The sequence below is a fragment of the Nuphar pumila genome, chromosome 13 (assembly GCF_984573655.1).
Source record: "Nuphar pumila chromosome 13, dmNupPumi1.hap1.1, whole genome shotgun sequence".
In the NCBI taxonomy this organism is placed as follows: Eukaryota; Viridiplantae; Streptophyta; class Magnoliopsida; order Nymphaeales; family Nymphaeaceae; genus Nuphar; species Nuphar pumila.
The window spans coordinates 99,584,919-99,729,097 of record NC_143261.1 but is presented as its reverse complement, the minus strand read 5'-3'; the positions used below and the strand labels follow the sequence as shown (position 1 = coordinate 99,729,097).

The 144,179-nt window shown below is 37.6% G+C and overlaps 2 protein-coding genes and 1 pseudogene across 3 annotated transcripts; 2 read left to right on the top strand and 1 right to left on the bottom strand.

The window, feature by feature from the left end:
• The first annotated feature begins 2,437 nt into the window (after nucleotides 1–2,437).
• On the top strand, nucleotides 2,438–3,816 carry LOC149819435 (zinc finger protein ZAT9-like). Its single transcript, XM_089986408.1, has one exon. It carries the CDS (start codon nucleotides 2,438–2,440, stop codon nucleotides 3,674–3,676), a length of 1,239 nt encoding a protein of 412 aa, XP_089842534.1. The 3' UTR covers nucleotides 3,677–3,816.
• Nucleotides 3,817–13,392: 9,576 nt separating this feature from the next.
• Nucleotides 13,393–24,625, bottom strand: LOC149819434 (putative receptor-like protein kinase At2g42960; annotated as a pseudogene).
• A 3,986-nt stretch (nucleotides 24,626–28,611) lies between these two features.
• On the top strand, nucleotides 28,612–112,087 carry LOC149819433 (structural maintenance of chromosomes protein 6B-like). Of its 2 annotated transcripts, XM_089984673.1 has the most exons (30): nucleotides 28,612–28,654; nucleotides 28,835–29,020; nucleotides 29,123–29,228; nucleotides 31,082–31,215; nucleotides 33,695–33,750; nucleotides 44,018–44,104; nucleotides 44,311–44,631; nucleotides 49,295–49,414; nucleotides 49,635–49,769; nucleotides 54,847–54,923; nucleotides 54,998–55,073; nucleotides 56,249–56,323; nucleotides 57,142–57,246; nucleotides 67,090–67,259; nucleotides 67,380–67,482; nucleotides 89,870–89,982; nucleotides 92,458–92,662; nucleotides 92,742–92,870; nucleotides 92,967–93,081; nucleotides 93,309–93,394; nucleotides 93,491–93,586; nucleotides 93,796–93,932; nucleotides 94,011–94,113; nucleotides 96,750–96,829; nucleotides 96,932–97,010; nucleotides 97,427–97,484; nucleotides 103,817–103,914; nucleotides 103,998–104,092; nucleotides 104,461–104,538; nucleotides 111,955–112,087. In XM_089984673.1, the coding sequence occupies exons 2-29, from the start codon at nucleotides 28,861–28,863 to the stop codon at nucleotides 104,516–104,518; spliced, it is 3,177 nt and encodes a 1,058-aa protein (XP_089840799.1). In that variant the 5' UTR covers nucleotides 28,612–28,654; nucleotides 28,835–28,860; the 3' UTR covers nucleotides 104,519–104,538; nucleotides 111,955–112,087. The 2 variants fall into 2 exon arrangements, with proteins under 2 accessions (XP_089840799.1, XP_089840798.1); XM_089984672.1 differs by lacking the exon at nucleotides 111,955–112,087 and having other exon boundaries at nucleotides 104,461–104,894.
• The last annotated feature ends 32,092 nt before the right edge of the window (nucleotides 112,088–144,179 follow it).

Here is a 144,179-nt window from a genome sequence, read left to right as displayed (position 1 = left end):
AACTAAAATACTTTTTTCTTTTTCAAGTGATACCTTTGTACCTTACTTTCAAAATGACTACTCCACCCCTAAAAGCTTGATTGCTTCCTTGTCATCTTAATGAGTTTGTAAAAAGATATGAAGGCACTTCGACTCGCAAGTTTCAATTTTTTTTTTCAGAAAATAAGACAGAATATTTAAATTTTTTATCAATAGTTTTTAATATTTTATATTAAAAATATTAAAATAATGTCCCTACATGTCATTATGTGTCTTAAGGGTGATACAGGGATATTAAAAATTGCATGTATAGGTTATCCATCACACACATAATAAGAGACGCCTAAGATATATTAAGCAACTTCTTAACAAAGTGGGATAGTGAAAGTGCTAACATGCCTCCTAGCATCATATTTATTTTGTAGCGACTATATCAAGAATGACCAACTGGGGCTCTGCTTGTCTGGCAGGAGCAGTTAGTGCACGTCAGCTTGTGTTGGGAGGTTGCAAGTTCAAACCCCGGATGGTATGGTTGTATAACTGGTAGGGGTCTGTCTAACCCCAGCTTTCTCTATCTGAAAAAAAAACTATATCAAGATTGACCTTCAATTCACAGGAGGAACTCACCTCCCCCAACTGGTTGCCCTAAAAAATAGCTAGGATGGCAGTTCTACTTGACTGGACATCGATGAAATTAATGCCATTTACAAAGATGGCAGAATGTACCAAAATTAACTTGATATATGCTTCTATATATATCATATAAGTAAGACACGTTATTGGCAATATCCCCATCTTTCCTATTTTGAACAATAAACCCTTCATCCAAGATTAGGGTTACTAGTAAATAATAAATTTAGATATTAAAAGAAAGAAACCCACATGGTATCCACCATCATATACTCCTGAGCTTATTTCATTCATATATCAAGTATCAAGACCGGGAAGCAAGCAATATTTCCCATTTTATTATTTTTCATTATTTATTAATTGTATTCCCGACCCCCAAAGTCTAAGCACAACAAAGCCCTTTGAGACATTGCGCAGTAGGGATTCACAAAGAGCTGAGCTAGCTCGGGCTCGACCTGTTTAAGGTTGGCTCAAACTCGTTTAAAAAATAAACGAGCCGAGCTTGAATAGAAGTCCAGACTCGGTATGGATAAATGAGTTGAGCTTGATCAAGTTGTTCAACTCAATTAATCTCGAAAAGCTGGATCAGGCTTGCATATATATATATATATATATATATATATATTATTTTTATTTTTGCAAAATAAAATATGAAAGTCGTCTCCTGTGGTTAGGGCGTTAGTCTCTCTCCCAAGAGGTGATGACTTTGAATTTTATGTCTGGATTTTTTTCTCTCTTCAATAATCTATCAGGTTTTTATTATATGTAAATTTTCTAGGTCATATTAATCTCAAAATAGAGATTGGCATAATGGTGGGTCAGTTGTGCTTGTTGTGAGGGAATGGGGTTTGAAACTCACCTTTTCTGGCAACTTTTTTTTTGAATAACGGTCAAGCTCAGCTCAGCTCGGCTCAAGATCAAAACGGAGCCTAGCCTGGACATTGCTGTTCAATGAGCCAAGTCAGAACAGCCCAGGCTCAACTCGAAGTCGGCTCGTGTGCATCCCTGATTGCAAAGAACTGAGGCTAATGAAGGGCATTTTGATCTTTTTATGATGTCTTGGAAAGAAAATAGTTCCAAGGCTTGTAGTTAATTGGCTGTCTTGGCGTAGACAAAAAAAAGGCGGTTATCACTAGTAGGACAAATTCTTTAAGAGGGGACACAAACGGAATTAATAAAAAAGAACAGGGATCAGTCACCAACCGACATACGAGGGGAACGGTTAACCCTTTTCTTGGCTTAGAATTGAAGCGATATGAATAAATCAGGTCATGCTGAACATGAGCGTTTTTGCTCATGCGGACATCGTGGCCGTCTGTTTGCATTTTGGATGAATGCCACGTGGTTTTGTTGACTTTTGAGCTTTTTAAAATGCAAATCTGATGGCCACGATGTCAGCATGAGCAAAAACGCTCAGCATGACCTGATCCGCTACCAATAAAAAGCCGTGCGCTATGCATCCCATCGCCGGAAAAACCTGGCAAACGGTCGCCCATTCCGGCACATTGACCGAATTCCGGCGCGCCACTCCTTCACCACCACCACTCCTCCCCATCTTCCTACTCTTTGAAAAAGTCCTCTCTCTCTCTCTCTCTCTCTCTCTCTCTCTCTCTCTCTCTCTCTCTCTCTATATATATATATATATATATATATATATATATATATATATATGCGGTTGGCGCTCATTCTCCAATAACATCTTTCCTCATTTTGCTCTCCTCTTTCACCCTTCTTCTTATTCATCCCCCACAGCAAAAGCCATGCATGACAAAAGAAACAAACAAACAATAGTATAGAGAGAGAGATAGAGAGAGATTGTTGGTGTTGTATGGATCACAGACACCAAGGCTTCAAATACAGCTGCAAGATCTGCAAGAGGAGATTTGGCTGTGGAAGAGCTCTAGGCGGGCATATGAGAGCCCATGGCATCGCCGGCGACGTCGACGGCCACATCGAAGACGGCGATCCGACCGGTGACTGGGAAAACAAGCTGCCGATCAAGCACATGTACGGGCTCCGGACCAACCCCAACCGGCTCAAGAACTGCAAGTCCTGTGGGAACTGCGACGAGGAGTTCACGACGTGGGATTTGCTCCTCGACCACGGGAAATGCACGTCGGACGCGGAGTCTCTCGTCTCCGGCGATGTTGAGGCAGCGGCGGCGGTGGCGGGAGCCGGAGGAGAGAGATGGGCTCAGGGGAAGCGGTCCGAGACGGTGAAGCAGTGCAATTCGAATTCCAACTCGAGCCAAGAGGAGGAGGACTTGGCTGCAAATTGCTTGGTAATGCTAGCTTCCGGCTGGGTCGATCACCGACTAGCCACAGACCGACGAATCCCGGTGGAGACCGAGGAATCGTGCGCGTCGGCCACGAAGGAAGATCCGTCGAGCAGCCGGATAATCTCCGGCGATCGCGTGGGGGTTCCGGCGGCACCAAGAGACCAATTTGAGTGCAAAGCATGTAAGAAGGTGTTCAATTCACATCAAGCACTTGGGGGGCATAGGGCTAGCCATAAGAAGGTGAAGGGGTGTTATGCCAAGGTTGATGAACAAGAGGAGAGTTATTTGGAGGAGGATGTGATCACTCACGACGAGTACTCTGTCCCTCAAAGGACCAAACTCTTGCCTCAGCCAACACAAAATATGTTGCCACCAACCAAGAAGAAGCCAAAGGTGCATGAGTGCTCCATATGCCATAGAACATTTGAAACTGGGCAGGCACTTGGGGGGCACAAGAGGTGCCATTGGGTGACCTCAAACTCAACTGATGCAATGGTGCAGGTGAGAAACCAGAGGCAGAGGCCCATCTTCCATGAGCAAATCGATCTCAATTTTCCGGCTCCGGCCGACGAGCATGCTGGAGTAGTCCTGGAACAAGAGAGGAGGGTCAGAGAGACAGCTTCATATATCCATTCTTCATGGCTGGGTATGAACTCAAAGGATGTGGAGGATGAAGTAGATAGTAGGGTGAAGATTGGGAAGCTGGGTGATTTGAAAGATATGAGCTTGGGGAATGGATCATCTCCATGGTTGCAGGTGGGAATCGGGTCATCAAACCATGATGATTAAACAAGATTTGTAGTTTTTTCTATATATATGAAAACAAAAAGAAACCCTAACTATATATAGAGATCAATCAAAAAAAGAAACAAATCACAATTTTTTTCTATTTTCCATTTGACAATTATTTCTATTGGTGTAAATCACAATTCTTTCGAGGGCAACAATATTACTTGAATAAAGCAGTTGTATTTATCATTTGCTTTTTCATTTTTACATGATTTCTATGAGTTCCAATCAAAATGGGGGGTGAAGGAGCTAAGAACAGGGGTTGAGCTTTTCTATGTGTGGTATGCATGTGTGTGTGCTCGCGCGCGAATCATGCAACTCTCACAGCTAACTGTTCTCAAACAACTTATCCAATATCTGTAATGTGCCACTTCTTGCCGTGAACTCCAAGCGATGGGTTGAAGTTCACACTTCACTTGACACAAGTGGCGCCACGCGCGATGCATCAAATGAGAAAGTTGAATGGTTAAGGATGCAGTCATCCCTAAAATCATACCCTATGATCATCCCATGCACCCCTGGAATCTCATTGTGCGCGCACACACACACACACACACACATGAGAGAGTAATGGGTAAGTGTTAAATAAAATATGCTAAATGAAACTTGTTAAATGGGTTTTTCTGCTCTTTCCTATATATATATATGAAGTTCTGACCCTATAAATGTGTTGGGCATAGTCGATTTATGAGGAATCCACGGGTCATGTGTTTTTTATGAGAAAAATGATATTTGGAGCCTCAAAATTTTTAGACTGTTGATTTTCTGAACATTATAAAAACCCACCCATTTGTTCGAATCTAACACTTCAAGAGTTGATCCCTATAAAATCAAGTACATAGATTATATCTATATAATCAGAATTTATAAATAAAATGAAAAAAACATGAAAAACTCATTAGAAGCGTTTCATTTAGCACATTTCATTTAACATGTACCCATTACTCTATGTATATAGAAAAATGAAAACCTTCCCAATGAAAAACCCTCCCAAACCTCTTGGACGTTTTATTGGACTTTTGATACTTTTTCAAAATTTCTATTGTACATATGTGATCTATATGCTTGTTTTTATAGGAATCAGTTATTGGATCAATTGATTCCAATGTATGGATAGGTTTCTATAATTTCAAAAATAAACGTCGTGCAATTTTCATAAATTTTGAGCTTCCAAATGCCATTTTTCTATCCAAAATTCATGATCCAAGTGTCAATTTATAGTAAATCAATCATGCACAACAGAATTTTGAAAAAAAATATCAAAAAAAATCATTAGGGAGAGGTTTGGGAGGGTTTTGATTGAGAAGATTTTCATTCCTACACACACACACACACACACACACACACATATATATATATATATATATATATATATATATATATATAGAGAGAGAGAGAGAGAGAGGAATGAAAACCACCCCAATGAAAACAGTCACAAACTTACCCAGTGGAAAAAGTTTGGTGTTTTTTTTTTTCAAAATTGTGATAGTATATATGTGTTCAACATGATTGATTTACTAGAAATCGATACTTGGATCATGAATTTTGGATAAAAAATGGTATTTGGAGCTTCAAAATTTTATGAAAATTGTATGTCGTTGATTTTTGAAACTTATAAGAACCTATCCATGCATCAGAATCAAAAGCTCCAATAAGTGATTCTTATAAAAACAAGCATATATATCACATTTGTACGGCCAGAATTAAAAAAATACTAAAAATTCAATAAAACGCCCATTGGGTAGGTTTGGGAGGGTTTTCCATTGGATAGTTTTTGTTCCTATAAACACACACGAAAACCTACCCAATAAAAAACCTCCCACACCTACACAATAAGAAATATTTATCAGATTTTTGGTATTTTTTTGAATTTTGACCTTACATATGTATTTAGCATGATTGATTTACTAGAAATCAACACTTAGATCATGCATTCTGGATGAAAAAAATAATATTTGGAGATTAAATTTTATGAAATTTTAGGTCATTGATTTTTTAAACCTTATAAAAACATATTCATGCATCATAATCAAATGCTCCAATAATTGATTCTTACAAAAACAAGCGCATAAATAACATTTGTAAGGTCAAAATTTTGAAAAAAAAATATCAAAAATCTGATAAATGTTTCTTATTGAATAGGTTTGGGAGGTTTTCTATTGGGTAGGTTTTCATTCCCCTATATGTGTGTGTGTGTGTGTGTGTGTGTGTGAAGGGGGGGATATATGATGGTTTCATACCATAATACCATATTTGTATGGATCTGGGCACCAAATGGTATATATAACCTTACATATGTATTTAGCATGATTTATTTACTATGATAGAAGGTTTTATTTCTTTTATTTTTTGAAAGCAAGCTGGGGTTAGACAGACCCCTACCAAATATCTCTTAAGCTCCATGTGGGAGAGGAATTCAAACCTGGGCCTTCACCTTGGCACAAGACCCCGCTTGTCACTTGAGATACCACCTTGAAGGCAGGTTTTATTAGTTCTAATACATCATAAGATCCAATTTTTGAGACAGTGAAAATCAACATCTCACAATTCGTGAAAATAAGGGTGGTAAAGAAATGTTATAAAACTTCATATTTCGGCCAACCTTAACACATGAAAATATAAAATAAAACAATTTAAACATGTTTAAAAAGGTAGATTTTGTGTTTGGTGCTTAGATCTATGAAAATCAAGGTTGTATATAGTGGTAGGTGTCACCATAGAAGCACCTATATATATAGTGCAAACTCTTGTTGGTATAAATCTAGCCACTAAATGGTAAATCTAACCATGCATATGTTTTTAACATGGTTTATTGAGTATATTAGAAGGTTTTATCATGTCTAATACACTATAAGATTTTATTTTTTGGGAGTCAAAATCAATGGCTCGCAATTCATGAAAATAAGGGTGGTTTAAAAATGATGTAAAACATCATTGTTTAGTCAACTTTAACACATAAAAATAATAAATAAAAAATATTGACATGATTCAATGGTTAGATTTTTTGCTTTTGAGACTTAGATCAATATAAATCAAGTGTATACCACTATAAGCTGGTGGTGATAAGGTACCACCATAAAAGCACTATATATATATATATATATATATATATATATATATATATATATATATATATATATATATATATATGTGAAATTGAAAACCTACAAAACGCAAAATAAAAGATGCTATCGGATTTTCAGCCTTTTTTTTTTAATTCCGACCCTATAAATGTGTTCAACATGATTGATTTACTAAAAAACAATACTTGGATCACACATTTTGGATGAAAAAAATGGTATTTGGAGCTTCAAAAATTTACCAAAATTGTAGGTCATTGATTTTTGAAACCTAATAAAAATCTATAGAAGCATCAGCATCAAATGCTGCAAGAAGTGATTCCTACAAAAAAGCGTACAAACATTTGTATGTTCAAATTTTCAAAAAAAACACCACAAATTCAATAGCATGTTTCATTTAGTATCATTCCCATTTTGCAGGTTTTCATTTACCTTATATATAAAGGTTCCATTTTAGGATGTCACATGCTATATTTTTATTAGAGTGGGGCCAGCGGTTGTTACAACCTGTTAATCATGTGAAAGACAACTGCTATAGATGGTGAGGGGGTATTTTTGTCATAACAATTCGACTGTGTAGGTTATGTCTTCTCAGGTCTTGTTGTATATAACTGATCATCAATCCCCACCTTTCATCTCGCATGATGGACATATGCATGGCCCCACTCTCATAGATTTCTTGTGAGATTCATGGTTCCCAGTTGAGGTGTGCGCTGAGGACTGGGGACTGAACTTAACTGATGAATTGGTTATATGCATTATATGACGTGATCCACCCTGAGTCCTGGCACTATGCAGAAGATGCTAAAACAAGTTTTTTGGGGGGAGGATTTATAACCAGAAGAAACTGCACCCTGCATGAAGACCTGGTTGCGCAGGTTCAGCCTGCCATACCTACGGTGAAGTGTAAAACTCTGAGGCTAGGACCCCTGCCCCCGGGGGCCTATGCTATCAGTTGGCTTAATTAAGCAGAGGGGTAACACCCTTAGAATTAGAACCTTTGCTCGTCGAGCTGCCAAGGTCCCCACCCTACTACGCCAAGCCCCCCTGGGCTGCCAATACAAGTTAAAAACGTCTCGCATACATTCTGATGACACACAAGAAATACTGACTTCAGTTGTTTGGCTAAATTGTATATAGGAACTGGGAAGGCCCATTGCTTGTGTACTGAAATAGGGTGTTTACGAACTATGCCTCCAAGACACAGCAGAAGTGATACGGGGTGCCTTAAGAATAGTACACAAGAGGACACTGCACCACAGCTAGTCTGGGTGTTCCTGCCAAGCAGGTTATATGTCCCCCTGTCCCCCCCCCCCCCCCAACACGCAGGTGCATGTTCTCGGGTCTGAATCAACGCCACGTATGTAATCACATGGGACTCATTTTCCTGTGTGTGTCGACATCACTTAACATCGGAGTCTGGTGTATTTGCAAAGACTTAGTACCCTTTCCCACCATTAGTGTCATAAAACGATGTTTAGAAGAAATGACAAAAATGTCCTTCCACCAGAAAGGGTTAAAATCATCATTGTTTTTGTCCTAAGGAGTAAACTCTTCTACTTTAACAGGAGTTCCTCGCAATATGTCGCCCTAAATCTTCTTGATCACCCTTTGACGATGCACCATCTGCTGTAACAGGAGCTCCGATTGATGATGCACCTTTTGTCGGCGGAGCACCCTTTGTCACTTTTTTTTGTCGTCGAAAAAACATTTGTCGTCGTCTGCTGTCGTAGGAGCACCATTTGTCGCCGCCGTCGTCTATTATCGTCGGAGCACCCTTTGTCATTGTCTGTTTGTGAGAAACAGTTGAACTACCAGAAAAATCAGCATTATGTCTATTGTTCATCATGATACCAGGGTGCAAGCGTTGAACTGAGTAGACATAGAATAACAATTTACAACAGAGATAATGGTGGCAACGTCAAACAAAGTAGAGTAGCGATTTATAATATAAATCAGATAAGAGAGTAACAATTTATAGTAGAAATCAATTCAAAGAGTAACATATTACAATAGAAATCAGATAAGAGAGTAGCGATTTACAGTAGAAATCAATTCAGAAAGTAACGATTTACAGTAGAAATAAGATACAAGAGTAGCGATTTACAATAAAAATTAGATAAGAGAGAGTAGCGATTTACAGTGGAAATCAAATTAGAGAGTAGCGATTTACAATAGAAATCAGATAAGAGAATAACGATTTATAGTAGAAATCAAATCATAGAGTAGCGATTTATAATAAAAATCAAATAAGAGAGTAGCGATTTACAGTAGAAATCAGATCAGAGATTAACAATTTACAGTAGAAATCAAATCAGAGAGTAGCGATTTACAGTACAAATCAGATTTCTACTATAAATCGCTACTCTATGATTTAATTTGTACTGTAAATCGCTACTCTCTTATTTGATTTCTACTGTAAATCGTCACTCTCTGATTTGATTTTCATTATAAATCCCTACTCTCTTATCTGATTTCTACTGTAAATTGCTACTCTATGATTTCATTTGTACTGTAAATCACTACTCTCTTATTTGATTTCTACTGTAAATCGTCACTCTTTGGTTTGATTTTCACTGTAAATCCCTACTCTCTTATCTGATTTCTACTGTAAATCGCTACTCTTTGATTTAATTTCTACTATAAATCGCTATTATCTGATTTGATTTCTACTGTAAATCGCTACTCTCTGATTTGATTTCTACTGTAAAACACTCTTTTCAACAGAGAGAATAAAAAAAACCATGCCTGCTCAGAGAGAAATCTTATTGCTCTTTTCAACAGTTATAAGAGAGAAAAAAAAGAAAGAATTTTTACAAGGCAAGGGCGACAACCCTAAACATAAACAAGTTGGGTCTGATCCATAAGAAACCGAGTCTCAAACATAAACCCCAAAAAAACATCTTCCGGGGGGCACTGCTCCCCGCACCCCCCCTGAACCCCCGCCCGTGGTCAGTGCAGCGAACACTACAAGAAACCTGTGGATTAGCAACGGATAACTTTCATCGCGAATTTTTTGAATCTAAGTAGTGCCACAACTTATCTGTCGCTAATTCCGTCGCTAATTTGCGACGGATATGATCCATCGTGAGTCCTTCGCTATTTTAAATTAGCGATAGATAATATCCGTCGCTAATTTGTCGTTAAATTTTAAAACAAAAATTAAAAAATTTGCTTGCTGCCGGCGCGTTCTCCGGCAGGGAGCAATTTTTTTTTGTACAGAACCGGCGTCGGGACGCTCTTCCGCAGTGAGCCAGTCACGACTGGAGACGGGATCCGGCGAGGGAGACGGGATCCGACGAGGGTCGTAGTGGAGACGGGATCCGACGAGGGAGAGGCGGGACAGGCGGTGGAGACTGCCGAGGGGCACCGCCGGGAGGAGCGGTCAAGGCAGACGGCGTAGCCAGGGTTCACGGGGGAGAACTTGCATAAGGCGTCGGGCTGGACAACGACGCGGAGGATGGAGGTTCCATTGGTGCCCGAGCAGTCTCCACCGAGAGGTGCCTGAGAATGGAGGATGGAGGTGCCATCGGGCTGGACGACGAGACGGGGACGGAGGGATCGCTGCAGAGCGGCTGCAGAAGTTGCGCGAGGTGCAAGAGGTGCCATCGGGCTAGACGATGAGACGGGGAAGGAGGGATCGCTGCAGAGCGGCTGCAGAAGCTGTGCGTGGTGTGAGAGGTGCCTGAGAAGGTCGACCTCCGTGGTGCGAGAGGTCGTTGCGCATCGTCAGAGGAAGGTGGGGATGGTTTAAATCGAACGGGAGGAGGGAAAATAGAGGGAAGAAAATTTTCGAACGGGGGGGGAGGGAAAATTTCGCGCCTCAGGCGAGACGGTTTTAAATCGAAAATTAGCGAGGGATTTTTTTCGTCCCTAATCCGTCGCTAATTAGCGACGGATTAGGGATGAAAAAATTCCCTCGCTAATTTTGTCGCTAATTATCATTTTTTATAGTGTTTTGGCGACGAAAAAACTTTGTCACTAATCCATCGCTAATTAGCGACGGATATATTTCCGTCGCTAATTTTGCAAATATTCCAAATGTTAGCGACAAATAGTTTTCGCTCGCTGATCCGTCGCAAATTTGCAACGGAAAAAATCCGTCGCAAATTTCCGTCGCTAATTAGCATTTTTCTTGTAGTGGAAACCCACGCCAGGGAAACCCCCAGACTCCCCTTTCTGTAAGAGAAAAAAACTATGAATCAGGCTCCATAACTCATCATGCAGGAACGAGAAGGTAGTCATATGTTGTAACACAAGCTAAAAACAAATGTTTATCGTGCAAATCTATTTACGAGGAGTGGAAGGACATTTTCATCCAACACATATCTATCTTACGGGAGGACATTTCTGTCAAAAGCATGTCTACCTTTTTTATATGTTATTTTATTATAAAGTCATCGTGGGCAACATTGGCATATAAATTATCGTGGGTTCTAAGATATTCCTCTGTACACACAGGAACATGCGAATTTGTGTTTCGGGGAAAACACACACCACCCTCTCGTGTTCTTGTGACATTGCTGCTAGAATATAAGTCTGACAAAATCTATACCTTTTCAATAATGATGATTATAGAATTTGTTAATATAATAAGCCACAGTTATATAACCATTCTTTCCAAAGCTGGTGGGCATTTAATGACTACTCTCACGAGTCTCACTCGCCTGCCTCTTCATAGTCCTCGAGTTTTATCCCTGCTTTGGTGTCTTAGCTTGCCCCTGTTTAACCACGGTACACTCATCCTATTGATCATTAGGTTTTAGGATGAGACTTAAAACTAAGGATTTTGGTTACTATGAAACTGTTAGAATCAAATACAGTATCATGATGTAAATCAGATTACAATACAATATGATATATATGTAATTCAATTGATTCAAATCGTAACAAGGTTCAAGCATGTCATATTCGGTTTTAAACCAAAATTCAGGTGAAGACAACAAATCAAACATATGCACAGAACAAAATAAGAACAACAAAAAAATTATGTTAATATTCTGTAATAGGCTAAGGCATATAAAAATACTCCTCTTATACAAGATTTGCCCCCACATACGGTGCAAAAAGGGTCTGGCATCTTTCTCTCATGATACAATAGCCTCGACGATCTGGATCGGTGCACTCCGTTGATAGATCATCCTTCGAAGACAACATCAGCGAAAGATTGTTGTAGAACTCTCCTTTTCAGGAAACACCCATAGGACAACAAGAGCGAGCAGAGCAGGGAGAGAGAGAAAAGCAAAAAAACTCGACTCACTTGTATTTGTATCTGTGTAACCGCAGTCCTCTAACCATGTTTTATAACCCCTGAATGGGTACTAAAATGTGGAAGAGACTTGTTACCATTTATGAGGTAACATGACCCATCAATGGAATTATCCGTTAACCATTTTCTCTTTTCTCTTTTCTCTTTTCTCTTTTCTCTTTTATTTAATCCGAATAAAAAATAATTAATACGGGACAAAAAGAACATTGAACTTAGATAATGGACAAGGCCCTAAAAAGCCAATTACCCAAACCCAAACTTGGCGCAGCGAGCGTACGCGTGCGTGTGTGTGTAGTAGTCATCACATCCCCTTATTCTTTGAAACAAGTGATAGAATATCCATGTTGGTTATAAACCCCACAACTTTTTTGAGATTCTTCAATATGAGACTATTCCACATCAACAAAGTCCAAAAAAAACTCCATAAAAAAGTGGTCCCTAAATTGCTTTCTTCTTTAAATTAATATACTCTTCTCTTCTTACATCCAACATTCTCTCACAAATTTAAAGAATGAAAACAGAAGAAAACAAGGATACAAGATGAAGTAATCTACAACAGGACATACCATGCTTTCAGTAATGGTACCTTTCAGTTTGAACCACTACCTTAGTTGACTAACTTTACCTTCAAACAAACAAAGTGAACTAAAGTCTTAAACTTCAACCTTTGGTGTAGAAGTATCCATTAGCAACAACATGATAAATGTTTTTGTTGTAATTTTTAGAGGTGGCGCGTTAAAGGTCATGCACTCAAATCTTGTTTCATGAGTGACTTCAGAAATAACCTAATTCCATAAACTGTGGCCACACAGTCACACTCACATAGGTGGGCTTCTCTAGAGATGCACTACTAATATCTCGCCTAGAAGGCTTTGAACCCATTCAGAGTTTTTACTATTCATTTACTTGCAACTACAACACTGTTTCAGAGTAATCAGAAGAACAAACACAAATACACGGTATCACATTAGAAATGTGCTATCCAATTCACCCTACAACTTGTTATTACCTTATTGAACCTACTTTGTGGGATCTCCACTTAGATAGGTTGGGTTGCCATTGTAAATGAACTACTGATGGGTTTCAGTCTTATCCCCTCTCTGAACTTCAGAACTAATGACTTATCTAGTTCTTTCGTTAATAGATCAATTGTGTTCTCTTTGGATCCAACATAGTCCACAACAACCACTAAATGAGACACCAGTTCCCTTACAGATTTTATTATGACTTGAATGTATCTTCTCTATTTTTTATTATACTTTGTGCTTTTGATCTTTGCAATTGTGGTCATATTGTCACAATTCACAGATATTGCATGAATTAGTTTGCTCATTAAAAAAAGTTCTTCTAGAAGTCCCTTTAATCATTCAACTTCCATTCCTGTGATATGTAAAGCACAGAGTTCAGCCTCAAAAGTAGACCGTGACAAGATGATCTGCTTTATTGATCTTCAAGCGACTGCGCCGCCACCTAAGGTAAATACATACCATGTTACACCATAACTCTCAGAGTTCATGGCTATCCAGCTCGCAACACTATATCTCTAAAAAATGGCAGAGAATCTCTTGTAATGCAAACTCAAGGAAATAGTTCATTTCAGGTACCTAAGTATCATGTCCAATGCCTTCCAATGAGTGTGATTTGAACAACTTGTGTATCTACTTAATTTTGTCATAGAGAACGAAATATTCGGTCTTGTACACATTGCAAGATACATCAAACTTCCAATAATCTAACAATACCTTAATTGAGACACAGTAACACTAGTCGTATTCTTATAAAGATGAGTAGAAGAGTCATATAGAGTTGCTATAGATCTTTCTTTGTCATAGCTCAATTTCTCAAGTACTTTCTCAACAAAGTGAGAATGAGAAATAACTATTCCATCAGCTGAACGAGTCAGCTTTAAGCCTAAGATCACATTTGCAATACCCATATCTTTAATATCAAATTTACTACTAAAAGACGACTTTATCGCATTCACAATTCTCATATTGGAACCAGACAATAGAATATCATCTACATACAGGCGTAAAATGATACATGCATCACTTTTAACTTTGTAAAAAACACATTTATCAGATTCATTGACAACAAAACCAAATCATAAAATAACTTTATCAAATTTCTCATACCATTGTTTAGAGACTTGTTTTAGTTCATATAATGACTTAACAAGTCTATAAACTTTATTTTCATTACCAAGAGCCACAAAACCCTCAGATTGATCCATATAGATCTCTTCTTCAAGTTTGTCATGCAAAAATGCAGTTTTTCACGTCCATTTAATGGATTGAGAGATCATAAATGGAGGCCAGTACAATAAACACCCTAATTATGGTCATCTGTGTAACCGAAGAATAGTTGTCAAAATAATTTATTCCTTCATTTTGTTTGAACTTTTTTGCAACCAGTTTAGCCTTGTACTTTATCACTGGATCCATCTGGTTTAAACTTATTCCTAAATATTTATTTGCACCCAATAGCAGAGCTACTACGAGGGAGGTCAACAAGTTCTCAAGTGCCATTAAAGACAATGAAATCTATTTCACTCTTTATGGTTTCTTTTCAATGCCTTTCTTCAGGTGAAGGCATTGCATCTCAGAAAGTGGGAGGGTCATCCTCGATCAAGTAAGTGATATAATCACTTCCCAAATCCTTCGTAATCTGTGGTCACTTGCTCCTTCTTAGTTCACCACTTCCTCGGACTCATTTAGTCCATAGTGGAAACAATATGGCTCAACTCTCACATATGTCATCATTTACACATGTTCGAGAATAGAACTAGAAGTTGAAGGTATATCTAAAAAAATAAAATTCTGAGGTACACCAACTTTCATGGGAAATACATCCTCGAAGAATATAGTTTCTCGAAGCTCAACAATAGAGTTTACATCTATGCTAGATATCTCAGACTTGATTACGAAGAACTTATAGGCATAGTTGTTCTCTACATAACCAAAGAAGACAACATCTGTAGTTTTAGGACCAAACTTCTTCTTGTTTGCTCTGAGACAAGTACCTTTGCAAGACACCCCACACTTTGAGGTATTTTAAGCTAGATTTCTTATTTCTTCATAATTCAAATGGGCTACTATCCTTATGTTTTTGGGGAACTCTATTCAGAATATGGCAAGCCGTATTCAGAGCATCCTCCCACATATTGGTAGGTAATCCAGAACTCTCAAGTAGAGTATTTATTATGTCACTCTATTCAGAATATGGCAAGCCGTATTCAGAGCATCCTCCCACATATTGGTAGGTAATCCAGAACTCTCAAGTAGAGTATTTATTATGTCAGTTTGGGTTTTAATCTTTCTTTCTGCAATCTCATTAGATTGAAGAGAATATGAAGCAGTAAACTCATGAATTATACTAACGGATTGACAATATTCATCAATTAAGTTTGTTAGACATATATTTTCTCCCTCTATCAGACCTCAATCTTGTAAGTTTTCTACCAATTTGTATTTTTGCTTTATTATTAAAAACAAGAAACTTATCAAAAGTTTCATCTTTTGATTTTAGCAGATACACATAACAATATTTAATACCATCATTTATAAAAGTGATAAAGTATTTTTTATGATTTCTAGTTAACACTCCATTAAACTCACAGATATTTGTGTGCACCAAATCCAATATTTCAGAATTTTTAACAATCGTATAAAATGGTTTTCTATATTGTTTTGCTTGCACATAAATTTCATACTTTTTAGTTTTATCTATAGAATGTTCAGGAATCATCTTTAAGTTCATCATGCATTTTACATAATTAAAATTTACAAGACCCAATCTATTATGCCACAAATCAGATGATTCTATATTGTAAGCAACATTAGACAATGAATCAAAAGAAATATCATTCTCTAATTTATTACTGCAAATATGTTTAACATGAAGTTTAAACAAATCATCATCTAAATACCCCTTGCCAATGAATGTTCCAGAATATAAAATAAAACTTTATTACATTTAAAGTTAAATTCATAATCCTCTCTAACTAGATATGAACCACTTAAAATATTCCTTCTAACTACAGGCACATAGTGTACTCTATGTAGAGATAGAATTTGTTCTAAAGAAAACTTTAGGTCCACGTGTCCAATCTCCAATACCTTTGCAGTCATGAAGTTGCTCATAGTCACAAATCTGCCTTCAGCAGCCTGGTAGGAAACAAAGACAGACTTATCAGCACAAATGTGCGCATTACCCTCAGTGTCAACCAGCCACTTAATTAGCTCATAAACATGATAGATTTGAGGGTTAACAAAAACATACTCAGTACTAGTCCCAACGACCTCAGTCACCATATTTACTTGAGGAGTACCATCTGTGGTCCTATGAGCCTTGACCTTCTTGAAAGGATATTCCTTGGCCTAGTGCCTAGCATGTCCACAGTTTCAGCAAGGTTTGTTCTTTGTTTTTTTTATGGATTTTGGCCTTAGGCTTAAATTATTTTTTCATTGCAGGTTTAACCTTTTATCCCTTGCCTTTAAATGATCCTGTCATCATATTCACTTTAGGTTATTCAGTTGGCATCACAACTTGTTTCTGACTCCTATGCTCTTCTTCAATGGCTATGGCTACCATAAGATCATTCAGGAAGATCTTTCCTCTACGGTGCTTGAGAGACATGCCAAAGTTTACCCAAAACTTAGGAAATTTTTCCACGATGGTCATCACTTGAAACTTCTCAAGAAGTTTCATATAAGCCTCAGCCAAACTATAAAGCAATAGCAGAAACTCATATGTTTATTCAGTGACCGACTTGCCCTCAATCATCTAATATTTTAGAAACTTGGCAACCGAGTACTTCTCAAGACCTTGGTCTTCGATATTGTACTTTTTGTCAAGTTGATCCCATAAGGCTTTAGCAATGGTAGATGAAGAATTATATATGTCGAATAAAGTGTTGGACAGAGCCAACATAATGCAACCATGACATTTATCATCCTTCTCTTTCCACTCTACAACCGCAGTAACAATGGCAGGATCAAAATCAGTATAAAAAATTGAAGGACATTCAAACTCTATAATAGATAACAAGCCTATAGTCGTGAACCAGATTTTCATGCGTTGTTGTCACTGCTTGAAATTTTGACTAGCAAAATTTTCAGGCATACTGGACATGTCTACTTTCGGTATAAAACTTGATGCTATCGATATGCTTAGAATCTTCTCTAAGACGGTTAGAATCAAATACAGTTTCATGATGTAAATCGGATTATAATACAACATGATATACATGTAATTCAACTTATTCAAATCGTAACAGGGTTCAAGTATGTCATATTCGGTGTTAAACCAAAATCCATACGAAGGCAACAAAACAAACATATGCAAAAAACAAAATAAGAATAACAATAAAATCATGTTAATATTCTATAATAGGCTAAGGCGTATAAAAATACTACTCTTAGAAAAGATTCGCCTCCACATACGATGCAAAAAGGGTTTGACGTCCTTCTCTTAGGATACAATAGCCTCGACGATCTGGATCAGTGCACTCTGATGGTATAACACCCTTCGAAGACAACCTCTGCGAATGACTGCTGCAGAACTCCCCTTTTCGGGAAATACCCACAGGGCAGCAAGAGAGAGCAGGACAAGGAGAGAGAGAAAAGCAAAAAAACTCGAGAGTCACTTGCGTTTGTATCTGTGTAACCGCAACCCTCTAACCATGATTTATAACCCCTGAACGGGTACAAAAATGTGAAAGAGACTCATTACCATTTACAAGGTAATCTGACCCGTCAACGAAACAATCTATTAACTATTTTATCTTTTATTTAATCCAAATAAAAAATAATTAATGCAGGATAAAAAGAATATTGGACTTAGATAATGGATATGGCCTTAAAGGGCCAAACCTGAACCCAAACTTGAGCCCAACCCGACTCAACTCGTCTGGGCTCGACGCGATGGGCGGGCGTGTATGTGGTAGTATCTCATCCCCTTGTTCTTTAAAATAAGTGATAGAATCTCCACATAGGTTATAAACCCCACAACTTTTTTGAGATTTTTTAATATAAGACTATTCCACATCATCAAAGTTCAAAAAGAACTCCATAAAGGAGTGGTCCCCAAATTGCTTTCTTCTTTGAATTAATATACTCTTCTCTTCTAACATCAAACAGAAACAATTTATACACATGTTTCTCCTTGCTGCATTAACTCCATATGAAGAACATGTTTTCTTTAAACATGCCTATAGAATCTTAAGTGGTATGAAACTATGTAGGTCGAATATGATGCCCTTATAAAAAATCAGATATGGTCTTTTGTTTCAGTTAAAAAAGTTCTTTACATGGTTGGTTGCAAATGAATATATAAATTCAAATGTAAGACATATGGATTATTGAAAAAAGTATAAAACCAATTTGGTTGCAAAATGATATATACAACAAGAAGGTTTAGACTACTTTAAGACCTTTAATCCTGATGTTAAACCCACAATTATTAAGGTTGGCCTGTCTATTGTTTTGAGTAGTAAGTGGTGTATTCGACAACTAAAGATGTTTATATGAAACAACCAGACAGCTTTGGGGATTTCAATCGTTTTAAATATATTTACAAACTCAAAAAAGTTTTGTATGGTTCATCTTGGGTTTAAAGATGCTAAGAAGTTTTGTATGGTCTCAAGCCTGATTCTTCAAACTTATTACCTTTTTTATGATTTTTGGGTTTAAAGGTGCAAAGACGTACACCTTGTTCATTTAGATTCTGATGTTCCTCAATGTGGATGATATAATAATAACTAGCAACTCAAAACAAGTTAAGAGGCTTTAGGGTGTTTGGGTAAAAGCAGAAAGGGTGGATAATGGCAACTTTTGCTTAATTTATTGGTAGTATGAAATAGAATTTAGATCAGGACCTCAACCATGATCTTTTTTATTCGTTTAAAGTGCAATGCCCAAGCTTGTTCAGCGCCCTACAACACTACAGAAAAGAGTACTAATATGGAATGATTAAGCGCAGTTAGACAAGGTCCCTAGAGTGACTCTCCTCTCAATCTTTTTGGTATTTTTCTGCCCCCTTCTTTTGTTTTGCTCTGGCCTTCTCTCCTTTATTCCTTTCAGCACTAACCATTTAAGGGCATAGATGAGTTGCCCTTTTGCATCAGTATACTGGTTGTTTATTAAAGTGAATAGAAAACTCAGACCTGAATTCAGGACACCTAAAAAAGGGGAAGGAGATCAGGTCATGCTGAATATGAGCGTTTTTGCTTATGCCGACATCGTGGCCATCCGATTTGCGTTTTAAAAAAGCTTAAATGTCAACGAAACCATGTGGCTTTCATCCAAAATGCAAACAGACGGCCACGATATTGGCATGAGCAAAAATGCTCATGTTCAGCATGACCTGGTCTGCTTCCTAAAAAGGGTTGAGCTTACAGCATATAAAGTCGTGACAATATAAAGCCAAAACTCTTCAATCGAGAAGGGTTGGCCCTTTCCTCCAAGCTTATATAGCCTCACGTAGGGATGGCAATGGATCGGGGTGGGGGACAAGGTCTCCACCCCCGCGCCCCGTTTCAAAATCCAAACCTTCATCCCTGCCTCCATTCCCGCATGGGGATGGATTTTAACCTCAGCCCCCGCCTTCATCCCTGTTTCATGTCCTCCATCCCCGGTCCAAACGGGGGCGGGCCCCCATTTTCCCCTTAGTCTATAGTCATCCCTTAAAGGATTGGGGACAGGGTAGGGCAGAAAAAAGTGTAAGTCCATCCCTGCATGAGGATAGATTTTAACTTTCATTCCCACCTCCATCTCCATTTTATGCCCTTCATCCCCTGTTCAAACAGGGTTGCCCCCCCCCGTCCACTGCCATCCCTAGCCTCACGGGCTTAAAAAATACAGCATAAACAAAAAGTTGAAAACATGACTATCAAAACATAACGATTAATCAGTTACATTCAAACTTCACCACACATCTTACTCCCAAATTGTACATCTCACTTCTAGCTTGGGTACTATGAGAGGAGGGTCCATGCACATCTTCATCAAGTGAGACCTGTGGGTCGGATTGGAGGTAACAGAATATGTTAATTAATATACAGTTGGACCTGATTTGCTCTCCACTGTGCGTGTGACTAGGGCTGGTAAACTAACCGAACAGGGGCATGTTCATGCCAGCTAGTTTACTAGTAGATTGAGCTTCTGGCTCAGCTCGTGTTCATGTTTAGCCGAGCTGAGTCCTTGAATGAGATGAGCCGAGCTGACTCGTGTAAAAACATTTTATGTTATTTATACATATTTTTATATATTATACTTTAAATTACATATAACTTTTTATAAATTACACTTAATAGTTCATTTTTTATGTATATATATTTCATTTATCTTTCTTTTATATATATTATGCATTCTTTCTTTTATATATTACACAAAATATATATTATTCATATATATATATATATATATATATATATATATATATATATATATATATATATATATAAAAGCACTATCGAGCCAAGCCTAACTGAACACCTTGTGTTTGGGCTTGACTCATTTAAGCTAAATTAGCTGCTATATTGGCTTGGCTGGAACCGATCACAAACGAGTTTCTGATGAGTCAAACCAAGCCGAACCAGGAGCTGCTCTGTTCGTTTACCAAGCCTACGTGTGGCTTAGAGAATGACAAGATCCATGTTTTTGTCAGCTGTAAAACTTTTAAACGTCAAATCAAACATCCTGGCATGCCACGCTTGTAATGTTAAACAACAATAAAAGAATTAATGAAGATATTGAAATGATGTTTTTTCTTGAAAAAAATGTAAGATATCCAATAAAGCAATATGGACATCTTATGTGAAAGTGGTGTAGGATGGCAGGGGACCGGGGCGAGGGCAGGGGATAAGGTCTTCAACCCTGCTCCGTCTCAAAATCCTGACATCTATTCCTGCATGGGTTTTGATTTTAACCTCCTTCCCCACCTCTATCTTTATTTCTGCTTCATGTCTTTCATTCCCTCTTCAAATCGAGCAAGGCCTCATTTCCCCTCAATCCATTGTCATCCCTAAAAAAGAATAGAGGATAGGGGAAAGGCGGAGATGGGGCGGGTCAAAGAAAAACATAAGTCCATCCCCGCCTCCATCCCTCCACAGGTTTTGATTTTAACCTCCATCCCTGTGACAATTCTCATTTCATGTCCTCCATCCCCAGTTCAAAAAGGGCAAGGCGGGGCAGGTCCCCATTTTCCACTAATCGTAGGTAGTGAAAAAAAGTCCAAGCTCACTTGCGTGAACATGACACTTTTCCACTAATCATAACACTTTTCCATATAAGTTGCATGAAACAAAAGAGGTCTTGATATTATAATAATTTTAAATTTAACAATTTTATGTAAAAAAAATAAAAATAATTGATTCAACCATAGTGACAAAAGGTAAAAAAATAGCAAAATATCATTTTTCAAACTCTTCAAAATTTGAATGTTTTTCATAAATCTAACACTTAGCAAAATCTTGGCAATACAAAAATTTAATTAAAAATATATATAAAGTAAATTTTATAAAAATTATTAATAAAAATTATTTAAAAATAAAAACACAAGGTTTTTTCATGATAAATAGCTGTTTAAATGTAAATATCATGTTTAATTCATGGTATTTATGTTTTTCATAAGTCTCACCATATTTTGAAAATCTCATGATAAATTGTCATTTTAAACTTTCAGAAAATTTCTCGCAATATTATAGTAAGATTTTCATAAATCTGGCAATATTTGTCACTGTATGGATTCAGTTTGATTCTGTTCGGAATCCATACCGTCCTATTCTCTCAATCGTTTAAACTTGATTTGAATACTGACGGCATTGATCCAATATTTGCATGTGGCAGCACAATAAAAGTGGCAACTTTTTTCAACCTTACATGGTAGTTAATTAGGCAATCAATCGACCATATGTGACAAGTGTTTGGTGGTTAAAAAATCGATTCAAAGAGTTGGGTACCACCATAGTGACAAATATGACCAGATTTATGACAATTTTGCGATAATGTTGCAAAAAAAGATTGCCCTGGAAGTTTAAAATGGCAAATTTTCATGAGATTTATAAAAAACATAAATACCATGATTTAAATACGATATTTATGTTTTAAACTGATATTTATCATAAAAAATTGTGTTTTTATTTTTAAATGTTCTTTATTAATATCTTCTTATAAGAATTAATTTTTTATATTTTTTGAAATTGTTTTTTATTGCCAAAATTTTGCCAAAAATTCAAGATTTATGAAAAATTTTAAAATTTTGCAAGTTTTTTAAAATCTATATTTTTGCCAATTTTAACTTTTGTCACTATGGGTACCACCCCACCTGAACTGGGGTATTTGGGTATTCCAATGTGATTTTGAACCTGACCTGAGTATTGTTTTACAACTTTATTGTGAAAACAAAATCCAAATACCATCTAAATTATGTGGTTCCAGTTTGGGATTTCGACCTAACCTGAACCTTAACCCAACTGCTTGTTATTTAGGTGCTTTTGAACTTTGAATTCAAGGCACTACAAGGAAAATGTGGATTAGCAATGAACATTATCCATCGCTAAACAATTTAGCGACAGATAGAGTCCGTCATATATTTTTGGTTGCTAATTAGCGATATAACTGATTTGTCGCTACTTTCATCGCAAATTTACGATGAAGATGATCCGTCGCTAAATAAGCATTGATTTGGTTTGCAACAGATAAATATTCGTCGCTAATCCATCGCAAAATTAGCGATGGATTACATTTCATCGCAAACCCAGATATTAGAGACGTCGCAAAATAAATAAAAAATAAAAAAATGTTTTAAGAAAGACATCTGACTGATTCTCTCTACATCTTTCCACAAGAATCAGGCTCTACTTTGACATTGTTAGGTTGTCTTTCATCTACTCGATTTCTGCGCTGCCAGCATGACTGTGCCTGTTCCTGCGCTTATGCAAAATATCACCAAAACCTAATGTTCATGAATGATGCATGGATGCAAAAATCATAAGGAAGCATTTAAAATTGGCTTGCTCTGTAAGACCTCACGGTGGGGAATTCCTCTGCTTCAAGCATTCTGATAACTTGACCCATCTGGGGTCGTTTTTCTGACTCGGGATCTACACAACGCAAAGCAATAAGCAGCGCACGTTTTAGAACCCATGTAGATGGCTTAACTTCCAAGTTTGGATCTATTACTTCCTCAGAATGCCTACTTGACACCATCTGTTTGAGCCACTCCACGAGATTCACCTGTGTACAAGTATTCCCACACCCAAGGTTACTTGGACTTCAACTCTCTCTCTCTCTCTCTCTCTCTCTCTCTCTCTCTCCATGTGTGTTAGCGGCTTTACCTCATTGGCAGACCGGCCATAATCAATATGGTCTCTTCCAGTAATTGCCTTCAGCAAGAGGACACCAAAACTTTAAATATCACTCTTCTCATTCAATAGCCCAGTGTTCGCATATTCTGGTGCTACATATCTGAAATCACGGGAACGGTATGATAGTTTAAAAATCGTTAGAATTATGTGCCTCTGTTGCAAATGATAATAAAGAAATATACAACAAGTATGCAGGCTGCAAGGAATCAAATTTGTACCCAAATGTTCCCACCACTCTTGTAGTTATATGGCTCTTTCCTGATCCTAGGAGTTTAGCTAGTCCAAAATCAGTAACCTTTGCATTGAAATCTTCATCGATGATGATATTGCTTGATTTTATGTCTCTATGAACAACTTTTGGTTCATTAGCTTCATGTAAATATGCAAGCCTGCAGAAATTGGAACAAGAGAACTTTACATTCTATAGATAAGCAGGGAAGACGATGCTTTACCTGTGAGTTCCTTCCACACAGTAACCTAATAGACGTACAAGATTTTTGTGATGCACATGAGCAATAGCCTCCACCTCTACTCTAAATTCCTTCTCTGCTTGTCCCTTGTAATATCTCAATTGGAGTCAGATAGTAACATAAACATAAGACATGAATGATGATGGTCAACTTTATTGAAGTTACATGTTGTTAAGGAGCTTCTTCACAGCTACAGATGTCCCATTGATCAATTGTCCTTTATACACAACCCCATATCCACCCTCACCAAGCATGTTATCCCTTGAGAATCGATTAGTTGCCAACTCAAAATCCCTTAAAGTAAACCAATGCCCCCAACCAAGATGTGATACCTCAGGCAAACCTGTTAATGGTGAGGTTGTCCTGGAACCATATGATGAAAATGGGTTATGGACATGCCCCGAATTTCCATCATCATCTGACTGCGAACTGCCAGCTCTCTCCAGCTGATATACTGAGCTGCACTGACTGAGATTATCAGCTTCACTTGATCTGTTCATGCCTAGATGCACTAACATCTTCTCATAAACTTTTGTACTTGATTGATCATGTAAACCAAAAGGCAAGACCATCATGATCAGGGTAATCTGAGCGCAGATTATCGAGGGTCCTTTTTTATTCTCTTTGAGAAGCCAACCACATCGCCAAGATGGATAGAACCAATGCTATGAATATCCCAACTGAGATACAGATCACGACCTATAATTTAAGAGCAAGCACCAATGTCTTTCTCGATAGTGATTCACTCAGGGAGGATGACATCTTTTTTATTACTAAAAAACTAAATAGCAAACAGTAATTAGCATCAACTACATACTCCAAATTCTTACATTCTTGAGAAACTCGTACTATCTTAGGTTGTCCTATAAGAAAGTGAAATTGTTCAATATTCTAGTAAGTTAGAAGCACATTAATGTTGATGTAAAATATGAAGATACCATATCCACCAAACTACCACACAGCATGAAAACCTTCCACTATGCAATAAAACTTTTCCTGAACCTAAACACCACCATCACCAACAATGGGCCTGCCTGTGAAGGGCTGAACTTGCACACCTACATATACTTCATAATCCAAGAGAACAAGTAATATACAGTCTTCAAAAAAAAAACTTTCGCTTAACACACATCGTGGAATCTCTCATCGAGAGACGCAGCGAGGCAGATCATTCGCTCCTTTTCTAAATGGTTGCATCGTTTAGACATTGAAGATGTCAGCAAATACAACACTTTCAAGAAGCCCATGGCAATTCTTCATCATGTACATCATCAATACATTATATTAAAAAAAAACTGGATTCTTGGAACCATCAACATACTTTTTATCCCCACCCAAACAAAAAGATCCACAAACCATCATCTCTATGCCAACCCTTAACATTGTAAATGATTCGGATTTCGTTCACGGTGCTTCAGAATCATTTGACTCCATTCTTCATCCCCACTAGAGCCGTTGGACTAAGAACACATTTGAGCACCGATCACACTGCCACCAAAAAAACTATGCAAGAACTTGGCAACAATAAGAATCAACAAAAAGGACTCGTAGATAGCACAGTGAGCATCAGTTTCACTTCCTCATAGAAAAACACCAAATGTGCAAAAACAAAAATAAGAAAAACATAAAAAGGAAAAAACAATCAGAGCAAACTCAAAATCCGGAGCAAAAGAGTCATACCTCTTCTGCTCTATGCCACTTTAAAACGAACCTGTTTGAAACCCTCCCGATCAACAACAACAAAAAAATAAAGATTTCTTCTTTTTCCTCTTATTCTTATTCTTGTACATGTATTTAAGGAAGGAAATGAGCAACACCGACAAAATTTTTAGGCCATTAAAACCAAAAAACCCTAAGAATAGGTGAAGGGATTAAGGAAAGTGTGTTTTTTAGGAGATGGGTCTTCATTGGTAAGCCATAAAACCAATTAGAGAAGAGATTTTAAGGGAGGGGGCGGCTGGATGTTAAATCTGAGACATTTTTGTAGGAGAGTTTGTGTGTCACGTGCTAGGTGCAACGAAGAGAGGAAAGATATCAAGAAAAAAGAGCAATAAAAGTAAAGCCAAGCGACTGGGGGTTTCAGCGATGACGCTGCTCCGGCAAGGCAAGGCCACAGATGGGGAAAGAAAAAGAGAAGAGGGAAGAGAAAGAGAAATTGGCAGAGACGGAGGCGGCCGTGGTTATGGCGATAGCACCCCCGCTCGGGATGAGAAAGGGGAGTATTTGGGGGTAATAAAAAAGAGAGAGGGAGAACTTCGCGCCTATTTTTTTTTATCAAAAATTAGCGACGAAAATATTTCATTTCAACCGTCACTAATTAGCGACAGAATGTTTTTGTTGCTAATCCATGATGAAGTTTGAGACAAAAACATTTCGTCACTAATTCATGACAAAGTTTGATACATAATATTTCTGTCACTAATTTTAATTATACGGACGATTAATTTTTTAGTTAATCCATCATAAATTTACGACAAAAATAATACATCACAATTTTTCATCGCTAATTAACATTTTTATTGTAATGGTTGAATATCGATCCGGTTTTGGTGCATTTGATGCAGTAGACAAGTTGTCCAAGACATTGCATTCTAGATGAATTTGTTTGGTGGCAAGCAGAACACAATGCTAGGGTTGTAACCCTTTTTGTAGGGGACACTTACACCCTATGTTTGATGCGTTCAAGGGATAAGCCCTTGAAGTTTTACTCTACCAGGGCAACAATCATAAGTATAACAATCATAAGTATGGCAAGCAGAGCGAGTGTTGCTAGGTCTATGACCCTGAAGCTGTTTCTGAGAGTAAAAAAAAAAAAAATAGAATGTTGGGTGAGTCACAATCGGTGCTTCAGACAATTGTATGCTCCTGCAGTTGTGACCCCTTCAAATGACCTCATCGTGAACACCTTCCAGTTGCGCTTTTTAAATGTACAATCCTTGTTCAACATATCTTAATTGGATATGGTATTGTCATTTTGGGTAAAATTTTAAACGGGCACTTGAGTTTTTCAGCATAATTGAAAAATGCACCTTTTTTTTTAAACCTTATAAAAATGCGCCAACACATTACTATTGGTCAATCACATTAAATTTATAGTGAAATCTCAAAATTTCTCTTCCTCCTCCAAGCTTCTAGCTTACCCTTTTCAAAAGGAATTGTATTGGTGAGAGAGTAATTGTATTGGTGAGAGAGTGAGAGTGATGTCCCATCCTATCTCACTTAGGCACTCGAATGAAAGCTTTTTATTGGGTTTAATCTTTACCGCTTGCTTGCTTTGCTCGCTTACTCTGTCTGTCGCTTTGATCCCTCTTTTAAACAAAGAAAGAATTAGAAAAAAAAAATGAAAGAAAACAACAACAATTATTTTGCTTTCTTTTGTTACTCCGTCACTTTGCTCTCTAACACTCTCCCTTTTATAAGTTGAAGAAAGTTTTATGCAGGTTCAAATATCGATCTTAATATCAATACATTTTAAGAATAAATAACAACAATAAAATAAAAGAAGCTTATGGAGGAGCAAATCAAATCAAAACCCACCTAGTTCGTAGGCCTTGCAAACCCAGGTTAACATATTAGACCAAAAGTATAATCCAATTGTTGGAGGGTAAAATGGCAATTGTATGACCTATTAATTTTAGAAAAGTTTGTTTTTAAGCTTCAAACAAAACTGATTCGCCATTTGAAAAATTCCTAATATTAGGTGAATTTTTTAATTATCTAAAAAGTTAGGTGCCATCTTGAAAATTTCCCCTATCTTGTAAAATTCAGGTCAACATATTAGACCAAAAGTATAATCCAATTGTTGGAGGGTAAAATAATAATTTTCTTTGTGGCCTGTTAATTTTAAAAAAGTTTGTTTTTGAACTATAAACAAAACTATTGCGCTAATTTGAAAATTTCTTAATATTAAGCGAATTTTTGAATTAACCAAAATATTAGGTGCCATCTTGAAAATTCCCCCTATCTTGTAAAATTCAGATGCATAAGAAACTTTACTGTCATAGACAGTGCTGATCCGGATCCAGACTCAGTCTTGCCAGTTCACACTGAATATTTAAATTCGTATTCAGATCTACAATGGTCTGGTTCTCATCCGAACTGTTTATTTGGTCTTCAACCTGGTTTGGTTAGAGACAATCAGACCCATATCCAATCAAGATTTATGCGAGACCCCGTGCATATAAGCACAAAATTTTCCGAAAAAAACAAATTGTACTGATTAAGCTGGGGTTGGTCTTTATTCATCTGGACTAAGACCATAACGTTTCACCCAATCTGACCAGACCCATTCAAGCTGTCTTAAGTTTGGACATTCCAGAGCTAGATAGATCCGACCCATTGATAACCCTGCCACACATCAAGTTGGACATCTGACCGAATTGGGATCCATTTAGTTGCATTCTGTTGCCAAGGTCAGATCCAATGACTAATCAGATAAGTATCCATTATCAAGTTTTGCATCCAAATTTGAGTCCAAATACGAGAAAAATTCAAGTACAAATACATGTAAAAATGTAGGATTTTAAGCAAGTCAAATCCGGATTCGGCTTTGGCCGACCCTCATTTGACTCCGAATTCGAACCCGGATCCGATTATGCCAGATCTCATTAGGTTGCACTCGGTAATGCCTAGATCCGAACCGTTTACCTCTCCGCGCGCAAATGGCTTACTAGTAATTTTCGAAACAATTTGGGAATATAACGGTCCATTTGTCTCTATTTAAAGGACTCCTTCTCCCACCGTTTCCCGGCCTTCTGAGGGATCGAACTCCCGCCAGTTTCCTCAACAAAGGTAAGAAAGTCATCCTCTTGTCAACTAAATCCCCTCTCTCTCTCTCTCTCTCTCTCTCCCCCTTCGATTTCGTTGTTCTTCCGTTCTTCGTTCTCTCTTTGATTCTGGTCGTTGTTTGGCGTCTTCGACGATCCATTGATCGATTCGTGAATCGTGATGGTTCTCTTTCGTCGGGCTTAGGGCTTTGATAAACCTACGGGAAGACGATGGCGAAATCTAGGGTTTCGCCGCCTGCCTCTCAGGGCGTTCGTGAACGGCTGTCGGCGGGGATCGTGTCGAGGATACGGCTCGAGAACTTCATGTGCCACAGCAATCTGCAGATCGAGCTCGGTGATTGGGTGAATTTCATCACCGGACAGAACGGAAGTGGGTTTGGTTCTTTTATTGGCTTTACATACCTTTTCTTTCTTCTGGTTGTTTGATGTAATTTGTTGTGAATCGAGGGAGTTGTCTGGGTGTGGGTTTTAGGCGGTAAGAGCGCGATATTGACGGCCTTATGCATTGCGTTTGGCATCAGAGCTCGGTCTACCCAAAGGGCTTCCACGTTAAAGGATTTTATAAAGAACGGTTGCAGGTAAAGATTGACTTGATTGCTTCTATCTTTTTCTCATTGATGCTTTTTGAAGTTACGGGTATACAGATACTGGTTGATAGTGTTTTATGTGCTTCTTTCTTGTGTATAACTTTAGATGCCTGTACATTTTCCTAGCGGGTTTTCTTTTTTCTTTCTTAGAATCTGAAACAGTAAAAGCGGTCATGGTGGAGACTTTTTCCATGGATGATGACTAGATGCATTTTAGGTGTGAGAACGTGTGTCATTCTCTGCCTTTTAACCATGTTCCAGCCTCTTTCATGGATGCCGAATTCATGCAATAGAGGTTTGATCATTCCGGTCACGTGTTACATTTCAAGAAGCAGTGTGCAAGTCTGAATCTACAAATTGGGTGGGTGTGGCCACTAAAGACTGCTTGTGTCTAATTTTAGTTGTAAAGACATTAAACCTTTTGTATTCTATCATCCTTCAACTGATTGAAATGATCAAAACACCCTTAAAGACTGACATTTAAAAAAAAATGCATATTACTTTTTGGGGTAAAGTGGGTCTTATGTTTTGGAGGAAAACAAAAAAATAAAAAACACTTTTAAAAAAGTGAGGTGAACTTTAGTAATTTGAATTTGGAAAATGTATGAATTTGTTGACTTCAAAAGGTAACTATGCATTTTAAAAAATGCAATTGATTTAAGTGTGTTTTTGCCATTTCGATCAGTTGAGTGCTACTAAATTTAATACACACGGTTTAACAATTAACATTAGACTATATATATAATCTTATTCTGTTAACTGCATTCCGTTAAGTCTGGGCATGAAGGCCATATTTTTATTAGTGAAAGATGCCTGACTACTCAAATGGTTGAAAATAAGGGAGCTCCGGCATTCCACTGTTTCCGTCTCCATTGTGAAGTTACCTGGGAACTGCATATAGACCACGGTTCCATCTGATCATATCTAAATTTTATGGTATCTAAATTATTGTTTTCTCTCATTGATGTGCTGATGTGCTTCTTTTTCAAATATGATTGCATGATTGGGGTGTTTGTTGGTTGATAGCGTGACCAAGGCGGCTCATAGTGAGAAATTTATGGTATATTAATCTTACAATGACTTCAATGAGTGGGTTTTTGAGAAAATTGGTTGCTGACGCATGTCTTTGAATTATGGAAAAAGTCAGTTCTTTAGATTTTTATTTGAGAAATGAATGAAGTCAATCAACATAACTCCCTTTGGCAGAGAGGAAGTGGTGCATGCAATGATGGGTATACTATGGAAGAAATCAAAAGAATATTCTGCATTTTCTTTTGTGGCATCTTAATAAATGATGTCATATCCTAGACTTCTTTTTTTGTTGCCTTATGGTTGTGAGTAGCTTGCCAGTACAGTCGATGAATGGTATTAATTAAAGTAAGATGGCTGATTCATTTTGCCAATTTTCTTTGAGAGCTTTTGGTCTCGGCAATTGATCTTGTTGAGCTTAGTGCAGTGTAATAATCTATTTATACTGTAGACTTACTATGTCGATGAGATTCTTACCTTGATTAGAAAGGAGTGTGCAAATGCTCAATACTTCTCAACGTTGAAGCTGTTTTTGGTGCTGATACTCACACTCTGTACTATTTCTTGCTTTTTCTTGTATAATCAGTAGACAGTGTTCATAAAATTCTTACATAAGATTGCATTGAAAGACAAATGGCGTGCACAACTCCTACAAGAAAAGATAGATATATTCCCTGAAGAAAAAAAAATAGGGCATGCTCAAGTTTCATATTTATTTGTTAATAAATTTTCCATCTAATACTTCTCATACTTGTTGAAGTTTTGTACTTATTTTTGCAATTAAAATTTATTTATTTTTATATTCTTTTGTGCAGTTATGCCCTTGTTGTCGTGGAGATAAAAAATCGAGGAGAAGATGCTTTCAAGAAAGATATTTATGGGGATTTAATAATTTTAGAGCGTAGAATAACTGAATCAACTAGCTCCACTGTTTTAAAGGACTGTCAAGGTTAACTTTGACTCGTTACTAAGTATTCTTTCTCTGGATGCCATATTTATTTAGACATCCATGATTTTAAATTTATACTGCAATGGTGGATTCTTGCTAATATATATATATATATATATATATATATATATATATATATATATATATATATATAAGCGGTTATTTTTATGCAGCGACGCTGAAGCCACTGACAGTTACCCATCTCAACATTTCTCGAGATGTTGATCACACCCATCTTGAAATGCCAAGATTGGTGGCTGTGTGGATGATGCATGATGCAACAGCGCTGCATTTTTATGTGAACACTATATATAATGAAATGTTGTTATAGGGAGAAACCGAGAAAGATTGTGTGACCTTCATAATTTGAACAATATCTTCTTGGAAACCAAATCCCAAGTAAAATATTACTCCAGTGTGGTAAAGAATGGGCTGGAGAAGCTTGTTATGCTTTTGCTAAAGGATACCTTTGATATTGTCATTGTCTTTTTGCTATTTTGTTGTATATTTTTTTGTCATTGCCACTTCAGAGTGTGCAAAATATTCTTTTTCGTTAGATTGTGGCTATCTGGATGACTTTCTGGCATCTATCATAAATATTGTTGTCTTTTGATGGTTATCTGTCACACAGACACTTCACTTGACATGCATATCCCGTGTCAACATGACACAACACAGCACTTCATGGACATAGTCAAACTAGTTTATCACACAGTCAACATTATGCCATTAACTTTATCTATTTTCTTTTATGATCTTATTTACTTAAGTTCTTTTTCTTTTAAATTTTGCCTTCAATTATATTACATGTCAATTTCTACTTGGTTTCATTATTTGGTAACGATTGAGAATTGTTGTTTTATACACAGTTACACACATACATACATCTGTGTGTACAATCGTGTCCCCGTGTCCTATTTTTTTTTAAAATTGTCACATCTTATTAAGCATATCCACATCTCTCCTTTTCCCACATTCGTATTCATGTGACATATTGGTTATCATACCAGCGACGAGGAAAAATTAATTGATGTTCGGAGAGTACTTGTTGAAGGTTAACTTTTCTTAATTTGTGATAAATTTGCACACATATATCGTAGGACCTAAATCACAAACGAGGGATTGGAACCTATGTCGCATGGGTGTGTCGGATGAGCTCACACCTGAGTTGGGTGTGGGGTGTGTGCGCATGGATACCGCCCCTCCCCAGGTGCTGCGTAGACCCAGTCCGGACCCGGCCTGACCCACCTGAAAGCACCTTGTTTTTTTTCTTAACCAACATGATGAAAGGGAGAAGGGGCAGAGGCCGACAACCCCTTCCCCACTTCCTCCCTCCCTCTCGTCTTGGTACACACCAGGAGAGAGAGAGAGAGAGAGAGAGAGAGAGAGAGAGAGAGAGAGAGAGAGAGAGAGAGAGAGAGAGAGAGAGAGAGAGAGAGAGAGAGAGAGAGAGAGAGAGAGAGAGAGAGAGAGAGGTTGTTTCCGCTCCCTCCCTTTTGTTTTCATCAAGGAGAAGCACCTCCTTCTTATTGGTTGGGTTTTGATTATAATCCAGCCCAAGCCCATGTTTTATATAAAAGATAACGTATGGGTTTTGATCTTTATGCAATCCAAACCACATGTGTGTGTGTGTGTGTGTGTGTGTGTATATATACACTAGATTATGATAACTAATGTGTGAACCGTGGTTTTCATAGTTTTTTTGTTCTTTTCTCTTGAATCTTATACACACACACACACACACACACTAGATTATGAGAACTAATGTGTGAACCGTGGTTTTCATAGTTTTTTTGTTCTTTTCTCTTGAATCTAACCGTACGGATGTGATCTAGATTCTTGGTTTTATAAGAACACGCTCTTGAATCAACCGATTTTGATGCATAAATGAGATTTTTTTAAGGCTTTAAAATCAATGGATCATAATCTTCATAAATATTCAAGCATTCAAAAATCACATTTTTTCATCTAAATACACGATCCAATGGTTGATTTCCATCAAATTCACCATGCTAAGCACATCCACATGATTGGATTTGCAAAAAAAGTGTTGGAAATGCCCATATTTCTAGTTCTCATATTCTAGTGATTGTATGTATATATATATATATATATATATATATATACACACACACACACACACACCGCACCTGCAGTTTTAGAAATTTTTGTGTCAGACTCTCGCACCCATACCTGTACCAGAACCCGCACCTCATACCTGTGTGACATAGATTGGAACTCATCATTTTATGCATTCGTTGATGGTTTGTTGCAGAAATGTGCCAATGATGGTGCAGTGCCTCGATTGTATTTTGATTTCCAAATGGGAGTTCTCTTTTTTTGTTTTTTATGTGTTCCATGCTTCTAAAATATGATTTCTTACTTTCTCGCCAATGGTTGTCTGTATATATGTAATTAACTGGTTTCAACTTCTGGCATTTCACACTAACTAGTTACTTTTGTTGCATATGAGCTGCAGGAAGAAAAGTTTCTCAAAAGAGAGATGATCTTCGTGAGATTATAGAACATTTTAATGTAAGTGTTCATGTCCATGTCCATGTTTCAATTGTCTGTAATCGACTTTTTTCTTCGTTTTTTAGTTTGTGCATTTCATTCAACAGTGTTTGAGCATAATTTTCTATTTTAATTATCTAATGATATTCATATATACATACATACATAATTCATGCAAGAACATGTGTGTGTGTGTGTGTGTGTGTGTGTGTGTGTGTGTTTTGGTTCTGCTCATTCTTCCAAAAACTTTGGTTGTCTCTTTCTATAAAAGACCTTACAGTTAGCTTAGGCGGGGGCAATTATTCTGTCTATCCAAGGGTATGCTCAGAGAAGCTTGATTTTGGTCCCTTGAAGAAAAGGGAAGGATTGATTTACTTTATAGATGGTTTGCAGCTTGGTGGGGAAAGTTGATTGGGATATAACTCTAGAACTTTTGCATCTGTATTTTCAATTGCGTTCATTCTAATAAAAAAGTCAAAGCTGCTGTATGCCAATATCAAATGGTTGGGGAAAGATTCTTTGTTTGCCTTTGCAGTTTTGTGCTCATATACATCTCGGCTAGAGCATCTATGCTGGAGAGCAAATCCCCCATTGTGTTGCTTGTGAAGATAGAATCTTGTAAATATGATTATCCGTTAATGCAAAGGAGGGGGTCCTTAATCCGCAGCTCGATATATATATATATATATATATATATATATATATCTATGTCACAGGGATTCGGCTAGCAGGGTGCCGCACCCGCGTCGACGCAGGTGCGGCACCGGGTGCGGTCAACCCGATCCTGGGTGCGTTGACCGCACCCAGGATCATTTAGGTCCTTTTTTTATTTTTGTTTTTTTAAAATTTGCCCTATGAAATGGGCTGCGATTTTTTTTTTAAAAAAATTCTGCTGACAGCAGCTGTCTGTCAGGGCTGACAGCTGCTGTCTGTCAGGGCTGACAGCTGCTGTCAGTTTGTTTTAAAAAAAATTCAGCTGTCAGCAGAGGGAAACAACGATTTTTTTTTTAAAAAGTCTGCTGACAGCACAGCAGAAAAACCTGGGGGGGGGGAAACATCGACCATTTTTTTTTATATATATATATATATATATATATATAATTTTTTTTTTACATTTTTGCCCCTGCCGCACCCCCGCACCCGGGTTTTTTGGAAGTGCCGAATCCCCGCACCCGCACCCGCACCCATGTGACATATATATATATATATATGCGTGTAATATAAGAGACATGCCATAAGCTTCCTTACAAATTAAAGGTTTTCAGTTGTGGATTAGTCTCTGCGTTTGTGGATGCAAACTGGCACAACATGAGCAAACATGTCAAGCTATTTTCTATTGCTAAAAGTAATTTATTTGTGTATTAACTATATTCCATGTGGTAATGCTTCTCAAGGTGGACGGCCTATCTTGTAATGACAAATTTGTGTTTGAAAGGGTTGGGATTTGAGGGTAAGTAAAGACTTAATGCGAAAAATGTATTGCATTTGTTGTTCTAAGTGGAATATGCAAAGCATGGGAGTTGGCTGAAGAGGAACAAGATGCAAGTTTTATAGTTGTTTTATGTATAACTTGGACATAATCTGTACCCATCAGAGCTTAAAATTTACAGATTGTGTGAATTTTTGTTAGTTTTTCAACGCAATAAACCGTTCGTAAAAACTCCTCCGGACGAGAGAGATACAAATGATTTACCACCGGTCAGATGTCAGGCCGGAAATACGAAATAACGGGAAATATGCATTCAGGTGAGCAGAAATAGGTCAACCGAATTGATATTTTCGATTTTTTTCAACAACAATGCATCAATTATTATTTCAAAAATCCAAATTCATGATATTACATATTTCATTATAGACAAATCTCATTTCCGCAGCTATTAGGCTGGGAAATCGATCCGTCTTCCCGAAAACTATTTCCTTAAAAAAGTTTTCGGTGTTTTTTCATTTGTATGCCTCTATTGCTACATGAGAATTGACAAATGGTCCCTTGTGAACTGAGTAACCACATGCACAATGTAATATCTAGTAAATAAACCATCAGATGGAGCATAAGAGAGTTGGCTAGATACAATCTGCTTTGAGAGCAACTCTTCATCTGTTAAGTTTTGACATTAACTTCTTTTTAGTTATCAATCTCCCTTGTATCTTCAAATAGTCCGCTATTGAAGTCTGGTAATGTGGTGTTGAAAAAGAAGATGCATGCTGTTTTTGGAGGGAAGCAAGTTATCACGTCAAGAATATGCAATCCTTTGTCTAAGAAAGTAAGGGAGTCTCCCTAATGCTTTCATCTGATAGGCCTTCAAGAGCCAATTTTTGCCAGTGTACTGAGAAATGCATTGTCATGAGTGATAAATATATCATCAGATATTGCGAGTATGTGACTGCACAATGTGTAAATCACAAAATTTCATTGATTCTAGTGAATTTGAATTTCATCATCTATAAATTCTCTATCCAAAGTCTGGATAAGTTTGTGTCTATAAAGGACAAAGTGAAGTCCACAAACTCCACACAATTCATCTTCAAAACTTTCTCACTAGCATAAGGGGATTGAGTGTGTAAATTTAGATCTGCGTCACCAGAAACCAAGAGAAGGAGAAGAGACAAGACAGGAGAAAGAGGGGCTGCAGAAACTCTCCACACGATTCCCAATATGGGACGCGTAGGGTTCTCTTTTAATAAAATATAACTGATCATGTACAAGTACAAAATTGTCCCTTGTATTAATATAAAAGGTAATATTTAACTAAGGGTCGAAGCTGGAAACATGACATACATTAAACAACTCATTATATAAAGGGACGTCAATCTAGATGCAGACGTGGATCTGAATCCAGATCCAGATGTCACATCTCAACAACCTCCCTAAAGTTGTACATGGTGAGCTTCATGAACAACTTGCTCTTTATACACCAAAATCTGTTTGCTTAGCCCCTTTGTGAACAAATCTGCCACTTGATCTTGAGTTCTAATAAACTGAGCTGTAATTTCACCACTTTCTATTTTGCTCCTTATGAAGCGTTGATCTATCTCAATGTGTTTTGTCCTTCTATGTTGTATTGGATTAAGCGAAATCTTAATCGCACTTTGGTTATCACAAAATAAAATGTAACTCGTTGTTTGTTGATTTAGATCAGTCAATAAATATATAATCTAGGTTATCTATGATGAAGCTGCCGCTATGGACCGATATTCAACCTTAGTGCTGGAATGAGCTACTGCCTTTTGTTTCTTGCTGCTCCAAGAAACAAGATTTCTTCCAATAAAAACACAATACCCTGAGATCGACCTTGTTTATCTGGATCTCCATTCCAATCCGCATATAAGAAAGCCATTATTGTGAGTGTGTCTTCACTATTGTCCCTCTTCTTATAACAAAGTCCATCCCAAGGGTACCTTTTAAATATCTAAGTATTATTTTGACGACTTCAAAATGATTGGTTCTTGAGCAATGCATGTACTCTGAAACTTGATTCACAACATAGACAACATCAGGCCGAATGAATGTAAGATATTGGAGCATACCTACAATACTTCTCTATCTTGTATGATCATCATAAACTTCTCTTTCATACCGGCCTTATTGGGAAGATCAATGGTATATTTGTGGTGGGTCAGTATTAACGTATCTCTTTCCTTGTCAACCTCCACACCTAAGAAATATTTAAGTCCTCCCATCATTCATTTTGAATATATGACTTGACACTTCCTTGATTTCATCAATATGCTCCTTTGAATTTCTTGCAACTATTAAAACTCCCGAACCATGATCTGGAAGCTTGTTTGAGGCCATATATTGTCCTATTCAGTTTGCACACATAATTGGTAGGATCTTTTTCATTGTACCCTTGTGGTTGCTCCATATAGACTTCCTCTTTGAGGTCTCCATGCAAGAACACATTTTTAACATCCAATTGACTTAGGATCCAGCCATGTTCAACAACAAGGGAAAGAATAATTTGAATTGTTCCCATCTTCACCACTGGAATAAAAGTTTTCTCATAATCTAGTCCATGCTCCTAAGTGAATCCCTTTGCAACAAGTTGTGCTTTGTATCTTTCTATGCTGCCATTTGGTTTGTATTTTATTTTAAATACCCAATTGGACCCAACAACATTCTTATCTAAAGGCCTTCGAATAATATCCCATGTCTCACATTCATACAATGCTTTCATTTCCTTATTCATAGCCTCAATCCATCTATTGGTTTTAGATACTTGATTGTACGTTCTGGGTTCCTCTTTTCTTGAAACAACAATCAAGAATGCTTGATGTTCAATGCTAAAATTTTCATAGGGGACCCATCACTCAATAGGATGCTGAATTTTGCCAGATCTTCTTGTTGTTTGGACCATTTGATTATTCTGAGATGCTAGATTTTCCTGCTGTAAATTATTTCCAGGAATCTCTCTAGTTCTATGGCTGTACCTAATACCTTTGAATTTTCCATTTTCTGGAACTAGTAACTGCCTTGCTGCCCTACATTATGTTGTCCCTGAATCTCCAAGCCTTCACTTGTGGTTTCTTCATTATTTTGCTCGCTGGTTGCATCTAGTTCCATTGGAAATAAGCTGTCACTCGTCCATGGCTGATATACCTGAATTAATCTAGTCTGAATCCTAAATCAATTGTATGTTAAAAATGCATTCTTGCATGGAGACCTCAAAAAACAAGTCTATATGGAACAACCTCAAGGGTATAGTGAAAAAGATCCTTCCAATTATGTGTGCAAACTGAATAGGGCTCTGATAGCATATTAATTCAGATCCTGCGTCACTAAAAACCAAGAGAAGGAGAGGAACATACAAGAAAAGAGAAAGAGGGGCTGCAGAAAGTTAGAAACTCTCCACATGATTCCCAATGTGGGACGGCATGGTTATCTTTTAATAAAATATAACTGATCTTGTGTACAAGTGTTAAAAATGTTAAGAAAATGACACACATATATATAGGGGTATTTCTGTTCTTTGTATTACTCATAAATGTGTGTTGTATTTTACCCTTGTGGTCAAGAGAATTATTGTAACAAATTCATATATATATATATATATGATGGGATGCGACCAACATATACACGACCCACTTTTCGATTCATTCCTCTAAGTTCTCCTTTCTTCTTCTCTCACATTTGTGTGGCAGCTAGGTAAAGTTTTGTAGGTTCATTTCTATCATGGTTTCAGAGCAGGGCAAGAATAAGACTCGGTGAGATCAAAGTTATTCAAAAACAATTTTTCGTAGGCAAGTTACTCCATACCTACTCTTCATTCTTTCTTCTTCGTTCTTCTACCTTCTTTTATCTTATTTTTTTCCTTTCTTCCTTTTTATTCATTCTTGTTCAATCATTTGTCTTTCTTGTATACCCAAAAAAAAATCCTCATTACAACACCTAACCTGATTGCAGCTGTCACCAACCACCTTGATTAAGTGCAGTCCTCAAATCTAAAAAAAGTGGCAATATCAAATATTGTCATATTGGGTAAAAAAAAATCTGCATTTACAGCAGAATTACTTCTTGCTAATAAATCTGGTCAAATCTTCCTTGTAAGCCAATCTCTTGTTATCTTTATTCCCTTCCTTATATCCTTACCTTATCTATTTTCTTTCTAATTTACTTCTTATCTTCCTTTCCTTTCTTTATTTCCTTCCTCTTATCTTTCCCTACAACTACCATATTGCTGTTTACTGCAGCAATTGACTTTCTTGTTTGTGTATCTTACCTTCCTTTTACCTTTCCTATTCAAATCCTTCATCTATTTTCCTTCCTTTTCTGTTTCTTTATCTTTAGCAACTTTGCTTTTAAAATACAACATGTTACAGTAAGCGGGATGACCTAAAAAAATGTTAATATTATAGTATACACTTCTGCTGCATATTTACTGCACTGTTGTTTTCTTTCTTGGTGCAATGCTGATTTCTCTATCTCCCTTCATTGATTTTTCCATGGCTTCTTCTTCTCCACTTAAGTCCTCGTTCCTCTATCAAATGAAAATAATTGTCTTACCTTGGAAAAGCAAATAATTTCGTTTATCAGCAGCAATGATCTAATGGGGCACCTTGACGGAAGTGAGCCCATGCCTTCAAAATTTGTACACCGTTGTAGCCTTCATCACAACCACTCTATCTCAAGAAGTGATTTTGCACATTCCCATGGGCGTGTCTGCACGAGATCTATGTCTCATCCTGCACAATTGGTTTGAGCAAATCTCTATGCCCAAGATATATCACTTGAAGTCAGAATTTAGGGCTTTACAAAGAGGTAATTCCAGCCCACTCAAGTTCCTTAATAAGCTCAAAGTTATGTCCGACTAGCTTGCTGCCATAAAAAGTCCTATTTTTCAATGAAGATGTGTGTACTCAGACCCTTTGAGGCGTAGGTCCAGAATACATGTTTGTGGCTATGTACATGAGACAAAGCCCAAGACCCCGTTTGACAAGATGCGTTCAATGCGATTAGAGTTTGAATATATCTTTCATGTTGCATCTAAGAAAGAACAGCATAGCAGCCATTAAGTCCTCGTGGTTGCCTCTTCTCCTCGGCCAAATTCAAATGCAGGAAAATCCGGGAGGCGTGGAAAAGGATATGGGGGCAGCAACTTTCATGGGGGTGGTGGCCTCCTTCCTACCCCCGGTATTGGACAACGAGGTGTTCGCCCAAATATTATTTGTCAAATGTATGGTAAGAGGGGACATAACTGCTCCAATTGTTATTGGCGGTATGTTCCTACCTACAGGCCTCCCACTGTGCCTTATCCACCTCGTTTTAGAGCATATTTACCATCTCCTTCATCTTATGGATTTCGATTTCATGGTGGACAGCAAGGGTACACTCCGTCTACTGTCGGATCGAGTCGTGATATTGATGCTCTGAGAATGTCTTTCAGCCAAGTTGGATTTGACCATATTGCTGCTGGAAATTTGCCACATAATACTGTAGATCCAAACACTTGGGCTGCTGGCCAGCATGTACCAACTTGGGCAGCAACATCAAATGTTAACTCTCCGGCACAAAACACTTGGCTGGTTGACTCCGGGGCTGCCATGTCATGGGAGACTTTGGTAAACTCTCTAGTTTTATACCTTATTATGGAAATGGCAGCATAGTCACAGGAGGTGGTAAACACCACCCTATTATGCACGTAGGAACTGCAAATATTCTTACCTCTCGTGGGGTTCTTAATTTGTCCGATACCTTTCTTGTTCCCAATATTCATCGAAATCTTATTTTTGTTTCTCAGTTGATGGATCAAACTAAATCTCACGTTGTTTTCTCTCATCTTTCTGTTTATGTGAAAGACCCTCTTACGAAGGAAACCCTCGCTGAAGGAGAAAGAGTCGAAAACCTTTATGTCATGAATGAAGCTCTCAAAAATCCCAACACCAGTGAATCGTCTCTTCTTGTGTTAGAAGTTCTCAGTCCCTATCAAGAAGTTCAAGTGTCGCATCACAAGCTTGGACATTGCAATTCTCATTTTATTTGAACTCTATGTAATAAAGGTTTAATTCCTTTAAATGATACGACCTCGAAAGTGTCCTTTTTATGTTCCAAGTTTCTTATTTGTAAGTCGTGAATTTCCCTTTGAGTTGGTTAATAAACGAGCTTCGTTTCCATTTGAATTGGTTCACATTCTTTCTATGTCTAAATCCTAGTACTAAGTTATTTTTGTTGATAATTTCACAAAGTATACTTGGATTTATTTTTTAAAACATAAAGATGAAGTCTTTCAAATCTTTCGGAGATTCAAGTCCTATGTTGATACTCAATTTTCTCGAAAAATTCTTCGTTTCCATTATGATAGTGGTGGTGAATACATTTCTTTGGGTTTTATTGATTATTTGCATGAAAATGGTATAATACGTGAGATGTCTTGCCCGAAAACCTCCCAACAAAATGGGGTGGCTGAGAGAAAGCATCGTCACATAGTTGAGATAACATTAACAATGTTATTAGATTCCAAAGTTCGAAATGATCTTTGGATAGCAGTTTTTCATACAACCGTGTATTTTATCAATAGAATGCCCCTAGCGAGGCTAGGAGGAAAAACCAAGGTTGCCAAACTAGGAAGCGGAAGCGGGAAACAATACGGGAAGCGAAAGCGAAACATTTTAAAATTTATACGAATCGGGAAGCGAAGTTTCAATTTAAAAGTGAAATATGAATAAAAAATGTAGCAATATGAAATCAAACAAGAAACAAATAAAAACTAAAATAAAATTGTTCATTTTTATATTTCATGATTTTTCTGTAAAAGAGTTAAATTTTTGTTAAAATCTAACAATGATGGTTACCAATTTAAAGAAAGTACATGGAAAGTGAGTGAAAGAGTGAGAGAAAATACATGAAAAAGATGAAAAGAAACGTGAGAAAAGTACAAAGTATGCATACACCATGTGTATGAGAAGCATAAAAGAAGCGTGGGGGAATTGAGCTTTCTATGAAGTTTCGGAAGCGAGAAGTATCACGCTTCCGAAGCGAGTTTCCAGGAAGCGAGCTTCCCACCTACCTAAGAAGCTTCCGGTAACTCTGGAAAAAACCTCCTTTTCTCTTTTGCATGACAAACACCTGAACTATGCGCTTATGCGAGTCTTTGGGAGCAAGTGCTTTGTCCGCATACATGCATCATTATGGCACCTAAGGCACGAGTGTCAATTTGTTGGATATGATGATAAATATCTTGAATATCGATGTTTCAATCCTATTTCTCAGAAATTGGTCATCTCAAGACATGCTGTTTTTCATAAAGATGATTATGTTTCCAGGATATGCGCAGAAAATAAATATGACGCAGCAGATTTTAGGTCATTTTTGGCCGAGTACCTACATTTCACCAACACAAAATACAGCTGCAGCTAGTGAGAGTACTTGTACTCCCATGACGGCGTCATCTAGAGAAGTAGACAGATCTGATCATATCCGTTCAGATCAACAAACTGCATCATCTTTTCAGTTTTCTCCTCGAGTCTACACTCGTAAGAAAGCTACACCTCTCCAGTCAAATTCTGAAGATAATTTGCAGCTCATACACAGCCGTCCGGGTGTTCAATCTTAATGTGAAATCTCTACTTCAAGTCCAACTTCATGCTGTTGCTCTAGAGTTAGTTACAGCTGGAAACAGTCCATCGTCTCCTATTCTTCCTCGATTGTCTATTAGAGCCAAACATCCTCCACAACTATGGGTTTCGTATTGTGCCTTTACTGTACAATTTCAATTGTTTGCAGCAACTCTCGTTCATCAAAAGGAGCCACGATTCTACCATGAGTCATGCCGAAATCCCAAATGGGTAGATGCTATGAATGAGGAAATTTCAGCACTACATGAATGCCAAACATGGGATGTAGTTCCAAGGCCCAAAGATGAAAATGTTGCGGGTTGTTGTTGTGTTTTGAAGATTAAGTACAAGACTGATGAGATCATTGAACGTTATAAAGCACGGTTAATGGCAAAAGAGTACACTCAGGGGCATGGTCTTGACTTCGATGAAACTTTTAGTCTTGTGGTATGTATGGGCACAATTCGTTAGTCCTTTCTCTTGCGGTAAATTATGGATGAAAACTTAGTCGGCTAGATGTGAATGCCTTTCTTCATGTGGTTCTTCACGAAGAGGTGTATATGGAGCATCCACCTAGCTATTCAATAGGTGATCCTCATGTTACTGTACTTCGGCTAAAAAATGCTTTATATGGGTTAAAGCAAGCATCTCGTTCCTGGTTCAAAACCTTTAGTAAAGCTTTATGTAGTCTTGACTTCATATAGAGTCAATGTGATTAATCTTTGTTTCTGCATCATATCACAATCGTTCTAGTATTTGTGGATGATATTGTTATCACAGCTAGTGATGCTTTTCGAATTGATCAGTTGAAAAGGATTCTCATCTCTAAGCTTCATATGAAGGATCTAGGTGCTCTACAATACTTTTTGGGTGCGGAGATTGACAGAAATCCATATCCGAGTAGATCATACTGAATGCGACCTGACAACATAATCGGATATCTTATTTTGTACCAAGCCCGACCAAACGGATTCGGTTCTGTCGGATATCCTACCCTAACCCTGGTTGACATCCCTAGCTACAGTTTTGGACTTCACCAAAAATCTCTTCCTTGGATATTCTTGTGTTAGTCTGAGTCCAATTTTCCAGTGACAGCACATAACATTCATCTTAGTACTGTTTTATTGATCTTTCTGATATTTATTTGATTTGTATATTGCAAGAATTTATTATTTCAGTATTGGTTTCTTTTGCTGTATTTTGAATTTCTTGTAGTGCTTGATTCATCCTTTACTTGCAGATTGATGTTGAAAATCCATGTGTCATCATGAGTCAAGATAAGAGTAGAGAATTCTTGCATTCAGGAAATGACAAAGATAAATTTAAGGTATTTACATTTTTTTGGTGATCAGCTGTTTTCATGCTTCAATTTTGTTCTGCAGGCATTTTTCTTTCTCGTCTAGGAGTGACCATTCCTTTTCATGTGCATAGAACATCACACTTATATATGCATGTTGTCATCAATAAGGTTGTAAATATATCTGCTACATGCGTGCACATCATAGCTAATATTTTCTTTAAAGATAAGTGCAGTTCTTTTTCAAGGCAACCCTTTTGCAACAAGTAAATGAGCTATTACAAAGTATTAAGGGCCAGTTGGATGCTGCATATGCAATTGTTGATGAGCTAGAATCATCAATAAAGCCCATACTGAAGGAACTAGATGAGTTGCAAGAGAAGATTAAGAGTATGGAGCATGTTGAAGAAATTTCACGTCAGGTACAACAGCTAAAGAAGAAACTTGCCTGGTCTTGGGTGTATGATGTTGATCAGCAAATCCAGGGGCTTGCTTTAAAACTTGAAAAGCTTAAGGATCGCGTTCCTACATGTCAAGCAAAAATTGACCGCCAAGTGGTATGTAATTTTTTCCTTATTTCAATAATTCTTTAATGTTTCATACTGCTTGATGCATTCAGGCCTCTTTTTTCATATTGCTTGCAAGCTATGTCACATGGGTGCGGGTGCGAGTGCGGGGGTGCGGCAGGGGCAAAAATGTGTATATATATATATATATATATATATATATATATATATATATATATATATATATATATATATATATATATATATATATATAAAGGGGGTCCGGGGGTTCCCCCGACGCGGGTTTTTTCAAATTTCGTTTTATATAAGCTGCACGATAGCGCACCAGGCTATGTCACATGGGTGTGGGTGCGACACGAGTGCGGCACAATTTTAAAAATTTTGGACACGGGGACTCGGCTATATATATATAATAAGATTGTAAATTTTAAAGCAATAAGTTGACAGAGGTACTAAAAAAATGCGTGACTGTGCATAAGAATCTGAAGATCCATAAGAATCTGAAGATTAAAGATAGTCTAAAACATAGTCATATCTTATATATATATATATATATTAAAAAAGAGTGCGTGACTGTGCATACAGCACAGTCTGTGCACAACACAGTCACCGTGACTGTGCACAACACAGTCACCGTGACTGTGCACAACACAGTCACCGTGACTGTGCACAACACAGAGTTTTCTTTTTAAAATTCTCAGCCCAAATTTTTTTTAAAAAAAAAATCCAAAAAATGGACCAAAATGACCCTGGGTGCGTTGACTGCACCCAGGGTCGGGTTGACCGAGTCCGAGCCGCACCGGTGTCCGCACCCGTGTCGGTGCGTGTCGACGCGTGCGTCGACCTTGGAGCCGAGTCCGTGTGACATAGGCACCACGTCATGTAGATCTGAGTACAACCCCAATATGATGTTATTTGAAATCCATGGCTAAGAATAATGTCATATTTGGATCAGAGATCTAAACAAATCCAATCCATTTGCAGCCCTAGCATTGGATGCTGGTTTGTGAGATTTTATTTCACAAGTTTATTAGTCTTCATAGGCCACGTCGATCTGTAACAAGTTCATGCTTAAGAGCTGATCTTGGTTACTGTGGCTTCTATCTCGTCAGGAGAACAGTGAATGCTAATAGCCAGCAAGGCTACCACCATCATATTATCATTTATTATGGAGAGAGAAAATCCTTTACGAAAAAGAAGGATTAGCAAGGCTACCACCATCATTATCATTTATAGAGAGCAAGGCTACCACCATCATTATCATTTATTATGGAGAGACCCATTCTAGGGCAATTTAAAAAAAAATCCAAAAAAAATGGACCTAAATGATCCTGGGTGCGGTCAACGCACCCAGGATCGGGTTGACTGCACCCGGTGCTACACCCGCACCCGCTCCCGCTCCCGCATCGAGTCGCGTCGACGCGGGTGCGGCACCCTGCTAGCCGAATCCCTGTGACATAGCTTGCAAGTTTGCTGGATACAGGACCTTTGATTTTATTATGCTTGTACCTTTTGTATGTCTAGCACTTTTCGATAATTCTTGCATGTTTCACACAACAAGATGCATTTAGATATCTGTTTTTATGTATCTGTTCAGCAAAAGCGGTGCATCTTGTTATTTTTGTATTCGAGCAACCATATTTTGTAATAATAACTGTAAGTATAAAGGTACTTAATGTTTTGTATGCTTTTGCTGTTGTATTTGACCCCCTACTTTCTACAGTAATAACTATATTGAGCGCATAAAAGGTTTTTAACATTGTGTCCAGGCCAATGTTGTAAGAATCATTGTGAATCAGACGATTGGCATCAAATCAGCCCCAAATCGATTCTATAAGGTGGTCAATTCGGACTCCTTATAGAATGGGACTGTTCAACCCATGGTTGCCAGTTGAGGAAGCGGGAGCGGGAAGCGATACGGGAAGCGGGAGCGGGAAGCGAGGCACTTTCAAAATTTTAGGAAGCGGGGAAGCGTGGGACCACTTAGGAGCGATTCGGGAAGTGTCTCGGAAGCGACCTAGGAAGCGTCTCGGAAGCGACCTAGGAAGCGTCTCGGAAGCGAGGGGGAAGCGAAAAAAATAAAAATAAAAAATATAAAATACAAAAATTTTAAAAAAACAGGGGAAGCGAGGGGGAAGCGTGGGGGAAGCGTGATGGGAAGCGCGCTTCCCATTAAAGGGAAGCGCGTCCCCCATTAAAGGGAAACGCGTCCCCCATTAAAGGGAAACGCGCTTCCCAAAAAAGGGGGACGCTTCCCCCCACGCTTCGGAAGCGTGACGTTCCGCGCTTCCGAAGCGCGCTTCGGGGAAGCGCGCTTCCCCTTTTAGCTAGGCGCTTCCGGTAACCCTGGTTCAACCTCGATTCAGTTTGAATTGAGTAGAATCAGCCTGATTCAGGCCAAATCAGGATTGAATCACCCATTTTTTTAATATTTTAATTTTTTTATGTTAAATGATTTTTGAAATAAAAAAATAAAAAATGAACTATTCAGAGTCTGAATAGCCGATTCTCTCAATCAGTTTGAATCTGAAACCAATATTGACAACATTGGTCCAGGCATTGTAATCTATACCATTCTCACCTATATCTCGGCACATCAAAATATCAATATGTAGGGTTATCGATAAATCTTGAGAAAATATTGACATTTGACAAATAGAAAATATAAGTTGGAGAACAAAAAAAAGAAGTGAAGCATTGATTCCCAATTTGATTAAAAAAAAGATAAACAACCTAAATATGCAAAAATTTGTTTGATCTTAAGTATTATGTTGTGACTAGGAATTTTGACAAGTCACAAATATTAATGTTTTAAGTCCCAAAAAATGAATGATTTATGAATCAGCTTTAACATATAAAAATCAAATAAGCAATTAGCCACCAGGGAAGCTAACAAAAAATAAGCACAAATTAACCATTAAGTGATAAATATCAAAGTCATAAGATCAAAAGTCATCATTCTGTGCCAAAATTTTCATTATAATCTCCAAAAAATGAATAGGAAAATGATCATGCATCATCAAAGTCACCATCTGGAGAGTTTGAATAATTTTCATCACTTTCTTGTTGTGCATCATCATCTTCTCCACTTTCATATAAGCTGGGGTTAGGCAGATCCCCACCAGTTATTATTCAACGTACCACTAGGGTTTTGAACCTGCAATGTCCCACCATAAAGTGAATTGCACTGACAGCTCCTACCAACCATGCGGAGGCCCTGGTGGTTACTCCTCTACTTTCTTGGCCAAGCTCCTCAAACAAATTTCCTTTTCAATGACTGTTACCATTGGCCTTTTTTTCCCCTCCAAGCTCTTGTTTTTCATGAGCATATTCATGTGCATATATATGATCATTCAACTCTTCTTTTAAAGTCGGTTTCTCTTCTTCATATTGGCTGCATCAAATGCACTTCAAGTCCTATCACAAGCTGAATAACCACATGGTTGGATTAAAATTTTCATTGCTCAACCAGATCTGTGAAAAACTATGTTTGTGGGACATTGACACGGGTGTCACTGTCGGACACGACGGGTCTTAAAAAGCTAGACTTTTGAACACTTTTTTCTCTCTCTCTCTCTCTCATATATATATAAGAGAGAGAGAGAGAGAGAGAGAGAGAGAGAGAGAGAGAGAGAGAGAGAGAGAGAGAGAGAGAACTATGCAAACAAAATCATAAAATATAAAATGAACATTCCTTTCTCATTTGCAATCTGATCATTGATGATTTACACAGATGTCAATGATGTAATATGAACATGTAAGATTTTAAGTTCAAAAAGCCAAAAAAAATCATCAAGACTAATGGGAGTGTCGGATGCTTGATGCATGATGGATACTTCCCAGGTAAGTATTTTCCAACTCTAAAATACTTGAACAAGTGTCCACAAAGCTGGATACCTGTGTCTATGATACTCAACACTGGACACGGGTGTCACACTCATTGGACACGACGTATCAAGACACATTTTAAGGTGTTGGACACTCGACATGCGTGTCCACATTTTTGGACACTCCTAATTTTAAAAAGTGTGTCAGTGCAGTGTCCAGGAGTGTCGGTGTCGGGAAGTGTCCCACACAGTGAAAAGGTAAAGACATTCTACTAGTTCTTTTATGCTATTTTTCCATCTAATGAGAAAAAATTACTTGAATGTGGCAAGTTGATAACATTCATACTCAACCTTTTCTTGGACAACTCGAAGTCTTTAGCCTGATGCTTTATCAACTTTCACTTTAACTCCTTGCTTTTTTCTTATGCAGCCATTTTAGAATCTCACGGGGGTTATCCAAAAAACAAATGTAAAAGATAAGTGAGAGAATGTTTTTGTATAATGAAATAATTACTTGGATGTTGCCAAGTTGATAACATTCATACTCAGCCTTTTCTTGAGCAACTCAGAGTCCTTAGCCTAATACTGCATCAACCCTTGTGCTACCTTCTTGCTTTTCTTCCTATCACAGCTGTCAATTTTTTATTGTTAAGTTGTTAAACTATGAATTCATTTTGCTATTGGTGTTTATACTCTTGTTTACTTACATAAGTTTGCTAGTCTTAATATATATTTGATTATCACACGAAAGAGCAGTTGCATGGCTGCGGATTAAAGTTTATTATAGAGCTGTTACTGGTGTAACAGAATTCGTTATATTTGAGAAAAGCAGAAACATGACAAGTGAGTATTCTTATTCTTTTCAGATGAAGGTAGAGGAATTGAAGGCTCGCCTTCTTGAAAAGAAGGGTAACATTGCTACTATGATGGAAAAGACAGCAGAAGTGAGGAAACTGAAAGACGAGCTACAACAAAACCTCTCTCAGGTACGTGCCCATTTGTTGATTATCATAATTTGGGAAGTTTTTTTGCTACTTTTACATTGTCCCTTTTGTGGGGCCTGTCATTATGATGCTGTTATAGGAAGAAAGATTCTTTTTTATGAGACTGCTGTTTATTTTTATGCGATTGTTTGTCTAGTTGTTGAGCTCAGTACATCTGTGGGTAACAATGCATGGGTTTGTTGTTTACCTTTTACTCTTTCAGGCTACCAGAGGGAAACTTGAACTGGAACAAGAAATTACTAGGGGAAGTGACATTATTCAGAGGTTAACACGTCGTTTGGACCGGCTGGATAAACAAGTTCAAGAAATCCAGGACCAGCACATAAGGAGTACGCAGGTTGTCTTTGTTACATATTTAATGATTTTGTCGAAACCAGCATCTTGTAGCTATGGTAAAGGGCATGTTGTTTTTTGGTATTTCTTATTTTGTCTTGTTTTAATTCTTTATATTGGCAAGCCTTTGAAGGGTATGATGTCTGGTGTCTTTAGTATTTGTATTTTATCTTATTTTATTTTAAAGTTCATAGTGGCAAGTCTTCACTACTATTATACAGTTTACTTAAGAATGTCCTTTTTGTTCACTTAGTCTCCCAAATAATATTTCTGAGCTGAAATAGGTGTTCTAAGATGGAAACCATATTTTGGTTTTCATCTCTTATAGATCCAGTTGTGTTGAAGCTGATTCCTTTCTGGAAGATTGTGAATCACTTGCACATGTTCACTAGCATAATTATGCAGTTCCATGTGTGTGCTTTATGTCCTTAAATGCATATATCTAAATATAATATATGAAAGCAGATTTTAAAGATTAGTTGAAGTAATGACCACCCAAAATAAATCCAACTTTATGTCCTTAAATGTATATATCTAAATATAATATATGAGAACAGTTTTCAAAGATTAGATGAAGTAATGAACACCCAAAATAAGTCCAACATCATGATGTCATATGCAATGAATGATCCATAAAAGGAACAAAAACATGACCTATTTTCTCCATGTCTTTCTATCCCAGATGTTATTCCTCTCAAAACTGAAGGTTTCTTCACTGTCATTGTCATCATCCCTTTTCCCCTGCCCTGTAAGGGGACTTGCATTGTTTTCGTGCTGCTTTCTCTGTGAGATAGGAGCCATCTTAGCAGACCAAATCATAATCGAACTGTGGCTAGCCACTCTCCACTCTTATCTACTTCAACATCATTGATTTACTATCTATTTCAGTATGTGTATTGTCTAGGTAATGTTTGTTATATTGCATGAATACTGTTAGATTATATATACTTTCTTTGTATTTGTGTATACATATTTTTATTGTATATGTATATGTATATATATTATTTAGAATGCATTTTAGGGATTTGATGTATTTATTTATTGTATTTCTAGTCAATGCCCATTAGGGGATTTTTTTTTTCATTTTGTTGTAGCTGTGGTGCTAAATAACGGATATATCAACTAGCCATTAGACTGGTCCAACCGACGGCTAGTAGAGCTCCTTTTAGCCTCTCTTTTGTGTATGTATATGGGAGTTTCTCTCTTATTCTTTATGCTTCTCATGAGCATTCTTAGTTAATAAAAATTATATTTTTTTATGTTGTGGTTGTCCCCATTAGTGGCCTGTGTTTGTGCTTGCTCTTGTCTTGGAGCTTTTGTGTACTGCCAGTAGTGGCTTTGTTATTGTGCACTTGTTATTGTATTGCCCTTGGAGGCTTTGTTATTTTGCTCTTCCTTATTTCATTACTATATACACACACATTGTGTGTGTGTGTGTATTGTGTGTGTATGTATATATATATATATATATATATATATAGTTTTTGTATATATATCTACATTTTTTTTTCATTTTGTCTTTTGTATGACCATTAAGGGCATTTTTGTAATTGGGTGAGCTAGCCATTTGGGAGCACCCTAATAGCTAGCTATGCTAGCCATTACGAAGCTCTAACAGCTAGTAGAGCTCCCTCTTTTGCTATATATAAGGGACTTTGACCCTCTTGTCAAATATGCATTCTTTGTGCATTGTTACCATTAACAAAATAATAAATTTTAAAGTGTTGTGAATGCTTTCTTGAGATCTCTCTTTGGTGCCCTTACTGGCCTATGTGCCCTTGGTGGCTTATGTGAGTGCACTTGTACCTTGTATTTGTCCTCTTGACGCTTGTGAATTTGTGTTTCATTGGTGGACATTTCATTACAAAGACAAGGTCATTTAGTTTTATGTGCATGAGCTGGTTCTTCTTTGTGTGAATCTATAATTAGAAAAAAAAAATGATTATAAATCTATACTAACTAAGAAAACTAGAACAATATACATATTCGATATTAAACTTTGACATCAGTAATTTACTAATTGCTCTTTCAAAGTGACTTCAATTTATAAGGAGCTTATCCTAAAGGACTCAGTTGCTCCCTATGAATGAGTTAATTCTTAGAAGAGATTTGAGATGGCTCAAACTGAGATCCTTCATCCCCTACTTCTTTGAAGGTACTCTTTTACCATGTAGTGCAGTAGCACCATTTGTAGTGATTGTTAAGATGGATGTCCTTTGCTATGAGACCATGTCATGAAAATGGCACGAATCTCGATGCACTCCGGAATGGATACCAAGGACCAAAAATACAATGTATTTGAATATGTACTCACCATAGATGTAACAAAGGAACACAAGAATTATAAAATAAATAATTTCATTAAGAATGAAATTCAAATAATACACAAAGAAATGTAAAATTACAAACAACCTGACTTCAAACACTCAAAAGTCAAAACCCTATAAACTACCCATCACTCGCTCAACCCATATGCTTGCAGACACCCACACCTTTATAGAAAGAAGAGAGAGAAAAGGGAGAGAAGGGAGTGCCCTTCTAGCTGTTGAAGCTAGTCCAACGGCTAGAAGAGAAGTCAAACTAGGTTGACTAATATCCTACTCAACCTAGGTTGACTAAGATATATATATATATATATATATACACACACACACACACGTATGTATATACAATGGCGTAGCTAGGATTGGTGTGATAGTCGGGGGTTCGGGGGCAGCGGCCCCGATTTTTTTTCGAGATAAAATAAAGAATGGCTACAATTATTAATAAAAATCTATTTCATATGGACAAATCAAACTATTTGCTGCAGTCAGGGCTGGACTAGGACTGGGCTACAAAAATGGATAAAAATCTATTTCATATGGAATCAGGGCTGGGCTTTAAATTTTTTTTTTTACTGTTCCGGGAGGCAGGACTGGGCTACAGCCCAGTCCTGCCCCCCCCCCCCCCCCCCCCCCCCACGCACACACACACACAGCTCCGCCTCTGTGTATATACAAAGAAAAGGACATCCATCTTAACAGTGATTAGTTCTGGTGTATAACCTCTTCCAAAGCAATATAATTTGGAGTTTTGGGCCATCTACATGTGCCAAAATATGTGTGGCGCATGCATTGGATGAGATTGTGTGGCTCATGCATTGAATAAGACCAGCACTTGAAACAACTTGAGAAAGGGGGTTTCTCCTGGCTAACTATTGCTTACTTATGCCAGGCTGAACAAGAGTCCACTGAACATCTGTTATGGTTCTGCCCCTTTTCAGAAAGCTTTTTGCACAGGGCTGGCTGGATATCGATTTCATTCCTCAAACAGTAGGTGTCAGTAAAATCTCACTCCAGCTCAAGAACCTACTTGATGATTTGAACTTGAGCCTGTGTTTTCAAGTTTGGTTATGTACATGAGCCAAGCTGAAACATTGCAATTCTTGGCTCATTTAAGTAAAGCTCCTGATGTAAAATATAATAAAGCATCCATATTTAGAAATGGATTCCCATATGATTTTGCTAGGTCAAGGTCTCAGTTGGTTGGATATTGGTTTTTAATGGTGATCTTGAGGTGTTAAAGCCTGTTGTCTCCTTTTTCTTCATTTCTTCCCAAGGGATAAGTATTATTTTTTTTGAACAAACAAGGGATAAGTATTATGTTTTAAGCACAGAGGGCTTATGGGTTCTTGGCCTCAAGCCATGCTTGAGAATGCATGGCTTTCAATGAGCTGAGGCACAATAACTGATGCTTAGGTCAGATTAATAGATATTTTCCCCAATTACATGTCCAGGTAAAGTCAGATCTACAGCAAAACCGCAGACTCTGGTCAATGGTAAAACCCTGGCAACGTACAAGTAACATTGGCTTCTCATGGAGAAAATACGACCACAGATTAGGTTAGTAGCATGATCTGTTCAGATCTATGTCACATTGGTACTGGAAATTGAAAAAAATATAAATAACAACAAAAAAGCTAAGAAAATAATAAGTTTTGTATTATTTTTCTTTCAAAAGTATAAATAACCATGTTTTAAAGGTTTTAAAATATAAAAGAAACAAAAAAATAGGAAATGCAAACTTAAAATAAAAAAAATTCTCAAAAAATGTCGCGATATTTTGTTTATGGCGATATTTTGAAAATATCGTGATATATTCCCGATATTATCGGCTACCTTGAAATAGCTGATAGTATCACGATATTTTAAAAATATGGGCGATATCAGTGACAATGATATATATATATATATTAAATATCACATAAATACAAAATCTGTCTAAAATATAAAGTTATAAACTGAAAATATAACTATAAATTATAAATTAAATACAAAATTGTATGTACCGAGGGTAAAATGACATGTCTAGGTGTTGATGTGTGTCCTCACGGGGATACATGTGTCGACACGGGTACAGACGGCAAAATGGAGTGTCCGGGTACCATAGGTTCAAATTTTAGCATGAAACTGTCGGACAGAAGTATCATGCAACTGTATGGTAATGATTCCAAATTTTCAATACTGTATAAGCATATGGCAGAACTGATTGGTGAAAGACACGAAGTTTCAAAAGATGGTTCATGAACTGTAAGAAATGAGAAAAAATAATATGAAAACCCACTTTCTTCTTAAAAGGAACAAAAAAAAAACGAAACTGACCTGGTAGACTAGTTGATGACACCCTAGTGGGTCGCCTAGGGCCATGACAGCTATAAGGCACTGGGCTTGTTCGACCGACTAGGCTGCTCAAGTCATCAGTCGACTTTAAAAAAGTGATAAATAAAGGTCAAGTGGCATACTTGTTACACTACTAAGGTTATCCTATCATAGGATTTATATTACTAAACAAAATGTATCCTGTCATAGGATTTATATTACTAAACAGAATGACATACGTTGAATGGTTGTACTGAATACTGGAATAACAATGTCTTCATGTAGGAGCTTCTTGTTTCATATGTTGATCATCAACCCTTTTTTTCTTGAAATGAGTTGGCCATCACTTGCAGACATTGTCAGAGTTGTGGTTACATTTCCCTGAAAGTTTGGTTTCCAATTTTGCTGCCTATCTGATATATCCATCCTTTGGCAAAATTGAAGGCTGAGGAATCGGAGATGGAAGATCAGCTTGTGATATTCCAGTCTGAGGTGGATGCGGCAGCCTCAGATCTTGAGAGGTAAGTATGGTTTTCACGCTGTTAAATACAACCTTTTCTTTAGGGATACAGTCATCACAATGTCTCTATTTCAGGCTTAAAGGGGAAGAGGATGTTCTATCTGGCGAGATATCAGCAGCAAGGAATGCTTTAATTGAAATCATCCAAGAGGTGTAGATATAGTTAATGTGTATCATAATTTGTGTGGATTGTGTACTGATCACCTTGGGACCAGGTCCATGCGTTTCTGATTCTGGATATTATGCAAGCCTCTTGTTGTGCGGCTATGTCACATGGGTGCGGGTATGGGTATGGGTGGGACACGGGTGCAGAGCAATTTCAAAATTTTTGGACACGGGGACATGGCTATATATATATGATAAGATTGTAAATTTTAAAGCAAAACTAAAAAAGTAATTATATTGAAGTAACAACACAAACTTACCAAAATATAACACATAAAGAAGCTTGTGAGTGTGATACCGTCTTGGATCTGGGCTGGGTCCGGATCCGGATCTGGACCCGATTTGAGTCTAAATTAATTTTAATAAATGGACAAAAAATAGACTCTGTCAAAGTTGACCGAGTCCAAAATGTGGACGGACTCGGCCCCGGTGCTTTGACCGAGTCCGACACTTAGTTGACTGTGTCCGAAGCCGCACCCGTGTTGGGGCGTGTCGACGCGGGTGCATCGACCTTTTAGGCGAGTCCGTGTGACTTAGTTGTGTGGTTTCTTCCATATCTGTATTTTATGCTAAACTATCTATAAGTTGAGCCTATAAGCACAGGCTCCAGGCTGCCTCTTTATGTGTGCATGTGCATGTGTGTGTCTGCACGTGTGCATGTTCATGTAGAAATCTTTTGTTCTGCTTTTTGCAGGAAAAGGAAAAAATGTGTGTATAACACCTTGTATGCTAGCGGGAAGCTCATATATAGCTCACCATGGTTCATCTTTTTCTTTCAATGAATGCCCCATTCCATAATGTTATATTTTGCAGCTTTGGCAAATTAAAAAAAATCATACTTATATGCATGTCTACTAATTAGGTTCTTAAGATTTCATGTTTCTGGTATACCGTTTCTTTGTTCTTCTAAGTACTAGGGAAATCCTTTATATAATTGTGCATGTTTTGCACCACTAAGCTGCTTGTTATTTTATTCAGTCTGCCAAATTTCCTTCTAGAAACACAGCTGATAGTTCTTAGTTCCAATTCATTATCAAAAAAAGGTTTTGTTTGTCTCTTGATCTCACATTCTTGAGTTTGTTCACTCTCACACGTGTAATAGTATTGAAATGTAGTTCAAATAATGTAACAAGGTTGTTCTTTGCCCATTTGATCTTGCAGATTGAAGAAAATGAGAAGAAAAAACGTGACATAAATTTTCATATCCATGCCCTTCAGCGACAGAGTACTAATAAGGTAGAGTTCCTACTCATTACATGTTTCCAACTTCTTCCTACGAATCATTTGAACTTTATAATATGTATATCTTGTGCTGAATTTATGCTTATCTTGACATTCTGTCTCTCTCTCAAACTCCAATCATATCTATATACTGTGATGGGTTTATGCTTCCCTTTCAGAATTTGTTTGGGGCAAACTGAGGTTCACTTTTTTCTTCTGCTAACCAGTTTTACAGTTCCATTGTGGCTAAATCAATGATTCTCACATTGATTGTCACCACTATGTGTATTTTAGTAAATTTGGATAATGATAATTCTTTGTTGCTTTCTGGAAGCCTAAATTATATATGTTCTTCATTTATCCATATCAGTTAGCTTTACTGGTTGGGAACCACCAGGCAGTGAGAATTTGTTTGGACAAAATAATGTAATGAATTACTAATATCTATTAAGGGTCGCAGGAGATATTCTTTATTGATTTGTCATTTTATCCTTCAAGATTGATTTGAATAGATATAGTTCCCTGTGAAGAGGTCTGATCAATTGTTGGAAACTTTCATTGTCTCTTACCAGCTTGATTTGATTAGCCTGAAATTTGAAAGATAATGAGATCTGTTCTGTTCATGTCAATGTAATATGGCCAATCCGTCCATGTTCAGCATTAAAGGAAACAGATCTTCCCATCTTCTTTACTCGAAACCAAGAGCGACTTTGAAAGACCGTAAATAACCTTTGGCTGCAATATCATACGGTCCTTCATGGATCAATTTAAGTTCAACACGATGGATGGTTCAAAGTCAATTGTGCATTCTGAAAATGATGTTTTTTTTTAAGGTAACGGCTTTTGGTGGTGATAAGGTGCTGAATTTATTACGAGCTATCGAGAGACATTACAGAAAGTTTAAGAAGGCTCCTATTGGACCTATTGGGGCACACGTGGTGAGTCAAACATTTCATGGGCACAATGTCTAATTTTTTAGTTGGCATTTTCTCCTTTGAGTCTGATATGTCAGCTCTATGTACCTTTGCTATCATATTTTCCTTTTAATATAGATGAAAGCCATTGCAATTTCAAATTGATATGTTTGCAAATGTCAGTATGTTGAGTAAAGGATAATGCATGTTTGTAAAAAGATGATTTTGTGATATTGATTCTTGAAACTACATTAGGGTAAGTTTTTTCAATTGTAAAAGTATGAGTAGGGTTCGTAGATGTGGGTTATGAAACCCACACAATGTTATTGCCAGGTCTAGAACTTGCATTGGAGGCTGCTATTATGAGTATGTTTTGCTGACTTTGGTTTTGGATTTGGAACACTGCAATTGCTTTGGAACTGAACATAAATAGTTGTTTCATGTGTTCTCACAATACATCAAGTGCCATTTTTCCTTGAAGCTGTCTTAATTTGGCCTGTATTCTTGGTAATGGAGAAATTGTGGCCGTCTAATTATCAACACATTGGCAACAAAATAATTAACCTTGTACACCTATGCAGGATATGTAGTTGGATTTGGAGGTTTCTTCAGTCTGCTGCTTTTGCAATTTGTGCAAAGTTTTTTCAGCTGTTTTTTGTCATACATGTGTAATATGCTTTAATTCTTAAAGCAGGTTATTGATTTCTTGTCTTACTCTAAAACATGAAACTATTAATGTGCATAATATTTAGGAAGGTTTAGTTGATATTTATTGTTTTGATTCTCTTTTCGTTGAACCTTGTACAGTTGGTTTATCTTAAGCATGGCTGTACTGCTGGATAAATTTTTGAGAGATCATCCCTGTGATGGTTTACAATGAACACTATACTCAAAGTCCTGTTCTCCTTTTATTTGGAATATTGGTCCTGGAAATTCTCATTTATTTCCTAAAGCTAGCTTCTTGCGAGTAGAGTAGAGTAGAGGTAAAGGTTGCATGCCCGTGCAGGTGCAGGCAAGCTTGTGGATGTTAACAAATTTCTCAATTTCAAATAACCTCTAATGAACTTCAGAATTCCATGGTAATCATTTTTGTCCTGGATCTATGTTGGAAGCTTGATTTTTTTTGTGGTAACAAAAATTGATAAGCCTCTCTCTCTCTCTCTCCACACACGCACACGCACACGCACACGCACACGCACACGCACACGCACACGCACACGCACACGCACACGCACACGCACACGCACACGCACACGCACACGCACACGCACACGCACACGCACACGCACACGCATGCGCATGCACATGCATATACATATACATATGTATATCTCTACATATGTGCATGTATCATGTATTTATGTATATATTTATGTCACATAGGCACAAACACGAACACCAACATGATTCTAAGCATAGTCACTTGTATCGTTAACAGTAATTTCTTGGCGAGGGTATTTCTCAGAGAGTTTTTTAAAAGTTGATAAATCTCAGGAATATCTCGGCAATATATAAAAAATTAAATAAAAATTCTAAAAAATAAGTAAAAATGCAGAAAATAAAAAAATGAAAGAAAACTAAGATAAAGACCTTAAAATAGACAAGATAAATGGATAAATAAGTAACTAAGTTAGCAACTAACAACTAACAAACAATCCCCAAAATGACCTTTTTAAAACCCTTAAAACACGTTTCTATTTTTACTTCCTATTTTACACTTCAAAACTTTTTAAAACCCCACTTTTAAAGTTTTGAATAATCCCCAAAATGCCTTTTTTTCAGAAACAATCCTTATCGACACTCTGCTAATATATATATATATATATATATATATATATATATATATATATATATATAAACCGAAATACCCCTGATGTGTATTTCGGTCTTTTCATTGAATAGGCGTCAGCCCATTAGGGGCTGATATTTTTATTTCTTTTGTATTTTGTTTTTTTGTACTTTTTGTCTTTTTGTTTTTTTACTTTATTCATGATAGGGACAGCTCTTTATGGCTGTTGGAGCTGCCCCAACAGCCACATGGGGCTGCCCCCTTTGGCCTTCATTGTATTATAAAGAGGCCCCTTTGGCCTTGTATATTTTCAACTCTTTCAAGAGAGTCTCTATGCAATAACAAGTTATTTGACCCTTGTGTGGGTGGTGCGATTATTCAATCAAGTATTCTACTTGATTGAAGTGTATTCTTTCTTGTTTTTTGAGTTGGATCCATTTTATTACATGGTATCAGAGCTTTAGTGGTCCAAAAGCAATTTTTTAGAGGAAAGATCGTGATAATATCAAGAGGTGGATCGTGAGCTTGACGAATACAACGAATTGTGGATTGTTGCATCAGGAAGCACATCATCTCTCGTATTACATTCTCTTTCTCTTTCTCTTCTTATCTTTACTCTCTCTACCTCTTCTCTTCACATTGTAAAGAAATGGAGAATGAGAGAGAAGTAATAGTCTTCATTCCATGGGGTTTGGTGGACGTTACCAAAAAAAGTGCCTAAACTCATTCTTACAAAAATTGAAAATGGGAAGAAAGTTGCTCTTCAAGGAGAGGAAATGGATAAAGCCGTTTCTGATTATTAAAAAAGATGAAAAGAATGGAGGATGGGTCATTCTAAGATAATTGGGTGGCTCATCAATAGTGTGGACATCTACAAGTGTTCTAGTTTGGCGAAATTTGATTTTGCTAGTGATGCACGAAAATATCTTAAAGACATGTATAGTCTTAAGGATATTGCACACATATGTAATGTCCAAAACAAGGTAAGAACCATGACTCAAGGAGAGATGGGCATTAGGGAATATTATAATGCACTCTCTCTTCTTTGGGATCAATTGACTCTTCTTGAGCCAAAATGGCATTGCCCACAAGATGTAGAACTCCGTAAAAACCAAATTAAAATGGAACATTTCTACCAATTTATTAATGGTCTTAGACCCGAATTTTAAGGAACCAAGTCGGTTCTCCTTCATAGGTATACCATCTATAGTAGAAACCTATGTCACAGGGATTCGGCTAGCAGGGTGCCGCAGACGCGGGTGCGGCACCGGGTGCGGTCAACCCGATCTTGGGTGCGTTGACCGCACCCAGGATCATTTAGGTCCTTTTTTTTGGATTTTTTTTTTAAAAAAAATTGCCCTATGAAATGGGCTGCGGAATTTTTTTTAAAAAAAATTCTGCTGACAGCTGGTACTGCTCCTGCTTCTGCCTTTTCAATCCAGATCCTTCTTTTTCGTAAAGGATTTTCTCTCTCCATAATAAATGATAATGATGGTGGTAGCCTTGTTGATCCTTCTTTTTCGTAAAGGATTTTCTCTCTCCATAATAAATGATAATAATGGTGGTAGCCTTGCTGGCTATTGGTATTCACTGTTCTCCTGACGAGATGGGTGCGCTGTCGTGCATCTGTATATAAAATGAAATTTGAATAATCCTATGTCGTGGCAGTGGAGTCGTAGGCCTCATGAAGACTCTCTCTCCAACAAACCACATCAAACCTTGCGCTTATATTTTTTTTCGTGAAGACCAGGGAGTTTCAGACATGATTGAATCATGACAGTCAGCAGAACGCAGCAGGCTGTTGCTGGGTCGATCAGATTGCCAATCCTTTCGTTTCATCAATTTTGTCCCGTTGCCTCAAAGTACACAACAAGCAGAACGTGGGTAACGAGTCTTCAAACAAACACACCAGCAAAAAAAATTGGACCCCCAAGCCGCGTCGGGGGAACCCCCCCTTATATATATATATTACATTTTTGCCCTTACCGCACCCCCGCACTCGAGTTTTTTGGAAGTGCCGAATCCCCGCACCCATGTGACATAGGTAGAAACTCTTGATGAATTGACTATGGAGGAAAATAGATTGAAGAAACCTTCCGCTTCAAAAGATAAAGAATCCATGCTTGCCATGTTAAAGCTCGGTAATCATATTAGAAGCTATAAAACTCCTCATTTTATAAAAAAATGAGAATGGAAGAAACCCCAACAACTATGAAAGGAATGAAAAGAGGAGTGACCATGAATACAAAAAGATGAAAAAATAATTTGCTATCATTGTTATGAACGGGGACACATCAATCCTTTTTGTCTCAAAAGAAAAAATAATGATTATAAAGAAGACAAAAGAGTTGCTTTGGTTGAAAGGAATGATATAGACGACTCAAAATGCATTTGCTCACTCTCTTTGGCTCAACTAATGGAAGCGCTACAACCCATGTTTAAAGCTCAATCTCCCTTTTTTTTTTGGAGTGACCATATCTATAAGTGGTGACCATGGTAAGACCTCTTGGATCCTAGACTTCGATGCTTCTTTTCATATGACTTCAAATGAGTCCTTATTGTCCGAATGTAATTTTAACCTAAATGACTTTTATGTTTCAACTGTCGATGAAACATCCTTAAAAATCAAAAGTTTTGGGATTTTTCAAAGACCTCCAATCTTTCACATGCCAAATATTAGAGTAGTATCAAAATTAAATTTAAATCTTTCATCGATTTCTCAAATTACGGACCATGGTTGCAAAGTACTATTTTCATCTAATGATTGTCTAATACATGATCTCTAGTTCGGAAAGCTGATTGGGCGAAGCCATAGAAGGTGGGATCTCTATGTCATGAACAATCTTGAGTTATCAAAACAACATTTTTGTAATTTTGTGAAAAAGAAAGATATAGAAATTTGACACGGAAGACTAGGACATCCTAGCGTGATCAAATTACACTTGTTTCCATTTCTTTCAAATTGTAAAGAAAGAGATTTTGTGTGTGAAGAGTGCATTTTTGGCAAAATGAAGTCTTTGCCCTTTGGACCAAGACATCTTATAACTAAGAACCCATTTGTGGTAGTACATTCAGATGTATGGGGACCGGCTCCAGTTGTATCCAAGGGAGGAGTATCCTATTATGTTGTGTTTGTAGATGACTATAATTGACATTGTTGGATATTTTTTCTAAAACAAAAATCTAAAGTATTTGATTGTTTTAAAAAATTTCATTACTATATCAAGAATCAATTTAAAACTAATATTTAAATCTTTAGAACCGATAACAAGGGAGAATTTGTGTCAAAAGAATTCAAAAATTATCTTGGCCTAAATGGGATTGTTCACCAAAAATCGTGTCCATACACTAAAAAAAATAGACTAGCCGAGAGGAAACATAGACACATTATTGAGACCACTAGAACACTTGTGTTTAGAAATGTTTCGAAAGTTTTTTGGGCCGAAGCCGTCCTTACAGCAGTCTATTTGATAAATAGACTGCCTTAAAAAAACATTAAAAATATTTCTTCTATTGAAAAACTTTTTAAAACATCTTCCGATTATAAAAGGTTAAGGGTCTTTGAATGCAAATGCTTTGTCCTTACAAATAAGAATGATGAACTTTCTCCAAAAGAAATCCCTTGTGTCTTTCTAGGCTATGCCGAAAACCAAAAGAGATATAGATGTTATGACATTGAAAGAAACAAATTGTATGTTTCTCAAAATGTTGCTTTTCTTGAAAATGAAATTGGTTTTAGCAAGAAAAAAATTCAAGAAAGTTGTGACTACTCGTTTCTTTTTTATCTTGTCAATGAACATGAAAGGTGTGAAAATATTCATGACACACATGAGAGTGAAAATGAAGACACGCATAATGGAAATGAGAATATGAACGGGGGTCTTAATAATATAACCTATCTCACAATAACATACAAACCTATGCTCGATGTACCAAAGATTGTCCATCATGTGCTTTAGAAAGATATTCCCAAAATCAAGAATTAGATTCTTCTAGTCTTAGAAAATCTATAAGAATTTCAAAAGCTCCTAGTAGATTTGTATTCTATGATTCCTTTGAACCTTGGTATAAATCATGCCTAATTGCCATACACTCATATTTCGAACCACAATCTCATCATGAGGCTAAACATCATAAAAAGTGGATTAAGTCCATGAATAATAAATTAGAAGCTTTGGAAAAGGCAAAAACTTGGGAAATCCAAACATTACCTAAAGAAAGGAAAATTATAGGATGTAGATGAGTCTATAAGATAAAAACCAAATACAATGGAACATTAGAACGATACAAAGTCAGGTCAATAGCTAAGGGATACAATTAAGAATATGAAATAAATTGCGATGAGACACTTGCCCCAGTTGCTCGAATAACCACTGTTAGAACTCTCATTGCTATAGCATCGATTAAAAAATAACATATATTTCAAATGAATGTAAAGAATGCGTGTTTGAATGGTAATCTGGACGAGGAAGTTTACGTGGATCCTCCACCAGGCTTGAATTTAGTACACAGGAACTCTTCGGTTGCTCAAAGCCTTGTATGGCTTAAAACAAGCTCTCAAAGCTTGGTACGATAGGTTAAGTAATGTGATGACACAACTTTATTTTAAATCTTGTTTTATTGACACTGTGTTGTTTGTTAAGTCTTCCAATACAGGAACAGTGATTTTATTATTTTACGTAGATGATATGATAATCACATGAGGTGATAAACAATGAGTTAATCATATCAAATATGTGCTTAAACTAACTTTGATATGACAAATCTTGGTTTTTTGCGATATTTTCTTGGAATAGAAGTAGTTTACTCACCTCGTGGTTATTTTTTGTCACAGACTAAGTATACAACAGAGATCATTGAAAGATCAAGGCTCTCGGATGAAAAACAGGTTAATACTCTGGAGGTCATAAATACCAAAATGAAGACTGTAAGATCCAACTCCCTACAGACAAATGATTGAAGCTTTGTCTTATCTTTCTATTACTCATTCTGATATATCTCATGTTATTCATTATGTTAGTCAATTTCAGTATGCTCCCATTACAGTGCATATGCGTGTTGAAATGAGAATTGTTAAATATATTAAGAAATCCATTAATCATTGATTGTTTTTATCATCTTCTTCCTCATTAAAAGTCATTGCATATTCTGATTCTGACTGGTGATTGGATGTAAATGATAGGCGCTGAACCATTAGTTTATGTGTGTTTGTAGGTGATTCCCTAATTTCATGGCGATGTAGAAAGCAACAGAAGGTGTCGCTTTCCTCCACTGAAGCTAAGTATCATGCCATGACAACAACCACATCAGAATTAGTATGGTTGCAGCAACTACTACAGGACTTAGGAATTCACATTGCAGAACCCTCCAGACTATGTTGTGACAACAAGAGCGCAATCTATATTACAAGCAATCATACATTTCATGAGAGGATAAAAATATTGAAATGGATTGCCACTATGTTCGTGAAGAATTTTTGAAGAAGACCATCACATTGCCTTACGTTCCCTCAGAGTACCAACTAGTGGACTTCTTTACTAAAGCGCTTCTGTCACCTCGATATCATTTCCTCCTTGGCAAACTCTCTCTTATTTCACCATGAGTTCGAGGGGGGGGGGTGTTAAGATTTTATATATATATATATATATATATATATATATATATATATATATATATATATATATATATATATATATATATATATATATATAAACCGAAATACCCATCAAGGGTATTTCAATCTTTTCATTGAATAGGCATCAACCCATTAGGGGCTGATATTTTTATTTCTTATGTATTTTGTTTTTTGTACTTTGTACTTTTTTCTTTTTCTTTTTACTTTATTCGTGATAAGGACAGCTCCATATGGCTGTTGGAGCTCTCCAACAGCCACATGGAGCTGCCTCCTTTGGCCTTCATTGTATTATAAATAGGCCCCTTTGTTCTTGTATATTTCAAGAGAGTCTCTATGCAATAACAAGTTATTTGACCCTTGTGTGGGTGGTGCGATTATTCAATCAAGTATTCTACTTGATTGAAGTGTGTTCTTTCATGTTTATTCAGTTGAATCCATTTCATTACACACTCTTTGGGGATTTTCTTAAATTTCACCCAATAGTTGAGATTTTTTTGAAATCATTCCATTTTTATTAATAGAAATTAATAGTGATTTTTTTGTTTTTAAAATCCTCTAATTTCATATTTTTTGAAAACAAGATCTTTTGAAAAAAAATCACTAAATATGCAAAACTCATCGATTTGATTTGGCTGTTGAACCAAATCAAACCAAATTTTGAGGCCAAGGTCGTTTAAAAAAAATTATAGTGATTTTTCCAAATTTTTATCTTTAATAAATTTGGAGCTTTTTTAAAAAGCAAAATCTGAAAACAGACAGTTTTCTGTAGCAATATTTATCGTGAGAAATATAAGTTGCTATATTCTCGATATTATCAGCTATCTTAAAATAGTCGATAATATCACAATATTTTCAATATATCAATGACTCTGATTCTAAGATAACATACAAATTCAAAACATTTTAAAAAGGACATCAGGGCATGTATACATAGGGGTGGCAAAATCTGACACGACCCGCCTACCTGCTTCTTAGGCGGGTTCGGGTTTGGCTTAAACTGGTTCGTGTCGTAAACGGGTCGACCTGCCTAACCCGTTTATTAAACGGGCCGGGTTCGTGTTAGGGGTATGCCAACCCGCCAACCCGACTGACCCGTTTAATAAACGAGTTAGGCGGGTGGGTCAACCTGTTTACCCGAACCCGACCCGCCAACCCGTTTTCCCGCCCCGCTAACCCGCCCGCCAACCCGGACCCGACCCGCCAACTCGTTTATTAAACGGATTAACTGTGTCGTGTCGGGTTACCCGTTTAATAAATGGGTCGGGTTCGTGTTTGCCACAGCCGACCCGTTTAATAAACGGGTCGGGTTCGTGTTGAGGTATGCTGACCCGCCAACCCACCGACACAACCCGCCAACCCGACTCGATTGCCACCCCTATGTATACACACAAAAGCTATATAGTTACGGAAAATAATTAAGATCTATTTAATATTCAAAAAAATTAAGAATCGAGGTTGTATTAAAAACATGTAATAGATTAGGTTATAGTTTTAAGGCTATGTCACAGGGATTCGGCTAACTAGGTGCCGCACCTGCGTCGATGCGACGCGGGTGCGGCATCTGGTGCGGTCAACCTGACACTGGGTGCAGTCAACGCACCCAGGGTCATTTATGTAAAAAAATGACGTCGAGGGGGCTCACTTGAAGAAGAAGAAGAAGAAGAAGAAGAGAGGGAGGGAGGATGGTGGTTGGGCACGTGTCTAAAGAAAGGATGTTGGAAAAAGGAGGGGGTGGGCACTTGGCTAAGGCATGTACCTTGCAAAGGGAAAGGGAGTTGACAGTTGTCATTTCAGTTCTAAAATTTGAATTAAACTTATTTATTTATTTATTATTTTGCTTGGACAATTCTGCCTTTGGACTCGTCTTGACTGCATGTCTAGGTAACTTGACTATCATTGACTGTCTCCAACCTGTGTTGTGTTGTACACTGTGTGAGACATTATGTATGTTCTTGTCACCCATGACACTAGATCGGTGTGTCCGTGGTCCGTGGTCCGTGTTGCGGTGGGCAAATCTTACTGGTTGTTCCTAGCATTCTACTTTGGATCTGCTAAATTGGTTACATGCATGATAATAATCAAACTAATAAATGATTAAAGCAATTAAAATGTGAAAAATAAAATAAGAATAAGAAATAATATAATGACAATTTTTTTATGAAAATATTGCTTGAAAAATGGGAGAATTGTTTTCCTAAAAGATCTAGTATCTGAAGCTCCTTTAGTATGATAACTTTATATATATATGTGTGTGTGTGTGTGTGTGTGTGTGTGTGTGTGTGTGTGTGTGTGTGTGTGTGTGTGTGTGTTACCCTTCTCTTCAAATTTCCTGGTCTTTTAGCAATTTTTGTTGTCAATTTTGGATTTAACTGAAGATGCTGATTAAATACTTTTTTTTATTGTGAATTGAGGTAGAACTGATAATCTTTCTTTTCTTTTGTAGGCCTTGGTAAGAGATGAAGTTTGGGCTTTGGCCATTGAACATGCTATTGGGAGGCTTTTAAATGCTTTTATTGTTACAAATCATAAAGATTCTCTTCTTCTTCGTGGATGTGCCAAGGAAGCAAACTACCCCAACCTTCAAATCATCATTTACGACTTTGATAGGCCCTTGTATGCACTATTTTGTGCTTGTTTCTGTTTAATTTGGTCGATGAATGGACTTACAATTCTTTTCTCCCATTAGTGAAGAAAACTTTCATGGGTTTCTCATGAATTGGGCTATTGATGCAGGTTGAATATTCCAAATAACATGCTTCCCCAAACCAATCATCCAACTACTATGTCTGTCATCCATACTGAAATCCCAACAATAATTAATGTGCTGGTGGATCAGGTTGGTGTCTTGACCTGCATTTTCCTGATTGATTAATTTAAATTCTGACTTTTCAGTAATTTGTTTGGCACGTTTTTGTATGATTTTTGCAAGGCTGCCAGGAAAGGAAAAGAAACACGAAACGGGACTTTTCTAGGTTCATGTGAAACGTGTGTGCATGTTGTATACACACACATGCACATATACATGTGCATGCATTTATGTGTACACACATACACGTGTATGGATGTATCTATCTATATATATATAATATAAATATAAATATATATTTGTATATATGTATACAGATGTGTGTGTGTGTTTTGTTTCTTAATCGGCATTGTTGGCCTTTAAAATATGATAACAAGAATAACCGACCCCCTTCTAAGGTGATTAGGTCTATCCCTTGATTTGGGCCTAAATGTGGCAGAATTTAGTCAGAATCACTTCAATGATCCTATGGTTGAAACCTGCATTTAGTGAGCATAATTCGGAAAAGAAAAATGCATGCTTTACTTCTGACCAAGGTTGTAAGTAGTGTATCATAAAAAATTAGCAAAAATTGAATATCTTGTGTATCATTACCTGTATCGTAGCGTATCTTAAAAAATCATAAATTTTGAATAATTTTTTTTCAAAAATTCCAAAAAAATCAAGAAAATCAGCAAAATAGCAAAAAATATAAAAGAATCATAACACATGAAACAATAATGAATTGCACAAAATACAACCCTAAAATAACATATAAAGCCTTCATGTTTAGATGAGATGCATAAGACATAATCAAACATCAACTAATATAGATAATATTGCACGAGTATCTTACAAGAAAAATGTAAAATATTAAATATCTTGCAATTAAGAACGTGCTAAAAGACTCATACTTTCAAATTATCTCTAATGACCTCTTTTGCCTTATCCATAACTTCATTGAAATAATCCATAGTTGGTTTGTTTTCACTGTCAACCAATCGAAGCACCTTCACCAAAGGTATAGTGATTCTCAACAACTTCACACATGAATCCACAAAAATGATGGAAATGCACTTTTACGTGAGAAATACTCAAAAGCCCCCTCCCTTACGCACGAATCGACACCCAAATCGCTCTCATGCCTCTTAGGGTGCGTGAGTTCTCTAAAAGCCTCTACACAAATGAGAGAATCAGCCCTAGGGAGGTCTTTAAAACCCAAAATTAAAAAAGTCGAGTTTCGACCCTTTTAAACTGTCACATAGGTGTTGGTGCGGATATGGGTGTGGGTGCGTCCCTTAAAAAAACTTGGGTGTGGAGAGGGTATATATATAATTTTTAAGTTTTAAGTTAACACTAATGAAATAAAAAAATGTATCATATCATAAATGCATCATGAATAAATTCATGTAATAAATCAAATTAACAATCTACAATTGCTATTGCTCATCAATAAAAAATAACACCACAATTAAGTTAACCATAAATATATTATGGTTACGCTAAGTGAATTAAGAAAACAAAAAACAATCAAGCAAGTCAAGCAAAAAAAAGTAAATTATACTAATAAAATAAGCAAACAATCCATAAAATAAAATAAAATTTTCTTTATCCACATTTTTCGTCATTAAAACAAAAAAATTGTATTGAAATAAAATTTATAAAAAAAAGTTGGTGGAGCTCAGAACCCAACCCAAGCTTAGGTTCAGTTCTGTTGAACCCAGGCCTGGGTTTGTCAAGTTATATGTATAAATTCATATATATATATATATATATATAATTAATAATGTAATTTAGGTTGCCCACCAGGGGCATTTTGGTTATTTTGTATATGTTAGAAAATAGGTTTTTCTTTATTCTTTTAATTTTTGTATTTTATCTCATTATGTAAGGGCATTCTTGTAAAATGCCTTATTCATTGGAAGCCTCCCAACGCCTATTTGGAGGCTCTTTCTTGGCCTCTTCTTATCTATAAATAAGTACATGCTTAAGGCCCCTTGTATTGGCAAACTTCTTTGAAGCTCTTTCATGAATAAATTCATTATTTTAAGTGGTCTCTCTTTTGACATTGTATGCACTCTTGTGCTTGTGTAAGCCTTGGTGCTTTTTGGATTGTCCTATAGTGGACTTGTGTATGTGCACTTTGTGGGAGACTCGTCAGTGAAAGAATGTAGCAATCCCTAACAAGGATTGTTTCTTCAACACTCACAAAGAGAATTCACGAATCAAAAGCATTCACAAAAGAGCTCAAGCTCATACACAATACCCAAAAAAGGGTATACATAAAATGAAAAATAATATTTCATAAATTCGGGAGAGAACTCCCACAATAAAAGATAATTTACAAGGGGAAATAGTCCCCATATTTATAGAGGAAATGAGAGGAGCCTCAAGGGAGTCGTTGGACTCCCAACTGCTCTATTAGAGTCGTTGGGAGTCCAACGGCTCCCTTGGGACTGCACCTTTTTGACTAGTCAAAAAGGTGAAGCCTATGTATGTCCTAAAATAGGGATTTTAGTTAGTTCTAGTTGGGTTTTAACTAGAACTAATCAAACTAAAAACTCACTAGAACAGAAGAAAAAATATTACAATGAATTACATGAGCTGTCTATGAGATTAGATATTTTAACACTCCCTCTCAAACTTACGGTTGGATACCTGAAAGTTTGCCTAAGAGAAAGTGAAATCTAGGAGCAACAAGAGGCTTGGTGAAGAAATCGGCCAACTGATATTCTGAAGCAACATAAGGAAGATTGATGGTGCCGCGCAAGAATTTCTCCCGAACATAATGACAGTCCATTTCTATATGCTTGGTGCGTTCGTGAAATGTCTGACTGCTTGCAATGTAGATATAATTCTTGTTGTCACAACAGAGGTTTGATGCTTCTGAACTTTCAACTTCCATGTCGGAAAATAGTCGTCGAAGCCAGATTACTTCTATGGTTGTGGTAGCCATTGCCCTGTATTCAGCCTCTGTTGATGAAATGGATACTTTCTGTTGCTTCTTAGATCTTCATGAGATCAAAGTTTCTCTCAAGAAGACACAAAAGCCTGTCGTTGAATGACAATCATTCGGATCACCTCCTCAATTTGCATCAGTATAAGCAAGAAGTTCGAGATTAGAAGAAAAATAGACCTCAAGAGATATAATTTTTAATATATGTGATAATTCGCAAAACTGCTGCCATATGGATAGAGGTTGGAGCATGTTGAAATTGACTGACTCTATGGACAACATGTGCAATGTCAGGTCTTGTAATGGAAAGGTATGACAAAGCCCCGACGAGTTGTCTATATGGAGTTGGGTTTTCAAGAGGTTCTCCATCATCACTCTTCATCTTGACATTTACAACTTCTGGAGTGTCCACATGTCTTTCATCTGAAATGCCTGACCTGACAACAATATCTCAAGCAAGCTTAGATTGTGTTAGCAAGTATCCTTTAAAAGAATATGCAACTTCTATACCAAGAAAGTACTTTAAGAAACTCAAATAACTCATTTTAAAGTGAGTTTTGAGAATTTTTTTAATATTACACACTCTCTGTTTGTCATTGCCAGTAATGATCATGTCGTCGACGTAGAGGAGAATAATGATAATTGCATTAGAATTCTTAACAAACAAAGCAGTGTCAATAAAACAAGATTAAAAACCAAAATCAAGCATCACCTTGCTAAATTTATCATACCAAGTTTCCAGTGCTTGTTTAAGTCCATACAGGGCTTTATTTAGGCGAAGAGTTTTTTCTTTAGGAACATCAATTACTGGTGGTGGATCTATGTATACTTCTTCAGTTAAACTACCATTTAGGAACACATTCTTAACATCCATTTGATATATGGACCATTTCTTTATAGAGGCAAGGGCTATTAGAATTCTAACTGTGGTCATTCTGGTTACTGGAGCAAAGGTTTCCTCATAGTCTATTCCATATTCTCGAGAGTACAACTAATCTAACCTTGAACCTCTCAAGACTGCCATCGCTCTTAGTCTTTACTTTGTATACCCATCGACAACCAATTGATTTCTTGTTAGGTGGAAGATCTTGTATAGTCCAAGTGTTTGCCTTTTTTACGGCTTCTAATTCCACTTGCATGGCTTTAACCCATTTCGGTTGAGTTTTGGCTATAGCATAACTGGGAGGTTCTTCATAGGAGTGAATTAAGGCTATAAAGGCTTGAAATTTTGGCGAAAAAGATTTGTATGACAAATTTCTCAAGAACTTTTGAGATCTTAGTAGATTTTCTAGTTGAAATCTTTGGTTCTGGTTCTACAGAATACCTCTCAAGGGCACATGGTCTTTCTGAGTTTCCTCGTCTAGAATATTGAATGTACTCTTGGTTAACCCTAACTGATTCAGTATGAGAGATAACATTTTGATCATCTTGCTCAATGTTACTTTCATCATTCTTTGAGACTAAATCCAATAGAAAGGAATACTCATCTGTTTCTGCGGACTCTTTGGTTTCAAATGGGCTCTCATTTTTCAAGAAGGATACGTTGCTTGAAACATATAATTTGTTATCTTTAAAGTCAAAACATCTATAACCTTTTTGATGACTTGCATATCCTAAGAAGACACAGGGAATAGCTCTAGGAGAAAGCTTATCATTTTTATCTGAGAATACAAAACATTTGCACCTGAATACCCTTAACCTAGAGTAATCAGGAGTTTGTTTAAAAAGCTTTTCGATTGGAGAAATATTATTCAACGAAGAAGAGGGCATCCTATTGATGAGATAGACATCAATTAAGGTTGCTTCATCCCAAAAAAAATTTGGTACTTGATGTGACATGAGGAGGGTTCTTGTTGTCTCAATAATATGCCTATGCTTTCTTTCAGCTAGGCTATTTTGTTGAGGAGTGTAAGGACATGACTTTTGATGTATAACTCCACATTGATTTAAATAATCTTTGAATTCCTTTGATATGAATTCTCCCCCTGAATCGGTACGAAATATTGAGATATCCTCTTTAAACTGATTTTTGACCATATTATGAAAATTTTGAAAATGCAAGAAAACTTTGGATTTATGTTTAAGAAAATAATTCCAAGTATGTCGTGTAAAGTCATATATAAAGATAACATAATAAACAAACCCACCTTTTGATACAATTGGTGCAGGACCCCAGACATCAGAGTGAATAAACTCAAGTGGTCGTGTAGAAACAAAGGTTCTTTTCGGAAAATGTAGTCTTTTTATTTTTCCAAGAATACATTTTTCACATGTAAAGGTTTCAAAATTACAATTTTTTCCATATTCGGAAAGTATTGAATCTTGGATATACAAGGATGTCTAAATCTTTTGTGCAAAAGATCCAAATCCAACTTTTGAACATTGCAACATAGTGTACTCTTGGGAAATTCCAAAAAATCCATGTAGTACAAGCCTCCTTCCCTATGACCTTCCCCAATTAGCTTCTACTCGACAATCACGAGAGGAGAAGGAAACATTACACACATAATCAATTAATTAAGATACGGATAAACAATTTAGATTAAGTTTGGGTATATATCTAATTTTTGGAATACGAAATTTGTTTTAGTTTTGAGAAGTATTTTCAAAGCATCCTATTCCCTTGATCTTAAGAGAAGTTCCGTCGGCAGTCAAAATGTTTGAACCACTTGAGTTATGATATTGAGACAATAATTCTATGTTAGGGGTCATATGAAAAGATGCACCGAAATCAAGAAGCTAAAGGGGTTTACCTGGATCAGAGATGCTTACAGAAGAGACCGTTGCTCCAGTAGATGGGGAAGCTCCTTTAAGAAGTGGTTGAAGTGCCTCCACTAGTTGAGATAGTGACATGCTTTCAATTGATGTTTCTTTTGTCTCTTGCTGGGCTTCAACGGTAGCAACCTTCTTTTTATAAGGCTTCTTTAGCTTTGGGCAGTACGTCTTGATGTGCCCAGGTTATCGACAATAGTAACAAATTATTTCTTTTCTTTTCACCTTACTTCTGTGTTTCTCATCATATGTTCTTCCAAAATGTGGAGGTTTATATGGACGAACATGATTCCCGGGTCTTGAAACTGCTAAAACCGAGTCATCATCATTTTTTGAAATTCTTTTCTTCAGTCGGTTTTCTTCCATACTCAATTCTTCAATTGTGTCTTCAATAGAGGGGACCTTTCCCCGATGAAGAAGTGCCGATTTGGTTGTCTCAAATTCTGGTCTTAAATCATTGATAAATTTTAAAAAATGCTCTGCATTTATTTGATTTTGGCGAAGCTCTATATCTTGTGGACAATGCCACTTTGGTTCAAGGAGAGCCAATTCTTCCCATAGCTCGGACAAGCTATTGTAGTATTTTCTAATACTTTTATCTTCTTGAACCATGTTGCGAACCTTTTATTGAAGATTACATATATGGGCAAACATCTTTAAGAGAATACATTCTCTTGAGATAGTCCCAAGCATCATTAGTGTGTTCAAATTTTGCAAGACTTGAACACTTCTTTGTATCCACACTAGAATTGAGCCAAGACATAATCTTGGCGTGACTCATTCTCCATTTCCACTTTTTCTCATAAGTGGAAACGGCTTTAACTTTTTCTACCTCCGAAAGAGGCATTTCTTTTTCTTCTTCTTTTTTAGTGAGCATTAGTTTGGGTTCCTCATCGGTTCCATCCACTAATCCCCATAGCCCCTTTCCCCAAATAAGGTGCTTCATGATAGAAGCCCATGTTACATAGTTTGCATCATTGAGTTTTATGGGCTTAACGGTGACATTATCATTGTCATCCATTTTACAAGCTTAGGAATAGAAGAATGGGAGAAAAAGAAAAGAATAAAAGGAAAATACATCACCACAAGAAGCAAAAATATCTAGCCTTCCAAGCTTTCATGGCTCCACACAACTACCCCTTCAAAGAGGCTTCTTTCTTTTGAAGAAAACTCGAATGACACGCTTCCCAATGCACGGGGAGAACTCCAGACTGATTGATTCTATTAACCGAGCTTTGATATCATGAAAGAATGTAGCAATCCCCAACAAGGATTGCTTTTTCAACACTCACAAAGAGAATTCACGAATCAAAAACATTCATAAAAGAGCTCAAGCTCATACACAATACCCAAAAAAGGGTATGCATAAAATGAAAAATAATATTTCATAAATTTGGGAGAGAACTCCCACAACAAAAGATAATTTACAAGGGGAAATAGTCCCCATATTTATAGAGGAAATGAGAGGAGCCTCAAGGGAGTCGTTGGACTCCCAACTGCCCTATTAGAGCCATTGGGAGTCCAACGACTCCCTTGGGGCTGCACCTTTTTGACTTGGTCAAAAAGGCCTTTTTGACTAGTCAAAAAGGTGAAGCCTATGTATGTTCTAAAATAGGGATTTTAGTTAGTTCTAGTTGGGTTTTAACTAGAACTAATCAAACTAAAAACTAACTAGAAAAAAAATATTACAAGGAATTACATGAGTTGTCTATGAGATTACATATGAGATTATATATTTTAACAGTCAGCATGCCTCTCTTCTCCCCCACACACTCGGTCCATGCAGTGAGGGGACCGTGTAGCACAATCAACTGATTCTATAGACACCTTTTCAGTTGCGGAGATTCGTCAGCATGCCTCTCTTCTCCTCATACACTCGGTCCATCCATTCGACACCTTACCTTGGTGTCGCTCGCGTTGATCGTTGGGTTCAAGCAGACTTCCCATCATCAACATCATCTGGTTAATCTCCACTCGATCGATTTCTTACCTATCAATGCGAGGAGAAGGAAGAAGAAAGAGAGGATGAGAAAAAAAAGAAAGACATGAGGAGGAGGAGAAGGAAGAAGAAGAAAGACAAGAGGAGGAGGAGAAGGAAGACGAAGAAGAAAGGAGGAGGAGGTGAGAGATAAAAACAAAATGTACCTAAGTCGCCTTTATCATCACCGCCAACGGAAGAGGAAGAGAGGAGTCGGGGAAGGGGCCCTTCGTCGCCACTATCGAAAGAGGATGAGGATGAGGAGAGGAGTCAGAGTCGAGAAGGGGTGGTGGTGCGATTGTGTCCTAAACCCCTCCAGCCCATTTTTTTTAAATTGGACCAAAATAGACTCGGTTGAAGTTGATCGAGTCTATTTTGGTTAAATATAACCCTGGGTGTAGGTTGACCGCACTAGGTGCGGCAAATTTTAATTACTGTCGCACCCGCATTGCGTCAACGCGGCTGCGGTGGCCCTTTTAAAGAGTCCGTGTGACATAGCTTTTAAAGTGCACCAAACACATATAGTACGATACACCATGTCGTACCATACAACCGATACATATACGATACACACTCGTATCTTGATACGAGTGTGTCGTATCGAGTTAGGCCAAGTTTCGATACATATCGTACCGTATCATACGATATAGTATGATACAACATTGCTTCTGACTGGTCATACGCCTAACATATAAAATAGTGTGACAGTTTAGTGAGCAAACCTTGAGGCTTAAAGGGTAAGCTTCACAAAAGAATATTAAGAAACTTAACTAAACATAAAAAACACTTAAACACACAATTGGATGAAAATAAATGCTATTCATGAATCAACATTTGATAACAAATAGGGAATTTAAAATGAATTCCACCAATTTCAAGCAATGACGTTAATGCAATAGGTTGAATTGTCTAAAAGATAAGATATGATCACTTAACGAAAGCGCAAGTAACAAAAATTACAAATATTAATTTAACATAAAGAAATAATTGCTATATAGCAAAAAATGGTATGATACTTACAACATTGCTTCTGACTGGTCATACGCCTAACATATAAAATAGTGTGACAGTTTAGTGAGCAAACCTTGAGGCTTAAAGGGTAAACTTCACAAAAGAATATTAAGAAACTTAACTAAACATAAAAAACACTTAAACACACAAATGGATGAAAATAAATGCTATTCATGAATCAACATTTGATAACAAATAGGGAATTTAAAATGAATTCCACCAATTTCAAGCAATGACGTAAATGCAATAAGTTGAATTGTCTAAAAAATAAGATATGGTCACTTAACGAAAGAGCAAGTAACAAAATTACTAATATTAATTTAACATAAAGAAATAATTGCTATATAGCAAAAACTGGTTTGTCTATCAATGCTTTTTTGAAGTGATTAAGATGGTTAGAATGTTAAGAAAGGCTATACCAATTGCTTTGTTTGTGTGTTCTCAGGTGTGTGTGTGTGTGTTGCGACAGTTTATGGAGCACTCAGGAACACACACACACACAGAGAGAGAGAGAGAGAGAGAGAGAGAGAGAGAGAGAGAGAGAGAGAGAGAGAGAGAGAGAATCGTTATATCATTAGGGCTACTATCCTCTAGTTTAAATAGAGGTTAGCCTAAAGAGAAATTACATATGGGTCCTTCATTTGTATATTAAATATCAAAAAGGAACTTTTTAAGAATAAAACATAATTCAGACGACTACTCTTAACAATCCCCCTTAAGCTGGAGCATAGATATCAATCATGCTCAGCTTGTCACAACAATGAGAGAAACTAGGCCTCGCGAGTGCCTTGGTAAAAACATCAGCTACTTGATCTTCGGAAGATACATGATCTGTGCAAATATAACCGGCCTGAACCAAGTCACGTACATAGTGACAGTCAACTTCAATATGTTTAGTCCTTTCATGAAAAATTGGATTGTTTGCAATATATGTAGCAGCCCTATTGTCACACACCATCAACATAGGTAGGGATACTTTCACCTGAAGGTCGATCAAAATTGATTTTACCCACATAATCTCAGCCGCCGTCTGAGCCATAGCTCGGTATTCAGATTCAACACTCGACCTGGCTACAACAGTTTGTTTCTTACTCCTCCAGGTAACTAGATTTCTTCCCACACAAACACAGAATCCAGTTGTTGACTTTCTGTCTTCAATAGATCCCGCATAATTTGCGTCAGTGTAAGCAATAACGTCCAAGGAAGAATTTTGTTTAAACAACCGTCCTTTACTAGGAGATGACTTTAAATACCTGAGAACCATCATAGCTGCATCCCAGTGAACTTTGGTAGGTTTATCCATGAATTGTCTGATTTTACTCACAGCTAATGAGATGTCAGGTCTAGTGACCGTTACATATAACAACTTTCCCACCAAGGATCTAAAACTGGTACTATCCACATATTCAGACTTCTCATCGAACATATGAGTTTTGGGATCCATAGGAATGTTAGCAGGCTTCGCTCCTAACATTTCAGTCTCTTTTAATAAATCTAACACATACTTTCTTTGTGACAAAACTAAGCTTTCTTTGTTTCTCGCAACCTCGATACCCAGAAAATATCGGAGGGAACCAAGATCTTTTGTAACAAAGTGTTTCTGAAGATGATCCTTTGTTGCAGAAATATCTTGGGCACTGCTCCCTGTCAATATGATGTCATCGACATATACCACCATAACCACAATTCCAGAACTAGTTTTCTTGATGAACAAGGAGTGGTCTTAAGCTGACCTGACAAAACCAAAATCCGACATTACCTCAAATAATTTGTGAAACCATGCCTTAGGGCTCTGCTTCAGGCCATAGATAGCCTTCTTCAACTTGCACACTTTCTGAAACTCCCCTTGAACCTCAAAGTCTAGGGGTTGTTGCATGTAGACTATTTCATGCAAATCCCCATACAAAAAGACATTTTTGACATCCAACTGAAACAAAGGCCATCCACAAGTCGAGCAACTGGAGAAAAAGTTTCAAAAAAGTCAACACCATATGTCTGAGTATAGCCTTTTGCAACCAACCAAGCTTTATATCGTTTAATTGACCCATTCGAGTTATATTTAATGGTATATATGTTAGATTTTAATCCACTCGTGAGAGCTAAGAGACAGGGAAAGAGAGAGAGAGAGAGAGAGAGAGCAGAAAATGAAAAAATCGATAACCCCAAATGCTTAGTGTCGGTTGCTGTATGATCTCATTTATAATAACATACAAAATATAAGACTAGGGTACAAAAGTACCCTTATTACAAGAAGGTAAATTACACAGTGCCATTAATGACACGTTAATGATCACGGGTCTGGATCTCCAGACTCGTGACCCGTAACAGGAGAATACACTTCTTTTCACCCTCCCTCAAGTTGTGCATGATCTTGGACCATGAACAACTTGCCTTTTAACATCCAAAATCTGTCTTTCGTCAATCCTTTTGTAAATATATCCGCCAGCTGATCTGTGGTTCGTACAAATTCAGGCTTAATCTCTTTCTCTTCTACCTTTTGTCTCACAAAATGCTGATCTATTTCAATATGTTTGGCACGACTGTGATGGATTGGATTAAAAGACATACTAATGGTACTTTGGTTGTCACACAAAAGAAGTGATCGAGAGATCGATTCCCTTACTTTTGTCAGTAAATGTCTAATCCAAGTAGCTTCAGCAGTGGCGGCTGCCATTGACCTATATTCAGCCTCTGTACTGGATCTGGCAACAACCTTTTGTTTCTTACTACTCCAAGAAACTAAATTCATCCCAACAAACACACAATAGCCGGATACCGATCTACGTTCATCTGGATCTCCTGCCCAGTCCGCATCAGAATAAACAGTGATCTCATGTGCATTTTGCCCATTTGTCTTTCTCTGATATATGAGACCATCCTCAACAGTTCCCTTTAGGTATCGAAGTACCCGTTTAACTGTTTCCATATGCCCTTCACATGGTGCATGCATAAACTGAGAAACTTGATTCACCGAGTAGACTATATCTGGACGAGTAAAGGTGAGATATTGTAACATACATACTATGCTACGATACTGTGTGAGATTATCAAATGAATCCCCATCTTGAGACCTAAGCCTTTGATGAAGGACACTAGGAGTGCCCAAGGGCTTGCAGTCTTTCATACCCGCTTTATTTAGAACATCAATGGTATACTTATGTTGGGTGAGAGTCATCTCTTCAGAAGTACTGTCGACTTCAACTCCAAGAAAGTATCGTAGCTTGCCAAGGTCCTTCATTTTGAACCTTTGATTCAAGAGATGTTTCACTTCTTTAATGTGCTCATTGGAATTACCAGTGATGATGATATCATCTACATATATCAACAACAGAGTAATTGTGTCTTGGTTCTTAAAGATAAATAAGGAGTGGTCAAGAAGAGATTTCTTAAAACCATATTTTTGAATTTCAACAGAGAAACTGTCGAACCAAGATCGAGATGCCTGCTTCAATCCATATATCGCCCTTTTTAGTCTGCATACATATTTTGTAGGATCGCCTTCTGCGTAGCCAGTGGGTTGTTCCATGTATACTTCTTCTCTCAAATTTTCATGAAGAAAGGCATTCTTCACATCAAGTTGGCTAATAGTCTATTGATGTTTAATAGCTAAAGAAAGTATAATCCTGATTGTTCCCATCTTCACCATTGGACTAAAAGTTTCATCATAGTCCTGTCTTTGCTCCTGTGTAAAACCTTTGGCTGCAAGTCTCGCCTTGTATCGCTCTATAGACCCATCTGGTTTATACTTTATTTTATACACTCATTTCGAACCAACAACATTTCTGTCAGGTGGTCTTGATACGACATCCCACGTACCACATTCATGTAGAGCTTCCATCTCCTCATTCATTGCTTCAATCCATCGTCTGGAATTTGATGCTTGAGAGAACGTTGTGGGTTCATCTTCTTTATTCAAGGTTGTTAGAAAGATTTGAAAATCTAATGAGAAATTTTTATAACTGACCCATCTTTCAATTGGATGACGAGTACGTGTGGATCTTCTATTATCAGCGATGTTGGATGTAGAGGATGTGTCCATGTCTGAATTAACTATGGTGGGCGGCTCTCTTTCTCGTCGAGCGTAGACAAGACCTTTATACCTTTGTGGATTCGAAGTTGGGTCTGTATTTTCATGAGCAACCACTTCATCAGCAGACATAGATTCCTTATTCTTTTGAGTACAGTTCGAGCAAACCTCACTAGTTCCGGAGAGAAGTTCATAATTCAACCAAGGATGATAAGCCTCAACTTCAGGTTTTGATTCTGAAGAACTAGTATATCGACAATCAAAATTCAATTCATCGAAGATGACATTTCTTGATATTTTGATGCGCCTGCTCACCGGATCATAGCACCTGTACCCTTTATAGTCATCGACATAACCCACAAACCTGCACTTCAGGGCCTTGTCCTGAAACTTATGTCTCATTGAACTATCAACATGAACATAACATAAACAACCAAACACATGCAAATCATGATAGTTGGGATGTACACCAAAAAGACACAAGTAAGGAGACTTGTTTTCCAAAATAGTCACGGGCAAACGATTTATCACATGAACTGCAGAATGAAAAGCCTCTGTCCATAAAGTGATCGGGAGACTGCTGTCATGCATCATGCTCATCGCACTCTCAACAATATGGCGATGCTTTCTTTCAACAATCCCATTCTGCTGAGGTGTGTGTGGGCAAGACACATTTTTCCTTATCCCGTTACTTTAGAGAAAGTTAGTAAAGTCGATGGAAGAAAATTCACCTCCTCCGTCACATTGGAAACTAAGGATGTTTTCAAAAAATTGGTTTTTGACAAAGGAATGGAAGTTTCAGAATAACTTGAAGGTCTCCGATTTGTGTTTCATGAAAAATATCTAAGAATAACGAGAATAACTGTCAACAAACAAAAGGTAATATCTAGTTCCAGATATGGAAGCAACTGGAGCAGGCCCCAAACATCAAAACAAATAGTCTTAAAAGGTCTTGAAGCTCTTTTATTGATATAATGAAACGTTTAGACATGACTCTTACATAAGAGACAACTAGGACATTTGTTGTCATCGACATTTATTCTTAAACTTGACTTGGGAATGAGGTTATTTGAAACAAGCTTTTCAATGAAACTACTACTGCAATGACCTAGACGACCATGCCAAAGATTTGGCTTATTGATTTCAGAGACACTGAAGACACAAGTAGAATTTTCAGAAGGCAACGATGATTGGAGCTTCAAGTTTGGATCTGCAGAGCGAATATGTGTTGAAGGATCTTCTTGAAAGACATACATATTGCCTTGTCGTTTTCCTCTAGCGAACGTCTTCTTCGTGCAAAGATCCTTGACAAGAACAGAAGAGGGAGTAAATTCAACTGAGGCTTTGATATCATCAACAAGTTTAGAAACTGAAACGATGTTTTTTTTTATTTCAGGAACATAATGATCTTTTGAAAGATTGATAGAAGATTCTGACAGGGGTATAATGGAGTTTCCAATATGAGAGACAGAGTGGTGTGATCCATCTCCAGTAACTATACTGCTTTTACCAATGTAAGGAATAGGTTTTAGGAGCTTACCTGCATCACCAGTAACGTGAGTCGCCGCGCCAGAGTTCACGTACCAAGTACCTTGCTCATTTTGTTTCAGATTCAATTCTGCAAAAGCTGACAACAATAACTCCTTTACTTCTCCATTGGTCCTTGTACTGTCTGTGCTTCTTTTTGCTTCAGTTTGGGTTGATTTTCCTTTATTTAAAGGATTGAACCAACAATTAGCTTTGATATGTCCCCTTTTATTACATAGAAAGCATATAGGGATTGGCCTCTGTCTTTGTAAGTTGGTATATGTGTTGGGTGTAGGTAATAATCCACGACCTCCTTGACCATTTCTCCCTTGTCCTCCTTTTCCCTTGATATCATAGATTCCTCGTCCTCGTGCATAAGTAACCCCTGTAGCAAGAACTTATTGTGCCCCAGTATGCATAGATGATTCTTCAGAAAACCCCTTTAGGTTCATCTCATATTGTAACAATTTTGCATGCAGATCTTCAAAGTTGGGGAGCTCAGGTAAACATAACAATGAAGTAACAATCATATGATAGTCGTGTCCCAATCCACTGAGAGCTTGCTGTACCAAATCTTTATCAGTTACTGTACTTCCAACAACTGCAAGTTGATCTGTGATAACCTTCATTTTGTTCAAGTATTCCATGATGGTCATGAAATCCTTTCTTAACATTTGAAATTCTCTTTTAAGAAACATAATCCTGGCTTGAGAATCCTGTGAGTATGTCTGAACAAGTCTGTTCCAAAGTTGCATGGCAGTACAGTCATCTGGAATTGCTACAAGTACCTCTTGTGACAGTGTAGATGTGATATAAGCAACAAGCGCTTGGTCTCTTTTATTCCAAGCCACAAATTCAGGATTTCTAACATATACTGTAGTAGGTTCCCCTTTATTGTCCCTTTCTTCTTGTGATATGAATTCAGGAGGAACTGGAATAGATCCATCCAGATGTCCAGAAAGATCCTGACTCCTAATAAAAGGTATGATTTGTCTCTTCCAAGTCAAGAAGTTACCATTGTTTAATTTTTCAGACACGAGTTGACTGAGGAAACTTGAAGAAATAACCGACTGACTAGGAAGTGAATCCATGGTTTACATTATTAAGAATGTGTTTAGCACAGTCTGTCTACAGTTTTGTAACTTTTTTTTTGCAGAAACTAATTCAGATCAATGGCCGACGACAGTGGTTGAATTTGAAGCAAAAATTAAATATCTGTCAGATTTCTGATTTTCATAAGTGATTGAATATTGGATATGAAAGTCACACTAAAAAAGAAGCGTGAATATGAATTCACACTGTGAAACGAAAAGTAGTGTAGCTGAATTAAAATAAAACCCGATTGCGTGATTAGGTCACGTTGTGATCAAAGACAACTAGCAAAATACATGAAAGACAGAATGAAGAGATATTCAACTGGGTAACTCAGACAAGAAGGAGAAGAAATGATCAGATCTGATTAACGTCAGATCTGATCAATATCAGGAGATGGAAAACAAGTGCAGACGAGATTGGGGAAAACAAAGGTATTTTTCTGAATATCGTCAGATCTGAATAATGTCAGATCTGATCGAACTTGGGTAAACCAGAAAAGAGGTGTAGACGAGATTGGGGAAAACAAAAGTATTTTTCTTGACTTAGGAGAGAAAAAAAATATCGAGGAGAAAGGGATCTTTCAGACGTACCTTTTTGGATCGATTCCAGCTTCAGCTGTAACGTAGCTTTGATACCATGTTAGATTTTAATCCACTCATGAGAGCTGAGAGACAGGGAAAGAGAGAGAGAGAGAGATGGCAGAAAATGAAAAAACCGATAACCCCAAATGCTTAGGGTCGGCTGTTGTATGATCTCATTTATAATAACATACAAAATATAAGACTAGGGTACAAAAATACCCTTATTACAAGAAGGTAAATTACACAGTGCCATTGATGACACGTTAATGATCATAGGTCTGGATCTCCAGACCCGTGACCCGTAACAGGAGAATACACTTCTTTTCAATATACCCATTTGCAGCCAACAATATCTGCATCAGTAGGAGGATCAACCAAGTCCCAAGTGCCCCTAGAGCATAGGGCATCCATCTCATCCCGCATAGCCTGCACTCATTTGGGGTCGAATAGAGCTTGACTGTGATGAAGCGGAACAAAGGAAGCAGACAGAGCCGAAACAAAATTCTTCATAGATGCCCCAAGATTAACTTCTGAAACAAATTGTGAAATGGGATGAAGGTGCACTGTCTTTTTGCTTTGCGCAGAGCAATAGGAAGATCATCATCAAGAGCAGAAACTTCAGTATGCTTAGAGATACTTCAAGGGAAGAAGATAATGGGGGCATGGTGGTAGGTGGTAACCTGTGAGTGTATACTATAGGAGGGTTTCGGTAGCGAGACTCTCCAGAGGATGGAGCCAAAGGCTGTGGAGGAAACGACTCTAAAGGAAAAGGAGGAATTGGTAGAGGGAGGACATCACCATGGTTCTCCTGTAACCTTGGAGTAGCAGTCGAAAAATATGGAATAGATTCAAAGAAGGTTACGTCCGCACTGACATACTCTTTATGGGATATAGGGTCATAACAACGATATCCTTTTTTATTCTTAGGATACCCAAGGAAAACACATTTGATAGATTGCTATGCAAGTTTATCTTGATCGGGACCCAGTTTATGCACGAAACACACACATCCAAAAACTTTAAGGGGGATAGGAAAAAGAAGAACCTCTGAATAGAGAATTTGGATTGGGATCTGGTCTTCTACAGAACTTGAAGGCATGCGATTTATAAAAAAGCCAGCAGTCAAAACCGCATCTCCCCAGTATGACGCATACATATTGGATTGAATCATTAGACACCGAGCAACATTGAGGATTTGTCGATGCTTCCTCTCAGCCACACCATTTTGCTGGGATGTATGGGGACATGTAAATTGAGGTTGAATCCCATTCGCAGAATAAAATTGAAGCAAGTCTTTGGATTTGAACTCCAGAGCATTATCAGTGCGAACAATTTTAACACACAAGTCAAATTGAGTTTTTATTTCAGCAATCAAAGATTTAAGAATAACAGGGCCTTGAGACCGATCTTTTAACAGGAACACCCACAATAACCTTGAGAAGTCATCAACAATGACCAAATAATAACGACACTGAGTCCTAGTAGGAGGCCCCATACATCGACATGAAGAAGATCAATCAGTCTTTGACTCGACGGACTTAGACTAGAAGAAAATGAGCTTCAGCAATGTTTTCCCAATTGACATGTTTCACATTGAAACAAAACTGAAGGAGGTATATGAGGAATGACACGGCGAAGTTTTGACATTGGAAGGTGACCGGACGACGATGCCACAATAAAGGACTTGAGGATGATGTAACAGAAGAGTAGACCGAACCCACTGGTTGATGTAAATAATACACACCACCTTCCTCATGGCCGCCACCGATCCTCTTTTCCGTCAGCAAGTCTTGAAAGGTGCAACCCATAGGATAAAAAATCACCCTACAATTCAACTCTTTTGTCATGTGACTGACAAACAACAGATTCTGTGGAAAGGTAGGAGCATAAAGAACATTTGACAATTGAAGAGTGGGAAAAATAGACATGCTTCCCTGCCCTACAATTGGAGAAGAACTGCCATCAGCACGAACTACTTTTTTATCAGACACAGGTTTTAAATTTGAAAAATTACATGAATTTCCACACAAATGTCTAGATGCTCTTGAGTCAATGATCCACCTACCACCATGGCCTGATAGGCCATCACTTCCAGAGTATGCAACCTCATCAACAGTAGACTTCGAAGTCGATGGGCGTAAGGCTAGAAGCTCTTCATATTCAGTCCTGCTAAGAGTTACAAAATCATTGGAATAATCTGCATTTGATTTCTGCTGCCCTTTTTGTAAATCAGCCATTACCATTACTATTTAATATAAACTGTTCTTCACGGCAACCAGATATGAGCAAACCAAAGGTAGAAAGCAGGTTCACGACAAAAACACTACATTTAATCTGTATCTACGACCATTACTGAACCATTTTCAGCAAAAAAAAAAATAGCACAAAGATTGGAATGTCGTAATAGAAAGTTGGCCAACTGAATCAGATGTGGTCTGTCACCATACGCTTAGATAATAGTATTCCATACCTGACGTCGAGATTCATCAGAACCTATATAAGCATGACTCCAAAAAAAACTCCAATAGATTTTTGACGTCAGATCTGTTACCAGATCAGCGTCTGACACTCATAGAACAATTCCCTTATAGCCTTCAACCTATGTCACACGGACTCAGCTAGGGAGGCGCCGCACCCGAGTCGACACGCCCCGACACGGGTGCGGACACGGGTGCGGCTTCGGACTCGGCCCAGACTCGGTCAACGCCGAGTCGGACTCGGTCAAAGAGTCGAGGCCGAGTCCGTCCACATTTTGGACTCGGTCAACTTTGACCGAGTCCAAAAATGTCCATTTTTAAGATGAAAAACAAAAAAATCATTTTTTATATAACTTTTTTTTAAAAAAATATATATAACCAGACTGCAATGCAGTTGCACAGTCGACTGTGCAACTGCAACTGCACAGTCTGTGACTGTGCACAGTCACAGACTGCATTGCTGAGTCTATGCAACTGCAGTCCATTTGATTGGGGATGTGTGATCTTTAAGGGGAAGCGTGATTCCTCCAACGAAGGGTGAGCTGCTTACTAGAAAGTTGCTTCTCAGTGTTCAGGACCAATACTTAATAGTTGTATATGCATAATTTTATATTCTTGAAATATCTTTCAATTTATCAATTTAAAGGAATATAAATACAATACAACCAGGATTTAGCCAGAGCAAAGGTAACTGAAACGTGAATGTGCCCTCTTCCTGTAAGATGTATATTTTCATATGCAAGTCATATTTTCTCTACTGAAAAACTTGATATTTTTATATATTCATGTACTGATAAATGACAATGAAATTGCTAATAAATTTTTTCTGTTGCTATGTTATTGCTTATATATATATATATATATATATATATATATATATATATATATATATATATATATATATAGCCGAGTCCCCGTGTCCAAATTTTTTGAAATTGTGCCGCACCCGTGTCACACCCGCACCCGCACCCGCACCCATGTGACATAGCCTTCAACAGACCCGATCTCCACTTAATCAGTCTTCTCCACGATCCACACACCACAATCTTCAAGACTCTATCACTCTGGTTGACCTGCTACAACAAATATAACTTCAGCCATATTCAGATCTGGCTGAATTCAGGCCTTCTGAAATCAGGCCTCGACAGTGACCTAGACACAGATCTGAAATCCAGATCTGTCTTCCACACGCTGGTTCAATCACAGAGGATACAACAACGACTCCTTATCGTAGAGGATTCTCGACAAAAAAAAACTAAAAGAAAGCGCGGTATAGGATTCACGACAACCCCAGATCAATCGGAAAGAGCCAATCCAAAAAAAAAATCAGCATCCAAATCCATGAATATCCAGATCCACTATAGTGAATTGCCTTCACCACAACACCCAGATCTGTGATTAGATCTGAACATACGATCAGATCCAAAGAAATATGCAGATCTGCGACTATAAGAGTTCCCACGACAAATCTGGTCGTCAGCTACATCCACGACAAAAAACAGGCCGCCACCCACTTCACTTCAACATTACTGCAGCGTACCTGTATCCACCAGATTTGATCGATCGAACCATACTTCAACCTCGACTTTTAGATCTTAAGTCTAGTCCCCTTCACACACGCTTTGGCACAGACCCAGAAGTCACGCCCCTTCACGCGATCTGGTACTCTTCACACATACTTTGGTGCAGACCCCGAAGTCACCCCCAAGGTCGCCTGCTCTGATACCATGTTGCGACAATTCATGGGGCACTCAGGAACCGAGAGAGAGAGAGAGAGAGAGAGAGAGAGAGAGAGAGAGAGAGAGAGAGAGAGAGAGAGAGAGAGAGAGTCATTATATCATTAGGGCTACTATCCTCTAGTTTAAATAGAGGTTAGCCTAAAGAGAAATTACATATGGGTCCCTCATTTGTATATTAAATATCAAAAAGGAACTTTTTAAGAATAAAAGATAATTCAGACGACTAATCTTAACAATATATATATATATATATATATGTATGTATATATATGTATGTATGTATGTATATATAAAGTTTTGGTATGCGTATACAACTAATTTCTGCTAAGGTAAAAGGAGAGGAAGAAGATGGTGGAGAGAAGAAAAAGAGGAAAGAAAGAAAAAATATGAGAAAGAGAGAGAGGAACCTGGAGTGTTGCTAACTTGCTATAAGGTGGATGTCACTGGTCAGAGGCAAGCCATGAAGAGCAGGAACTCAAATTGTCCCTCTCGCTTCCCCTTTTATTTTCATAAATACTTTGTTTCATGTTCAGATAAGGGCTTGAAGCTCATACCAGTCCCCCAAAAAGTGTGCACCCTATCCTTCAGCCTCATGGTCAGGCATGTGAGGCGCATGTATGTCTCTTGTGTATTTGCACCACAAGCCATCACCTCAAGGCAGAGAGCACCTTACCTTGAGGCGAAATGCAGTTTTGATAATGCTAATTTTATAATATGAAGTTATGAACACATAGTGTGTTTGCGAACTGCAAAAGCCTTCGGGCTTTTGTGGTCACACACACAATCCTGTGCATTTCCACAGGCCCCAAGCCGCCACATCAACACAACCATACATTTCACTTTCCCCATGGAAAGAGGATTTTGTTTTCAATAGGGAACCCCCCCATCCACCACCAACCCCTCTCTTTCCGTGGTACTGGTAGCACTTGGAGGTGGGTTGGTTGGATTTGTGTTCTGCAGAACAACGCTCCACTGCGAGTGGTGTCATGGAGCACTCTTCCATGGCTTACAAACACACTCTAAAAGGTGTCTTGCATTTCCAGCATTTAGATAATCAAGATGTCATTTACATACAATTACTAACATGATCATGGTAGTGACAATTAATGCATATAATCACCCTGTCATTATGTACATGTGTGTGTGTGTGTGTGTGTGTGTGAGAGAGAGAGAGAGAGAGAGAGAGAGAGAGAGAGAGAGAGAGAGAGAGAGAGAGAGAGAGAGAGAGAGATTTTGCATTATTTTCTTCTATTATATTACCTTCATATGATGAGTAATTATAAATGTGTGAGATTGTGCTTCAATTTTTTGTTTATGTTTTATGTATATTCAATTGCTTGTTAAGTATTTTAATAAAATTAAATCAACTTTTGGATTATATTTTTATTGCATTCTTGAAACTTTTAAATATTTTCTGTATCTTACTATACAATACAATAAGTGTATATCTCAAACCTTTTCGATACATGTTACAATTTAGACCATAATTTTAATGTCCATGGGGAACAATTCTGCTGCACCTTAATTTCCCAACTTAGCATCCATTGACGAGGTTCATGACAACGTTTGCACGGATCTTACAAGATAAATCTTTCTGGTCTGCTTATGTCTTAAAATCTTTCCAGCTTGCAAATCTTGGAACATCAACCTTGATAGAAATTTGCATCCACACCAAGATCTTGTGTTGACTAGCAAGACAGGGTGCTAAATGAAGACTAGGGATCAAATTCCAGATTTAGAATGTGTTACCCTTCTTTCTCAGCTATTGACTGTAGATTATAGACTCACTGGTAATATTAATGCCCTTTTGTCTTAAACTGAAAAAATATTAAGAAAATTTGTTGCTGCCTCGACTCAAATAAGATTTGATTCTGCAAATGTTTATGGAGTATCATATAGTTCATCCCGTTAAGTGGCTAAAATATGGCTGCCCACATATGATAATGACACATTCCATTTGGTGAGATGTCTGCACGTGAGTGTGTGTTTCTTGCATGACTTTCTGCATGCATGTGCTTTATGTTGGATGCATGTTTTTTTTTTTCATCTGTGAACATGTGATTCATGGATCATGGTCTAAAAAATTGTTTGACATGGAGAACTAATTTGTTAGGTAAGTATGTTGGGGCAAGTCAATCATGATTAATAAATACAGAACCTAATGACTGCATATAGTTCCTGTAATGATTTCATTTTTTGCAATCTAAAATGAGGACAGGTAATCTTTATGAATTTATAAAGTACTTAGTGTATGTTCAACGTTACTGTTTTGTAGGGTAATGCAGAAAGGCAAGTACTTGTTAAAGATTATGAAATAGGAAAGTCTGTCGCATTTGAGCAGAAGATACCAAATCTTAAAGAAGTGTATACATTGGAGGGTTATAGAATGTAAGGAAGTTTACTTTAGTTACATGATTTGATGAATCTTTTTCTAATTTTTCTTGATGTTTAGAACAGGATGTTCCAGTAATGCTCACAAATATTTTTTTCTGAATGAAGTTTTGGCTATTTGATGCTAATATAGTTTATGGTTTCCTAATATTAGGTCCTATGATCAATTTTATGTTGGGCAGTTGTTTCTTGTTCATGTATTCTTTTTTCTAGATCATTTCTATTTTCAAGAACGTGCACTGTTTGTTATCCGTCTGGCCTAAATGTTTGCTCTTTGGGCATAGGGGTGTAACCGGGTCGGGTCTTGCCAGACCCGTTCTTGTATCCGATCTAAAAATTAGACTCAAACATGACTTAATTTGATTCAGGTCCGCATTTGGATTTGGGTATGACTAAGATTGAAAACCCATATGGGTTAGGGTTCGGGTACAAGTCGGTTTGGGTCTTGCGTAGACCCGTTTTTAATCGGGTCTGACAAATAGGCCCAAATCTGACCTAGTTTGACTTCGATCCAGGTTCAGGATTGAGTGTGGTTGAAAATTGTGGACCCATATGGGTTAATGGGTTTAGGTAAAAAATGGGTCGAGTCTTAATGTGATTCATGTTCAGGTTGGATCTAGATATTACTAAGAGTTGTATGGGTTAATTAGTACAAGTATAAATGGGTGGGTTTGTTTTAATGCAAGAAGTTTTATTAGGATTCTTCGAGTTATAAAAGTTATCATAGAGAAAACCTATTGGATTAATGATAATTATCTTTAAATTTTTCATAATCAATAATTCAATATACAGGAGGTTTAGGTTAGGACTGGGTTGGGTGTCAGTTCCAAGATGGGTTCAGGTTCGGGTCAGTATGGGTACATGTACCGTTTGGGTAGGGTATGAAACAGTTTTGGGTATATACCAGGTTCTGGTTTCAGCTATAAATTGCAGAGAACTGTTAGGGACGGCAATAAAAACCTGGTAGGGTCTAATCGGTTTTGGGTCTATACTTTTCATACCCATAATCTACCTATTTTTTAAATGATTATAGATTTTAGACCCGACCCAAAACCATGGGTCTATCAAAATTGGATCGGTTCAGGTATACCCGACCCAGTTACACCTCTATAAGGGTATCTAATTTTGGATTTTAATAAGCACATGGTTAATCACATTGTGTAAAAATTTTTCATCATCATCATTCAGTGTTGTAAGTATCGTAGACTCGTAGTGTATCGTACGATACATATTGTATCTATGGGGGTTTCCAATACGATACACACCCATATCTCGATAGGGTGTGTATCTTATGATACACCTCTATATCTTACTATACAGTTTAAGTGCACTCATTTCAATTTTTTTTCAAAAACATATAAAGTCATATTTATCCCTAAAGAGCTTAAGAGTGATTTATGGAGATTTTTTTGCAAAAAAAGGAAGAAAATGATGATGATGAAACTTGACATTATCTAATTCATTTTTGTTTGAATTTTCAATAAATTTGGTTGTGTAAAATTTTTAAGTATTGAAAAAATACTTTATGATATATTTTTTTGTTTATGTTAACCCACATTATTATGAATCTTGTGACTTATTAGCTTAGATTCATTATTTAATATGCATATTATTTCATAGTTCACATTTTTCTTGTTAGATATGCATGCCATTTATAGCATATTATTTTCATTATTGAATCTTCGATGTCTTATGCATGTCATTCATTGCACATAATTGTTTTGATATGTGATATTGTAGTTTTATCTTATGCTATTCATTAGGACAATAAATAAACATAACTGCATAATGTAAAATGATCCTAATAATCTAATTAATTGTTTCTCTTACTTAATCCTGTAAGCACGTCTAGGCAAAATTCATCATCAATCGAGACCATTTGAGCATTTATTATGCTATGTGTTTTATTATAACCTGAATGACTAACTGGATGAATCCAATAGAAGAACAGTCAACAACCAAGCGAGAAATATCTCAAAGGCAACAACAATATGATCGATCCTATAAAAGAAGACTCTGGAGGTCAAAGGGACCATCACCTAGGACAAATAGTTAGTGGGATCCCCTAACTCCTATGATTGAAGACCAAGTGAGACCTTCCGCCCACAAATAATAGTAACGTCCTAGGAGTTTGTACCCTCTACCCTCTCCAAGGTAGACTTAGGATGCTAGATTCTGCTATTAATAGAAACTTCCTATTGTGTTATGAATTATTTTTAGATTTTTCCTGTTTTTTTTTTAAATTTTTATTTAAAACATATGATTTTTGATGATATGATACATATCTTATGTTGGGCACGTCCGATGTGGATTACAATATGCTTTTTACAACCTTGCTATCATTTACTGCAATGTTCTCTTGCAAGCAGTATTTATTTTATGATAAATATTGTTGGACTACAGTTGATTTATAATATAGATGCCAATAGCAATTGACAGTTTGATATGAGGAATACAATAAAAAATTAACAGGTTCCAAAGGGGCTCAGTCCAGACTACTCTTCCTCCAAACAAGAGGATAAGGACCAACCGTTTATGCAGTTCAGTTGATGAACAGATCAAGGGATTGGAGAAAGAAGCTTCAAAAGTTCTTGAACATATTCGATGTGGTGAAAAAAGGAAAATGGATACTGATAAAGTGCTGAAGGATTTTGAAGGCCAAATGCAATTTGCAAAGGTAAAACTAGTGTGCTGTCTTGTTATGGTATTGCTCAATTGTTCGACATGAAATATTCCTTATTCCTCTATTCTTTTAGAGACAACGTTTGGATGTAGAGAAATTTGTCGTATCTAAGAATCTAAAACTGCGGGAGTTGAAGAATTTATCTGCAACAGATATTGGTTCTAATGCTCCAAATGTTGATGAATTGCATGAGGAAATCCAAGTATGTTCTCAAATTCTTGCAAGACCTAATGAATCCATTTGTTTACTGTCTCAAGTGGCTGTTCTTTGTTCATGTATTTCATGATATAATTTTCAGAAAGTGCAAGATGAGATACACGAAAAGGAGATTGAACTAGAAAAATTACAGGTAAGGTTAACTGAAGCTCAACAAAAGGCCAAGGAATGTCGACTATCATTTGAGAGTCTATGTGGTATGCATCCCATGGCTTTCTATAATCTTCATATAATAGTTTGTGCTCTGTTTCCCTCTCTGTTTTTTGTTTTTGTTCCAATTTCGTCTTTGTTGACATTTGTAATTTATTCATGGGCCTTGTCTCAACTGTATATTTTGCTGATGTGTTCTCAGATCCAATAGTTAGCTTAAATTATGTGCCCTTTATGCTCTCTTTTATTTGATGCCTCGACTTCTGAAATGTAGAGTCAGCAAAATGGGAAATGGAGGCTTTTGCAAAAGCAGAACATAAGTTATTATTGATTGAAGATGAGTTGCGCTCTTCAGAAAAGGTTTTCCTCTTCTTTTCATTCTGCTGCTTGTGAAGCCTTTATGTGAATTGTTTTGAATCAAGAAGTAGCTTTATAGTCATTGTTTGCATTCTATAGGAGAAGGTGCATTATGAAGGGATCATGCAGAACAAGGTTCTCCCTGATATTAAGGAAGCAGAAGTGTTATATGAACAATTGCAACAAAAACGTGAGGTACAGTGTAGTCCTTCTTAAGTTTAAACTTGAGTGGGAGAATGAATTTTAACTTGTCTATGGACAGAGCTCGTGTTATTAATTTAGATCTACGGTGCTTGCAGATAATTGAGATGAGATCATTTTTTAAGCACCTGTAGTTTGTAGGCTGCATATTTTATCATCATTACTTATGATCTTCACCGTGTATCTTTTTTGCCTTTCTTCAGGAGTGCTACAAGAAAGCTTCCATTATTTGTCTTGAGAGTGAATTGGAATCCTTGGGTGGCTGCGGAAACAGCACTCCGGAACAACTAAGTGCCCAACTAAAACGGCTAAAAGATAGACTTGAGCGTGAAAGCCAAAGGTAGTAATTCAGGATCCCTTCATCTGCATTATCTGCTCCATATTGTGCTGGACCTTCATTGTGTTTCTTTGTGTCCAGGTTTGATGAAACAATTGATGATCTTAGAATGAGGCATGAGGTGAAAGAGAAAAAAATATTACATAAAAAGCAAGTGTATGCAGCTTTACGTGAAAAATTGAATGTAAGTTTAGCGGCTTTAGCTTTTAATCATCTCCAGAAGAAATTTTTATATTGAGAGTGGGAAGTCTGTCAGTTCCATGTTGATGATCCTTTAGGAATTAATGGGATCTGCTTGATAGTTACTATGATTAGTATTAATTCAGTTTTTTTGGGAAAATATCTGCAGTAAATTAAGGAAAAAAAATCAATTTCCTTTAAAAGCATGTCATGAAGTGTCTGAAAAGGTTTAAATATAACTTAGAAGCTGAATATCTTATGAGTTTTTTGGCTTTTCATTTCTCAAAAAGGAAAATCTTTAGAGATCACTTGAATTAAAAATGTCTTTTTCTCGGACTAGAATATTTGCACACCATGGATTCACACAAGTGGTGATGGTAGATCTTCACTGTTTTTCTAGATTATACTATGTGTGCATATGTGTGTATGTGTGTGTGTGTGTGGGTGTGATGTGCACATGCTTGCATGTGTCTGGGCATGTGTGTGCATGTGCATGCATGTGTGCGTAGACAGACTTTGTATGCGATCAAAGACAGGAATTAGTAAATTGTCGTTGTATAAATATTACATGTACAAGGGAGGACTTTTGCCGGAGATGTTTCTCATTGCTGTTTGCTGCATTATATTTCTATGGTAAGAAGATTGCAGTCAGTCACTGTATCATTTGAGTACAGATACTGTTCTTGACTTTGATTTTCACCTTGCTTTATGGCATTATATTGAAATGGTATCTCTTTTGTTTGTTCACATGGAGTGTGCGAAATGGCTTCTTTCTTATGTATTTATTTTTTGTTCATTATTGGACCCTCATTGGACACATTATGAGCTCGGGGGAAAAGGCAGACATGCTGATAAAATGGGCACTTTAGTCACTCAGTCATAGTATCTGTTGATTGCACTTTCTTTTATTTTACAGGTGTTAGGTATATACTGCTACAATTCGGCATTTTAGACACTTGAAGTATGCATTGGTTGTACTTTCATGTATGTTATAGGCATTGTTGATTTTCACCATTTTTGTACATCAAACTCGGTCCTCATCTGATTTGCACGGGGTTGGCTTTCATGATTCATATTTATTGATTATTCTTATTTAAAGCATAAACCCTGTGGCCACTCTCTCAGTAATTATTAGTCTACCTCTTTTTTATTTTCTCCAATCATGTCAGTTTGTTATGCCATGCACAAACGATCTTAAATATCTAGTCTGTATTGTATAAATTTCTCTTTATCCTGTGCTTTTCTGCTCTAAGCATCCACCTTAACATGCACATCTCATCTTGTTATGCTCTTTGTTTCTCTTGTTCTTTAACGATCACTCAAGGCCATATAATGGTCCATTTTTACTGCAATCTAGTAAATATGCTCCTTCAAAATGGTAATATATATCATGCCAGTGTTTTCAGTTTATCTATCTGCCAAAGGTTTTGCTGGTTATGTTTTAAACCAACCAACTTCATGAATGAAGGAGTCCCTCTGCATGTTTGTCCTGTAAATAATTTATTCTTATCGAAGGTGTTCCAACCTTTGGATCTCTGCTTGACGAGCTATTCTCCATTTAGAATGTCATCTGACATCTACTACATGTCATTGCTCTTCTTACTGGTCCTAATACAAGGGGTACCTGCTTCAATGAGAATTGACGCCTTGAAGAATGGATTATCCTTGGGGTTTCAGTTTTCGACTATAAACTGTGTTATTTTCTGTAATAATGCTTATGTCATAAGGAAACAGCAAACCTGGGGTGTGTCTCTCCAAATATGATGCAAGACTAAGTACGATACCAAACATGGCCCGGTGCATTGTGGTCATGGTCAACATCGTGCATGATACACGTTGACTGTGTCAGGTGCGGTTTGACAGACAATTCACTTAAGTGAAATGTCAAGTGCAGGGATTCAACATGTCATCTCTACTTTTTGTTCTATCAGCTTTTGCATTTAAGGTAGCCTTTTTGAATGCCACATAAGAAGGTACAGCTTTAAATACTAAAATGTTCTTGTAATAAAAAAATTTTACTGATACAAAAGGGTATGAATTATTTTTATAATAGTAAAGCTATAATTGAAAATATTTATTAATTTGATTGATATGTGATTCGGTTTTAAGTGTCATAATCATTTCAATCATACATTTAAACTTCTAAGTTATGTATACAAAAATGCCATATTGTTTATTGTTTTCTTTAAAGTTGAACATGCCACTTGATATTTTTCTTTAAAAATGGAAAACCATACATACATTACATACACTTGTCCTTGTGTCCTAGTTCACGTAACATTGATTTATGTACCCCGTATGTGAGTTTGAGTCCATGCACGTGTCCATCCATGTGACCCATATAATAATGCCTATGAAAGATCAAAGGAATGCAAAGTGGAAGTAACATGCCAGAGGAATGTATCGGGGAAATTATCTGGTTTAACTTCCCTAGGGAAACAATCTTAAGATTCCTGAATCTTTTAAATTTATGTTCTAGCTTTCCAACATAGAACTACCATATGCTTCATTTCCTCTCTCCAAATTTGTTATATCTCTATCATTAACTTATTTTGGAATCTCCTTTTCCAGGAAGTGGCTGTTTTTCGTTTTTCAATTATGTGTCTTTTGTTGCTTCTGTATATGTTTTTCCCTTACTAGGCATGCCAGAAAGCACTGGAATTGCGTTGGAACAAGTTTGAAAGAAATGCAACTCTTTTGAAGCGGCAGTTGACATGGCAGTATGTTATCAATGTTGCTTAATCCTCTGCATTATTCTTCTGTTCTATATATATTTACATAGTATCTTCAGGAGTTCCTGAAATGTGCCATATCTGTCTTAGGTTTAATGGACATTTAAGGAAAAAGGGTTTCAGTGGCCACATTAAAGTTAATTATGAGGAGAAAGCTCTGTCCATAGAGGTAAGACACTACATTCAGGTCTTTGGCTATTTGTGCTGACGTTTCCAAATTGAATGCCAGCCTTCACAAAGCCTGGCAACCAATTTATTGACAACCCAGCTCCAATCTATGATAGTTTAGGCAAGTAACAGCTAGTCAGTGTTAATTGACTATGTTCCAGGATGCATTTGTATGGGCAATGGCACAATTCACATATGCTAATGCTGGGTTGAAAAATTAAATATGGATCTTGGTTAACCTAAGGCTCTTGAGGTCCTGGTTATTGCACGTGATTTGGCAAGGAATTATTTCCTACCATAATGTGTTGATCAATGCTGCTACTTGTATTCCGCAGCCCCGTGCATGTTATTTACAGCATATTGCTAGCTCAAGGTATTGGAAAGAGAAAGTTAAATTTATGTCTTTTTCTTCTCAAGGTAAAGATGCCACAAGATGCTTCCAGAAATACTGCACGGGATACAAGAGGACTTTCAGGTCTTTTTCTTTATCTGGCTTTGATGTCAACTGAAACTTTTACAAAGTTCCCATGTTTGTAGAGTCAATGTTTCTATTGCTGCCTAGACATAAATAGAAGTGTCGGTGTTGGATGCAATATGGTTTCAGGAACATTACTTAATAAACCAAGGGAATGTGTGTGTTGTTGCATGTATATTTGCATATATTTGTGCATGTATTTATTTGTGTATAATTGTATATCTATATGCATGTATGTATGCGCACATGCATCTCTAGATACAATGTGTCTCTAACTAGTATTTATATTTGATACTAGATTCCACAATTCTTTCTTGATTCAAATACAACCATGAAAATTTGGCCAATGCAAAATCATCATAGTGCTTGTGATTTAGACAAAAATAGCAAAATTAACTATGAAAAATATGTTGAAATCCAAAGAAGGCTTAGCACTGGATTTGCAATGAAGACTGAAGACTTGATTGTCCAATGAGTTAAAAACTGGTGTTCAGAAATGTTGGTCTCGAAGTGTCGGATGTGGATACTACCAGCTGCCAGGATTGTCCGGCAAACATAGGCAGCTGCTTTACCTTGTTATGTGCTTTATTTTTTCTCGCATATCAATGGTTATGCCGGCTGAACTCTAGTTAACAGTGTAATGAAATACATGGAAATAAACACAATGTCCTATAATGGACATTCACACATAGAATGCGAAGATCAAGTCCACAATGGACATAAACAAAAGCCAAAAATGGCTTGCAAACATAAAAATGTTATAAAAGCAAGAAATGGGCTTCAAGAAGCCATACAATGCAAAGGGGTCTACCCCTTTATTTATAGACAAGAGAGAGAGAGAGAGAGAGAGAGAGAGAGAGAGAGAGAGAGAGGGAGAAGAAAGGGAGGAGTGGGCATTGGGGGGCCCAACAAGGAGTCGTTGGGCCCCCAATGGTCACATTTGTGACCGTTGGGGGTCCAACGACTCTTGGTTGGGACCCCCAATGCAACAAGCATTTAATGCATGTACAAAATAAATAAAAACAGAAAAATAAAAATAATAAAGGAAAAAAGAAAAAGAAGAAAAGCATAAAAAAGATGAAAATGCCCCTATTGGGCAGAATTACAGAAATACCCTTAGTTGGGTATATATATATATATGAGTACATATATTTTAACACCCTCCCTCAAGCTTTACGAGGACATGACCAAAAGCTTGTTGAGAAGGAACATAAAATGATGAGCAACAAGAGCCTTGGTGAAGAAGTCCGCCAATTGGTACTCATATGTGAAGTACGGCAAATCTATAGTTCCTCTTAGATATCCATCACGAACATAGTGGCAGTCCATCTCAATATGTTTAGTACGCTCGTGAAAGATATAGTTGCTTGCGATATAAATGACACTTTTATTGTCATAACACATCTTCGAAGGTGTAGAGATGATTATGCCAATATCATTGAGGAGACTTCTAAGCCACACAAACTCCATGGTTGTAGTAGTCATTGCACGATATTCCTGTTGAGGACAACGATACTTTGTGCTGCTTCTTGCATCTCCAGGAAATCATAGAGTTACCTAAGAATACACAGAAACCGGTAGTTGAGACTCTATCATTGGGATTTCCTCCCCAATCAGCATCAGTATAAGCAATTAAATCAAGTGATGAAGAAGTGGAAAGAAAAACTCCCTTAGTTATAGTATTTTTAATGTATCTGATGATTCTTAAGAATGCGCTTATGTGCACGGTTGTAGGTGCATGTTGAAACTGACTGATTGAGTGAACTGCATGAGCTATGTCTGGCCGAGTGATGGATAAGTATGTCAGAGACCCAACGAGTTGGCGGTAGAGAGTGGGATCTTCGAGAAGAATTCCATCTTCCAACCTCAACTTTGCATTGATAACTTCAGGGGTTTCTATTTTCTTGTCATCTGAAATGCTAGACTTAGAACAAATGCCAGCAACAAGTTTCAGTTGAGAGAGAATGTACTTTCGTGGAGAGTAGACTACTTCAATACCTAAAAAATATCTTAAGAAACCAAGATCAGACATGTCAAAACTTTCTTTTAAAACTTTCTTAATATCATTGATTCCTTGCTCATCACTTCCAATGATGATCATATCATCAACATAAAGCAGTAGAATAACTACTGATGACCCTGCACTTTTCATAAATAAAGCAGTGTCAGTGTAACATGAACGGAAATTTAAATTTGTCATTACATTGATAAATCTATCATGGCAAGCCTTTGGAGCTTGTTTCAATATATAATACTTTGTTAAGTTTGAGAATTTTATCTTTACCAATACATACTCATGGTGAAGGATCCATGTAGACCTCTTCATTTAATTCACCATTTAGAAATGCATTCTCAACATCTAATTGATAAATAGACAATTTTTTAACTGAAGCAACCACAGTAAGACTCCTAACACTAGTTATTCTAGCTACGGGAGCGAAAGTTTCTTCATAGTCAATGTCGTATTTTTGGGCATATCCTTTAGCTACCAACCAGGATTTATAGCGTTCTAATGACCCATCACTTTTAGTTTTGATTTTGAAGACCCATCTATATCCAATAGATTTCTTTCCCGTGGGTAATGAGTTTATTTCCCAAGTTTGGTGTTAGAGACTCATTGCGTTTCTAATTGCGTTACGCTAGTTTTGTTTTAATGAATATTTTTGGCTTCATTATAATGAGACGGTTCATGAAAAGAGCGTAACGCAATTAGAAACGCCCTATATTTTGGTGTTAGAGACTCATATGAAACAAACCTATTAGGAGGATTAGAGATTCAGCCGGATCTTTTTAAAGAGGTTTCTTCTATGTTGGAACCTATAGAGTATTTTTCTAAGGCACTTAAGGGAACTTGTTGACCATGCCTAACATAGGTTTGAATTGGTCTACTTTACATCACTTTCATTTTCAACATTGTTAAGAGGATATTCCTCTTGGTCATTCAACAAATCATTAGAAATTACCTCTTCTTGAGGAGTCACATCTTCTTGAGGAAGAAGATCAAACAAGAAAGCATATTCACTTTCGTCAATATCTTTTGTTTTCTTAAAACCATTTTCATTTTCTAGGAAGGTTACATCTTTAGAAACATATAGTTTGTTGCTTTTGATGTCGAAGCATCTAAAACCTTTTTTATTTTCTCCATATCTTAAGAAAACACATTCAATAGCTTTAGGAGATAATTTATCTCTTTTATGTGAAAGAACAAAGCATTTGCACTAAAAAATTCTTAATCTATTAAAATCGGCTGTTCTTTCAAATAGTTTTTCATATGGAGATGTATTTTGTAAGGATGGAGATATCATTCTATTTATCAAGTAAGTTTATGTTAAAGCAACTTTGGCCCAATAGTTTTTTGGAATTTCTTTCTAAATAAGAAGTGTCCTAGTGGTTTTCAAAATGTGTCTATTCTTTCTTTCGGCTAGACCATTTTGTTGAGGAGTTCTATGACAAGATTTTTGATGACAAATTCCATTTGATTCTAAATATTTTTGAAATTCATTTGATAGGTACTCTCCACCCGAATCGGATCTAAGAGTAGAGATATTACTTAAAAATTGATTTTTCACTATCATATGGAATTTCTTAAAAAAAGTAAAGACATCGGATTTTAGGTTGAGAAAATAAATCCACATGTATCTAGTGTAGTCATCAATGAAAGTAAGATAATATGAGTATCCTCCTTTCGATATGACCTTAGAAGGGCCCCATACGTCCGAATGGACTCAAATGGCCTCTTGGATACAAAAGTCTATTTGAAAAAAGAGTAGATTTCATTTTTCCAAAAATGCAACTCTTGCAAACAAAATGTTTCTCATTACAAAATTTCTTTCCAAAGGGAAAGGAGCACATTTTTGAGAAACTTGGATCTCCAAGTCTTTGGTGCCAAGTTTCAATATTTTTATCTTGGACATGGTTACAAAAAGAGTGGGTAGGAATTCTCAAGTGTCTCATGTAATAAAGATCTCCCCTCTTATGGTCTTGCCCAATCTGCTTCTCGGACTGGAGATCCTGTATAGAGCAACCCTTAGTTGAGAAGGAGATTTCACATCCATGATCACATAATTGAGAAACAGAGAGAAGTTTAAATTAAGTTGAGGTACCACCCTCACATTTGGCACAAAGAAATCTTTGGAAAAACTTAACGTTCCGAAACTTTTGACTTTAAAGATGTACCATCCGCGATTGAAACATAAGATGTTTTTGAGTTACTACATAAGTCGGATAGCCCATTCTCAAGAGGTGTCATATTAAAGGATGCTCCGGAATCAAGGATCCAAGATGACATACCTGGAGGAGAAGAGGAAGCGATGGCGGCACCCGAAGTTGATGAAGATTTGAGTAGAATTTGAAGTGCCTCCGATAGTTGAGCAATAGAGAAGGAATCCTTCCCTTTGCTGGGCTCCTTCTTTTGAGTAGTTTCTTTAACGGAAGCAACCTTACCTTTGGGGGCCTCATTTAGCTTAGGGCAATTTGGTCTTATATGACCCGGTTCTTGGCAACAATGGCAAATTACTTTTCTATAGTTGCCATTATAGTTATTTTGCCTTCCAAACCGTGGAGGCTTGTAAGCTTTCATATGATTGCAGGGTTTAGACACGACGAAAACTTCATCTCCTCCTTTAATCATGCCAAGACGAGTTTCTTCTTGGCATGTCTCGGCTATTGGCCTCTTCCAACGGAAGAGACTTAGATCTATGAAGTAGAGAAGATCTAACTTGTTCATATTCGGGCCTAAGCCCATGTAAAAATTGAAAAAAATGTTTTTTTTTTCATTTATTCACTCCATAGTTCCACATATTCACTAGAAACCCATTTTGGTTCTAGTAGTGATAGCTCATCTCATAAGGGTCCAAGGGTGCTAAAGTAATCTCTTACACCCATTTTTCCTTGCTTAATGGTACGATTTTTCTCTTTAAGGAAGAATTGTCTAGCAAGGTCCTTTTGAGTATACAAACCTTCATTTGCCCTTCAAAATTTTGCAATGTTGGCGCAAATTTTGAGCTCCACATTGTTCATGAACCACGCAAGAATCTTTGCATGTTTACTTTCCCAATCTTCAACTTTAGATTGGTGATCTTCAATGGCCTTCATGCGAGCATTTCCTTCAAGTGTTTTTTCTTGATCACCGTCCATCTTTGTGAGTTGGAGTTGTGGTTCCAGAATAGTGCCCATAACATATCCCCAAAGCTTTTTACCCTTGATATTGTTCTTCATGGCGGCGGCCTACATCGTGTAGTTCGTACCATTAAGTTTGAAGGAGAGATCGATCTTTTGTTCTCCTTCCATAATAACTCAAAAAAGGATGACAAACCAAGAAAGAGAAATACAATATGCAAACTATAACTAATAAACTAGCTATAGCAAGAATCATGAGCATAAACCTTGCTCTGATACCATGTAATGAAATATGCGGAAATAAACACAATGTCCTATAATGGACATTCACACGTAGAATGCGAAGATAAAGTCCACAATGAACATATACAAAAGCCAAAAATGACTTGCAAACATAAAAATGTTATAAAAGCAAGAAATGGGCTTCAAGAAGTCGTACAATGCAAAGGGGTCTACCACTTTATTTATAGACAAGAGAGTGAGAGAGAGAGAGAGTGGGAGAAGAAAGGGAGGAGTGGGCATTGGGGGGCCCAACAAGGAGTCGTTGTGCCCCCAACGGTCACATTTGTGACCGTTGGGGGTCCAACGACTCTTGGTCGGGACCCCCAATGCAACATGCATTTAATGCATGTACAAAATAAATAAAAACAGAAAAATAAAAATAATAAAGGGAAAAAGAAAAGGAAGAAAAGCATAAAAAAGACTAAAATGCACCTATTGGGCAGAATTACAGAAATACCGTTAGTCGGGTATGATGGTATTATATATATATATATATATATATATATATATATATATATATATATATATTAACAAACAGAATATGCATGCTTGCCTTTTTAATGCTTATCATCAGCAGATGTATTTATGCTTCTGTTAGTTGCAAAGCTGAAGCAGCATCTGACTTGATGCACATGCTTCTGCTTGAGTGCATGATAGACCAATTCAACCATTGCTGTCATTTTGGGTGTTCATAGGATACCTACTTCTGGTTGGACAGTTGAAATCCTTGCGTGATTACTTCTTTGTCATTTTAGAAAAGCTTAATGAAAGATTTATTTATTTTTCATGTAGTCCATATGCATCATATCCTTAGGAGAATCCACTCTTTATTGAGTTTGATTGAACCCTGTCTGGTCTAGGCGCTCTGCCTCATTCAGTCTTTATACTTAGCTTTTTGTTTAATATCTTAATGGTGCTTTCTCTCTGTTCAGGTGGAGAACGTTCCTTCTCTACCTTATGCTTTGCATTAGCTCTTCATGAAATGACGGAAGCACCATTTAGAGCAATGGATGAATTTGATGTATTTATGGTAAGTATAGAAGTGTAAAACATTCATTCTAAACACGTGTATTCTTAATAATATCTTTTTCTACCGTCTCTTTCATCATTCAGGATGCTATTAGCCGAAAGATCAGCTTAGATACTTTAGTGGACTTTGCTGTGGCTCAAGGATCGCAGTGGATATTCATAAGTCCTCATGATATCAGGTAACATAAACAGGACCTGTCAATCTAGTGCCATGGAAATTTGAAAATCCCAATCTAAAGCAAGATTCCTAACTCATGGGTTCTCTTGCACACGTGCTGTTGTAGGGACTCGTATTTCAAGTCAGCTTGAGTTGATGTTTTGTATCTTTTGAGAGTATCAACAGTAATAGAACAGTTGATTTTTATAGATATGAATAGACGCTGAGTGGTCATTAGTTCATACAGCATTACTCTCTAGGAAATTACAATGTAGAGCCTTTTGTCAACTCTGGCTAGTATATCTTGCAGCCCAGTACAGGCACTGTGTTGGAATTTGCTAGTTGATCATGTATTCTATTATAACTCTCTCTTTCTCTGTTGGCATGCAGTATGGTCAAGGCTGGAGAGAGAGTGAAGAAGCAACAAATGGCAGCTCCTCGTTCTTGATCAGTCTGTAAAATAGTTTGGTATGGCCTTACCTCATTATCAAATTCTCTGGAAATGTAGATTTTCACTATCGTGCCTTGAGATGCTTCAGGTTGAACTCTGATGTGTGTTTCGATGCTGGCCTAGATCAATGGTGCTCAACATGGGGTTGGGCAACCATTCTCAATTACATGTGCTCCATAACAGATACACATGCATGTTTTAGACTGTTTTTCTTTTATTACTTTGCTGCTGAGTTCAGTTTTTGCAAAAAGAATAGATTTCAATAGAAAACCATGTATTCTTTGTAAGGCTTCAGTTGGATCACTGTATGGTATTGTTTTGATAACATAGATGGTAAACCGAAGACCAATCTCGGTAGGATACTGTAGCTAATGTTATTGGATGTGAATTCAGGTTGGGAGGATCCTCCGCAAGCCCAGTTCAGGTGAGCTATATTGCATATGAGTACGTCTAATAGAGCCTAATTTCATCGGATTTTTTCTTAGGTCAGTATATTTTCATGTTTCTGTGGATCTGGGTTTAAAACCTCTTATCAAGATCCGGCTATTCACCAGGTCAGATCTGGCAGTGTCCATGGGATTTAATTAATCCGATCCTGTTCAATTGTAGTATGCAACCTAAATTTATGCGGTTCATTATGCAACTCTTGTTACTTTTTCACCCTTTTTTACAAAAGTAGGAATTTTAAAATGTATGGTTGTCATCCATCCTACTTTCTTTATTTCCTATGGTCAACTATACGACTGTGGTTATGGATCATCTAAAAAAAGAGAACGCTTCGTGGCTGATGATGAATTTTGACAAATCAGCCTAAGAGACTGACCAGTTGCCACGTGTCTTGCGTAAAAAGTCCCAAGTGTGGTCTCAATTGCAATTACTGAATGCCTTTGTCAAAGGGCTCCGTAGTAGATTGATGTGAAAATTGTGTGAAGAAAATTGGTATGGAGATTTTGTGTAGATTAATTTCGTGCGTGGTAGTCAGCATCCTAAGCACGCTAAATGTAATGTTTAAGTTATGTTAATTGGGTGCTAAAAAAACCCTTCCCGACCGAATGCCATCACCATGAGTATCAGTCGTGAGTTGGAACCATCCCGATTGGTATTCGCAATGAAGGAATAATACTTTTTTTTTGATAGGCACGCTGGGGGATAATCCAAGACTTGATCATTCACTTATCTCATTCTATCTAAAGTCATGACCTTTTTGGTGAATGGAGTTCATACAAAATGATAAAATAGTTTTGCTCAATGAATTTCCCAAGTCCTTGGGATAATCCAGTGGGATTCAAACCTGAGGCCCTTGGTGGTGATACTTCTGTCACAAAGACACCGATGGGCACGGATACATGATTTATACAACATGGGTTTGAGAAAAGTTTAAAAATCAAGACATTATATATATATATATATATATATATATATATATATATATATATATATACACACACAAGAACTACACCTTCATCCCAAAATAATTGGGGTCGGTGATATGAACCAAAAAAGAATCATTTTGGGTCTTCCACATGAATCCTTCTTTTCCAATCATTTCTATTCAATGCCATGTCCTCGGTGAGGTTCAAAGCATTCATATCCTTTCCTATCATCTTCATCCAAGTCTTTCTAGGCCTACCTCGACTTCTTTTAACTAATATATTTTTTCATTTCTTCATCCTTCTAACTGGAGCATCATTAGGGTTTTGTCGAATATGTTCAAACCACTTTAAATGATTATTTCTATCTTATTTTCAATGGGTGCAATGCTTACCTTACGTATTTTTTATTTCGAATCTTATCTTTTATTGTATTTTCATACATCTATCTAAGTGTATGCATGTTAGCTACATTCATTTTTTGAATATGATGTCTCTTGGCAGCTCAACATTTTGTTTCATATAATAAAGCGGGCTTAATAGTCGTCGCAATGACATTCTATGATTGCATAACACTCCAGTTGCATTTTTTCATTTCATCCACTCAACCTTTATTCTATGATTTACATTTTTATTAATTTCTTCGTACTTTTGAATGATAGATCCCAAATATTTGAAACAATCATCCACCGGTATTTCTTGCTCACCAAGCTTCACTACACTCTCATCATTACTTCGTTGCTTACTAAATTGACATTTCATATATTTTGTCTTACTCTTATTCAACTTAAAACCCCTTGCTTCCAATGTTTGTCTCTATAATTCTAACTTAGCATTAACCTCAGTTTTAGACTCATCAATCAAAACAATATCATCAGCAAATAACATACACCACGACACATTTTCTTGAATTGATCTTGTAAGCTCATTCATCACTATAGCAAATAGGAAAGGGCTTAAAGAAGATCTTTGATGTAACCCAACCGTTATAGAAAAATTGGTTGTCATCCTTTCACAAGTGTGGACATTGGTTACTACTCATTCATATATATCTTTAATTATATTAATGTACTTGAGAGAAACATCTATCTTCATCATTGTTCATCATAGAACGTCCCTAGGTACTCTATCGTATGCCTTTTCTAAATCATTAAAAATCATATGCAAATCTTTGTTCCTCTCTCTATATCTCTTAATAAGTTGTTTAAAAAGATGTATAGCTTCCATAGTTGATCTTTCAGGCATAAAACCAAATTGATTCTTCGATATCATGACAACCTTCCTCAACCTAGTCTCAATCACCCTCTCTTAAAGTTTTATAGTATGACTCATGAGTTTTATACTACGATAGTTTGTGCAATCTTGTATATCACCTTTATTCTTATATAGAGGCACCAAAGTACTCTTCTTTCACTCATTAGGCATGTTATTTGTCTGTCAAATCTTGTTAAAAAGATTTGTCAACCATTCTAAACCTTTCTCTCCCGAGCATTTTCAAGCCTCAATAGACATTCTATATATATATATATATATATATATATATATATATATATATATATAGAGAGAGAGAGAGAGAGAGAGAGAGAGAGAGAGAGGAAACATGCTATTGATTTTTTGCTGTTTTGAAATTTTGACCGTAGAGATGTGATCTATATGCTTATATTTATAAGAATCACTTGTAGCATTTGATTTGGATGCGTGGATAGGTTTTTATCAGGTTTCTAAAATCAACTGCCTGCATTTTTCATAATTTTTTGAGGCTTTAAATATCATTTTTTCATACAAAATGCATGATCATGTGTCAATTTCTAATAGAACACATTTATGGGGTTGAAATTTCATAAAAAAACATCTAAAATCCAATATCCAATAACATGTTTCATTTAGCACCATATACATTTTGTATGTTTCCATTTTCCTATATATATTTGTTATGTTTTGAGTTTATTTATTACTAGATAATGTAGTGTCACCAAGTTCACAATATAGTTTATAATAATATTCCCAATATAAATATAAATTAATAGTCTAAGCTCAACCTAACTAATTCGTCCAAAGTGTGCCATGCTGTTAACTGAGTTGCATCACGTGTGTGTGTGTCATCATGTTGAAGACGTGGGCCTAAACTGGCACTTCCGCGTGACATAAGATATTTTGTGACCTAACCATCCGTTATCTCATTAAAATGGATTTTTAATTAAGGGCAATCTATGAAAAATGATACGAAATTTTGCTCGGTGAATTGCGTGAGAAGTTCTAGGATTTTTTGTAAAACGCCCTTGCAAGGAGTGTGATATATGAGAGAAACTGCCGATTTAGGGTGACCATATTATTTATGAAGAAACTTAGATAAGCGGACTTGGAGAACTGTGAGATGCTTCTAATGATGAAGATTTCAGAAGATAAAAAATGGAAAAAATGGACACTCACCTTTTGTCATTTTTGAAATGTTGCTTCCCCCTTTTCCCTCTAACGATTGTTGGTTAGAGACCAACTTTTGAATATTTTTGGAAGTCATGCTCTTAAAGGGTCATAGGAAAAGAAGAGTGAAAAGTGAGGACAAAGTTAGATCCAGGGCAAACTCAAAAGGGATTGGCTTATCCAAGAGTGTTTCCACAGGGTATAACCTCCTCAGGTAATATAAGGTTTTCATGAGGCTGATCCTGAGCTGCCATCCAAGCACAAATAAATCTCTTTTCTTAAAAAAAAAATTATTTATTTGTAGATCAAATGTTACAGATGTGATCTACATGGTTTGTTTACTAGGAAAATTGTTTTGAATCATGTGATTATGGCAGGTAATTAGGTTTTTAAAGGTGTCCAAAAATCAATGGCCCACAATGTGCCAAAATGTTTTTACTTTAAATATCTCATTTTTATATCAGAAAAGCATGATCTAAGGTTTGATCGTTAGCAAAAAAATCATGTTGAACACATCTATGTTGTTAGATTGAGTTGATATAACTTGCACCTATGATTTCTAACTCATTAGTTTCTTACCATCAGTAGTAGCAAATAGTTTCTCATATATATATAAAAACTTGCCAAGAATTTACTTTACAGCGAGCAAACCCACAAGATGCATTTCTTGTTGATCTCAAATGCGGTGTTAAGAAGCCATGCGAATTGTCTTGGGTAATGAGTGCACTTCTGTCTGTATTGATTGCATCCTTATATAAAACAATTATAGTTATAATTTTATAGTTTAGTTATAAACTTATAATAAATAAGATAAACAAGAAAGCAATAGAGCTTTTGATTTAATTATACTAAAAAGTCAAGATCAACTTGGACAGAAATAAAGTATTAGATTGAACTCTTATCAGCCATCACCATACGGACTTGTTGCACGATGCTTGGGCGTGCTCTGAACTTATGCCAACTCAAAAATGAAATTGGAATGAACATTTTAACATGGTGACGCAAAGCTCATGTTTGTAACGGCTGCCAATCTTGCTGCAAAATCATCCTACTTTAGGGTGCAGTTGAACTGCCTCAGAGCTGAGATTTGGGACAATGGATCGAAGATCCCTCAGGCCATAAAACCTCAGATTTGTGTGGTTTTGTGCATTTCTTCTGACTCATTTGCTTAAGGGTCAGATCCAGTGTGGGCGCCACACCGGATCCCAACTCGAGGCAATATATTTGATGAACCCTCAGAGAAGCACTCTCATGAAGATTTGCTGTGTAAGTGTTGCAATTTCTTGTATCCAACCACGCCCTTAAGTTGCATGAGTTAGAAACTTAGAAATGCAATGCAGTTAACACGATCAACAATCACTGATAATCTAGTAAGAATGAAGAGTTAAAACAATTGGTTCTGTCAGTGGTTCAGATTCAAGTATCCTAGGAGCAAGTATTATGACTTCTGAAGCCTCAACTTTATTGGATCCTAATCTTGCCCAGTCTATAATCATAGGATGTCCATCCAGATGGACCTAGTCTCCTGGGTCAGGCCTATCCCCCATCCTAGTTTAGAAGAAAATGGTGGGACCCACCATCCTACCAACACATGCTTACATCTTTTCCAGGTTGGATTCCATCCGACAGGTCCTCTTCTGACCTGCTTCCTGATTAGGCCTGAAAATCCGGCACATATCCTTGCATATGCTACCACAGGGTGGCTGAGATCGGCTGAGGATCCAACCTGTGAACCCTAACCTAAGTTTGTGAACAAAGTTGTAGGGAAAATTTGTACGTGGGAAATGAGAAGAAATGCCCAAGGATCTTCAAACCTTTTGGATTATTTTGAGTATATTAAAAGTTCACAAAGAGGCGGAGGAATGAGTCCATGTGTTTGGACAGAGAGAGTCCTATATAGGGATGGCAGTGGACTGGGGTGGTGGACAAGGTCTCCACCCCCGTCCCGTATCAAAATCCTGCCCTTCATCTCCACCTCCATCCCCGGTCTAAACGGGGTTAGGCGGGGACGGGCCCCGTTTCCCCTCGGTCCATTGCCATCCCTAAAAAAGGATTGGGGATGGGGCGGGGTGAGGCAAGGGTGGGGATTGGGACGGGGCGGAGTGGGGGAAAGCATAACCTCCATTCCCGCCTCATGTCCTCCATCCCCGGTCCAAACCGGGCGAGGTGGAGCGGGGCCCCGTTTCCCTCCTGTCCACTACCATCCCTAGTCCTATGATGGATCTTGATTGGGATACCAACTTTGGAAACAGAAGACCCGTAAAATAGTTCAACTGCTTATTGAAGGAGATAAATTGAAAGCCACATTTTCTTATTTTTCTCTTTCCTCATGAGAGTTGAAAGAGGGTGACTTGTAAAAGGTTTACTGATAGGCTTGAAAATTGGTAAAGCAATATCCTTTCAAACATACAAATTTAATTTGTCTTACTGAGGCCAGCTCTATCCAACACTGCATGACTCATAAAGTCATCATGGAGCTGTAATGAGGTTAAAGAACGGTGTAACTTTGGACATTTATAGATGGCAATAGTGAAGCAGGAGTGGTTCCATCTGCATGGTCCCTACCGCCACTGGGTTGGAAGTTGACTCATGACCTACAATGTGCATGCTCTTGATAAGCATGCAAGACCATAGTGAAAATGACTAATTAGGCAGAGAAATTGATCGCCAACAGGGCAATCTGTGATGCAACAGCTAGCAAAAAAATAAATAAAAAATCTTCTCGTTGCCAATCTAAAAAACCTTCATCAATGGCCATCCCATTTTTGTTAATCGATCTGAGCTAAGGCATAGTGTAGAAGGCAGGCTTATGCCGTTACATTGAGACAGAGTTGAAATTGTGGCAAATCAAATGTTTTATGCCAGTCATTTTGTGGAAACCTATGAAACGATGAAGAAGGACATTAGGTTGAGGATTCAACTGGTTGGAAAGATGAGCCATGTGACTGAAGAATAATTTTACTAATAATTTGCCTTAGTGTACTGTCCACTACTAAATAATTTACTGATATTAATAGCAACCATCCTAACCTTACCTTTGTAGTAAAGAAATCCCAGTGACCAACAATGCAACATTCATTTCATGAGTGTATATTTCAAATCAGATGAGTCATCTCTATATATGTGTGTGTGCACGCGCGCGTGTGCATGTGTGTAGTGGTAAACATTGGCCAGCTCACTCCGTGGCATCAAGCATGTGCTAGTATTATCTTAGGTTATGTAGCTAACTTAATATACATTTTGGCATGTAGCAAGAGACTGAGCTGTTACTATTCTGTGGTAAATGATGCAATAGCACCCACATAGCACAAAAGCCTAAAACTGTTACTTTTCGGTTTTCTTGGTTAGCCATTTGTTTAGTTTGCATTATGGCTGCATGATGGGGTTTACTTCCCCTCTTAGGAGAGGAAAGCAATGAAATTTTCACACTGCTTCATGTTGAAAATCTATATATTAAACAGTGGAAAAATCATCCCCCACATTCAAAATTGAAAAAAACATCTTGGTCCCCGGAGGAAAAGATCAGAAAACACCTAGTCTATACATTGTTGGATCTTGCTTTAGAAAAATGGTGACAATGTGGCTATGTCACATCATTTTCCTTGCTTGAATAACGCCAATTTCTCTTTCTTAATCATGCAGAATTTAAGCACTGACTGGACAGGTTTAAATGGGACTACTGGTGAGGTTTTATTATGATACCCTACATGATGGAGTGAATGCAAGTACTATTCTCTTCACTTTTCCTCCATTAAAATGGTAAAATGATAATTATGAAAAATTAATGAATATGATACCCTAATTGATTTAAGTCAATTTAAGCGCTGTTATCTTTGCTTTTCCTCCATTAAACTTGTAAAATGATAGTTATGATGGTTAATGTGCATCAGAGTATCTTTGCGACAAAGGTGCTGATGTTTATACCACAAATTAACTTGGAATCAACGAGTAGAATATCATTACTCATGTTTTCAAGTAGATCTGGCCGTATAGATGGACTTACCATGGTTCTTCCCCAGAGAATACGTTTTAGATCAACTAAAATAAATATTTAAATACTTTCAAAACAAAAAAATTGTATGGTCAAAGTTTCGCCAATTTTCAGCTATTAAAAAGAAAAACAGATTTTTTTTTTATTTACGTGGAGAAACCGTCCCTAGGATTAGAGACCTAGTGGTGCTGGCTCTGCCTAATGTACTTAAGGTCGCTGTCCTGGAAGCATAAACATCATTGGGCTTTACCCCTGATGTGGTCACCATCTATTAATGTAGCTTTTGTCATTCAGAAATGTGCTAATGGTTATAGCATTCTCATTGCACTTCAGGTAAAAGCAAAGGCAAAGAATGCCTTAGAAGCCCCATATAAAAAAGAAAAAGTGCAGGGTGTCTCTGAGACTGGATAAGCAGGAGGGGAGACAAAACCCAAATGGAGATTGACCAAGCCCACATAAGCTAAGAATGTGAGTCTTTTCATGGACCTTTTGTAACACAATAATAGTACATGTATAAAGGGATATCCAGACAAAGCAATGCCAAAAAAAAAAAAAGTTACCTTCATTGCTCAGCAAACATGACAAATTCTAGGGTTGGGAAACCTACGCCCTAATAATTCAGCCAGCAATGGCAAGGTTGTTTTTGGGTAATTTACACATGAGTGCCTAATGTATGGAAAATTTACATTTAACTGCCTCAGTTTGCGAAAACGTAATTTTTGAGAAATTGCTTAGATGACTTCCTGACTTAACTATGGTAAACTCTTCAAAATGACTGTTTTAACCATTGCCTTTCTTTAAATTATTGCATCACTTTCTAGCTCCTTATTTTGTAACTGCAGTTAAGAGCAAGTAATTTCTAAAAAAAAAAATTAATAAGCAGCTAAATGTAAATCCTCCATATGTTAGGTGCCTATATGTAAAATTTTCCTTGTGTGTATATAAAAAAGAGTTTCAGTGAGTCTTCTGTTTTGGTTTGAGCACCGGCATGAAAGTGTCCCCACTTGGGCAGTGTGGATCTGACTTTGGTTCTCATATCAATGGCTTAGAAAGCACAGAGTTCAATGTTTATGGTGTTGGAAATGATCATGGGTTTACCAGATAGGAAAGGGCGTTTGCATTGTAACTATTGGGGACAAAGGAGGAGGTGCCCCAATGAACTTGTTTATTGATTGGAGACAAGGGAACCTACACATTATTGACCTAACTCTTCCATTTTCTTCAATCTCACATAGACCGTCATTCACGGATGTTGGGGCTTTTCCTTTCACGTCCCACCGAACCATAGGCCTGTCAAATTTGAATTCAAATGCATTTTGAATCTCTCTCTCTCTCTCTCTCTCTTAGTGATGGCAGTGGAGCAGGGGAAAACGGGGCCCCGCCTCGCCGTGTTTGAACCGGGGATGGAGGTTAAAATCAAAACCCGTACCGGGATGGAGGCAAGGATGGACTTAGGCTTTTCCCCGCCTTGCCCCACTTTGTCCCATCCCCAATCCTTCTTTAGGGATGGCAGTGGACCGAGGGGAAATGAGCCCCGTCCCACCTCGCCTTGTTTTGACCGAGGATGAAGGACATGAAACAGGGATAGAGGCAGAGATGGAGGTTAAAATCAAAACCCGTGCGAGGATGGAATGAGATATGGATGGGGTTAAGTCTGACCCAACATGGATCCAAATTTTAAGAGTGGATCTGGATTCAGATCTGACTCAGGTCCCACATTAAAGTCCTGGGTTCAGTTATGATTTGAGCCTCTGGTACAGGATCTGCTGAAAACAGACGGAATGAATTTATTTTTCATGGTTAAAATTACGATTTGGGTTGGGTTCCATTCTGACCCAGATATGAATGCAATTGATTATCTTATTCGAACTAGGATCCTAATAAAGCCAACCATGTCTGTTCAGGCAATATTGTTCAGATCCGGTTTGCACTTGGGTAAGATATCCATCCAACTTGCTTCCATATATAGAGCCACACCTACAGTACTGTCAACTTGTGTTGTACATGAGGCCAGGCAGTAGGGCTATCAATGGGATGGTTTTATGTCGGATATGGATTCAAAACTTATCCGAGTAACAACTAGTTGGGTTCGGGTTCGGGTTCCAGTACCTGACACAGATACTGTAAGGTCATGAAAATGAATCTCAAAACCGGCTCATAATTTAAATGGTATATAAAATGTATATTTACACTAAAAAATACATACAAATAGTCATGTCAGCCAGGTCAGGTCTGATATCTAGGCAAAATTATATATCAAACCTGACCCACATGCTACTCGGGTCAGGTTTGGGTCGATCCAAACATTATTTGGATCAAGGTTTTACATGTTCATACCTGGGTATTCGGGTCGGGTTGGGCAGTGAATCCAACAAAAACCTGACCTGTTGACAGCTGTACCGGGTCGACTTATGGGCTTCAGATACCTGGGCCAGTTGTAGGCCCAAATTTTGGGCTGAATGGATGCATAGGGCCAGTATAATTAAATATGGCACTGGGTCTAGGCACCAGCTTGGAAAAACTCATATCTTGAGCAAACTTGTCCAGGTTTTTCTCCATATTTGGCCTAGTCCAAGTAAAACACATTTTTAACTCAGATCATAGTTTTTTATATGGGCCAGACGTCCTTTCCAGCTTATTTATTTATGATTTAGTTTTTAACACCAATAGGGAGCTCCTCTTCTTTGGTAGGAGTTGTTAGTGCAAGTCACCTTGTGTTGAGACTTTGCAAGTTCAAATCCCAAGGGTACGATGTATAACTGGTATGCCTAACCCCAGCTTGCCTTAAAAAAGACATTATTTTTTAAATGACAAAGAACCGTCATTGAGAAAGCCTACCAGTTAAAGGCACCCACACACCCAATGAGAGTAGAACCAGAGACAAAAGGATCGGTACCTTCTCCCCAAGCCTGCTGCCACTCGAGCCCCCAGTGTTGTTTTTTTTTTTCAATAGCCAAGTTGAGGTGATGGCTCCAGTGGTATTTGAACCTGTGATCCATAGCCATAGGTTTAGTTCATGTTTATGAGGTCCAGCTGTGGAGGGCATATCAGGTCACATGGTAGTATATAACAGATTTTCTTGGTTCTAGTCAATTTTTAGTGAGCATCTCACTTGATTGGAGGCATGTGTGGGTCCACTCTCACGCTTCCCAAATAATATGCACGCTTCCCAAGTGAGATTGTGCTGTAGATTCCTAGCTTATGTTATTGGGTCCCTGGACATGGATCCTCCAAAAGAAATGCAACTTTTTGATCTAAGCTGCCACCAGTATCATCATGTACATGGTGCACTCTCGAACCAGATAGGAAGGGATATCAAATCCTAAAAAAAGAGGCTATGAGATATGGTAGGAAATCAACATTGAGAAAACAAGAATGGTTCACCAACGACCGCTTGTACATTAGGGTATGTTTGATGCCGCGTCTCGCACATAGCGTGTGACAAAAAGTCTAGGATGCACGCTTTTTTTTAACAAATGTGGGACGCAGCGGACGCAAGGAATACCATTTGTCGCATCCAAAAAACCTGATTATTTGCATTCTACCCCTATTACGAAAAGAACAAGGATGAAAAACAATTTAAGAAAAAAACCTTGATGGATTTTTTTCACAATAAATAGCCATTTAAAATGTACTTTTAAATCACGGTATTTATGTTTTTTCATAAATCTCATGATATTTTTGAAAATCTCGTGATAAATTATCGTTTTGAACTTTAAGGCAATTTCTTGTGATATTATCATGAGATCTTCATAAATCTCACGATATTTGTCACTATTCCTCCACCACCCGGGCTGATCCCTCCACCGCCGTCCGCCAGGCCTGCTCCGCCACTCGCTTCTCCGATTGTGTTAGTTATGTAGATAAGTACAATGAAAATCATATGGAGAGTTGTAAAATGATGGACCGGGTCATACAATCCAAAATAAGGTAATCCAACCCATTATCCGTTATTGAAATACAACATTCTAGTATGGTTCAAACAAACATTGAACTTGGTACGGTTGTCACTGAATAAACAAAACCAATGAACCAAACCAACGTTCTATCTTTTTTATTCATTTCATCCAATCCTGAACAAGCCATCAAACATACCCTTAATGATCAAATTGAATGATCCAATTGTGCCTTAAGTTCAGGTTTTTGAAAAAACACTGGTGAATACTATTAAAACTTTCAGCATATTACCGCTACTACTACCACCGTCACCATCACCAATCTTGGTCACATCTTCATGAGATCCACTACCACTTCTTGTAACAAGTTTTGGATGAAACCCAAATGTCAAGGTCTACATCTTTTTCAAGTTCTTCACATAGAGGAACAATTGTTGTCCATGACTAGAACGAAAGCAAGTGCACTGAAGGAATTACAGACAAGAGGGAGAAGGCATGAAAATGGAAAAACAATGACCTGCACACTTTTTTTTAACGACGAACGGACCAAGTCCAAGCCCCCCTTTTGGCCCGGACCTACCACAAAAGAGTGGATCCATCACAATGTTTGCTGCTCCAAACTTATAGTTTGATAGCAATGAGAGTTCCGCTTGTCTGGTAGGAACAGTTAGTGCACGTCACCTTGTATTGGTGACGTTGAAAGTTCAAAACCCAATGGTATGGTTGTACAACTGGTGGGGGTGTCTGCCTATCACCACCAAGGTGGTATCCCATGTGGTAAGTGGGGTCCTGAAGGTCCAGGTTTGAATCCCTCTGCCACATGGAGCTTAGGAGATATCTGGTAGGGGTCTGCCTAACCCCAGCTTGCCTTTCAAAAAAAAAAACCCAGCTTGCCTATCGAATTTATAGTAGATTTTAAACCCACGGAGAAATCAAACCCAAGACATCCAAGGTCCTATGTCACATAGACACGCCAAAATGGACACGGGATTTGACACTTTTGCTCTGTTTCCAATTAAGAATAATATATAAGGAGGCACGACACGGGCAGAAATTAAAGTGTCCATGTGATAGAGCCAAGGCCTTTCAGACTTCTTGGTGCAAGAATGTACTAATGGTGTGATTGATATCAGGAGAAAGAATTGTCTTTCTCATGGAAAACTAGAAACCCAAACATGCGACCCTTGTGCACAAATTACCACGAAACGTTTTGATTTGGGGAATCACAAATTTCAGAATTTTGAAATTTTCAAGGACCATTTTAAAAAAAAAAGTAGCTCTATCCAAACTAGGGGTGGCAATCGGGTCGGGTTGGCGTGTCAGCATACCTCAACCCGAACCCGACCCGTTTATTAAACGGGTCGGCTGTGGCAAACATGAACCCGACCCGTTTAATAAACGGGTAACCCGACACGACCCGCCAACCCATTTAATAAATGGGTTGGGTCGGGTAAACGGGTTTTCAGGTTCGCGGGTCAGGTTGGCGGGTTGACGGATCGGGTAGGCAGGTTGGCGGGTCGGTTGGCAGGTTGACGGGTCGGGCAGACGGGTTGGCGGGTTGACCCACCCGCCTAACCCGTTTATTAAACGGGTCAGCCGGGTTGGCGGGTTGGCATACCCCCAACCCGAACCCGACCTGTTTAATAAACGGGTTACGCGGGTCGACCCGTTTATTAAATGGGTTGGCTTAAGCCCAACCCGAACCCGCCCGGCGGGTCGGGTTGGTGGGTCGTGTCAGAAATTGCCACCCCTAATCCAAACACATTTACTGATGATCCTGGACATCCCTCCGAAACACTTTTTTTAATCTTTTTTTCTTTCGTTTTTTTTTACTTTTGGCTAACCTTGTTTTTCTTTTGTGTTTCTCTTTTCAACTTTTTCCAAGTGAGATCTCTCCTACTTTGACTGCATAAGGCCATGGATGAGACTTTTTTGTGGGCAGGTTATATGTTCTCCCCAGGAACAAGCACTGTTCCTGGGTCCCCACTGAGCGCCGCGTGGCGTTCAGTGGGGTGTGTGCTGTACGGCTCCCCATACACCCCACTGAGCGCCACGCAGTGCTCAGTGGAAATCCCGGAACACACATTGTAGCTACAGTGCATGTTTCGGGGGTGCACATGCAACACCCTCTCAACTATTTTTTATATATATTTACATGGAGAAACCGCCTCCAAGATCATAGACCTAGCCGTGCCATACTTAAAATCACTGTCCTAGCAACTTAAAACTCGGTGGGCTTACCCTTTGCCACAAGAGCCCCAAGAGAGTCCCACGCTTTGGCTTGCGTAAACCCTGAATGGGACTTACCATGTTCTTTTTAAAAAAAAATCTTACAAATATTTATGTGCTGTATCCAACTGCACCATTTGTTTGCCCTAGCAAAGTTCAAAGTTCATTAATGGTGTTAGTGTTGAGTTTGTATATCATAAATTTAAAATTTGTATTATAAATCTTAAAAGCGATTTTTCAATATCCGTTGATTTTTTTTTTCTGCATAACTGGCGAACACACGCACCTTGCTTATCAAGTTCATTAGCATAGAACCCTAAGTTGGCCCTTGCTCCTTAGTAGGTATCAATGGGTCGGGTTTGGTTTGGACCCAGGTTGAATCAGACTTGGACCATATTTTCGGGTATGGTATCAGGTTCAGATCCAGGTATAATTGGGTTCACTATAAGAAAAAACATACCCGGACCTGATAAGAACTACATGAGACCATACCTGATAAAACCAACTTTTTTTTATCATTTTTACATTGAAAATTTAGGGGTCTTAATCGAAACTTGGGTCGGTCCGGCTCTGGTATAAAATTTCACAAACTATACCCGGATCCATGTATTAATCAGACCTTTGGATCTGAACCTAGATCTTAATCGGGTCTTTTTATTTATCATCATACCCGGATCTTATAGGGTTTGGTTCGGGCGAGTCGGGTCCGGGTAAACCAAGGACATTGACACACCTACTCATTAGGGAGTATACCCCAAAACACCCTTTAGCTTCAAACTTGGTGGCATTCACAAGTCGCCCCTACTGGATGAGCAGAACTCCTGTGGGCTGATAAATGGTTTTTGAAAACCAACACTACAAAGTTACGAAAGTTGTTACTTTGTAAAAGCAATCGATTAACCAAGACCCATTTATTTATTTATTTGTATATTTTTTTAAAGAGAAAATGGACCAAGACCTTTTAGGATGTAGGTTTTAATGGTTATAATAATAAGATTAAACTGATGCTGCAATTTAGACAAAATAGGTCAAATGTTAGGTCAGATGAAACCGACTGGAAGTAATGGGCGGTCAAGGCCTATTGAAGTTTGGAAGAGCCCAACGGCTTAAGTCGCACTCCGCCCATGGGGACAAAGTTTGATGACAATGACGATCGGTTGCAATGTTGACCAACTATTGATGTGTATGTTGGGTCCAATGACGTGGCTGGATGGGCAGGCCATACTATCAACAATCGATGGGTCTCGGGTTAGAATCCCACACGGGTTATACTCCAGCTTGCCTTATCAAAAAAGACAATTACTTACATTTACTCTCTCTCTCTCTCTCTCTCTCTCTCTATATATATATATATATATATATATATATATATATATATATATATAAAGTTACTGTAAGGCTGCAAATGGATTGGATACAGGCCGGATCCTGCTTGATCCAAAAATCAGAAGTTTTCACACTAAATCCAAATTTGAATTCAAGTCCAAATGATTTGGAAAGTAGGCGGTGGGTCTAAAATGTGTGATATTATTGGATCCAGTGGAAAAGAAGATCGAAATCAAGGCTTTTTACATGTAAAATGTGCAAGCAGATCAGATCAGATCCAAGTCCAAACATAAATCCATCAGTAAACATTGATGTGAACCCAAAAATGATTTCAATGTGTAAATACAAATCCCCAATCCGAATACCCCTTTCTGATCTTACTTTGAGAATCCATATCCAAAATAAAGAATTAAATTTGAAGAGCAATGAGTACACCAAGCAGAGCACTATCCCTATTTAGCAGAGAAATGAGCCACATGAGCTTGAAGAGCAATACTCAAATGTCAGGCAAAACAAGCAATTAGCACATCCACATCCTCATATTCACAAGCCACCTAACAATATGTATACGTGCACATGCATGGTTTTTTTTTTTCTCTTGGTGAACTGGATTTCATGGCGATTGAAGTCATAATCTGGCCTAATCATTTACAAGAGGGTTACCAGAAACACTATAAGAGGGTAGGAAATGCGTTTCCTGAGAAACCATTTCCGAAATGTTTGAAAAACATAACAAAAAATTATGAAAAACGTGTTTCCCAACTTAGGGAAAACTCATTTCCCACTATTGGAAACGTGTTTCCCATAATATGAGAAACATGTTCTTCATGCATTTCTCAAGCATTTTCCTTTCCTGAAATACATATTTCTCATGTTTGATTTTATAAATTTATCAAGTAATAAAGGCTTTTCTTTTTCTTAAATGTTTCTCATGTGTTCCTTGGTTCGTTCAGTTCCTTTCCTCATTTGTTTCTTGGTTGTTCGTCATTCCTCATTTCACATGAACCTATTTTTGTCTTAACATAGAAAGCGGATCCTCCTATAAAACGCTGGGTGAGATTGCTAATCTCACCCCCTGCGGGTCTCACTTGTACTGAGCTACAGTACAGGGGTGGGTTTTGTGGTTGTAAATGCTGGGTGAGATTGCTTTTTACTCCAAACATCATAAGTTCGATTCTTCTTGGAATCAAACTGGCGATTGGTGTAAAGTAACGAGGCCGGTCCACTCTTAAGAGGTTTACCACCATAAGGTGAGACTATATAGAACTAGTTCTTGATGGATTCTTAGCCATTAAAAGGAAAAAAAATAAAAATTATGTTAATCAAGCTTGTACATAAGGCTATAAAAACACTTGATCCTCAAGCAACAAGAAAAAGGTTCCATTCTTTATTGATACAATGAAAATGTACGTTTCAAGAAGGATTGGACAGCAGATACAGCTTGAAATGTGACTACACTCAGTCTGCCTCGTCTCGAGATGGAAGGTTGATTACAACAACAAAGTTGGCAGGAAAAAAATGGCCTGACCAGACTGCCTCATATGTACCACTCAAAAATACGCAGACGTTTGAAGAGACAAAAGAAAAATATTCGGCTTCTTTACACCAGTCTGGTCAAAATGTTCACCTCGAGATGGATGGATACGACAGTGTAGTCACATTATCACATACAATGCGTCTCGAGGTTGATAGATTACAGAAATTACAGAATTTGTGGTATATATATTTTTGAGTCACTAGAATATGAGAACTGAAATATGAGAATTTGAATTATGGGCATTTCGAACAATTTTTTTGCAAATCCAACCATGTGGATTCGCTTGGCACTGTGAATTTGCTAGGAATCAACCATTGAATCGTGTACTTTTGATGAAAAAAAATGTGATTTTTGAATACTTGAATATTTATGAAGATTATGAATCATTGATTTTAAAGCCTTTAAAAAATCTCTTTTATGCATCAAAATAGGATGATTCAAGAACAGGTTCTTATAAAACAAGCATGCAGAACATGTCCTTACAGTTAGATTCAAGAGAAAAAAACAAAAAATCCATGAAAATCACGAGTCACATTAATTCTCATATTCTAGTGTGTGTATATATATATATATAGCAATTGCTGCAGAAACAGTGACCCACAAAGGATTAAAAACAGAGGAAAGATCTCTCTCTTTTCAAAGATGACCTTTCCAAGGGAAAAACTTGTAGCTGAACATTCAGAGAAGAACCTAATTCCCAAGATCTTTTTACATAAGATGCCTATAGATGCTGTAATTGGAGGGTAGTGGACCCAATTTTTGCTCCCTACAGAAATTGGTGGCCTTAAGCAACCTCTTATTTAAATGCTACAGGTAAAATAAAATAGGAACAAGACAGGGCTCTCTCTCTCTCTCTCTCTCAAAAATAAAATAAACGGAAAAGGGGAGTTAATTGCCATATAGTCAAACGTCCTAACGCATCTATTAAGTGGTAGCCTCGTCATTCAAGAAATTGTTCTTAAGAAGAAAAAGAGGAAGATAATCGTGTCTTTTCCCACTATCTAAAATAGCTAGAAAATGAAGGATGAGTTACAACATGAAGCAAATAAAATTGCTCAACAATTTACAAAGCAGAAAATACGTGTGAAACAGGACGTAGGTGCCATTAGATGCCAAAATTGCTAGTCAGAGACAGTTGAAGTAAAAATTGAAACAAAGAAGAAGCTGTAAACAGCATCAGATAAGTTCTTCATGCATCCCTCTAAAAAACATATTGTGAAAAAAATAAAATCAGCAGCAGATTGAATCACTAGGAATTCAAACTCTTTGAAAGTTTTCAGCAAAAATAATAAAACATTCTAGCTCGTTAAAAGGAAAAATAAATAGAGAACAAGAATATATATGATTCAGTTCAGAAGTTCAGACCCCAAAAATATACATATGCAACAGAAATTCTAAAAGAATTAAAGGAAAATAACATACAATGAATTTCTGACCAATTTGTTTGCCTCAGATCACACAGAATGTCCGCCGGAACTCTTGTGGGTAATGCAGGAATCTTGATAAGCTTGCCGGAAACACGATCCGCAGGCGAGTTTCCTGCCGGATTGTCCGGGAAAATGAATTCCAACCCTATTGGTTAACCATCATGATCGATCCCTCCTCATTGATCAACCGAACGGATCGATCGGGATCGCCGGTGCTACAGAGCTAGCTGAAAAATCCGATTTTTTGACGCAAATTCCATATGGGCAACCGAGAAATGATCGGAAAATCCCACTTCGGAAGCTTAATTTGGGTTCTCCGGATCGATGAATTCCGCATCGGAGACGGCCGAGGTCGAATCGTCAACTGCAGCCGGAAGGTTCAGATCGAGTACGGTGTCTTCCCTCTCATGCATCGGAATTCCGACTCCGGCTCCGGAAACGTGGGTCCTCTTGTGCCCCCCGAGCGCCTGCCCGGACCCGAAGATCCTGAAACAAACAGGGCACTCGTGGATTTTCCCGTCGCCGGAGAGGTCAGGGAGGCCGTCGAGTCCCGCCGGAGCGCAGCTCCCCTTGGACTTCTTATGGCCGGCGCGGTGGCCGCCGAGGGCCTGGTAGGAGGGGAAGATCTTCCGGCAGGTGCCGCACTGGAACTTCCGACGACGCCTGGGCGCCGCGGAGGAGGAGGCGGCGATGGAGGAGTCCGGATGGGGGCGGATGTCGCGGGAGAGGAGCATGAGGGAGATGGCGACGTTCTCCTCCGGCGTGGTGTCGGAGATGGAGCTCGCGGGCTCCTCCGGCGAAGCGTCGCCGCCGGGGGCGAAGAAGAAGCGGCGGCGGCGGGCTCTCCTCCTCCTGCTTGGCCGGTGGAGCTCTTCCGTCTCACTCTGGCTATCATGGACGGTGGTGGTGGGGGGTGGTGGGACGATGGAAGAGGAGGCTTCGATGGCGAAGGAGAACTCGGGATCCGATAGGCGGAAGCTCTTGCGTCGGTTCTCCCTTAGGGAGTAGATGAAGTTCTCCTCGATCTCTTCTCGGATGGTTGTTTCCTCTTCTTCTTTCATCTCTTCTTCTTCTTCTTCTGCTTTCTTTAGTTCGTCATCATCTTCTTCCTGTTTCAGGTGGTGGTGGAGGGGGAGCTTGAGGGTGGTCAAGTGAGACCTCATGTGACCACCGAGCGCTCGGCCGCACTTGAACGTCCGGTCGCAGATTTTGCAGACGTGCGTTTCATCTCTCTTCTCCATTGCTGCTGCTGTTTTCTGTAGACTAGAGAGAGAGAGAGAGAGAGGAAAGAGATTGCAGTGTGGTAGGGAGAGAGAGACTCCCAGTTGGGTGCTTCTTCCTCCCTTCCTCCTTCACTCTCTTTTTCTCGTGTGCTTGGTTGAAATTACTGAAAGGGTCTTTGTCTCGCCCAACTAGCACCTTTGGTGACTCGGAAATTGATTGAGTCGATGACAATTATGACTCGGATTAAAGGGGTCACATCACACTTGATTTGTTGATCGAACGGACTCGGATTAAGTGTCACTTGATATGTTGTGCGAACACTGGAGTGAAAGTTTGGTCTCTCTCTCTCTCTTGGTGACTCGGATTCTCTCTTGAGAACATCAACGTATCGGATTTTATCTAATATTTTAACGAAACCTTCATTCAGTTGCATTTGGTAAAGCCTAAAACATATCTGGTTATAACCCAATGCAGATATGGTTTTGATTTTTTGCTACCAATTCCAAGGAATTTTTGGATTTGATGGACATTGGAATCCAATTACATGTAAAAAGATCATGTTCACTATGAGCTTCTCACTTTCCAAATCTGCTGCTAAACATCAGATTAGTTAGATCTGTTATTGGCCACATTCAACCCCAATCCAAACCATTTACATCCTAATCTCTCTCATGTTACCTAAAAGAATCTTCTTTTTTTAGAAAGAAACTTGAAAACTGGGAAATCCATGAATAAAAATGATTCTGTTGGGCCTCTCAAAGACTTGGTTTTTCAGGTTGGATCTCTCTCTCTCTCTCTCTCTCTCTCTAGCGACATGGGTACACTTATGGAATAATTTCTCAAACCTCATATCTCCACCAGTCATCCTGCCACATGTACAAGGCACCCGATCAAACCCTACTGGCGCACAGCTTTTAGAGATGGGTTATACAAGGCAGGGAGGTCGTGAGGCCCCACCCGGGGTTTTTCTCACTTTGGCGAGGGTTTTTAGTCATAAAAAAAAAAAACACACATACATTGGAAGGTAAGATGGCAGAATAGCCAACTGAAGATTTTTCTTCTCAAAAGAGCAACAAAACAAAAGGGGGGAGAGAGAGAAATGTGGGTTGAATGACACTGAGGTTTGGAGTCGGGTAAGGAATTGATTCCCTTGGTTTGGAGTTTGCTTTCCTTCTGTAAAGGCTTCTTAGCGTTACCACTACGTTGAGGCATAAGCAGGTGGTGTTTCTAATAACTCACTTTCTTTGTCTAGCTCATAATTACAAATATGTTCATTTTTTTTAAAATCTAATGTTATCGCCAGATTTTTAAAATCCAACGTAATCTCTAAAAAACACTATATTTTCACGATATCATTTACTTTGAAAATATCAGTCTTATTGTGACATTATTCCATTATTAATGTGCTATTTATCCTTTATATTATATTATATATATATATATACTATGAGAACTATTGTGTGAACTGTGATTTTCATGGATTTTTTGTTTTTTTTTACTTGAATCTAATCGTATGGATGTAATCTACATGGTTTGGTTTTATAAGGACCAGCTCTTGAATCATTTGATTATGATGCATAAACGATATTTTTTAAGGCTTTAAAATCAACAGCTCATAATCTTCATAAATATTCAAGCGCCCAAAAGTCATAAATTTTTTTATCGAAAATACATTATCCGAGGGATGATTCTTACCAACTTCACATCTACATGGTTGGATTTCCATTGGTTTGTTGAAAATGCTTAAAAGTGCCCAGTTCACACGGCAGTTCTCATATTTTAATTATTCATAATACTAAAATATCAAATTTTCTTAATTTTTTTAAGAAAACATTTTTTTTAATTTATATTGAAATTTTCCTTTACCAAGAAAATTCCGATAAAGAGATTTGTGCCTATTGACCTTGTCCACGTGGTTAGCTTGCACAACCAAACTCACTATACCAAGTCAATTTGGGCATGTACGTGAATAATGCGCTTTTGATACTTAGAGTGAGTTTGTGAGCAAATGACCACCTAAATTTGCAAAAACACTGTTCAATATTTCCATCATTTCATTTAGCTGCATACTTTTTCTATGTTTTAACTCTCAATTTTCAATGACAAGCTTGGTGGTAAAATCGTCAAGTCCCGACCCTTCTTTACTCAACCCAAATGGTTAAAATGCCCTCATTATTGATCTTTTAGTAAAAGATCATGAGCAGTTATTTCATTTAAAAAAATGATGAAATGTCAATTTTGTTCTTTAGATGGGCAGCTGAAATGCGTTAAAAAAAAGCAACCAGCTAAATGTAATAATCCAACTGTTGGCCAGCTTTTTATAACTTGCTGATAAGTTGGGCGGCTTCATGTAAATTATAGGCATGCTTGCATTTATGGGTAAATGTAAAATAGAGAGAGCTGAGTCAATTCACATGACTGCACAAGAACAATAAAAGTTATAAAACCCTCAATGCTTCCATAAATATAATTTTTTTTTTTAAGGCAAGCGGGGTTAAGCAGACCCCTACCCATTATACAACTATATCATTGGGTTTTGAACTTGGGACATGCTCCTACCAGACAAGCGGAGCGCCGGTTGGTAGTTTCATAAATAAATAAATAAATATATATATATTTTAGTGCAGCTAGGGTTAGGCAGACCCCACCAGTTCCCCAACATACCATTGGTTTTGAACTTACAACTTTCCAACACAGGGGAGTCTTGATTCTTAAATCCTCAAACACAGACTTTCGCCCTCATCTCATTACGTAATTATAATTATAAAATGATTATTAAATGTATGATGACTAGAATGCAAGTAGGGATGGCAGTGGATTGGAGGGAAATGGGGCGCACCCTGACTCACCCCATTTGGACCGGAGATGAAGGACATGAAATGAGGATGAAGACGGGGGATGGGGATTAAAATCAAAACCCGTGCAGGGATGGACTTACGCGTTCCCCTGCTTTTCCCCGTCCCCAATCTCCGTTAGTAAAATAACTAAAGTACCTCCTTATTTAAGGATGGCAGTAGACTTGAGAAAACAGGCTCTGCCTTGCCCGATTTGGACAGGGGATGGAGGACATGAAACGGGGATAAAGGCGAGGATGAAGGTTAAAATCAAAACTTGTGCAGAGATGAAGGTGGGGATCGATGTCAGAATTTTGAGCCGGGGCGGGGTGGAGACCTTATCCCTCAAATCTGCCCGGTCCACTGTCATCTTTAAATGCAAGGTAATCCTCTTTCAAAACCAATCCAAAGTGTGCCTTGCCATTGACCAAGAGGATGAGGACGTTGGGACATGGAGACTCTCTCTCTTTATATATATATATATACGATGGAGCTCTCTGCCCCCCCCCCCCCCCCCCCCCTTCTTTTTTAAAGAAACAGGAAAAAACTAATGATTTTCATGTGTTGGGAGCAGTTGATTAAGCCTCTCTTATCCTCTTAAATAGGAAAGGGAAAGCTGGGAGGAGCAATGCATCGGCAACCCCTTCCCAGTTCCTATTTTAAATATTTTAGAGCTCGGTTGATGCAATCCCTCTGTTTCTCAATAAGGAAACGAAAAATTTATGAATTTTGTTTCGGTTATTAATTTTGAATTATAATTTTTATAATTTTAAAATTTGTTAAGATTTTCCTGATTTTTTTGATAAAACCATCTTTTTCAAATTTTCTCGAGATTTTCTCTTACCTAAAAATTCTCGAGAACGATATTTGTGACTATTTATTGAAACTATAACCAAGTTCACGAACTCCAATGTTACTGTTTGACCATCAATGTTCTTTAAATTATGAATTCATTAAAAGCTTTTATAAGGTTCTTCTTTTCCCATTCACGTTTCTAAGCAACAAAACCTTTCATGAGAAAAGAAAAAATTGCCTACCAGAAGTTTTGATATGATAATTTTTTCAAATGAAAAGTTTTGGCTTGCTTGCAAAACATGAAAAAAAATAAACAGAATGAAAAAAATGTGAAAAAAAAAGAGTGGAAGAGTGGGTCATTCAGCCCCTCACAAAGAGAGAGATAACCAACAGCACCCATAGAAAGGTGGTTAGCCACAGGGGTGGCAAAATCTGACACGACCCGCCAACCCGCTTCTTAGGCGGGTTCGTGTTTGGCTTAAACAGGTTCATGTCGTAAACGGGTTGACCCACCTAACCCGTTTATTAAACGGGTCAGGTTCGTGTTAGGGGTATGTCAACCCGCCAACCCGGCTGACCCATTTAATAAACGGGTTAGGTGGGCAGGTCAACCTGTTTATCCGAAACCGACCCGCCAACCCACTTCTTAGGCGGGTTCGGGTTTGGCTTGAACAGGTTCATGTCGTAAATGGGTTGACCCACCTAACCCGTTTATTAAACGGGTCAGGTTCATGTTAGGGGTATGTCAACCCGCCAACCCGGCTGACCCATTTAATAAACGGGTTAGGTGGGCAGGTCAACCTGTTTACCCGAAACCGACCCGCCAACCCGCTTCTTAGGCGGGTTCGGGTTTGGCTTAAACAGGTTCATGTCGTAAACGGGTTGACCCACCTAACCCGTTTATTAAATGGGTCAAGTTCGTGTTAGGGGTATGTCAACCCGCCAACCCGGCTGACCCATTTAATAAACGGGTTAGGTGGGCAGGTCAACCTGTTTACCCGAAACCGACCCGCCAACCCATTTACCCGATCCCGACCCACCCACCAACCTGCCCGCCAACACGAACCCGACCCGCCAACACGTCAGCTAACCCGTTTATTAAATGGGTTAACCGTGTCGGGTCGGGTTACCCATTTAATAAAGGGGTTGGCTTCGTGTTGAGGTATGCTGACCCGCCAACCCGACCCGATTGCCACCCCTAGTTAGCCATATATAAAGAGAAAGGTGATCGACCATGCGCAAGAGAGAGATCTAAAAATGGTGGTGGGCAGATCTTAGAGGGAGGTAGTTCGACTAGATAGAGAGAGAAGGGTGGTCAGTCACACCCAAGAGAGAGAGAGAGAGAGAGAGAGATCTAAAAATGGTGGTGGGCAAGATGAAGATGAAGGTGAAGATGGAGGAAGCCCTTCTTATGGCAACCCCACGAAGTGTGTTGCCTCAACAGATTGGAGAAATTTTTTCTATCAAAAATCAAACATTTTAGGAAAAACATTTCTTTCAATTTTTTTTTTTTTCATTTGAAAAAGTTACCATTTTTTCTTTCCTACTTGCATTTTTCCTATCACGTATCCTTAGGCTCAAGGGCAGCCTCATCTATTTGGGAAAGCTGTTACTGACTTGTGAGTTGTGGCTAGTGCGAGTTGGTTTGTAGGCTTTGACTATGGGTATTGAGGTTCTTTGGAAAGTAGGTTCTTCAGTCAATGTCTTAAAGGGCAGTGAATCAATCTTAATTTTTTCCCCTTTTCACCTCAAGAAATCTGTTGGTGCACCGAAAAGTAGGATGGATCCTTGTGAGGGGTGAAAAACTGAAAAAGGGAAACGTTCAAGTAAAGAAAAATCAGAATAAGGTCATTTTCTTTTCCTCTTTCAGTTTTTAATTTAAATAAATTCCATTTGGACTTGCAGAAATAAATAAGACAAATTAATCTTTTTAATTAACACCGAATTTTTAATCTTAAATCTCTTTTTTTATGACGAGGAACCCTCGCGGAAGCTAGAGAAAACCCCAGTTGCGGGCCCCACCACCATAGTGACAAACCTTAAAAACAGCAAAATCTTGTTTTTCAAAAACTCGCAAGAAATTGAAATTTTTTCATAAATCTTGCATTTTTTGGCAAAATCTCGGCAATAAAAAATAAATTAAAAAATATGAAAAAAATTATTAGAAAATATTAAGAAAAATTATTTAAAAATAAACTACACGGTTTTTCATGATAAATAGCCATTTAAAATTTAAATATCATGTTTAAATAACCGTATTTATGTTTTTTTATAAATCTCACTATATTTTGAAAATCACGCAAGAAATTGCCATTTTAAACTTTCAGGCAATTTCTCGCGATATTATCTCAAGATTTTTCATAAATCTCATGATATTTGTCACTATGCCCACCACTGCCCTGCATGCCTTGTCCCGTTAATCCTAAATCTTAATTACCATATCTATATGGGCCAAAGCGTTCTCATTTTTTCAAGTATCCCTCAAACTTTTAACTTGAGCAAATAATCACATCAGTTAGCTCTCATAAACTTATATATCATATTAATTAAATCTTCTGTTCATAAAGCATTTTACTTTCAACCTTTTTACTCATCCTGGTTACAGATGCACAACGAGTCGAGCTAGCTTAAACTTGTTTGAAAAAAATAAATGAGCTGAGCTTGAACATGGGTTCAGGTTCTGTACACGTAAATGAGCTGAGCTTGAATAAGCAATTCAGCTCAAATAAGCTCGATTAAGCTCGGCTCACATAGTTATAAAAAAATATAAGATTTATATATGTATGTATTTTGTTCATAATGCTAACACAAAGAAGAGTCTTACTCTAGTGATAAGTTAGTGATCATCTTTGGAAGTGGCATGGGTTCAAATCCCACTAGTTTTCTCTTTAAAAAAAAATGCATCTTACAAAAAGTTTAAAACATTTTTAAAATAAAGGTTTTGGTTGCCTTAATATGGTCTTCAATGGTGGACAGTTATGAACATTTATTATGCTTTAAAGGTTAAAAAATCAATAAATTCATGTCTAGCATCTTTGGTTTAGCAAAACCATTTGTCAGACAAGGGGAGTCCCTGTTGGTATGTTAACTGCTAAGTTATACGGCCAAACTGGACGCGTTCCAATGACCGCTAACCTCGTCAATTACCTACATAAGTTTAAAAGAAGAATAGTAAATATAGAATCGATCTTCTTCCTGCTAATTCATAAGTTATTAACTATCTGTTTAGTTCATTGATCCAAATAGTGAATATAAAAAGTATATATATATAAAGTGATTGATTGCTGCAAAATCTGTGGTCAAACACAGTCTAGTCTATCGTGTGCAATGATGGACGGCCACCACAAAACAAAACAAAAAATGGCAAATTTTGATGGATTTTTCTGCTAAATGGGCATTAACAGCAACACAATTGTCGCCGCTAATGGTTTGGGTGAAAAAATAAGCATTAGCAACGACAAAAATGGACGCTAATGACCTTTAGTGGCGACAATTTTGTCGCCGCTATTGCCTCTTTAGTGGAAAAACTAGTCATTTTGACACTTTTTTTTTACGCGTGACTGTTCATCAACACGCACAATGGACGGCCAACGCCATTAACCAACGATTTAGTCCCTAAGCATTTCACAGCTACCAAGTTTTCTATATATATATATATATATATATATATATATATATATATATATATATATATATATATATATATATATATATATATATATAAAGAGAGAGAGAGAGAGACTGGTAGCTGCAAAATCTATAGGTACTAAATCTTTGGTCAAATGCGCAACGGTCCACTGCGCGTGTTTGTGGATGGCCAACACAAAACAAAACAAAAAATTGCATTTTCTCGCTGCTAATGCCCCTTTGGCTGAAAAATCATTATTTTGACGCTATTTTTTTCTCATGACCATCCATCAATGCATGTGATGAACAGCCAACGTGATTGACCACGGATTTAGTACCAAACCATTTCTCGTAGCAACCAATATATATATATATATATATATATATATATATATATATATATATATATATATATATATATATATAAGGTTAAGATTTGGTGTTAATAAAGACACTTAATTATACGAAACTATTGAGATAGAAATCAAGGTCAATTTTTTTTTTTTTTAGATTAAATCCAATGAATGTGATCCACAGGTTTTATTTAGTAGGAAATGAAATCATATGACTGCAGCGGGGGCAGATCAGGTGACTGCAGCGGGGGCAGATCAGGTCATGCTGAACATGAGCGTTTTTGCTCATGCGGACATCGTGGCCGTCTGTTTGCATTTTGGATGAATGCCACATGGTTTTGTTGACTTTTAAGCTTTTTAAAATGCAAATCGGATGGCCACGATGTCAGCATGAGCAAAAACGCTCATGTTCAGCATGACCTGATTTGCTCCCGACTGCAGCACATAAGTAGGCTTTTTTAGGACTTCAAAAATTAACGATTCACAATGCACTAAAATTTCATGACTCAAGAAATCATATTTTTGATCAAAATAACATAATCTAAGGTTCGAATCTTAGCAAACAAACCATTCTAAACACATCTATGTGATCAGATTGAGTTTAATCATTTCCCACTAAACAAGGGTGTGTATATGTATATTCAATCATCTTCTTCTGTAAAAAAATAAAACACATAAAGAGATTAGAGTGTGTTTTCAATGAAGTACATGCATAATAGGATAATAACAAATATTTGATGTTAATGGTATTTCATAACTAATAGATTTAGGAGCAGCTTGTAAACTATCTGAGTGAAATATTTATTATTTGATTCATATCTCGACATAAGAAGTCCAATAAGGGTTATACTTGAAATAGTGATCCGAGACACTATTTTGATCCATTACTTTATAGTTTGGATCTATACCTATATTCAAACTCAAGATCTATACCCAATTCCTTTCTATCGTAATCAAGAGGTTGTTCAAGGTGGTTCATGTTAAGGTTATCGGTCTCACCTGGTGCAGGGAGTGGACCGACTTTTCACGAGTAGGTAATAGCTGGGTTGTATCTTGGAAGCATAGTTGCACAAGTACCCATTGCATCGAGGACTTGATCCTAAGTGAAGGCAATTATTGCTTGAAAAACAATGTGTTTATGCATGTTCCGAGCTCACTAGTTTAATCTCAGTTGCCTTACCCACTAATTAAGGTAAATTTTCCAACAACTGCCATGTGATTGGAGGGAGGATCAGGTCCTAGGAACCTTGGATGTCCATCATCAACCAGACCATTAAACCTATATTGTCCCTCTTTTTTCAGACTGAATAATTAGGAAAATTTATACAAGTAAACTTGTGTCTGTTGTATTTGTATATAAACTGCTACTAGTATTCAAATTTCATTTACAACTTGAGAATACTTAATTTTAGGGAACGTTCGGTTCGATCTTTTTAGAATCACTTTCTCAGGTTCTCTAAGACAGTGATTCTAAAATCACTGAAAACTCAAGACCAGCAGAACATGAGATTTCAGTCACCTGTGATTTCGAATCAAAATGATTCCAAATCATAGGCGTCCATGAGATTTAGATTCTCACGGGTTGCCTTGATTTGAAATCACACTCATGAATATTTCAGGGTCTCCAACTGATCTGCAACGGCTAAATAAAGGAGCTTTATAACATCTTTAGAGAGGAATGACAATGTGCAACTTGCTGTAGGAAGTAAGTTACTGAAGGTCTCATTCCTACTCGCTGGAGAAAACGCGTCACATTTTTTTTAAGTGGCTTAGATAGCAGGAGGAGGGGGTGGAGAGGGAGGTGATCTCTCTCTCTCTCTCTCTCTCTCTCTCTCTCTCGGTTGAGTTACTAAGATGGTTGTGATCAAGTTTGGGTGAAGTTAGTTGTTTCAACAGACAAAGGGTAGCTATTCATGATTGTTAGAGTCACCACCAACATAAATTCGCAATTCTACCGAGCACAAATCTGTCACCTTGTTAAGGAATAGTGGGATCAGCCTCTCGATTCCACTCAGATCCAATTCAGTGCACCAAATGTTGAAGGAGGTCTAGCTCGACACACCAAATGGTGGAAGCATTTCAAATGTAATACACGATAAGGAAGGTTCATGCAAGACTCCAAATGGTGATGGATCTTTTTCCTTAACTCCAGCCCCTACTAGCTAGCTTACACTATTTTTTGTTAGTAAAACTGTCTATGAACATTTTTTTCTTATGAAAATTGCAATTTATTCCCTTACTGAAAAACTATGAATGAATATCGTAGTGAAGTAGGAAAAGAAACTGAGAAAAATCCTGAGTTTTATTAAGTGGGAACACATGGACCAACTCTTATTGAGTTGGATTTTGTCCTCTCTCTCTCTGTCGACATCGTGCATTGTCAAGTGGTTGTAATTAAATTCCCAGTTACAGAGTTTAAAAAGGGGATATGATAATGTTTCTACATATTTTCACAAAGCCAAAAGCATCGCCCATTAATTGGCCATGGTCGAAAAACCTATATCTAGTGATAATTTTGCTATGCATATTCTTGCTGAATTACCTATGAGTGAATATGCTGCTATGATGACCTTGTTAAACACTAAAGAGGACCCGATTTCTCTAAAAGATCTCTTTGGTATGCTCCATGTTCATGAAGCTCAACTATAAGAATTAGAGAAACTGAAACCACTCATGGCTAATTTGACCTACAAAGCATCCAATATAAATCAGTCTCAAGGAAATCATGGTACCTAAAATTGGTCCAACTTCTCATGAGGAAGAAGAAGAGGTCGTTAATTCAATAGGACCAACCAGAACAATGTTGGGCATAATCGGTCCAATTCCACCAGTTCCTCCATCATATGTCATGCCTACAGAAATCACAGGGACATATCAGTGCCATACTACATGTCAAGCATGTCACAAGGAAGGTCATGATGCATTATAATGCAAGGTACGTCTTAAAATTTCAAAAAGATACTCTTAGCCCATAAGCTTATAATGCTTCTATTATACATCACACAAATGATGGAGCATGGTTTTTTTATTCTGGTGCCACCCATCATGTCACAGCAGACTTGAATAATCTTTTCCTTCAGTCAGAATATGAAGAGAACGAGCACATCAAAATTGGTAATGGTTATTCTTTACAAATTCAAAATATTGGTGATTCTGTTTTTCATAATGCTAACAATTAATTTATGATGTGATGGTGAAACTGCGTGATCTAAATTCCCAGTTACATCATGCATTGTCACATCTCGGGTTCGGGTTCGGGTAATTAGTTTTTTAGGGCCATATTAAATCAAGATCAAAGTACCTTTTTGTTTTGCGTTTTCTCTTTCTCTGTTGCTCTCTCTCTCCTGAGTTATTCCGAAAAGTGATTTTTCTACAACTTCGGTTCGTAGATGTTGTCTTCGAAGAACAATCCGTCGGAGTGATATGCTTGCTCCCTGTTATTGTTTCGATCGTCTGTTAATCATGATGTCCATACTGTTATATTTCCTGATTTATATCATGTTTTATATCATGATGATGATTGTGAAACTGGGTGAGCTGAAAATCGATCCAACATAAAAATCAACATAGGGATACTCAGGCACATCTGTATGAGAAAATACAAAAATGAATCCATAGTTACAATAACCGAACAAAAGAAAATGAATCTCATTTGTATGAGATTTTTTTTCTCAAGCCAACCGAACTTGAGAATCGCTTTCTCATGAGATTCCAAATCAAATGATTTAGAATCTCATGAGAATAGCTTTCTCTTGAGATTCTAAATCACATGCAAAAGACGCAGCCGAACATGCCCTTAGTCCTTACCAAGAACATTTTGTGCCTAAAATTTTATGATAAAATTGCTATAGAAAAAGAAGGGGAAAAAACTCCTATGTACGCTACACCAACCTATAATGCAAACTTAAATTGCTACCTAACCAGCTTGACACCACTCATGGATTTTGTAAATATCACGTTGGATTTTAAGCAGAGACCTTGTTTTGTTTGGGTCTAGTTACAATAGGATAAGTCTTTAGTGTGGATGTGAATACCAATGAGTTTCAAATTGTTTTGACTCAATCTAACCCTACAACAGATGTATTCAACATAGTCAATTTGTTTGTTGGGAATCAAGTATTGGATCATGATTTTTTATATATAAAAAAATCCTTTTTAAAAAAAAATTATACACATTAGACTTTGGTGATTTAAAGGTCAAACCCCACCAAAGAGATCAAATAGTTAGATTCATTTAAAAAACAGAGCTGTAAAATATTGCTCGTTCCAACTCATTCATAAATATTGCACCAAAGACTTATCCAGGGTTAAAATTTTAGCTTCCTAACATCAGTTAGTTGAGTCTCTCACTCCATGTCTTATTTTGAGACATTCTGTGTTTATTGCTATGCATCTAATCTAGGCCAACTTGAGGGAGTCTTATTTATATAATCTTGGATTGAGTTTTTCCAAGATTGGTCCCTTAGTCCTAAAAAATATGCAATAAGAATACCGATTCTCAAGTGAATCATTCTGAATCGACCAAAAAATATTACGTGTCAATCAGAACGTGACACGTGTTAAAGCTATTAAAACAATATTAAAAAGTAATTTTAAGTTATTTTTTATATTTATTAAAAACAACCTATTCAAGACTGTATCCTATCGATTTTATGGTGATACGATACGGGTCCACCAGTAGGCACCGATACTACTACAACCCTGCTCTCTACTATTCCAACCTTTTTAATGTCTGTAACGGATGCCTGTAAAGATTGAGCAAGATATTGACATGCGGTTGGGAGTCACAACCAATGTTGTCAGTGGTGTGTATTGTTCAATGAGTATCGTATCGTCTGACAGAAAATTTATACTAATCATCCCTGAATCGGCTATTTTTTAATAAAAGTAAAAATACTTAAAATTATTTTAGTGGATTTAACACATGCTCTGATTGACACGTAATATTTAAAAAAAAAAATTGGCCGAATTCACTTGAGTATCGGTATAGGCAGATTCACCTGAATCGTTGGCCAAAAGATACAAGGCCTATGCCGATACTGACAACATTGGTCATGATCCCAATTTCTCAAATCTCTCAATGTGGTTTAGGCATCAAGTCCCTCAGGATGCAGTTTGATGATGAGGAACCCGTTTATTAAACGGGTCGGATTCGTGTTAGGGGTATGCCAAGCCGCCAACCCGGCTGACCCGTTTAATAAACGGGTTAGGTGGACGGGTCAACCTGTTTACCCGAACCCGACCCGCCAACCCGTTTACCCGACCCCACCCGTTTATTAAACGGGTTAACCGTGTCGTGTCGGGTTATCTGTTTAATAAATGGGTCGGGTTCGTGTTTGCCACAGTTTAATTAACAGGTTGGGTTCGTGATGAGGTATGCTGACCCGCCAACCCGACCCGATTGCCACCCCTAGCTGCTGGTGGACCTGTTCCAGGGATGGACAATTTTTGGTTTTTGTCTTTTTACCTTTTGATGACCGTACTTGGTGCGATCCTGTTACCAGACAATTGCATTTGGGCTTCGGGTCCTACCTCTCGTTCGACGTGAGGATAAAGTCTTTTTTTTATTTATTTATAACCCGAAGAAACCACACACGGCACAAAGACCTGGTTGCGTAAGGATAAGGTCCTTATGCATGACAACCAAGTGTCTGCTGTTTTATTTTATGGATGGTGAAACTGCCCACTACTTATTTTGGTTATGTCCCTACTTTCAGCATATTTTCAAATTGGCGTGTAGCAAAAGTGATGCAAAATGAAAGATTTGTGAACCCTTAGAAAGCTACTTTTTTCGCAAGAGTTTTTCTAAATGGTACACTTTTTGATAGAAAACATTCGTCCATGGGGGTGGTAGAGGAATGTTTCCTAACAAGAGAAAATTTATTTTTACACTTTCCACCATCCATCTCACTGCATCTCACCACCACCACCCATCATCTCATCACAACCCACTGCCATCACCACCCTCTTCCTCTCTCATTTTTGCACATTTTACCACTCTGTTTTTCTCATGGTACACAAACAAGTGAAAAACTTTCTTTTGAAGAACTCATATCAAAAACTCTCATAGGCAAAACTTTCTTTTTCCCTACGTGCCCTAAGGGTATCCTCAAATGAAGGATTTGAAGGGAGCGAAACACAAGGGCATTAGAGGGAGGATCAAGTGCATTGTGATTGCATGATTTTAGTTCAATACTCTAGACGAGATAACGGAGAGCATGTTGTGCCCGAAGGTCAAGGTTAGAGAGAAGAGCAGATCAGTCCTCTCGTCGCTATCCATCCGAAGGCCAAAGCTTATGAACCGAGTCATTTTCGGATATCCGATTTAGCAATGTATGTATCCTAAAATCAGATCGGCCAATGACTTAAGCTTTAATGAAGAATCTGACTGAGCCATTTCAGGATCCGAAATCAAAATTGTTGCTTTGATTTTCTTGTCTTGGTATGAATTCAGTAAACCCAATCCAATGGCCTGTCATATATATTTAACTTGAACCTTTAATTGATCAATTCAAGGGTGGTGGTTGGGTTCAGGGGTCATTGCTGCCTGGGTTTGAATTGAATGATAGATCCATAAATCTTTCCTCTCCAAACCAACCACTCACCCACCACCCTCTCTCTCATCCACCCACCACCAAAGATTTGAATATTTGGCGTCTTCCAAACACAAATCAACAAAAAAAAAAAACTTTATTTTTTGAAGAATCAAAACATGCGAGAGATGCACTGGTATTATCCGAGAGCAGTTGTCTGTGGGGCTGGAAAACGAGCTGAGACGCTCGTGACTCGGCTCGTAAAGGCTCGGCAAGCTCAGCATGAATAATCGGTACTCAACTCGTATGTGCTGGTTAAGTAGTAAAAAATATATTTTAAATATCTTTTACATTATATAGCATATGTAAAAATGATTGAACTATATTTTGGATTGCACAAAATAGGATTAGTAGTAATTTCTTGTAGCTCTGAAACAATGTTTTTTTTTTAAATCTTATTTCTTCCAGCTCTAAAACAATCTACTTTTATGCAAACAAGCCAGCTCAAACTCAGCTCGTTTAAGTCAGGCTCATTATGAGCTCAAACTCAGCTTCATTTGCCACAAGAATGAGTCTTGTGTGGGTGGATGAGAGAGAGAGAGATTTCTTAATCTTAAATAGAAAGACTCAAATATTTTTAGTCTCGTAAAGTTTGCATCAAAGGATTGTTCAAAGTAAGGGTGGAAAATGCATCGGGCAGCCCAATGGGTCAAGCCAATCCGGTTCACCATGAGCCGGATTTGGGTCAAGATTTTAGGCCCTGACTCGTTAGCTACCAAACCGAAACCCGGCCCATTATATACATGGGCTGGTCCCAGTTCAGCTCACGGGCTACCTGACCAACCCAATGGGCCTGAGCTACCTAATAAAATTTTTAGTAGTTATTGTATGGTAACTTTTTTTTTTGAAAGGCAAGCTGGGGTTAGTCAGACCCCTACCAGATATCTCTTAAGCCCCATGTGGCAGAGGGATTCAAACCTCGGCCTTCAGCTTGGCACAGGACTCCGCTTACCACATGGGTATGTTGTATAGTAACTTGGTAACTATTACTATTTACCTAATTAATTACATTCATTATATGGGAAATAAAAAGATAATTAGAAGGTGCATTAATCTTTCATTTATGAACTTCATTTAAAAATAACCTACAAATGGGATTGGGCCAGGCTGAACCGATGCTCTGTTATATTGACCCATTTGGCCAATGAGCCGGATCTTGGGCTGCTCTTCAAACCCAAGCCCGTTAAAAACTGAGCTAAAACCCGGCCCATTAATAAATAGGCCGAACCATCTCTGAGTCAGGCCGCACTTAAAACCCAATGGGCCGAGCTCTAAATGGACCAGGCCGATGCCCACCCCTAATTCAAAGCACATGTGAGGCTTTCATCAAAGTGAAAAGATAGGCACGGCCTTTGGTTAAAAGCAAAAGCCCAATGGTCTGAAAACTTTGTTCGTCCGTCAGTCTCCTTGCGGCCATCTTTGTCGTATTTGTTTTTGGTGAGAAAACATTTATGAGAAATACTTTTCTCCGGCTCCAAAGGAAAACAACTTGGTTCAGTCTATATCTATCATCTTGGTTCAAGAGACTCTGGTGCAATTCATAGTGGCCCAATGACTTCAATCACTAGGAAGTGTAATTCTCAAGCTGGGCCAGTATTGGACTGAGTCAAGTTCCTAGATGGTTCACTAAAAATTGGTTTGTGACAAACATTATTTACAACTTTATTTTGAATGTTAATGCCAAATGCGTCTGCCTTAAGCCCACAAGAGATCTGCTCATCTAGTAAGGGCGACTCATGAATATCACCAAGTTCACAAGAAGTCACAAGTTCAAAACCCTTGAGTGGGGTTTTATGCTAATAAACTCAGCGAGGGAAATAGTTTTTCACTGATTATCCAAAACAAACAAATTACGCACACGCCCCAAAGAGGTTTGGTGTGGTGGGATGGAACCTAGGCCGCTAGGCAGGTGATCTAGGTTCAAATTGCACAAGCCAAAGCATGGAAACTCCTTGGGAGCAAAGGGTAAGCCCATGGAGTTTTACGCTGTCAGGACAGCGATTGCAAGTACGGCAGGAACAGCCAGCGCGGCTAGGTCTTTGATCCTGGGGTTGGTTTGTTCATGTAAATATATATAAAAAAAAACAAATTATTTACACACAAATGATGTGCTCATCTGGTAGGGGTGACTTGTGAATGTCACCAATTTGGCAGGATGTCATGAGTTCGAAACCCATAGGAGGCGGGCAAGGTAGAAACTGGGTGTACTATCTGATGGGTGCGGGTAATCTAAAGGGGTTTACAAACCGAAGGCCAGTCAATGTGCAGTTGGTTATGGTCAATCAGTCTGACCTTTGCTAGGTTGGAGGAGAGGAGTTAAAGGCATGTATGCATTTTATTTCACGCCAAATCAGATCTCGTTATGAGTCATTACTCCTAACTTTTTATCTACTTATTTTCAGCGTTTGCGCAACAAATGTTGCATAATCCTGATTATTGAAGCAAATTGTATCTTTGAAATAGTCAAAAGTTAACGCTGTCATCTTTTAAGAACTTCAAGCTTATTAGAATCTTTTGATAAGTTGATCATTAGGTTTTCACTACCTTTTTTATTTTAATCATTATTGTTGAACAAATTCCTCTTAAAGAAAAATAAGTTTTCCTCTAAAAAAAAGAAATTGTTGAATAGATGAATAAATTTACATGTTAAAGTTTGGCAAACTGGAAAAGCTTGGGAATTTGCACTGGAATATACCAAGTTTTGACGACGAAGTTTCCGTCGAAGCAGGTAATCTCCAGGTGGGGATACAATTAGACACCTAAGCCCTTCTGAGTGAAATGCACCAGTAGGGGTGGCAAAACCTGACACGACCCGCCAACCCGCCTCTTAGGCGGGTTGGGTTGGGCTTAAACTAACCCGTTTAATAAACGGGTCGACCCGCCTAACCCGTTTATTAAACGGGTCGGGTTCATGTTAGGGGTATGCCAACCCGGCTGACCCGTTTAATAAACGGGTTAGGCAGGTGGGTCAACCCGTCCGCCGACCCTCCAACCCGCCAACCCGACCCGCTAACCCTCCAACCCGTTTATTAAACGGGTTGGTGAGTCGTGTCGGGTTACCCGTTTAATAAACAGGTCGGGTTCGTGTTTGCCACAGCCGGCTCGACCCGCCAACCCGACCCTATTGCCACCGCTATGCACCAGCACATTCAGTGGGAGTCTAACCTGGGACGAAGGGGTCAGCACCTTCTTCCCATGCTCACTATCACTCAAACAACCCGTGCGAGTGTAGGAATGTACCGGGAGTTATGCTCTCTATCTATCTATCCTATCTATAATTTTTTGCCGTTATTAATGCAAGAGGCTAACGCTCATGAGAATAGAACCCTGACCACCCTCCTAGTGGCCCAAGGCCCCCTCCACTATGCCAAACCCCTAAGGCCAAATTCATAGCAAAGTTGCAGATAGGGTTGTGAATAGATGCACAATGTAAGAACCAACTAAGGGTATACTTGGAGCATTTGCACTCTGTGCAGCATGTCTTGCTGTGGTAAATGCTAGGCATATGGCTATGAATAGGAGTAAGGACTATGCACCTTCCAGCAAAGCCAACCCTATGTAAATGGAGGTTAAGATGACACTTTTGCAAGCAAGAAAGCAAACAGCTGCTCCTGAGAAAGTAGTGGCCACATTAGCTTTGGTCACGTGGGGATGAACATTCATGATTGAGAAAATAGAAGCTGTGATTGTTGGTCACAAAATCAACCTTGTGAGCAATCACAAGTTTTAAGGATGAGTATTCTCAAGTGAGAATCACAATCACAGTTTGCACCTTTTTGGGCATGTTCGTTTTTGGTCACAGGTGAGAAAATAGAAGCTTGAGAAGGTAGAAGCTGAGAAATTAGAAGCTGTGATTGTGAATCGCAAGGTCAACCTTTTGATCTACTTTCACATTATTCAAGGCAAAAACAATCACAACTTTTACTTTCTCGCATTCCACTAACCTTAAGAAAGTATATCGTGATTGTGATTTACAATCACATGATCCATTAGTAAACTTGAGAAAGTGGTGTGCTTGTGATGTGCAATCACAGGATCTTTAGAAAATCCATGAATCATAGGGTATCCCAAACACGGTCTTCCTGATCAGGCTGAAGGATGGAGAGAGCTTTCACAAGTGAACTTTCTCGCCTGTGAAAAGGTAGCGCCCTTTTGGCTTGAGAAAACGAATCAGGTGTTTGCAAAAGTTATAACAACTTTCTCATCTAAGGAAAAAGGCATGCTTTCTCATTAACAAAATGCCTTTTCACAGGTTCTGCAAATGTGCCCAACATGATGTATTTTTTCTTCCACTTTCTTATTCAATCTTTTCAATAAGATTAATTTGACTGCTGTTCTTCTCCACTTGGCATATTATATGCTTTGCTCTTCCTTTTCCTTTGAAAGTAGTGGGGTATGCATATAGTAAAACCAAGTCACCTTTTATTCACATTCAATGAACTATTTTTATCATCAAACAACCATAGTGGGTTAGCATGTTTGATGCTTTGAATAATGTTGCTAGGATTGACTTCATAGGAAGGATATATGCTGAGGCAGAGAAAGAAATTCAGACCTCACAAGTGTATTCCCACTACCAAATCACCATGGTGATATAAAGGAGAGTAATTAAAGGCAAAATAAAAAGTGAAAAATGTGGATAACTAATCTTGAGTGGTGAAGACCTCAAGGTCAATTCCATTGCTTTTCATGAATTTATGGTCATTTAACTTTTTTATGCAACTTTTGTTTGTTTGTTTTTTTGAAAATCAAGCTGGGGTTAGGCAGACACCCACCAGTTATTATTCGGTGTACCACTGGGGTTTGAACATGCAACGTCGCACCACAAGGAGACGTACACTGACAGCTCCTACCAACCACGCAGAGCCCCTGATGGTATTTTTTATGCAACTTTATTTTGCAATTTAAATTATGTTTCTAATGTAAAAGTTGTGGATCTAGCAAGACTGATAAAGTGAACCAATAACCCGTATATGTTCCATATATTATCATCATGCATAATGTAATATATAAACCAATTATGTTGCCAAAATCGGTTTTTGGATCGAAACAATTAAAAAAAATTTAAAAAAATCAGTGTCAATGTAGATGTTATATAGTTGGTTATCATCCTTCATAGGCTAAGAGTGCAATAGGAGCATCCGTCACAAAAAAGATCACCCTAAGATGAATATCTCATCTCTTGAGAACCAACCAAATCAGATGGTTCTATTTCTCATAAATTGAATCGGGTCTACTACAGAGAGAACAAGTTTTTAAAATATAAAAAACATAAAGATTTAGAATTATATATATATATAAGTAATTCAGACCTGATTCGTGCAGAATCTCAGTCCATTTTAGAGGAGCTGCATCGAATAAAAAAAGGGGTCAATTCGATTTTTGAAAACATTGCAATTAACTACGAAGGTTTATATATCTTATTTCTTAATTGCACATCACTGGAATTTTTTTTATTTGATTTTACTTGAAGAAACCACCCAAAGAAAGATCATAAACCTAGTCATGCTGGCTCTACCTGACATAATTATGATCGCTATCCATAAAACTTCGAGAGCTTAATTAAGAACACAGATCCCATCAATTGAAATAGGATGGATCATTTGAAATAGGATAAACCCATCCTATTTCAATTGATGGGATCCTTGTTCAGAGCTCACCCCTTGCCCAGGGAGTCATCATCACCAAGGAATTGGTCTAAGCTATGTAACTTTTGATAATGAAAATATGCATGGATTTGGAACCAAATATATATTTCTTTCTTTAAAGAGACTTAAAGGAGGTCATAACAAGGAATTTCTTTTTGTGGTCAACATGGCTCATACAAACCATGCGTTGGTATCTTCCTTGGATTTTCTAACGTCACACAATATCATAAAAAGAGGGCATCTCGTATAAAGGAAAAGATTTGCTATAATGGATAGTATGTGCAATCCACTGACCAAAATGCAAATTTTCTTTTGCCGCATATCTTTTTTAGTGGAAACCGGCTTTTGGATTGCAATAATTCAACACGTACAGATTTTTCATGGCGA

Bases quoted from the DNA above. Each gene is read 5' to 3' on its own strand.
- LOC149819433 (XM_089984673.1), top strand. From the start codon at position 28,861: ATGGCGAAATCTAGGGTTTCGCCGCCTGCCTCTCAGGGCGTTCGTGAA. The intron at 33,751-44,017 runs GTAAGTGTTCAT...CTTTACTTGCAG, and splicing joins AGATTATAGAACATTTTAAT to ATTGATGTTGAAAATCCATG. The intron at 57,247-67,089 runs GTGAGTCAAACA...TTTCTTTTGTAG, and splicing joins GACCTATTGGGGCACACGTG to GCCTTGGTAAGAGATGAAGT.
- LOC149819435 (XM_089986408.1), top strand. From the start codon at position 2,438: ATGGATCACAGACACCAAGGCTTCAAATACAGCTGCAAGATCTGCAAG.